Raw genomic sequence first — 144,179 nt, 5'->3', positions numbered from 1 at the left:
GGTAGCTCAGCGGTTTAGCGCCACCTTCAGCCCAGGGCCTGATCATGGAGATCCAGGATCGAGTCCCACCTCAGGCTCCCTGCATGGAGCCTGCTTCTCCCTCTGCCTGTGTCTCTGCCTCTCTCTCTCTCTCTCTCCCTCTCCATGTCTCTCATTAACAAATAAATAAAATCTTAAAATAAAATAAAATAAAATAAAAATAAAGCCTGCAACTAGTTACTGCTGCCCTTTCAAAAATTAATTCCTCAAAAAAAAAAAAATCATTCCTCTAGCTTATTTTTCCTGCTGAGAAAAATTGATCACTTTCAGATAGCTAAAAGGACGTGAATTTTATGACCCAAAAAACATAAAAATAAGGTATAATTAAATCATATATCTTTAAGTGAAGAGAAGAGGTTATCAGTCATGTCTTTATCTCTTAGAAAAAAAAAAAACAGTAAAAGAAAGGCTTGCCTATAAAAGGAAAATGAAGAAAAGACACACTTTGCACATCCTAGATGAAAACACATGACTCAAATATAGGACATATTTATATTTTAAATGCAAACTTTCCTAGACCATAGATCATTGCACATGAAAGCTATCAATTCATTCCCCAAAAATGAGCTGAGGAGTTTTACTTCTAGGAAGGACATAGTAGGTCAAGACAGGATAAAACTCCCCTGGTAACAATTAGGAAATATTGAATACATTACAAAAAAAATTATTTTAAAAACATCAGAGAGATGTGGAAGGAAAGAGGAGAGCAAAGAGTAAAATTCCAGCTGCTTTTTTTATTAATAAATTGACAAGATGGTCCTAAAATGTATATAGAAATATAAGTCTATTGATTTCAACAATTGTTTGGATGACTACTGAGTGCTCATTGCAGAATTATTTACAATAGGTAAGATATGGAAGCAACCTAAGTGTCCATCAATAGGTGAATGAATAAAGAATATATAGTACATATATACAATGGAATATCACTCAACCATAAAAAAGAATAAAATCTTGCCCCTTGTGACAACATGGATGGACCTAGAGGGTATGATGCTAAATACAATAAGTCAGAAAAAGTAAATACCATATGATTTCACTTATATGTGTAATCTAAAATCAAAACAAATTTAAAAAAAGACAAAATAGAATAGACTCATAGATAGAGGAAACAAATTATTAGTTACCAGAGGGGAGGGTTTGGAAGTAGATGAAACAGGTGAAGAGAATTAGGAGGCACAACCTTTCAGTTATAAAAAAAATGAGACATGGAAATGTAATGTACAGCATAGAGAATATAGTCAATAACACTGTGGTAACTTTCTATGATGGTGACAAATGGTAACTAGGCTTGTCATGGGAATTATTTCATAATTTATAAAAATATGGAATCACTATAATGCACACCTGGAACTAATAAGATATTATACATTAATTATACTTCAATAAAAAATATTCTGGAATTACAGTGCTGATATTTACACAACCTTGTGAATATACTGAATACTATTCAATTGTACACTTTAAAACTGGTTTTTATGGTATATGATTCTCATTTTAAAAATCAAGAGCATTCTAAATCATCTAGTTTTTCCACAATAGAACATATGTCTGAGACATATGGGACAGAGATATATCAGTGATTTGAAGCTTCAGCATGCTAACCTGTGGATCTCAGAGTACTTATTTTCTCCAGCTACCTTAAAATTATTCTTCTGTGGAGCACCTGGATGGCTCAATAGGTTAAGCATCTGCCTTTGGCTCAGGTCATGATCCCAGGGTCCTGGGATGGAGCCCTACATCTGACTTTCTGCTCAGTGGGGAATCTGCTTCTCCATCTCCCTCTGCCCCTCCCTGCCCCCACTCATGCTGTCTCTCACTTGCTCTCTTTCTCTCAAGTAAATAAAGTCTTAAAAAATATTCTTCTGTTGATCTCAGTGTGCCCCTTCTCTCCTCTTTTTTTTCCATCTACAACTTTGTCCTCTACCATATATACAAGTGTAAATTTTAGCTCTTCTATATTCTAGACATTATGATTTGCAATATGTTCGATTAAGCCCAGAAGTGAACATTATCCAAGGCAATGTTTTCCAAAATGTATAAAAATCACTGAGGAAGAGAGTCTAGCCTATCATTATCTGATGCTTCAGTACCAGGGGAAGTGTATAAAGCAGTGAACCCCATTCCAAATATTCCAGGTGGAAGGTTTGGCAATTCTCTGCACTAAGGGGAAATTTTTCTTGCACCAAACTCACCCATTAAGATACAGACTCACTCAAAGACCCTGAAGTCTATCTTTCCTTCTGGATTTGAATGAACATTCTGACAGATCAAAGGATCCAGCATCTATGGAGTTATTTACAATACAAATAGGAAAAATCAGAGGGAAAAAAAATATTTTCTGTGTCCCTCAGAGGCAAACAGGAAACCCTTCTGATGGCTATCTGGCTAACATGTTTTAGCATGGCTATGACTCACCCTCTATTCGCTGATGTATTTCTAGCAAGTACCCTAACCGTAGCCTGAGCCCAGTAGTACTGCCAGGTCTTCACAATCCCCCCTGTCCCCCATCTTCCATCTCTCAGGCAGCCTGATATCTGACAAGGACATACTAACAAAGTATAAATGTTCCAAATAGATAGCTGGCAAAAGTGATGTCACAGGGAAACAACAATGAAATGCATAGGCCAAGCCTGCTTCTGTATTACAATAAGGTAATAATCAATCTGAAACAAAGGCCTCTGAAAGCTACTGAAACTTTTTTTTTAAACAGTCTATATCAAGACCAAAAACTAATTAATTACTTTTAAAAGAATTATAAGCTATTATCATTTTTACAAAATAATAAGAATTCATTTAAATTTTTAATTTGCAAAGTTAAAAAAAGATCTCCTTTCCCCAGGATGAAAAAAAAATCTGACTTTCTAGAGCCACTAGCTGGGAGCCATTTTTTGGTCCAGCTGTCCAGTCGCACCTGAGTTTATCTTCCTGGTTGTTTTTTCTGTTCTCAGACTAACAGCAATGAATACCAAGAGCAGTCCTGAGAAGCCCACTTTTGTCCCTTCCACGCAGCCCACATGCTCCACATAGGAGAATGAAGAATTGGCCTCAGGGTAAAGAAAGCTAGTGATTACAATCAGAATGAAGCTAAGGCTAGAACACTGGCTGCACGATGACCTGGAAAACACTGAAACATTGTAATGGCCAGCTATATCTTTGACCAATTAAATCAAAAATTTCTGAGCATGAGACCCCAGAATCCATACTTTTAAAAATTCCTTGAGCTGTTCTTTGTTTTTTTTTTAAGATTTTTTATTTATTTATTAGACAGAGAGACAGACAGACAGAGGGAGAAGCAGGCTCCATGCAGGGAGCCTGATGTGGGACTCGATCCCGGGTCTCCAGGATCACAGCCCGGGCTGAAGGCAGTGCTAAACCGCTAAGCCACTGGGGCTGCCCTCCTTGAGTTGTTCTAATGAATAGCCAAGATTGAGAAATATTAGACTAGGGAAAGAGAAAGATGCTCCTAACATCTGAAACTCAAAATCACATGATATTTGCCACCATCTCTAAGCAGAGGGTTGTATTCCTCTTTCTTATATTCCATTCTTTCAGCTATTAGTCCTCCTTTGGACTTTTTCCCCCATTTAGAATTCCTTTAAGTTCAAGTTAATTTGATTTTATCTGGATATACCTATCACACAAGTGTAGCAGGCAGGTGTTTGCTTTAATCACTATCATCTCCTCTCCCATTCCTCATCTGTCACTCTATTTCTATAGGTCAGTGAGTCTCTGAGCATTGTTCCCACACCTAAGGCACCGGCATCACTGGGAATACATAAATGATTCATGGATTCCACCTGCTGAATGAGAAACTGGGGATGGAGTCCATCAATCTATGTTTTAACAAGCCTTCAGATAATTCTGATGCATGCTAAACACTGAGAATCACTGCTCTGGGCATCCATGAGATAGCAGTTGAGGCCATCTGCTATGCAGCTGAAAGCCTTTAGAAGGGGTACAAAGGACATAGAGGTAAGGTTGGGACAAAACACAGAAGCTACCTTTAGATTAAATAACTATACCACTATAAGCAGCATTAGTAGCAAGGGACTTAAGATACCATAACCCTTGAGTCTCTTTCTGCTATATTTCCTACCAAACTCTTCTGTCTCCTCTGTGTCCATGGATTTTCCTTTAGTTGAATAGCAACCTACTGAGGATGCACATACCCCTATTTTGAACATTACTTCTCTCATAAGACGGTGATTCTCCCTCTGACTCTTCTAAAATATGAATGTATACATAGTGCTTGCTATTTCATTATCCAAGAGCCAAATAAAAAGAACACAGTTCATGGGAAAAGAAAACAAAGAACTTGGCCTCAGTCCCAGACACTTAATTCATCAGCAATTATTTATTTATTTATTTATTCTAGGAGTACAGTGTTATGGTAGATCTTGTCAACCCCTGGCCTAACATGTTCATTAGGCTACTTTGATTTATTTTTATTTATTTATTTATTTATTTATTTATTTATTTATTTATTTTTATTTTTACATGTCTGTGTCCAGCAATTGCCTACAACACTTTTCCTGGATTCATCTGCCTTCTTCCATTCCATTGCTACACAGAAGCCAAAAGATTCTTTCAAAAAGATATTACTTCCTTCCTTAAAACTTTCCTTTGGCCTCAAATGCACTAGACACAAAACATAAATTTACTTTTATAGCCTATAAGAGTCTTCATTATCTGTCCCTCCACACACTTTCCTACCTCCCCCACCACTACATCCCCTTTCCACACTCACTAGGCTCTGGTCCCCATAGTCTTACAGCTCTTTGAGTCATTTTACTTGCTGTTCTCTTCCCTAGAAGTGTCCTCTCCCTATTTTAACATGGTTGATGTTAAAATATACCATATGATTTCACTCATATGTGGTACTTAAGAAACAAAACAAATCAACAAAGAAGAAAAGAGACAATTTTTAAAAACAGGCTCTTACCTATAGAGTACAAACTCATGGTTACCAGAGGGGTTATGGGTAGAGGAATAGGTGAAATAGGTAAAGGGGATTGAGAGTACACTTAACACAATGAGCACTGAGTAATATATAGAATTGTTGAATCACTATATTGTACACTTGAAACTAATATACCACTGCACGTTAACTATAATAGTGAAATGAAAAGAAAAAAAAAAGAAACAGCTGTGCCCACCTATAAACAAACAAACAAACAAATAAAATGAATTCCTTCTTATTTGACACTTTCCAGGTGGATTAAAGGATTTACTATAAAATTTAAACCTCATTCTGATTTTCTGACTCTGTTCAATGGTTTCTTGTTTGCAAACCTGCTTATAATGTTCTGACTCTCAGGAAGACGTTTCTAGGAACAAAGGACAGTGAACCTGAGAGCAGCTTCTCAGATCCTTGTTTCTTTCCAGGCACAATCTCAGATGCTAACTCACAAGTTTCCTTAGTTTGGGTGCTAATTATTCTGCTTATCTTTATCTTTTCTTTTCCTTCTAAATAATATCCATACTTTAAAACAGGGTAAAATAAAATGCTGCAAGCACCAGAATTGTAGTTCCAGATAGCCAAATGTATTTTCTGCCAAGACTTTGGGAATTCCCTTCTGCTCTTGTTCTAACAAATACTGACTTTTTGACCTCCAAGGTATGCACTGAAGTTCATGTTTTTCAATTTTCATTCCAAAGCAGTAGATGATCTAATCTATCTAGGTCCTTCCTGCCTTACATTATATCTGCTATTGGCAAGTAGAAAGGAAAAATACTGTGAAACTAAGACTTGGCAATGTGTTGAGATTACCATACTTTATGATCTAAGGCATTTGTAACCCTGATCATTTCCTCATGTCTTTAGCATGCTACTATCCACCCATGGAGGATGCAATCAATAAGCATGTGTCCAATGAAAGAAGTGACTGGCCTTATAGGCATTCCTCTAGGTCTCCCATATACACAGATATGCATAGGGTACTTGACATCTATCACAAATAAATGGCCCAATTCTTTGCTTTGCTCACCAAATTCCTGGAGGGGGCCAGAGAGTCACCACAATAAAGTCATATCTTTTTTCTCTTTGAAGTCTTTGTTTCTGAGCCTTGGTCTTCCTTTCCCAAGACTAAATGTCTTCAGTCATTGTGCTTTCATTTGTCTACAGCCCTTGCTGCAAGACTCCACTCAGACTTGCATTCTATAGCATACATTTCTCTCCAACAAACTAACCAACAAAAACTCGAAACCCACATCTGTCCCATGCTTCTTACTTTCAGGGCCCCCAAATATGTCTAGAAACAAATCCAACAAATATAATTTTATTAATATAGAAATAATACTGATAGCTTATTAGCCTAGTGGTTAAACATACTAATTTTTGGAGCCAGTCACTTGGGTTTGGTAGCCAGCTCTACCACCTACTGGTAATGAAACCATGGACAAGTTACCCAACCTTTCTATGACTCAGTTTTTAATGGGAAGGTTAACAATATTTGGAAAAAGCAATGAGAATAAAGGATACACATCTCACCCCCAGTGCCATCGTACAAGGGCTGCAAGAGAAAAAATCTCCTTCATTTGAAAGGATTATGAGAGAAGTGGTGTCTACAAAGGAGATCTGGATTTCAGGTAGGACAGGCTAATGAAGAGAGGAATGGAGAAAGAGATTGTGTGTCTAAGAGACTTTCCTGAGGCTTTACTGTAAGAACAAAGACCAGACAAAGGGTTTAGGGGATCTGATTGAGAAATGATGGGTGATAGGGTACAACTAAGGAACATATGGAGTAGCGTGAGGTGAAGAGAGGTGGAATACCATAAGGGTGAGCTCAGTTCTGACCACAGTACCTTCCTACATTTAGTCCTTAGGCAGTTTGAAGTGGTGAGATAAAGAAGAATATTGAGTGCAGAGCTTGGGTGCCTAGAGAAGGTCCCAATCCAAGGGTTCAGAGTTCTGTGAACCTCCTTTTAATCCTACCATGGAACAATATAGAGGTTCAAAAGAAACTCTATGGGCTTGCTTTCAATCGAGTAGATGCTAACCAATCATTGGTTTTATTCATTTATCAGTTATTTATGGATGCCTACAAGGTACAGGGCACTGTTCTAGACTCTGGGTAAACAAATATGGCCTCTGTTCTTCTAGAATTTACAGTGTAGTGGAAGACAGACCTTTCCTAGCCCCAAAAGGAAAACTAGGAAGTAAAATGGGGATGTATACTAAGGTTTGTTTATTTTCTGAATTAACTTCTGAGGCTAACAGGGGAGGGACTGAAATCATGAGGCTGATGCCCAAAAGCCACCCAAGAAATTACTCACTGCTTCATAAACAAAATCTCTCTATATATGTCATTTTCTTGCTGGTATTCAGTCCATCTCTCGAGTTAACTTTAATCTGTAATTTATTATGCACTGTCATTTAAATATGAGAAAATGTTGCATGTAAGTCAATTTAGAAGAGATACCAGGTATGAATAAATGGGAAAGACCCAAGATCCATTTCATTTTTCTGGGTGGAGGTGGTGTAAAGTTGCCCATAATGGAATGCAGAAGTGTTTTCTGCTGGAATGTGCCCTGAGCTCTTTGAGTCACACTGTAAAATATAAATCCAGGTATTTAGGACCGTATACTCAACTTCAGGTCTATATATTCCCTCTATACTATGTTGGGTCTCTATGACTCACCAGAACACAATTGAAAGAATGCTGAACTCAAAAAGAATGCAATCCCTGGGAAAAGCACGCTGACAGGAGAGTACTTGCCAATGAGAAAATACCAGATTTTTTATGACATTCAGGATTTTTTTTTGGCAATGCAAGAATGGAAGGAATGTTGCATACCAACCTCCATCACAAGAGTGTGATGCCGCTTCCAATGAATTCACAGTCCCAAGAGATAGGAGCCAAACCTATCATGTTAAGGCCAGGAATGCCAAGAGTGAGGTTTGGATAAGTTTTTAAAATTTCCCAGTCAACCTACCAATTGAAAAATAGGGCAACTCTCAGTCTCAAGGGTGAGAAACTGACTGCATCAATAATGTCCCTTTCCCTGCTTAGCTTGGGTACTTTACTGTCAGTATTCCCTAGGAGTCTTCTGGCCTGGAGGAAATTTTAACAATAAAAATAAAAGAAATTAACACCAGCTCACAGCAAGACTAGAGACCTCTAACAACTGTTTTTGAGAAAAAGCTAAGAAACTACCCAAAGGCAAAAGGAACAAGCATTCTGTTCACCTAGAATGCTTTAAGCTTCTCTTTAGACCAATCCATCCATCTATTTATCCATTTAGTTATTTTTTTGGCAATCACTGACTGAGCAGTTAGCAGGTATCTAACTGGGATTCACAGTCAATAAGATACAGTTCCTCTTCTTGAGGAGCTAATTCATAATGTAGTAACAAGCCACCAGACAACTACACAGGCAGTTTCCATGCTATATGGCAGCTGTTGTGATAGAATTAGCACAGGTACTATGGGTATACATGATGGGGTGGGTGAACTTACTCAGTGTGGGGCATCAGTGAAAGAGTCTTCAAGGAGGTAATATTCATGTTGAGATGTAAAAGGAGTAAAAAACAGGCAAAGGAGAGAGGAAAAGGAAGAATGTTGGTAGAAAACAAGACGTGCTATTCATTCCTGGGTAAAATCCACAACTACTGGGCTTGTGACTCAGCTCAGGTCCCAGTGGGTTTTGCAGGAGCAAAGGACCTCTTGCAGATTTAACATCCACTCAGACCCAGAGCAGTGAGGCTAGTGATCTAGGAAAGGTGGAATGAATGAACATTCTAAGTACAGTAAATGCCACATGTCAAGGCTGATGGTGTATTGTAGTACAGAACACAAGGGAAGAGCTTGGTAAGAAGAGGCAGGAAATTAAGTGGGTAAAGACTAATAGAGCCTACAAAGCTAGTCCAGATTCGTGAAATATTATTTTGACTATCTCAAAAAAAAAAAAAAGATCCCTAATATGCTCTCAGAAACAGTATCTTTTAAAAATAAATACATGACGTCCAAAAAGTGACTTCTTTAAAGTAATAGCACTCAATTAGATGCTTTTTACCTTAACTGAGTTCTTTTTCTTTTTCAGAATTGGCTTATTGATACTTGACCATCCAGGTGTGTCCCCTAACAGTTGATTAGATATTTATGAAGATGGTGTGAAGATGGCATTAACACTGAAAAACACACCCCAGATTTTGGAGCAATGAAATGATTGTGTCTTTGTGAAGGTTGTAAATGGGCCCTCACCTTCTTCAGTTCTCAGTTTAAGCAATGTCCTTATTTTTCTTAGATTCCCCCTGAGTTTCTTACACAAAGGGAGTAGGGACTATGTTGATTTTGCATCATTAAGCCACAAAACCTCTCAGGAAGTTCCCTCTTGGTTTTGCACAAAAGGTTTGACAAATAGCAAACTACACAATAGATGGGATAAGACATGCCATCCTGAGGCTTCCCAGAAGATCTTTATTACACAGTAAAGATGAGACAGGGAAAGCATTTTGATCAAGAAAATTTTAATTCACAAAAGAACTATAGTTGGCTATTAATTGGGGCATGGATCAAGGTCGGAGGCTTAAAAGTCCTGGTTGAGTGCTCCAAACACTTTTCCTGATATCAGAGAATCATGGTTTCTTTTGTTCTGTTTAGTTTTAATAAAGGAAACAGAGAGGAAACATGGCAACATTCAAAGAGTTAATCTGTTAGAGACTTAACACATCTGTTGTTTGTTGATCTACAATGCAGAACTAAAGCCAATGAATAAGAGAGTCAAGGAGACATAGATTTCAATTTAGTACATGGAAGAATTTTTATAACAATTAAAACTGCTTGAAAAAGAGTTTGTGGGATGCCTAGGTGGCTCAGCGGTTGAGCGGCTGCCTTTCACTCAGGGTGTGATCCTGGAGTGCCAGGATAGAGTCCTATGTCAGTCTCCCTGCATGGAGTCTGCTTCACCCTCTGCCTGTGTCTCTGCCTCTCTCTCTCTCTCACTCTCTCTGTGTCCCTCATGAATAAATAAAATCTTTTTAAAAAAAGAAAAGAAAAGAAAGAAAAGAAAAAGAGTTTGTTTGCTTCATTAGCTAACAGATCCTCCAGCCCCACCCCTGCAATCCTCCCCATCGCTGGAAGCGTTTAAGCAGAGCTGAGCTAGATATATAGGAAGGCTTCCCACTTTGGCTAGCGTTGTGGAGTGTTGGTTTAACAGATTCTGATATCAGGGGAGCACTCTAGCAACAGGGACCTACTGAATTAGGATGTAGAGTAGGAAAAAAAAAAAGGGATGTAGAGTAGGAGAAGGAGAGCCTAGTAACTGGACTTCTAACCAGCTGCCCAAGTAAGTGATCTGATGTACAGCTATCCAGGCACCAGCATTCAACCCGGAGTATGTGAACCTATTTTCTGTATGTGAAGTCTATTTTCTGACCACTTGGTGAATTCTCATTATCTCTTGCCCCCTCCCATGAAAACTTTCTTCTCCTGTGTACTACGGTGACTGATAGAAATCCATCATTTTACCATTCTGGTTGGGAATTACTGACTTGGATGACATTTGAGAGTCTCTTCTTATGCTAAGATTTTATGATATAAGATTAATTTATTAACCAACACATGTACCACTGAGATAGAAAAAACACAGACTTGGACTGAATGTACTTAGATTGACTGGGAAGCAATTTCCTGACTTGGAAAATGTTGGACTCTGAAATAGACATTATGATATCTCTTCCTCACGGTCTTGGCAAACAGGATGCCATTGGGAAAGAATTTAAGAAGGGCTACTGTGAAATGGGGGAAGGTCTGAAAATAAAAACACCCTGGAAGTCCTTTCTATTCCTATGATTCTATTTTTAAACCTGGCTAACATAGGAACAGCATATTTAGACTAAACCTGATTCACACTTCCTTGAGGTTACTATGGAAATAGATGCTCACCAAGTGGGGAGGAAACAACAGGTCTGGGAGAACAGCCAAGTTTGCACTCAGAGGTCTCTGTTTCCACTTCTTAATATCTCAGTTTTTGTTTCACTATTAAAAACCATTTCTTGTCATTGCTTTGACTGATAATCCCAGCATGACACAATGGGAAGGCCTTTCCTATCATGAAATGACTTTCATGGGGAGAGATAGGTAAACTATTTGCTTAAGAAGCCTTATTCCTTAGAAATCAAACTCCAATGAGAAGGGAAATTGCTTCTCTCTAAAGTGGGCAAATAAAAGGTGAGCTCCACTCTTCAAATAAGCTCACCTCCCTGGCCAAACTCCTCACTAATCCATATTTTTCACACCTTAGTTATACTTTCTGCTCTGCAGCAGAAAACCCTAATCTGAAAAAACATTGGTAGAAAAATTATCTTTTCTTTTTTTCCTGTCTCTGCATGGATATGATAGTATCTGAAAAAAAAAAAAAAAAAAAAAAAAAAAACCCAAGCTGGCTATCTTCTGCAACTTTTATCTTCAACTATGAATTCCTGATAGGAAAATAGGTCAGGTAATTAAATGCCCAAGGGGTCAAATGATCTCACAAACTATATGTTTCATTTAAAATTCAGAGGACTCCACTAGGTATTTCCAAATAGTCTGTGCATAAATGTAAGGATAATCTTATATTGATTTGCATTAAGGTAACATTGATTTGCAAGAGATTCATCAATGAGTTGGAAAAAATAATACTGAACAGAATTCCATATTTGAAAGTTATATCTTTGCTTCTGTGGGCAGCCTATAGAAGCAATGCTTTTATGTGATCAGGATAATTTCTATACAAATAACCTATCAAGACATCTCTGAAAATTTTTTGGTGTTCCTAGGAAGGAAGGAGCATTAGTAGGTGTCAGTATGAAATTCCTCCTTCCTCTGATGGCTCACAGTAGATTTCTTTTTCTCTAGTGACTCCCACTTATGAGGTGGAAATTGACCTATTTCATCATTAAGCCCTGAGAGGTGTGGCTGTGATAGCAGTGCTATAATTTCAAAGTGATAACAGGCTTTATTTGATAGAGTTATGGCAGGAGCTACCTCTCTTAAAAAACTCAATCTTTTCCAAAGGTAGTAGCAAACAGGCTTTGGGAGAAGACAGCAGAGAAGCTTCTGGGTTAGGCTGGTGAGGGGAATCAAGTGGAATAAAGTATTGCCCTGAGGACTGGAAAGAAGGGGCTTCGGAGAGAGGAACTGACTTTTACTAACCACCATGAATGATTTGGGGGAAACAGAAAGAGATGAGCAAAGAAGATTTTAGGAAGTTGGCTGTATGGTGTCCTACATAGAACACCATACAGCCAGCTGTCTGCTGCTGCCTCCTAGATCTCAGTAGAGCCGAAGTTTTCATTGTGGGGACACCAAGTTAGAATTTTTTTTTTTAATTTTTTTATTTATTTATGATAGTCACAGAGAGAGAGAGAGGCAGAGACACCGGCAGAGGGAGAAGCAGGCTCCATGCACCGGGAGCCCGATGTGGGATTCGACCCTGGGTCTCCAGGATCACGCCCTGGGCCAAAGGCAGGCGCCAAACCGCTGTGCCACCCAGGGATCCCAAGTTAGAATTCTTTTTTTTTTTTTTTTAATTTTTATTTATTTATGATAGTCACACAGAGAGAGAGAGAGAGAGAGAGAGGCAGAGACACAGGCAGAGGGAGAAGCAGGCTCCATGCACCGGGAGCCCGATGTGGGATTCGATCCCGGGACTCCAGGATCGCGCCCTGGGCCAAAGGCAGGCGCCAAACCACTGCGCCACCCAGGGATCCCCCAAGTTAGAATTCTTTATAAGTGACCCCTATAGTGATGTGAATTAAGGCCAGGACCAGCTGGTTTGCTCTTACACTGATTAAATAATCATTCAAAACAAGTTTATATTTGAGGTAAGCTCAAGGAAAGTAAACACACATTTGAAATGCTTTTGCTCAGATGTTGAGTCTATTATAGAGGAGTCAGAATTCTAGTGAGAATATTTTAAACTGGCAAACATGTCACATTATTCACTGTGTAAGCTTATAAATGTCACATCTTTCACACTGTACCTTTTAATTTTTAACTTTGTTGCTACTTTAAGAATATCTATACATATGCATAGCTTTTGTGTTTGTTTGCTTGTTTCTCATTTAGACAAAGGAAGAGGGAGAGATATTAGAATCCTTGGCCAACATTCTGGACTCAGTTTTTGAAAAACTCAAAATAGGATAGTGGTAACCATCTACCTAATTTACTTCCTCATGATTTAATCTAAAATATAATTTAAATGAAAGGGAACAAAATGGTTTACACAAGAAATCTATGAATATAGTCTATTATAGTCAAGAAGGGCAATAATTAAATCAACTTCATGGTAATAGCATTCAAAATAAAACTTTATATATTTGTTCCTTGTTATGAAAAAGAGTTTTATGGCTCAAATCAAGACCCCCATCTTGGTGAGGCACCAAAGTGTCCTCTTATAATCAGACACTGAATTGAAATAACTGTTATCAACATCATTACTCAAGATTATTCTAGATTTACTAACTCATGTGATTAGGCAAGAGAAAGTAAATCAAAACCATAAAGGATGAGGCAAATTACATTTTTTCAAATAATAGATAGATATATATACCTAGATATGAAAGCCTTAAGGTCAATTAAAAAACTATTACTAACAACAAGATGAATCAGCATAATGACTGGCTAAAAATTAATTCACAACAATCAGTATTCTCTAAAACAAAAATAAGTGACAAAATACAGTGGGGAAAAGATAATACCTATGACTTAAAAAAATACATAGAAACAAATGATAAAAAACAAGCAGAACTATCTAACACACAGAATGCCAGTTACATAGAAGGCCCTCTATAAATACGTCCAACAAAGGCATAAAAGAACGAATTTAAGCCAGAATGATGAAAACTACTTGGTGCAGGTAGAAATAGAGAGATCAATGGTCTCATAAAGAGAATCTAGAGACAAACCCAAATCTACATGGGAAATTACCATAAAATAAAGATGGCACTTGACCCAATAAAGACAGATGAATTATGGGACAAATGATACTCAGATAATTGGCTAGACACTTAGAGAAACAACAACAACAAAAAAGCAAACAAAGTTAGATTACTATCTTACCCCTTATATCAAAATAGATTCTCAATACAGAAGAAAATAAAAAGTTAATTTTATCATACAGGCAGGCCTTCCTTTCCAAACAAAATCCAATCCAGAAACCTAAAATAAAAATCTAGAAAGTTTACATTATAATTAAGATGTTTAAAAATTCAACACCACCAAGAAACAAACAAATCACCATAAACTAAATAAAACCATGATTAGCTTAGAAGGTAAATTGGATTTAGATTAATCTGTAACAGAAATTGAGGGAAGGAGATAGTCTGGGAAGCAAGATAAACGCAGAAACAGTGCCAAGAAAATGTATAAGAAATCAAACCAGAGTAGAGAAACAAAGGTGTGCCTTGGGAAATGAGTGAAAATTATTAGTCATTAATTGATTTACTTTGTTTTTATTGAGGCTCTGAAGCACATCTACTCTTCACTAGCATAACAGTATCATGATCCTGGTCTTCGGATGAAGTTAACTATGATGCAGTTGAACAGGCAGACATCCAGACAAGAATCGACAATATGTGGCTTCCATTAGGTAAATGATTTGGTTAGACTTTATACCAAAGTACTAAAAACAGCAAAAGGTGTTGTACTTTATGAACACTGTCAGTGTTCTTGGCACTGTTTCTGCTGTTTTTCATTCTTCTCATACTGCCTTCTTCCCTCAGTTTTTGTTACAGATTAAGTGTTCACTTATTCTTCCATCAAAAGGTATGGCCAACTTCTTCCAGAGATTTTTTTTCCATAGTGAAAATCAAAGGGGAAAAAAATTGGAGGCATATTTTCAGCAAGCTTTGAGACCCACATGTGAGAGCAGGATGTATGATGAATACATAGGAAGGAAGCAATAAATTCCAAAGTGATTATTAGGCCTTGTAGGCAGAAAAGGAAATGATAGTTTCTGAATGCAGATAACAAAAAAATGAACACTGACCCTGGCAGATATGAACACATCCCAAGGCAGAATACAGAGTCAACACTTGTTCTTTCCACATGGGTGGGCACTGGTCATGTGGGGCTCTGAAAAGATCAGCAGGGACTTCAGAGCTAAGACAGAGCTGAACTGAGCACACTTAGTGGGCATAATGTTCACATATCTCATCTGAGCTATATAGCTATAGCTAGCTTGCTACCAGAGCCTTGAGGATTCTAGAGTATGCAATTATGTAAAAGTGTTTTCCATTGTCATAGTGTCTAGGTCATGTAAATGGAGTGCCATACCACAGAATGTCCTGGTGATATACTCACTGCTGAATTTGCCACACTCCATCACTATCTACCTATCTATATACCTTGACCTGTTTTAACATGTCAAAAGTAATCCCCTGTAAAAATATCACTCATGAAAACAGCACTTTACATAGTTTTAGCATTTCCTTTACTTCCAGTTTGTCTTAATCAATGTAAATTTGTAAAACAATTTTATTTTATAGTAATTAAGATATGTGAGCTAAAATAAATATTATCAAGGTTTTAGATTCCTTTTTTTGCAACTTCCCATCTACTCCCAACACTTTCTAATTAGCTACCTTTCTAGAAAGGCTACAACCTACCTACTCCTGACACTTGATCTTTCCTGCAAGATTCCTGTAAAGTTTCTATTTTCTAGGCTTTGGGACTGTTTTGTATTATTGGTCAAATGCCATAATTATGTTATAATTATGTCTGTGTGCTTTTCTTCTTGCCAAATATAAAATGCTAATGCACTAATCCAATAAATTAGACACAAGCCCATTTAATACCCCTGAATTTTTCAACCTTTCTTTCTCAAGATCCTGTCAAACAGTGTTTCCTTATAGGCCAGTCAAATCACTTGATAGCTTCATAAGTATCTAATGAGGCAGACAGGGTGAGGTAAGAGGCATAGTAGGGCTATTTAATTTAGTTCATTGTTTTTAATGCTAGGTCTTTTCTGATTTTTTTTTTCCTTGATATTTGATTGCAAACAAATCCCCTTCCAGGCACCTCGAGCTTATTTTTAACAAATTGTTGCAATCCGTAATGTTCAGGGATGGCAAGTAGATTTGCATGTCTTTTGTAAATAGATGGCAGTTGGATCCAAAATTATATAAAACACAACTGAACACAGAATGCTCATCTATTTTGATAGAGATGAGGTTTCAGGTTGAGCCTCTATAGCAGAATCTGCTTGTACTCTTCCCACATCCCTTCCAATCTTTTCTCATGTTTCTATGTACCCTCACCAGTTTCTGTGTGCTTTTTTCTTCTAGTGTCCTCATATGAGCTTCCCTCAGATACCCTCCTAGCTACTAGAGCTGTTTTTTCTACAAGGTTAGAAAGCCAAAGAAGTTTTAGAAAGCTTACTCCTCCCATCATTAACCAATGACTGGCCAGTGCAGGAACATGAAGTCCAACTCTTGCATAATTCATATCTAGAGTTTGTTTTGAGATCATATTGAAGCTATTCTCTAGGGCACTTTATTTTATCTTTTAAGATTTTATTTATTTATTTGAGAGAGAGAGCATGAGAGAAAGAGAGCATGAGCAGGGGGAAAGAGTAGAGGGAAAGAGAGGAGCAGCCTTCCCTCTGAACAGGAAGCCCTGATTTGGGACTTGATCCCAGGACCCTGGGATCATGACCTGAGCCAAAGACAGACACTTAACTGACTGAGCCACCCAGGCACCCTCTAGGGCACTTTAATCTGAAATTTTATCCTTTCTTGACTCCCTTCCCTCTCTCTATCCTATTTCCCCAGTCTCTTACTGAGATCTGAGAATTCCAAACAAGATAGCTTTTAATATGACTATAGGTAAATGTAACTAGAAATGGAGAAGTTAAGTGCAGACAATCATGGAAGAGATGCCAACATTAAAAAGGATATTGATGGTAGTTTGCTGTAAGTGAAGCTATATGGGGTTTAAAAGGTTAAAGTGGTTTTTAAGCTATACTGAATTTGACAGTGACTAGGTCACTAGATACACATGAAATGTAATCTTCATAGATTAGAACAAATCCACGCTGAAATATGGAGAGATCTGTAAAAATTACCCATTAGAAATTCATAGTTTCCAATTAGGACAGATTAATTTCTGGGGGAAAGTATTTCACTCCCATACTTGCTCTTAATTCTGGTCACAAATATGCACTGGATTTCTACAATACATACAAAACACTTTGCTGGGCACTGGGGACTGTTTGTAGTTAGCAAAATAGATAGAGCTTAGAGTTTAGCAAAAAAGATACATCAAAAATCAACCCCATGTACTAAAAATAGGTAAGTACTGTTTGTAGTAAGTGCCTTGAATGACGTTGGCAAAGATCTATGAGAGCACATAACAAGAATCCAGACTTTGGTTGAGGGGTCATGGGTTGGCATCTTCAAGGTAGGAATGTATATGCTGAATCTGCAGTATCAGAAAGATTAATTGGGCAATGGTGGTGAAAAAGCATTCTACAACAGACCAGCACATGCAGGGCCTTTGAGGCATTAGGAAAACATTCTCTGATTTAAGAACGATAACTAGTTTTTACCAATTAATAAGAAAATCTCTTAAAAGGACTCAACTTTTGGTGTTCTTTTTGTTTTTTAAGATTTATTTATTTATTTTAGAGAAAAAGTGCACGTGGGCGGGGGGGGGAGCACATGGAAAGGGAGAGAGAATCTTCAAGCAGACTCCCCACTGAGGGTGGAGCCCAACACAAGGTTGATCCCATGACCCTGAGATCATGACCTGAGTCAAAACCAAGAGTCCAATATTTAACCAACTGGGCCACCCAGGGGCCCCTTATCTTTAAGAATTTCAGATTCTTTGACTCAAAACATCCCTAAAATACACAGCAATCAACAATCTATCATTTGGAGTAATTCAGACTTTAGGCTTGTGCAGTTCAGGCATTTAGATAAAGAACCATGATCACTTATCTTTTAATTTCAACTCAAATTATTTTTGCATTATTTAGAAATACTGTGATTAGAAATCCCATTGAAAGGAGTAGAAGTCTACTTCCTCTTGATCTCGGAATGCTCTGAAATACTAGGTTAGTCTCTCAGCTCTGAAACCCTGCAAACTAGAAGAGCACCACTTTTAGTGTGAATCGCAGTAAGAATATGGGGGGAAAACCTATTTCCAGTTCATGAAGATTGAATAACACTTTACTGTCTCACTTGTTACGTGCTCTGTATTTGAGAGAGAAAAGGAAAATTATGGTTTAAGATAAGGATATATAGCCAGGAGTTCATTTGGAAAGACTAAAAGTGGAGTGGCATTTAAGAAGAAGAAAACACAAGATGCCAAAGCTGAATGGAGACATACTACTGGGGGTAAAAACTTCTAAAGAGCAATAATGGAATTCCCTTGGGTTAAAAGAGTTATGACTTGACTAGCTTAAAAATTAATGGTGAATTTCCCTCCAGATTTTTCTCCATGAAAAGATTCATTTGTTGTGACTAAATCTCTTACTCCCCTTTTCAGTTTTAATAAATAAATTTTCCCTAACTGAAAATTAAGGTATACAAACTTAAAAGCATTGAGAAAGGAAGGCAATGATCCTCAAGGATTCCTACGAAACCCACAAAAGTGAACTTAAAGTATTTCATGAAGGGAAACAATATATTCATTTCACAATGGCCATGAGAGAATGCATTCCTTTCTAATTAGATAGTTACATACTTTGACCCATCCTTAACATTTGCTTCTTAGGAATATATGAGGAAATCTTCAGAAGTTTAATTAAAAATCATAAAGATTCACTCAAATAAACATATTAGCCCATAAAAATATTACTTCATTACATATTCTCTGGCTCAAGCTCCTCACTACCAGCCTAATGTCACAGTTGGGTCAAAAAGTAGTTGCCACTTTCTCCCAGGGGGAACGTATGTTTATAATACATTAATATAAGAAACATATATGATATTACATATGCTTGTACAACACATTATATTTACAAAACTATAAATCCAGTTTTCTTTTTTTTTTTTAAGATTTGTTTATTTATTTATGATAGGCATAGAGAGAGGGGCAGAGACACAGGCAGAGGGAGAAGCAGGCTCCATGCAGGGAGCCCAACGTGGGACTCGATTCAGGGACTCCAGGATCATGCCCTGGGCCGAAGGGAGGCGCTAAACCACTCAGCCACCCTAAACCGCTGAGCTGCCTAGGGATCCCCTCCAGTTTTCAATTCTATTCCAAATATTAGTACACCAACCAGCATTTTTTTTTTTTTTTTTTTTATTTAGGATAGGCACACAGTGAGAGAGAGAGGCAGAGACACAGGCAGAGGGAGAAGCAGGCTCCATGCACCGGGAGCCCGACGTGGGATTTGATCCCGGGTCTCCAGGATCGCGCCCTGGGCCAAAGGCAGGCGCTAAACCGCTGCGCCACCCAGGGATCCCACCAACCAGCATTTTTAAAAAGATGTTATTTATTTATTCATGAGAAACACACAGAGAAAGTCAGAGACACAGGCAGAAGGAGAAGCAGGCTCACGCGGGGAGCCCAATGTGGGACTCCATCCCGGAACTTAGGGAGCATGCCTTAAGGGGAAGGCAGATGCAACTGCTAAGCCACCCAGGCATCCCCCAACCAGCATTTTTTAACTTGGGCTAACTGCATTTAGGTTCTGAGTCAGTAAAAGTTGTGTTAACTTCAAACCTCAGATCTGTTATATGATCCTCAGAAGACTTGAGTATGAAGTATCTTTAAACATTTTTGTCTTCAATGAATTACATGAAATTTTTAGATATCTAGTTATTTTCTTTTTTTAAAATATTTATTTATTTATTTATGATAGACTCATAGAGAGAGACAGAGGCAGAGACACAGGAAGAGGGAGAAGCAGGCTCCATGCCGGGAGCCCGACACGGGACTCGATCCTGGAACTCCAGGATCACGCCCTGGGCCAAAGGCAGGCGCCAAACCGCTGAGCCACCCAGGGATCCCCTCTAGTTATTTTCTATGGTAGCTTATATCTCATTTGTAATGAAATATATATCCATAAAAAAACTCTGTGTCATTATCTTATAAAAACCAAGTTTACACAGTTAGAAAATGATCTGGCATTTGCACTGGTTACGTCTACTGAATAATTAGGAGAATCATGCAAAACATTAAGTTGTGAAAAAGTTTTGAGTTGCATACTGCTATTGCTATATTTGGTTTTACAAAAATTCTACAGCTGCTCTTCATCGACACATCCAAACACTCAATGACTCACAATGTCACTGTAGACATAATAACAGTTTTAGTCACAGAATCTTAAAACTGGCTAATGTACATTCTGAAACCCTTTTAGAACCATAGAAGTTTGTTTAATTTTACCATAGAGATATATTTTCAAGTCTTTGGTAAGGTCAATGCTGCACTATATTTTCATCATGGCACTTAATTTTAATAGAAGAGAAATCAAATGACCTGATTTTGAGCTCAGCATACTGGTAGCAGATTATGATTTGTCCAGAAACTATTTTTTTTCCTAGGCTGAAGAATGTCAGACATCTATTTTAGAGAAGATGTTAGTTATCTACATTATAATCCCACAAAACCAGTTCAAAATTTCAAAGCATTGGGAATCCCTGGGTGGCTCAGCGGTTTAGCGCCTGCCTTTGGCCCAGGGCATGATCCTGGAGTCCTGGGATCAAGTCCCACATCAGGCTCCCTGCATGGAGCCTGCTTCTCCCTCTGCCTGTGTCTCTGCCTCTCTCTGTGTGTCTTTCATGAATAAATAAATAAAGTCTTAAAAAAAAATTTCAAAGCATTGTGGAAATACATATTTGTGTTTTAAAAGTAATTTTAAATCACTTTCAGTAAGTTGAGATATTCATACCTTATAACACACACACACACACACACACACACACACATACAAATAAAACCAAGTCGGCGTAGTCCGTTCCAGGCCAAGAAGTTAGTACTCATTGAAAATAAAAACCTCTTTTCACTATGTCCTTTGCCCCAATTTTTTTTTTAAGATTTTATTTATTTATTTATTCATGAAAGAAAGAGGCAGAGACACAAGCAGAGGGAGAAGCAGGCTTCATGCAGGGAGCCCGATGCAGGACTCGATTCCGGGACTCCAGGATCATACCCCAGGCCGAGGGCAGGTGCTAAGCCGCTGAGCCACCCAAAGATCCTGGTTTTTTGCCTCAATTTTATTGCAATCTAAGGCAATGCAATAGTGTAGAATCCTGACTCTTACATGATTCAACAGAAAATTCAAGTCAAAAGTATTGAATTTTGTTCTGATTCCATAATTTATTCATGCACTATTAAACATCAGAGTTTTATTTTGGGGCTTTGAGGGGGTTACATTGGAAACAAACTTTTAGAAAAATTCAGCACCACTCTAACTTTAGTGTTTTGCTTTATCTATGCAGACTATATACCAAAGTAAAAAGTTCAGATTCACAACTGTCAACTCTCAGTCATTGACACTAATAGTGAATGAATATGTATGTAATTAGCATCTGCTTAAAATCCCAAGTCGTTTGATTTATTTATTACACCCTCCACTCAACAATGTGTTTCAATCAGAACTTCAAATAAGTAGCAGAATTGACTGAGTTTCATCTTTTTTATTCATTTTACATTTTACTTTCTATGGTTTTCATGATCAAGGATACAACTCTAAAAGTCTCCAAACAGGAAGGGAAGAGCAAAGATTCTAAAAGCTTTTCAACAGAAATAATTCAAAAGAATTAGCTCTTGATTATCTAGTTTATGGTGTGCATTGTTCCCTTGTATTTCTTTCCTTTTTTCAGTGACTGGGAAAATTCTGATAGAAGACTGATAAATAGTCACAACAAGAATTAAAGATGATTTCAGACTTTTATTCAGTCACATTAAAGGATCCTTGTTTTATAACTTATAGACATTAAAGTGTCAATGGATCCTCCACTAATTCCAGAAGTCTAAAAACAATATTCTGAAAGGTAATAATTCTAATAAAAGCAAGTGTCACCTGGACATTAGTATCTCATTTATAAGTAGAAGGGGATAACTCTTCTTGTTTATTTAAAAATTCCTCCCAGTACATAGTAATTGAGCATCATTTGAGTCATATTGTGGAAAAGTAGAAGTTGAGAATAGGAGTAGAGAGATGCAAGGTGAAGAGAATGAGGACTCAGAGCTAGGGATGCCTTGATGAGAATGGTCAGAAGGGGAAGTAGAGAGCCACATCAAGTAGAAAAATGTGTTAGTGAAAAATTGAGAGGATCTGACCAATTGACTCATGGGGTGAAGGAAGAGGAGTCATATGATTCTAGAGTTTCCAACTCAGATAATGGAGGAAATAAGAGGATTAGTAATAGGGAAAGAATGTAAAAAGAACAGTACATTTTAGGTTTCACTGGGGTGGTGAGATGTACAGAAAATGAGATAATAAATTCTAAATTAAACCTGAGGTACATCTGCAGGAAAACAATGGAAGAGATTTCTAGGAAGCAGTTAGAAATGTGAATCTCAGGGCACCTGGGTGGCTCAGTTGCTGAGCATCTGCCTTTGGCTCAGGTCATGATCTCCGGGTCCTGGGATCAAGTCCCACATCCGGCTCCCACCAGGGAGCCTGCTTCTCCCTCTACCTATGTCTCTGCTTCTCTCTGTGTGTCTCTCAGGAATAAGTAAATAAAATCTTAAAGAAAAAAGAAATATGAATTCTCAAGTTCAAGAGAAATACAGGATAAGAGTAAGACATGTTTTAGGACATACTGGTTAGAGCTGAAGAGAGAATTGTTAGAAACACTCCAAGCGAGAGTGAAGGGCAAGAAAAGAACAGAACTTGCAATTCTGATAGACAACAATTAAGAAGCAGAAGAAGAGATCAAAAGAGTAGCAGGAATAGAATAAGAAAAAACAGAATATATCTTGAAATTGAAGGAAGACAGACTTTCAAAAGAGAAGAAGTGGTCAATAATGTTAAATATCATAGCCAGATTCAAAGAATGAGGATAGCAGAAAAGCCACTGGATTTGAGAAATAGGATTTTTTTTTCACAAGTGACCTTTAAGAAGGTCAGATCAGAAAGAGTAGAAGTCAAATTTTAGTGAGTAATAATATATGAAATGTAAAAAAAGTAGAGATGGCAAGTAAGTCCTATGTAATAAATTGGGAAGGAAAAAAATAAATGGTGGTGAAAGGAAGGAGAAAGTTGGGTGGTATAGAGCTCCTTAGAAAGGGGAGATAATAAACATGTCTTAGGGTTGAGTGTTTGAAATTTATGCAGAGGGAGAGAGAGACAGAAATGAAGATGCAAAGAGCTGAATGATGAGACAAAACCCCTGGGGATGCAAGAGAAAATGGAACCAAAGATATAGGTGAAAGAATTAGCCTAGCAATTCAGAAATATTTCTTCCATTTCAATAAGAGGGAAAAGTGGGTGAAAATATAGGTATAATGTAAGAATATTTTTTACTTGATGGTGTTTCTTTTCTCAATGAAGCAGAGACCTGGGTCTTTAGCTGAAGCTCTGAGCAGAGTGAAGAAGTTTGCTGTATTTTCTGTGGGGAGCAGGAACAGAAGCTGCTGGGGAAGAAAAAAGGAACCATAGAGCAAGGTAGACTGAGATTAAAGATGATACATCCGTAATGAAATGAATCATGCACTTTTTCTCCGGTAGGGTACAGCAGACTTAAATCAGAACCAGAATAATCACATTAAGTCACAAGCTGGATGTTTTTACTTGACAGAATAATGCGGAGATGAGAAAAGCTATGGGATATGGAAATGATGTACTTGGGAGGAAAGTGAAGACAGTAAGAGACATGGGGAAATTAATGTAATAAATGAGATCAAGGGAGCTAGAATTCAAACTTATTTCAATGATGAACTTTATTGAGCATGAGGGAAAGAAATTTAGAAGGATAAGAGGTTGTGGTCAAAAGGGAAATTTCAGAGTTCAAAACTTCAAAGGTCACACTCTTCCAGGTGCTGACCCAGCCCAAGACATATCCATATAAGTGTATTGCTTAGTAGAGAGGAATGGATAATTGGAGACTAAAGATAAAGTAACTATGAGGGTGTTAAATAAACCAAGATAAAGAATAGAATGGGATGTTGAAGACCAACTGTGGACCAGTTATTAAATTCTGTATCAATTCTGGGGAGTAATCTTCAGTTGAACGAATGACTACAAAGAGAATGACAAAAGGGGGAAAATTGAAATTTCCCATCAGGGTATGAAACTAATACTGCATGTGTCTAGTGAGAAAGAGTAGAGTAGAGTTAGATGGCATGACTCTCAGTGGAATAGAGACTCTTGATCTAAAGGCATAATCAGGGAGAATTTGTGGTAAGCAAAGAAAGCAGATCAAGCTTCCCAGGCTCAACAAAAGGGGCTTTGAGAGGATCAGTGTTTCTACCTAAGGAGGTTTCAAAGGAAGTGGTGTCACTGAGAAAAGACGAAATAAAGAATCCAGATAAAGGGTGGAAACGTAGGAAATTTAAATATAGGAATTATTAAGGGGATAAAAACACAGACTTACTGAGAGCTTGGAGCCTGCAAGTCATATTAAAACATAATACAAAAACAACCTTTCCACATAATTTAAGCAGAGGATTAGAAGATAAAAAATATATTGTCTGCTTTTTAAAACTACAGCATCTTCAAAGTCTAGAGCATTATAAGTACTCCAAAAGTATTGCATAAATGAATGAATAAGTAATTGAAATATTCTGTCCATCTATAATGAACAGGAGGTTTCAGGCCATTTGACTACTACTGATTTGTACTGAGCCAACTGCACCCTCTGGTTCTATTGTCCTTGGCTCAAAGTTCATTCACAAAAGCCTAAGTTTAAGGATGCAACCTATGACTATAGATGTAAATAAAGTTAATCAGACATAAGGGGCTTGCGTACTTGCTTAGGACTTTTGTTAAGCCAATCTAGCTTTATAAAAATAGACGTAAATGTTTATTTCTAAAATTCCATGGTTCTGGGGCACCTGTGCTCAGTCAGCTAAGCAATCTGACCTTGGCTCAGGTCATGATCCTGGGGTCCTAGATAAGAGTCCTGCATTGGGACTCCCTCTGCTCAGTGGAGAGCCTGTTTCTCTCCCTTTCTCAGCCCCTCCCCCCAGCTCATGGTCTCTCTCAAATAAATAAAATCTTTAAAAAGTAAAATAAGATAAAATTCCATGGTTTTTGAAAGATGTTCTAGAAAAGGTAAATTCATTGGAAGTAATTTAAGAATGAATCATCATAAAAGCCAAGATAAGACTAAGGAGATGTAATTCCCTGCTCCAGGCTCTAATATCTAGTTTCAACAGAGTACTGTTGCTTTTATCTATTTTATATTTGATATTTCTACATTAATATTTCCTCTTTTCTTTCTCTCTTTCATTCAAAGGTTGTGTTGTAGAGGAATGTTATTTCTCTGGAAAGTACATAGATTTTCAAATCTAACTAATGGTCCAGGGCTCACCAAGGGATGAGTGCCTGTAAACTTCCTGATTTGAAGGAGTACTCTGGTGGTATGGGTAAGGCAGAGGTAGACCTGTCCTTACAGAGTTTGCAGCCCAGATTCAAATCAGATCAATGCCTGATATTAGATTTCAGTGGATCCAGGTTGCAAGTTCTATAGGGTTTGAAAGAAGCAAATTTCTCTGTAGAGTGATGACATTATCCCAGGCCTCAAATACTGTTTCAAATACTGAAATTTTTCAAATACAAAATGTGGTAGATAATAAGAATCATTCACATGGGGGACAAGATAACATAGATGAGATCCAACACAAACAACAGATACAGAAATAGACATACAAGAGCTCCAAATACCAGAGTTGTCAGACACAACTTTAAAATAATTCTAAAAATAATAATAATAATAATAATAATAATAATAATAAAATAAAATAAAATAAAATAAAATAAAATAAAATAAAATAATTCTAGTTGCTACTTTCAGGGATGTAAAAGATAATATGGAAATTTCAGAGAGGACTGGGAATTACTTTTTTTTAAAGTAGCAAGTTTGAAAAGAGCTATATAAAATCCTAGAACACTGAGGACAACCAGAAAACTGGACTCATCCTCCTCCTTCAAAAAGTAAATCTCCCTGATGGTATCAGAGAGCTAACAAGGCAGTGAAGAATTATGGGGGGGGGGGGGAGGATGTTTAAATGGACACTTGATTTACACCAAGTGGGGGAAAATATATCATTTTCAATAAATAATATTGAGGCAATTAAATATCTATACAAAAAAAATGTGAAACTTGACCCTACCTAACATTGTATAGAAGAAAAGCAATTCTGTATATATAATTATGACTTTGGAGTAAAAAAGAATTATTAATGAGGTTATTAAAAGCACTAATCATAAAGAAAAAGAACACTAGCAGCAAACAACATGGAGAGATGGAAAAGTTGAAGATAAAGGGAAAAAGAAAAAAAAATAAATAAAGAGAAAAAGATGGCATAAGTTCCCTGAAGAGTCAGGAATGTAGTAAGATGGGGAACAGGTGGAATTGCTGGCTACACAAAGAGGAGCAGAATCTTCCTGGAAACAAAAGGGAGAAGACAGATACATGTAGATGCAAGTAAGCTTACAGATGGGGTTGCATGAAGATGGGGAGTTCCTACCTACACATGTTTACTTTTTTGGCATAGTAGAAGGTGAGAGAGGTAATGCATTGAGACTGTTGGATGATGTAAGAGGTAGGACAGGTAAGAGATTTGAGGACAGTGAATAAGCTCTTAAATAGTCACCATTAGAAGCGGGAGCCGGAAATGATGAAATATTTAGCTGTTTAGCAGCGATGAGGGCCAGTTAATATCAAAGGCAATTTTTATCATGACACTAATTTAGTTCAGTAACCTGGACATAAAAAAAGAGAGAAACCAGTTGGATTGACATACATTATAAATAGTTTGGGTCTTATCAAGCTAGTGCCATGGAAGGTCAACAGGCAAAGGTGTTGATCAAATTCATTATTAAGGAATATTAATAAAAAGTGATGAAATACATAGTTTAAGCTGTATAGAAAAAGAAAAGGACAGGAAGTGGCTGACTACATGAGGATTAGGAGGGATCAAGAGATTGGTGGTCCTGGTAAGGTATGAGAATAAGGTACAGTAAAAGTAATCAAGGTTTAGAATTAGGGGACCAGAGTCCTTGACCTGAGGTTAGAATATTTGAATTTAAGATTTTTAAGGGAGAGTATGGGTAAGTGGTGTCAAAGTACAGTGCGTACTTTGCAAAGTACAGTATGTGGCCTATGTAGAATATAGATAATGGCCACTGGAGTGGAGGGGATCAAGAATTTGAGAGGCCAGAGTGTTATATGGTCTTCCCATGTAAATACTGAATTCACCAAGAATGACAGCAAGGTGGACATATGGAAGAACACTATGAGCCAGGCACAGCAGGAAGATGATAGATAAAAACAGAAAACAATGCTACACTGAACTGAATTATACACAAATATTTCTTATAAAACAAATTTATATCTCTATCCATGCCTCTACCTACCTACCTACCTATATACCTATACACCTACCTATCTCATGTCTATCTAATAACACTATAGGTCAGTAACTATTTATATATGTAAAATAGTTGGCCGTGCTATGGATGCTTTGTAATGAAATAACTGGCTTGTGAGTGTCGTTGCTGAGGAGTTGATGCTATTGTAATTTTTCATACATCTTGAAAAATGACATGATTGATTCTAATGTTTTGATATACTAAGATGTTTGTATATAGTTTTAGCTGAGTCACATGTTGGCTTTTCCCTCCCCTGCCACTTACAAGAAAAATTCTTCTGATTACATTACTGATCAGTATCCTAATTCTAATCATAAACACACTACTACAATTCTTTCTAATCTTTTTATCATATCTGTTGATAAAATGGAAAAAGATCCCATGTCCAATTACATACAGTTGAATCCTGGGGATAAGGAACAATAATGTTTAACCTGAGAAGGTATTAGAAAGAAGCTGGATTAGGTAGAAGAGGTTGTATGTGGACTTCCTCAGACATTTCTCTCCTAAATTCCATTATTATCAAGTCATGCTTTTGGAACAAGTTCTGATTAGTCTCTCTCTAGGTTTCTTCAAAAGAGCAAATGCCCATTATAAAAGGATAACCTGATAAATTCCTGTCATGTTGGTGTCAACTAACTTATCAGATCACTCTCCCTCTTGACCCCTACAAGATAGGAAGACCAAACAATGTTCAAGGGAGATAAGCACTGGCTAAAGTGGAGAGTAGAATATGGAAAGGTAAGAGAATGAAGTTATAATCCCTTTGCCTTTTCAACTTTATTCAAATGTTTTGTTTTTTGTTTTTTTTTAAGTCATGTATTCTCATATGCTTGCCCTCTTAAAAATAAAGCATATATTTATATATGCCTGGGTAGAAGACTAAGAGATTGTATTGCATAAAAATCTTAAGATCATACAACATCTGATTTAAAAAATCTATCTCATTAAACCAAAGACTTCAGAAATCCTTTATTTATGTACTACTTTTGTTTCCTAATTTTAATGGGCTCTAGGAATAATCATAGATGTGATAAAATTCACATTTAGGACAAGCCCCAGAGGCAAGGGCTTTTCATAATATTTGCCATCCCAATGTCATATTTATGATGTTTCAATGACCAGAGAAACTCACCCTTGCCAAGCCCACACCCAAAGTTTGGAGAAACAGACCCTACTTCTTTCTGGAAAGACCTACAAAGTCACATTGCAAAAAGGAGAGCACACAAGGATGAGAAGAATGTCTTGCCATTTTTGCAAATTAATACATTCAAGAAAGGTGTGAAAAGAAACATAGTGAACTGATAATATTGTCCACTTCCAGGAAGGATCAGCAAGGGAGACATATTTTATTCACTTGTACTTGCTTGACTACTACACTAAGCATTCATTACCCTTGTAAGTATTTTAAGTAGAAAAAAAATTAGTAAATTTAAAAGTTTATGATCATTACATTTCTACTACCAAAAGTTTTATTTTATGGAAACTTTAATCATTAGCATTCAAACAAATAGAAAACGCTCAAGTATCAACATCATAACATTATTGAAGGAGACCAAACCAAGAAATAACGTTATTGAATGATCCACAAAACTGTTTTGCAGTTTCACAGCTCACAGAATGTTTTTCAATGGATATATCTAGACTTATAATGCTGAGTTTCACTTTCAAATGTCAAAGGCACCCTTCAGGAAATACACATGCTCAGCCTGTTACCTTTGCTTATAAAAAAAATCTACTGCCTTTTCAGTTAACACTGACAGATGAAAGGACATTCTCTGATCTTTTGGCCAAGAACCAGTCATAAAAAACCTCCCATGGGCTCTAATTTAGTAATATGAAATGTACAGTACTAGTCACAAGTTTTTTATGACTCAGAATTTGCAAAGAATTTGACCAGGTGTCCTTTCCTAGTTTTGGTGTTATCGAGCCTGGGGAAACTAATATCATAATGATCTATAAAAATGCCTCAGATCTCTGTCTCTGTCTCTCTTTTTAAAGTATCTGGGCAGCCCGGGTGGCTCAGCGGTTTAGCGCCGCCTTCAGCCCAGGGCCTGATCCTAGAGATCTGGGATGGAATCTCACGTAGGGCTCCCTGTGTGGAGCCTGCTTCTCCTTCTGCCTGTGTCTCTGCCTTTCTGTGTCTCTCATGAATAAATAAATAAGATCTTAAAAAAAAAAAAAAAGTTATCTTTGCACTTCTGTCTCCACCATAAGACTCTGGGATACAAATCATATGATAGTGTTTATGACACACCCACTTCTGTTCTGCAGCTTGTACAGACCTTATTTTGTTCACTAGAATGTTTTATTATAACTTACCTTACTACTCTCCTCCAGGGAGCAATCCTCAGACTATAGTATCAAAAGCTTTTGTACTAAAGGATGTAAGAGGGTTGCCCTTGGCGTTGGTTGCCATGTTGAAGAGATTCCCTTTGAGGAATATCTTTCCACCACATCAACATCCATATCTCAGACCCTCTCTGCCCAACAGCCAAGTAGTCACATACTATTGACACTGTATATGCTACCCTAAAACACAGGGACATCCAAAGGCACAGTATGCCAGATAAGAAAGTAAGGACTCCCTTCCACTAGCCAGTCATCCCCCTCAAGTCTTTATTTCTAGATTTCACTGTCATTTGGGAAATCATACATATGGAAGTCACTTGATCTTGTACCAACTTCTGGTAAAATGAGTGACTGCCCTGTATAGATTTTATGATCCAGGTCACTCTATAAATTACTCCATCTACATGAATCATTCTAAAACAATTTGGTTAAAATCACAAATTAGCTGAAAATAAAAATCTTACCCATAACTACTTTTAAACTATATATATAATTAATATTATATTATTAATTTCTGTATTGTGTTAAAATATATTACTATTTATTATTAATAGATGTATAGTTTTATATATATAATTTCTGTGTGTCATGAGACCATTTTATAATAATTTTATGCTACAATTCATTTTAAATCTTTTCTTCAGAAAGTATTTGGTTCAAGCATCATTTTTGTTGCACTTGTTTACAAATATTTATTTCTATTTTAGAATTTTTGTTTACTTCTCAAATCTTATAAAATTATTTTAAAGTCATTGGTTAATACTTTTAGGAGTTATAAAAATAATATTTCTCTAAGTAAATTCCCCAAAATGAATTGGTAGGTCTTTAAGTGCCTACCCACTTGCTCATATGCCATTAATTTTTAAGCAATCTAGAATATTTTAAGCTTTTAAAAACACACTCTAAAAGCTATTTTGTCCACTTTATATGATATTGAAGTATGTTTTCCTAATTTTTTTAACATAAGGAATTGTGACAAATCACTTTTTATAAAGAAAAGTAAAGCTTTCAAAAAGAAAAAATGAATGTTTTTTTTCCTTCTTTTTGTCAAATATTTTTGAAAAGAGCATAGTTTAGAATATTGTTTTAAAATTAGACTAAGAAAGAAACTGGAAATACTTCCTAGATTTTTATTTTTTATTTTTATCTTTATTTAAGATTTATTTATTCATGAGAGACACAGACTGAGAGAGGCAGGGACACACACAGAGGGAGAAGCAGCCTCTTCGCTGGGAGCCTGATGCGGGACTCCAGTCCCATGCAAGACTCGAGCCTGGATCCCGGGATCACAACCTGAGCCCAAGGCAGTCACCCAACCACTGAGCTATCCAGGTGTCCCACTTTCTAGATTTTTCAAATTAATTTAGTTTGCATAGACTTTATCGTACCATTCACCCTAAATCCTCGATACATGCTTAATGCTATCCTTTTTTGTGAAAAAATGATTTTTATAATAGAACAGTGAGCATCACTGAGTGAAAAGCTGCAGAGATTGGAAATACCCATTTTTGACCAATATCCTAATTTTTTTTAAGATTCTGTTTATTTATTCATGAGAGACACACACAAAGAGAGAGGCAGACATAGGTGGAGGGAGAAGCAGCTTGCCCCCTATGGGGAACCTTATGCAGGACTCAGCCCCAGGAGCCCACAATCATGCCCTGAGCCAAAGGCAGATGCTCAACCACTAAGCCACCCAGGTGCCCTGACCAATATCCTAATTTTAACACTTGTTTCCAATGAGTTGATTTTTAGAAAACCATCTACCTTTAACTTCCCCATATTTATACTTTCATTTTAAATTTCAATCACTGAAGTTACATTCCAAACCTCAAAGTGTTAGAAAACTATTTCTCACATTATTCTTATTGTCTAGGTGTTTACTACATAAAAAGAGCTTCATTGTCATCCGGTCACAAAGACAATACTAGTGCAAATCTCATCAGAAAATCTAGTATTAACTATCCCTGAAACTTGAATGTTTGTTTCCCTAGGATTTTAGGTCTTTTTGGACATCAGTTGGCTGCATTTTCTTACTGCTCTAGATTTTTAAAAGGTATTTTCATGGAAATCTGCTAAAGATATCCTTTCCTCCTGTCTTCCCAGTATACAGCAACCCCTTCTGCCTTGTAGCACAAAGAAGTCCTATTTAGGAGATAAATGCATGAAACTAGAAACACTAGACAAAGATGAGCCCTTCCCCCATTCAAGGCAGCATTCTCTTGGGAGCAAGGGTAAAGCTAAGATAAAAGAGTTCTCTGCTTTTATTGGCAAAACTCATGCACTCAGAGAAAGGTCTCTTCCTGGCCCAGGCCCATCGCCATAGTTCCAGAAAACTCACTGTCCTCTAGATAAGTAGGCAACTACTCTGGGCTGCCTTCATCACCAGCACCACCAACAGTAATTCTGAAAATGACAGTTATTGGTGTCTGTGTTTTGGGAATACCCTTGTTCCCAGAATCACGGTGCTTATTAGTGCTGGTGGCTTCCTCCTTCTCATTCTACTATCAAACAGCCAGAGAGGTTATCAGCTTTGGAAAGGAAAGGTCAGCCCAGAAGCCAGGCCATTCAGGATTTTCCCAGTAGATACTATAATGACACTTCTGGGATTATGTTGCTTATGCCTGGAATATCAAGAAACATGAGAGGGCAGGATGACAAAGGTAGGAGAGCTAGCATGGCAATCAGTAGACTGTTATTTCGAACCCTATAAGACATCCTTTTGATTCCCCTGGACTAGTCCCTCAATCTATGCTTTTATTCCCCTTCCTCCCTGATCTAGGACCTAGTTCCATCATTTATGATCCCACACCATCTTAGCATGGAATCCCCCCAAAGCATAAAAATATTCATGTGTCAGTAGTTTATCTGAAAAGTTGAAAGGGGAGTGAAGAAGTGAGACAGGGAAAGGAAAGTAGCCAATGAAGATATCTGCTTTTATGGAGGGGACTGGAGATCAATTCTGTGAGGAAATCCCAGGAAACATCATGAAACATGTGCCTCAGAGGAATCTTGCCAGTGTGTCGAGGAAGAAGCTGAGGAATTTATTCACTCAATTCCCTCAGTCATTGCTTGAGGGTTTCCCTGGGGTGTTATGGACATTCTGGCACTTGTGACCTGTTACGAACTTGGACAGAACATCCTTTACAAGGCAACTCTTAGGCCAAGAGATACAGATCCTGGGAAAAAGCACACTATGTGTGGGTGTGGTGTGGGTCAATGTCTTCTTTTCCCCATCTTTCTATTTGATTAAGAAAGAAAGAAAAAGAAGAAGAAGAGGAAGGAGAATGAAAGAAAGTTTACCAAAGGGAAAAAATAAACTAAGAGGGAAGGAGAAGAAAATTTGATTTCACTATTTACTTAGCATCTACTATGTGAAAGTTACCTCATCCACTTCTCACAGCATTCCTATGACATATGCATTTTATTATCTCCATTTTACAGATGAATATACTGAATTTAAAGAGGTTAAATGAAATCCTCCCAAATCATACAACTGACAGGTTAAGGAGTTGGGATTCAAATTCAGGTTTTCCTTTCCTGCTCAAAATTCTTTTTTTAAAAAAAAAAAAAAAAAAGATTTATTTATTTATTCATGAGAGACACAGAGAGAAAGAGAGGCAGCGACACAGGCAGCGGGAGAAGCAAGCTCCATGCAGGGAGCCCGACATGGGACTTGATCCCGGGTCTCCAGGATCAGGCCCCGGGCTGAAGGCAGTGCTAAACCGCTGAGCCACCCGGCTGCCCTCAAAATTTTTAGTAGTTTACTCTTACTTAGATATAGTCTCTTTGATGGAATATGAAGATCCTGGCCCAGGAGTCAAAGGAACAGAGCTCCAGTCCTGGATCTGCCAGTCTTAGTCCCACTGGGGCTCTAGTCACTCCAAAGATTCATTTTCTTTGTCAGTAAATCAAGAACTAGATTAAATAATGGTTAAGACATCTGCCGGCTCTAACAGCTTAGGATTTTTTTCCGTTTATCTTCTTTTAGTCTTCTATGCACAATTATATTCCAACTAAACTGGAAAAAATCTTCATTCTCCTTAAACCTCATACTGTTCCAACAACATTGCTCTCCCCCAGATGCTCTCCCTACCTAAATCCTATATCTTCCAAATGGTTTCTCTTCCAGAAAGACATATTTTATCTTCCTAGCTAGAAATAAGATCTCATTTCTCTGAAGTCTTATTGTATTTTCTTTATATTTTTCTAATATGGCCAAATTCTGTATCTTGTCTGTGAAGTTACCTTATACATAATTATTAATCACCATGTACAGAATAGACTCTGTAGCCAGATTAACAAGGCTATCTTCCCTGCTCCTCCACTTCTTAGGCATGCAAACTTGGGAAAATTATTTCTGTGCTTCAGTTTCCACTTCGGCAATTTGGTAATAATCACTTTAAATTGTGTTGCAGTGGTTTATAAGTTTAAATGAGTTAATATAGATAAAGTGTTTAGAGCAGTTCCTAGCCCATAATAACCACTCTACATGCATTTGCTATTATTATTAAAAATTATTAGCTTTTTAAATTTGTTTTGTTTGTAGTACTTTGCATATGCATATTCTCTTGCCAATCTTGTTGGCTTTTTGAGGATAGGAATTTGTCTTATATGTAGTAAGGACTCCATAAATATTTGATGATTGTGTGTTTATGTGTGTGTGCTATGTATCATTATTATGTTTGTACCTGTCATTATCTTTCTTTGCTGCTTCCCTTATTTATTTTGTTTTGTTTGCTTGTTTGTTTTCCTCTGAAGAAGTCCTACAGCAGAAAATGTCTTATCATTTGCTGTTTTTATTATGACAATGTGTTTCTATTAAGATCCTTAGAAATTTTTCCTTTGTGGGTTTATCATTTCCTACCAAAACATAGAGCATGTATTAAAGCTTAGGTATGTAATTTGTTGAATGAATAAACACGGGGAATATGGACAAAAAAATATACTTAATAAATATAAACATCAGTACTTCTCTCTCCACCCAACTACCATGTATGAGATCCTAAAATTAAAACCACTTTCAGTTTTATTTTCTAGCCAAGGATAGACTTTCTTAAGTGTTAATTCAAAATAGAACTAAATCTCCATTATTCTTTTCTGCAAAACTTTCAAATACCTACCTGACATAATGTGTTCCTCTGTGGGTAGAAACTCAGAAGATCTGGGCCACTAGATAGAACCCAGAGTGTTATCTTCAAAACAGTCTAGAATATCAATTGATGATTATTCAAGTCAACATGAATTAGTTTCTTTACAGATAAGATAAACATAACTTTTCTAGGTATTGGTGATATCTTCCCATCATTGGGAGGTACTTTTCAAATTTCCCTTTATTGTTTTTAGCCAGTTGAATTGATTAAATCTTCAATGCTGGCTGAACAGAATATCTTGGTCAAAATGAAGGGAATGAGATGAGTTTGTATGAAAGTCAACAAGTTTAACTAATGTCTCATTTTCTTATAAACCCATGGCTCTATAAACATTGACAGGGCAATGTACTGGTTACCATGGACAATCATAGTTGTATTATTAATAAACTATAACTTCCTTGAAGATAAAGTTTCTTATTCATCTCTAAAAACCCTAATCCCTAGCATAGATGTAGTAGATACTATAGGCTGTCTACCCAAATCCCTTCTCTCCTTTTCCCTTGCCCAGAGACACCCAATTGTGTTTAAGTATTCTAATGCCATCTGCTTGCAGAGACACTGAGCCTCTTTAGCCCTGAGGTAGAGGGGTGGATTTTTATTAATCTCCATAAGCCAATAGTGGTATTTTTCAATCCCTTTGTCAATAGTAAATTAAGGAGTATGTGACACAATTTGGGCTTATGAGAAATGAGGAGAAACCTCTTAGGGACTTTTTGGAGCACTGAGTTTGTTCTTAAAAAGGAACCAAAGAGAGATACCCTCCGACCCAGGAGCTGCATTACTAGGTATTTATCCAAAGGATACAAGCATAGTGATTTGAAGGGGCACCTGCACCCTTATGTTTACAGCAGCAATGCCCACAGTAGCCAAAATAGGAAAGATCCCAAATGTCCATCAACAGATGAATGGATAAAGAAGATGTGGTATATATATATATATATATATATATATATATATATATTCTACCACATGGAATATTACTATAGGAATATTACTCAGCCATCAAAAGGAATGAAATCTTGTCAGCTCCATAGGGATGAAACTAGAGGTTATTATGCTAAGCAAAATAAGTCACTCAGAGAAAGACAAATAACATATGATTTCACTCATATATGGAATTTAAGAAACAAAACAGATGAACATAGCGGGAAGGAAGGAAAGATAAAATAAGATGGAAATTGAGAAGGAGGCAAACCATAAGAGAGGCTAAACTCTAGGAAACAAACTGAGGATTGCTGGAAGGGAGGTGGGTGAGGGGAAAGGATAATTGAGTGATGGGCATTAAGGGGGGTACTTGGTGTAATGAGCACTAGGTATTATATGCAACTGATGAATCACTAAATTCTACCTCTGAAACTAATTCTTTTATAAATTAAAAATAATAAATAAATAAATAAATAAATAAATAAATAAATAAATAAATAAAAATACCAAAGACAAAGACAGAGACATTCTCTTTTCAGCCTATCAACACTGCAACCTGCATTTGGTGCCTAGAACTATAGCTGCCATCTTGCATCTTAAAAAGGTTCAACCTAAGACCATAAGGAAAACTCTGAGGATGGCAGAACCGTAAGTGAATAAATCTAGCTCCCCGAAGACACCTTTGAGCCATTAACTTAACCAACCCTGAAATTCCCCTCCCTGTAGACTTCTTGTAAGAAAGAAACTTTTTTAAAAAAGATTTTATTTATTTATTCATGAGAATACACAGAAAGGAGAGAGAGAAGCAGAGACACAGGCAGAGGGAGAAGCAGGCTCCATGCAGGGAGCCTGATGTGGGACTCGATTCCAGGTCTCCAGGATTACACCTTGGGCTGTAGGCAGCACTAAACCGCTGAGCCACCGGGGCTGCCCTAAGAAAAAAACTTTTGAGCTGATTTTTCTGTTACTTGTAACTAAAACATCCTAATTAATAGAATTGTGGTATTTGTATGATTACCTAAATAACTTTTATTATTAATATTAGTATTAATAATACCTAATAATAAAATAATAATAATTTACAACCTATATTTTACTCTGTAGAAAACAATGTACTAGGCACTTGTAATAAATTATTTTATTTTATACCAATAATTGATTGAGATAGTTTGTATTACTCTCATTTTACATATAAGCAAACTGAGAGCTAAAAAGAATTAGTAACTTGTTAATAAGTGACAGAGTCCAGGTTTTGAATCTAAGTCCATCTGATCGGATTCCATCATTTTTCAACAACTTTACATTAACCACCACCCCCCCATTAGTTTGTCTTTGTAATTACATTCTGAATAGTTTAATATTATCATCCTCACTTGGATGAATAAGACACCCAATATATTATGTGATTTGCCAAGGGCTACAGAGGAAAGCATTAATTCAAATATCGGAGAAACTCACAATTCTAAGAAATTTAATATTTCTTTATTGCTACTCCATCACTTTTAGACTGGTACATATTTGATCAGTGTGGTTTTTTCCTAGATAACGTAGGTTATCTTGCACAAGTAAACAAAATTGCCATTCAAAAGAGGCACAGAGAAATCACTTACCCATGAGTATTATTTTAATTATAAAGGGTTAAGAATACATTTATTCAATTAAAAAAATAAAAGACAAGGACCAACTTCCAGGATGATGGAGTAAGGGACATAACAGATTCTCCCCAACAAAAAAGCATGTAACTAGGGAAAATTATTAAAAATGTAAATAAATGGGACACCTGGGTGGCTCAGTTGGTTAAATGTCTGCCTTCAGCTCAGCTTATGATCCCAGATCCTGAGATGGAACCCCCACATCAGGCTCATTGCTCAGCAGGGAGCCTGCTTCTCCCTATCCCTCTGCCTGCCACTCCCCTGCTTCTGAGTGTATTCTCTCTCTTTCTGTCAAATAAATACATAAAATATTTTTTAAAATAATAAAAAACTATAAATATAAATTAATAATAGTAATAATTTAAAGTCTCTGGAAGTTATCCTAAGTGCATCCAGCAAATGGAGAAACATTCGTTTAAAAAAAAAAAAAAAAACAAGAACAAGAACAAGGGCAGCCCCAGTGGCTCAGCGGTTTAGCGCTGCCTTCAGCCCAGGGGGTGATCCTGGAGACCAGGGATTGAGCCCACGTCGGGCTCCCTGCATGGAGCCTGCTTCTCCCTCTGCCTGTGTCACTACCTCTCTTTCTCTCTGTGTCTCTCATGCATAAATAAATAAAATCTTAAAAAAGAAAAAAACAAGAACAAGACAAAACAATCCATGACATCTTAGTAAGAAGAGCAAGAGACTGTAGCATTTGAACCAGGATCCACTCTATTACTGTCCCCACCCCTCAGCTCTGTGTTACAGAAGTTCTATCCCGAATACATGCAAGAGAGAAGATGGAAGCATGGAAGCTCCCTCTTTCCACAACTCTCAGTCTAGGGCTATGGTTTTATCTTGAGAGGGGTAGGCTGCTATATTTCTCATCCCCTTAACCTCATGTGGCAAAAGCTCTGTTCCAGGCATGTGAATCCGAGAGGGCCAGGGTTCTCTTCCCCTTCACAACCCCCACTCATTGAGTAGAATCTCTACTCCAAGCATAGCAGGGCAAAAAATTGGAGGCTCCCATTGTCCCTCAATCTCTTTGTCTTTAGAACAGTTGTTCTACACCAAGAAGGCAAGCTGATAAGACTAGAAGCTACAGTCTCCCTCCAGTATCTTCTTGTAGAAGAGGGGTATCACTTCAAAAGGAAGAGTTCTCCCTCCCTCTGGTTCATCAGTGCAGAGGCTCCCCACTGGGAGAGGTATACCATTGGCACAAAACTCCACAGCTCTGCCTGAAGAGACTGACAATATTTGTAATAGTGTATGGAGAATGTCATGCCTCAGGGCATTGTCAAAAACAATGGAGAGCAACTGAATGGACATTATAACTGCATAACAGTAGAAACAAGCAGAAGTCTGACAGAAAGAACCAGGGAAATAAACAATCAAGAAGAGTCCTCCTAGGATTATAATCAACTCTGAGTTTCAGAAAGATTGCACACATATAGTAGGCTACACCCACTTAGGACTGATCAGAGCCAGGACATGAGGCAGACTTCAAAACATTCCCATCAAGCTGCACACAAATCAACCAACACAAGGCAGACATATCATTGGTATTAAGGGCATAAATATAACCTCTGACCAAACCCTGACAATAAGATACTCTGATTCACAGACAACAACTAGGAAACCAGGCTTTCTTAAAAATAGTCATACACATCTCTGAAAGTCTGAAAGACTGTGTGCATATTCAAGGCCATGTCCTTCCAGGAGTATTTAGAGAGGAAAAATCTAAATTACTAGATTTCAGCTAGCTTGAATGGAGGGGCAAAAATGTAAACTAAAAAATCTAATTGGCCAAGAAGGTTTAAGCACAACTTTTAACCTATAAATGGCTTATGCTGAAGTAAGGGCTATCATTAGGTAGCCAGGCTAAATGATTAAAAAAAAAAAAAAAAAAAGTAGGGGCAGGACATCAGAAGTTCCCCAGTGTGGAGATAAATAGATTTTGAAGAGTTATGGCAGCTAAGTCACTAAACAAATAAATGCCCAAGCAAACAATGACAAAAATCAAGCCCCTGGGCATGGGAGTGAGGCATCAGTGTCCAGAGTTGTTACTTAAAATGACCAGCTTACAACCAAAGATTATGAGAAAAAAAAGAAAAAGAAAATTATGATCCACGCATAGGAAATAAAGCAAGCAAAAGAAACTTTTAAATGAGCCCAAGTGGTAGACTTAGAAGATGATAACTTCAAAGTTGCCATCATAAATATTTTTAAAAACTAAAGGAAGTCATTTCTAAAGAACTAAATTAAGATAGGATAATAACATCTCATCAGAGGAAAAAAGATAGAAATTATAGGGGTGGCTCTCTGCTCCTCCCCGTTTGACAGACAGTGCATCTTCTGGTGCAGTGCCAGCCACGTCCGGAGACGCGATGGTGAAGGTCGGAGTGAACGGATTTGGCCGTATTGGGCACCTGGTCACTAGGGCTGCTTTTAACTCTGGCAAAGTGGATATTGTCGCCATCAATGACCCCTTCATTGATCTCAACTACATGGTGTACATGTTCCAGTATGATTCAACCCACGGCAAATTCCACAGCACAGTCAAGGCTGAGAACGGGCAACTTGTCATCAATGGGAAGTCCATCTCCATCTTCCAGGAGCGAGATCCCGCCAACATCAATGGGGTGATGCTGGTACTGAGTATGTTGTGGAGTCCACTGGGGTCTTCACTACCATGGAGAAGGCTGGGGCTCACTTGAAGGGCGGGGCCAAGAGGGTCATCATCTCTGCTCCTTCTGCTGATGCCCCCATGTTTGTGATGGGTGTGAACCATGAGAAGTATGGCAACGCCCTCAAGATTGTCAGCAATGCCTCCTGCACCACCAACTGCTTGGCTCCTTTAGCCAAAGTCATCCATGACCACTTCGGCATTGTGGAGGGCCTCATGACCACCGTCCATGCCATCACTGCCACCCAGAAGACTGTGGACAGCCCCTCTGGGAAGCTGTGGCGTGACTGCCAGGGGCTGCCCAGAACCTCATCCCTGCTTCCACTGGCACTGCCAAGGCTGTGGGCAAGGTCATCCCTGAGCTGAACAGGAAGCTCACTGGCATGGCCACTTCCATGAAGCTCACTTCCATGTCCCCACCCCCAATGTGTCAGTTGTGGATCTGACTTGCTGCTTGGAGAAAGCTGCCAAATATGACGACATCAAGAAGGTAGTGAAGCAGGCATCGGAGAGCCCCCTCAAGGGCATCCTGGGCTACACTGAGGACCAGGTTGTCTCCTGTGACTTCAACAGTAACACCCACCTTCGACACCGGGGCTGGCATTGCCCTCAATGACCACTTCATCAAGCTCATTTCCTGGTATGACAATGAGTTCGGCTACAGCAACCGGGTGGTAGACCTCATGGTCCACATGGCCTCCAAGGAGTAAGAGCCTCCTGGACCACCAGCCCCAGCAAGAACAAGAGGAAGAGAGAGGCCCTCAGCTGCTGGGGAGTCCCTGCCCCAATTTAATCCCCCAACACACTGAGAATCTCCTGACCTCCAATTTACATCCTAGACCCCAAGGAAGGGGAAGGGCTTGGGGAGCCCTACCTTGTCATGTACCATCAATAAAGTATCTGTACCAAAAATAAAAGAAAGAAAGAAAGAAAGAAAGAAAGAAAGAAAGAAAGAAAGAAAGAGAGAAAGAAAGAAAAAGAAAAAGAAAAAGAAATTATAGGGGCACCTGGGTGGCTCAATTGGTTAGGTGTCTGCCTTTGGCTCAGGTCATGATCCCAAGGTCCTGACTCCCTCAGTTTCTCCCTCTGTCCTTCTCCCTCCCCCTCCCCCTCCACTCATGCTCTGTCTCTCACTCTTTCTCTGTCTCAAATAAATAAATAAAAACCTTTTAAAAAATAAATTATAAAAGAGATCAAGTGGAAATTCTGGAGTTTAAAAGTATGATAACCAAAATGAAAATTTTACTAGAAGGGATCAACAGTAAATTTGAGACACCAAAAGAAACAACCAGTAAACTTAAAAATAGGACAAACAGAGATGATACAAACTTAATAACAGAGAGATCAAAGAATGAAGAAAATAAGGTCTCAGACAAATTTGGGACACTATTGAGAACACTGACAGATACATAATGAGAATATCAGAAAAGGATAAATAGAAAGGGACAGAAAAGATACTCAAAGAAATAATGACTTAAAAATTTTTTTTGATTTCTCAAATTTGATACAACAAAATGAAACATTCCACACATCCAAGAAGCCCTATCAACTCTGAGTAGTATAAATACAGAGATCCATACCTAGAAACATCCAAACCTAGTAAAATGTTGAAATATAGGGATAAAAAGAAAATCTTAGATGAAAACAACTCATAATGTAGAAGAGAACAACAATTATAGCTGATATCTAGCCAGAAACAATGGAGGACAGAAAGGCAGTGGGATGACATATACAAAGTGCTGAAAGTAAAAAAAAAAAAAAAAAAAATCCTAACCAAGAATCTTACATTGAGTAAAACTATTTTACAAAAGCAAAGGCAAAATAAAGACACTCTCAGATTAAAAGGAGAAAAAAATCTGAGAAAACTTCAGCAATTTGCTAGCAAATCTGGCTTACAAGAAATGCTATATAGAAATTTACAGGTGGGATAATTGGGTGATGGACATTAAGGAGAGAACATAATGTGATGAGCACTGGGTGTTATACACAATTGATGAATTATTGAATGCTGTATCTGAAACGAATGATGTACTACATGTTGGCTAATTGAATTTAAATTTTTAAAAAAAGTTCACAGGCTGAAATCAATTGCTACTAAGTAATAATTCAAATCCACATGAAAGAACAAAAAGTTCTGGAAGAGATAATTATGTAGGCAACTATAAAAGAAAATATAATGGCATATTTCATCTTATGTCTAATCTTAACTGATTTAAAATTTAATTTTATGATACAATGTGTACATAATTGTGTTTTGCAGCCTGTAATATATAGAAATATAATATAGTTAACAGTAACTAAATAAGGGGTGTTAAGAATAAAACTGTATTGAGTAAGAAAATGACACCAGGTGGTAACTTGAATCCACAAAAATAAATGAAGAAAGTCAGAGATGGTAAATAAGATTAATATAACAAAGCCTATAAATATATACTTGTTCTCTTTTCTTTAATCACCTTTTCTTTTTTCAAAGATTTTATTTATTTATTTCACAGAGAAAGAAAGAGCACAAGTGGGTCTGGGGAGTGGGGGAGGAGCAGAGGGAGAGGAAGAAGCCGAATCCTTGCTGTGTAGGGAGCCAGAAGCAGGGCTCAATACTGGGGCCCCAGGATCATGACCTGAGCAGAAGGCAGATGCTTAACTCACTGAGCCAACCAGGTGTCCCTTCAATCAGCTTTTTAAAAATAGAAATAAGATTACATAACGTAATAATTAGGAATGTATTGTTGATTTGTAACATAAGTAGGCATAATATGTGTAACAATAACAACACAAAAGTGTAGAAGAAAATGGAGCTTTATAAAAGCAAAATTTCTATGTTCATTGAAATTAAAATTGGTATAAATCTAAGTAGATTTTGGTAAGTAAAGAGAATGTAAATTCTAAAGGAGCCCCAAGGAAAATAATTTTTTTAATTTGATTTAAAGAATAAAGATCTTAAAATGTTTCAGTGGAAAATAGTCCCTTAATATAAAATAATAGAAGAGAAACAAAAGGCTGAAAATAAAACAGAAAAAAAGGGAAATAGCAGACATATTACCAATTATATAAATAACAACAATAAATGTAAATGGGTCAAACCATCCAATTAAAAGGCATGTTTTTTTTGTTTTGTTTTGTTTTTTTTTAAAGGCATGGTTTATTAGACTGGATTAGAAAAAACAAATTTTTGTAAGTCAGGATTATGTCACATGCTCATTCCTAATTTATTATTTACAAAGGGATTGAAAATACCACTATTGGCTTACCCCAGGTCTAGAGAGAGGCTCAATGTTTCTACAAGCAGATAGCATTAGAATACTTAGCACAATTGAGTGTCTCTGGGCAAGGTAGAAGGGGAGAAGGGATTTGGGTAGACAGCCTATGGATCTACTACATCTATGCTAGGGATTATGGTTTTTAGAAATGAATAAGAAACTTTATCTTCAAGGAAGTTATAGTTTATTAATAGTTTATTAATAGTTTTTATAGCTTATTAGGTAACTATCCATGGTAACCAGTACATTGCCCTGTCAATGTTGTTAGAGCCATGGGTTTATAAGGAAATGAGACATTGGTTAAACTTGCTGACTCTCATACAAACTCATCTCATTCCCTTCATTCTGACCAAGATATTCTGTTCAGCCAGGATTACAGATTTAATCAATCCAACTGGCTATAGGACACACAATTGAGATTCAAAGAGACAAACAGATTGAAAGTAAAGGATAGAAAAATATATTTCAAAAGAGAGTTGGAGTGGTTTTACTAATATCAGACAAAATATATTTTAAAACAAAAAAACATATTACAAGAGATAACAGAGAAACTGCATAATGATGATAAGTTGATTCCATGAGGATTATATAGTAATTGTTAACATATATTCTCCTAACAACTGAACCCCAAAATATATAAAGTCAAATCTGGAAGACTATCTAGGAAAAAGAGATAATTTATTAATAATAGTTGAATATTTCAATACTCAGTTTAAATAATGGATAATAAAACTAGGCAAAAGATCAACAAGGAAATGAAAGACTTGAATAAGACTATAGAACATATAGATGAAAGAAGACATATGTATAGCACTCGACCCAAGGACAGCATAATATACATTTATCTCCAGTGCACATGGAACATTCTCTAGTATAGTTCAAAAAACAAGTCTCAGGGTGCCTGGCTGGCTCAGTCCATTTAAGCATCTGCCCTCTGCTCTGGTCCTGGTCTCAGGGTCCTGGGATGGAGCTGGGCATCAGGCTGTCCACTCAGCAGGGAGTCTGCTTCTTCTCTCTCTTACTCTCCCTCTGTGAGCCCTGTGAGCTCTCTCTGTCTCTCTCTCAACTAAATAAAGAAAGAAAAGAAAGGAAAGGAAAGGAAAGGAAAAGAAAGGAAAGGAAAGGAAAGGAAAGGAAAGGAAAGGAAAGGAAAGGAAAGGAAAGGAAAAAGAAAAGAAAGAAAAAAGAAAAGAAAAATGTTGGCAATAAATTTTTTAAAAAGGCAAGTCTCAATACATTTAAAACAACTGAATTTGTACAAAGAATGTTCTCAGGCCAAAATTAAATTAAACTAGAAGTCAATAACAAAGGAAATTAGGGAAATTCACAAATAATTTTTAATTAAACCTCCCAAATAAGTGAGTCCAAGAAAGAAATAACAGGGAAAATTAGAAAATGCCATGATGAATTGAAATGAAAACATTGTATACCAAAAATGGAATGCTATTAAAGAAGTGCTTGGTGGGAAATTCATGGCCAGATGGTGAAGGGAAAGGACAAGTAGAAATGCAGTGATATATTCAGTAAGGAACTTGGGCTGTAATTTGGGGACCAGATTCTTATTTGGGGTCTGTCATAAAGTTTCTGTGTGACTTCAGTAAGTCATTGACACTCCCAAGACCTCCATTTCCTTATCCATAAAGTAAGAATATTGGGATAAATATCTTCAAGGTCTTTTCCAGCCTTTCATTCTATGGTTGTTAATTAGCAAGCATTCTAATTAGCTTTTCCATTTCCCTCTGTGCCTTCAAAAAACAGGTGAAACTCACTCAAGATCTCTGTTTTCTTATCATGTACCATGCTAGACCATCTTAGATTTGCTGTTCTAAACTTCCTTATTTTAACACAGACTCACCAATTACTATTTTTTGTATTGTATTGTTCCTCTTCTAATCATCCCTTACTGGCATTCTCTTGTATGTTTGAATATTCTCTTCATTTTCGCTGAGCCACCTAGGGGTCCCTTTAAAAAAAAAGATTTATTTATTCATGAGAAACAGAGATAGAGAGAGAGGCAGAGACATAGGCAGGCAGAGAAGCAGGTTCCTTGCAGGGAGCCCAATGCGGGACTCGATCCCAGATCCCAGGATCACACCCTGAGTGGCAGGCAGATGCTCAACCACTGGGCCACCCAGGGTCTCTTTGCTCCCTACATGAAGTACTGGTGTATTTTTAAAACTTCCTTCTCTGGCTGTAGATATTTAAAGTTTCATCAGTGACCACTTGAACGTTTATGTTTTTGATGGACTCCTTCAAAAGGTGTTGGCATTTCGGTCAGTTTAACAATGATTTGTGGTTCTATACTGGATGAAAGATCCACTTGCAACAGTAAAAAATGGTTATGTACCAGATAACAATTTTTGTTCAGGATCTTAGTGTAGACTGGCAACTCCATATCTTATGGCTTTCCTTTTCCTTAGGAAAGCATCTATTTCTAGTTCAACAGGAAGTTATTCAATGCTACTGATCTTTCTATTTTCTGAAATACAGTGTGAAAATGGGAAGGAAATTAGGATGGTAATTATTTTTTGTCAATACAAATATAAGACAGAAAAGAAAGAGAGGCTGCTTTGTTAATTTCAGAGAACTGAAAAGACAGGACCAAGGAGTTCTGGACTGGCACAGCCAGTAAGGTAGAAGATGAGAATCTAATCAGGCCACCAGATGAGGCACCATGCTGAGAACAGATAATCTGAAAGAAATGTACCTTATCAGAGGATCCCTGGGTGGCTCAGTGGTTTAGCCTCTGCCTTTGGCTCAGGGTGTGATCCTGGAGTCTTGGGATAGAGCCCCACATCGGGCTCCCTGCATGGAGCCTGCTTCACCCTCTGCCTGTGTCTCTGCCTCTGTGTGTGTGTGTGTTTCTCTCATGAGTAAATAAATAAAAACTTTGGGAAAAAAAAGAAATGCATTTGATCAGTTATCTAAAGAATCTCCAGTATCTGGACTTTACTTAGCCAGATACTCATTAAGTTCACTTAAAGCTCAGAAAGTTTGAATATCTTTTTTATCAATGATGTGATATGTATACATTTATTACCCAAGTGAATTAATGCAGTACAAAATATAATCAAAATATCACCTGGGCATAGGTATGCTACTTGAAGCATAGTATGGCTGCTTATAAATATTTAACTCCGAAACAGTTTCTAACAATTTCAACATCTATATTCAAATATTTTCCTTGGTCTTCATCAATAAACAAGCATTTCTTAGGTATTCTTAGGTGAGAGCATCAAGCTCAGTATCACTGACCCAGTGGTCTTAGACTTAGTCATATATAAATATATTTTTAAACTTTTCTAAGAAGATCAAGACTGGTTGACATCATTGAGGGGGGATTTGACCACTCAAAAATGAATAGGAAAGGGACCAAGTAGCTCGAAGGGACTTTAAAAACTAAATCCTGAAATGGGTAGATTGTGTATTCTGAGTGCTTCTCTGGAATTCTTTGTTCCTATCCAATGTCCCCAGCTACTCTTCTTAGTAGAGTCTATTGAACTATTTGAGTCATTCTGTCCTTTCTTCCCTCTCCTCCCTGAAAGCCTCCTCCTCATTAAAAAAAAAAAAAAAAAAATGTGTATATGTAGTTCACTGACATCATGTAACTTGGTGTTCTCCCTCCAGTAATTTTTGTATATTAAGCTTCACTTCTAATTATAACTAAACCTGTCTACCACTCCAACCTCGCCCTCCAAAGAATTTCAAGCAGCAGTCAAGAGGCAGTCTGAGAAGCAGGTGGGAGAAGGGGGAATTTCATTACAGTCTTTCCCACATTTTAAGTGTCCTATGTGATTCTGGAGCTGGAGGAAATGGCCAGGAATGTTAGACTCCAAAAGGCTACACCTCCAGACATAAAATTGGCTTGGATCTTGCACAACCATTTCATAAAGACAAATTTCATGAAGTGAAATTGAGTGTTAGAAAGGCAGAAAATGTTCTGTTAGTTCAGTTCACATTAGCTTAAGACTCAGGGTAGAACTCCCTTCCCTTTCAAAAACTGCCTTGAGGCTTTTAAGAACCACAGACAGTCTGTGCCTCCACAGCCAGCTCATTCAGGGCACTCCCAGGAAAGGCGTGAACCCATTCAGGAAAATGTGTTCCCCTGAGAAGCTGCTTTGCACCTCTTCACTCAATACCTGCAGACGTTCCACAGAGTTGAAAGCAAGCTAATGAGTTTGTGAGTTCAAGCCCATGCCCCTGCCATCCTGGTTTTATTTACTTCCTCGGTGTCGCACTGGAGTCTTTTTTCCCCGTGTACTTTTTACTTTGATTTTCTTAGATTTACAGTAGAAGTGCTCACTAAAGCCAATCCACTCTCTGTCAGCTTAAAATTGGTCAGTGGTGAGACAATATAACAGAACTGAAACCCGAAACTGTGGACAGACTCACTTTTCTGGAGATGAGTCTGCCTATTTAGGGTGACAGTATGTTGTCAGTATTCTATAACTGACGGAATCAGTTTCCTTCCCGGTATTTTCTATCTCAGTCCCTGGGGGTGGGGTGAGTTGGGGGTGTGCAGAGCAACTTGAAAACATTTACATGCATATTCATTCTGGTGGGAAAGGGTCAGTGGTTAAGGCAAGGAGCTAATGGAGAGAAATGTGACTTGACTCTCACCAAGGGCACTCTGAACGCCAGGAATTCATAAGTGCTGGCTCTGGTGGTGAGAAATTCCTGCTGAGAAACGATGAGGAGGAAGGTTCAAAGCAAATTCTTCTGCTTATCCATTGGGAGATATCTTCCCCAGAAAGGGGCCTATTCTTTCTTTTTAACTTCCTTTCCTTTTCTTTTCCTTTCCTTTCCTTCTTTCCTTTCCTTTTCTCTCTCTCTCTCTCTCTCTCTCTTTTTTTTACCATAAAAGACTTCAGTTTATTTAATTTAACAAAAAAGATATCTTACTCAACTATCTTTTATATTTTATATTTTCAATTTTAACAACATGGCACAGGGAATTCTGTTTTTAAAGATTTTATTTATATATTTATTTGACAGAGAGAGAGAGAGAGAGAAAGCATAAGCAGGGGATGCTGCAGGAAGACAGAGAGAAGCAGGCTCCCCACTGAACTGGGAACACAACATGGAGTTTGAACCCAGGACCCCAGGATCATGACCTGAGCCAAAGGCAGGTTTAACCAACTGAGCCACCCAGGAACCCCAGCATAGGGAATTCTTTATGCTAATTTTAAAGCTCCTTGGTTGAGCTCTAACACCAATACCGGTTTTATTTTTAATTTTTAACTTTTTGAGTAAAGTTTACACACAATGTCACATTAGTTTCAGGTGCACAATATAGTGATTGGGCAAGTTTACACATTATGCTAAGCTTACCACAAGTGTAGCTACCATCTGTCACCAAAAATGGACACATAGATGAATAGAAGAACAGAATAGAATAGAATAGGATAGAAGAATAGAAGAATAGAATAGAATAGAATAGAATAGAATAGAATAGAATAGAATAGAATAGAATAGAAGAATAGAATAGAATAGCCACACTTACATGGTCAATTAATCCATGACAGAGAAAGCAAGAATATCCAATGGGGAAAAATTCTCTTCAATAACTGGTGTTGGGAAAACTAGACAGCAACATACAAAAGAATGAAACTGGATTGCTCTCTTATACCATACACAAAAATAGACTCAAAATGGAATGAAGGTGGCTCATTCTCACCAACCATTTCTTCCGCTCCATGACTGTCTCAACAATTGACTTCACATAGCCAGATACTTTCTGAAGGTGTGCTCTCTATCTCTCAGATCTCCACATAGCTTGCCTCCTCCAAATCACAGCTGTCTTGGCCCAGTGCCATCCTGCAATCAAGCTCAACCATCTAGCCTAAGTTGCATCTCCCACTCTTACCTGTGTACCTCTATTCTGTTATCCTGTTTTATGGTCTTTTTAGCACTTGTGTCTCTATGAAATGATCCTTGTTTCTATGGGATGTTTTGTTTCTCACTTTCTTCACCAAAGTGTAAGGTCCAGAGAGGCAGGAACATCATTTTTCAGATTCACTGTTACATCCCCAGTGCCTGGGAAAGTACCCATTATACTATGGGCTCAAAATATTTGGGGAATGAATGAATTTATGAATAAGTGGAGATCAGTGTAAGTAAGAAGATATCAACTATATTCAGAAATGGAGAGTCTATGAGTCCTTGGTTAGCTCCTTTATATATCTATCCTACCCCTACACTTCCATAAAGAGAGTTGATAGAGGTGCATATATGGAATCATATTTCTCAGGTCAGGCTGTGAAGTCAGGGTGATTGAGTAATTAACTTTAAATTATTACCAAATGTATGTGGATAAATTTTTCTGACATCCATCTTACCCAGGTAGGTAAGCACACAGATCCTGAAGTGCACTGCTGAGGTCACAGTCTGGTTACATAACTGGCTTCATAGTGGGAACTTGGGCAAATTAGCCTCTCTGTGCTTCACTTTCTTAGCTTGTAAAATAAAAATAGACAGATTACTTCCCAAATTGGGTTGTTCTGAAAATTAATGGAGTTAATTTAAGTAATATGCTTAAAACAATGTCTAGCATGTCATAGCACCATAAGCCTTTTCGATTATTACTATTATCATTCTCATTTCTTATACTGTGCGTCTAAGTCATAGGAATTTGAACCATTTTTTGTTACAGATTCTGAGAGTCTGGTGAAGCCTATAGAGCATTTCTCACAATAATGCTGTTAAAGACAAAATAAACTACATAATATTATAAAGGAAGCAAATATATTGAAATATATTTATCAAAATGTTTAAAAACTGTGGTATAGAGAGAGGCCTGGTTACTTCAGTCAGTTAAACATCTAACTCTTGGTTTTAGCTCAGATCATGATCTCAGGGTCGTGAGATGGAGCCTGACTTGGACTCTGTGCTCAGCAGGGAGTCCCTTTCCCCGTAAGCTTGTGCACTCTTTCTCTAAAAATAAATTAACAAATCTTTAAAGAAACCTATGATATAAAAATATATCTTCTTTTTAAACACATTAAAATATAAGATATATTGGCAGGACTCATAATCACCAAAATTTTAAAGTAGTAAAAAGTATAAATAATATTTTAAGATATTAGCAGCAACAATGAAAATATTTCTGATTTCTATTAGCAGCAAAATCACAGTTGCTGCTAATACTGTGATAGCCATCACTAATAATTGAAGGGAAAGCTAAATTCTAGTTAGAGGTTAAAGAAAATGAAGATGCTAATTTTTTTCCCATTGTAGTTCACAGACACTGATCATATCCACAGTTGATGTAATCCAAAGTAAGAATTTCTGCTATAAGTACTGTTTCCAGCTCCTCTAACAGCTATCCCAGGGTACTTCAGCAAAATATACATAGCTTTTATATATGTATTCTTAGAAATGGATGTGATTTGACTCCTAGACATATAACCAATAGAAATGTCCATGCACATATGCACACAAGAATGCTTTTCACAGTGTCTGAAATGGCAAAAGACTGTAAATAACTCACATATCCATTGACAAAAATATTTTTTTCTTAAGGTTTAAGATTTATTTATTTATTCATGAGAGACACAGAGAGAGAGGCAGAGGCACAGGCAGAGGGAGGAGAAACAGGTTCCATGCAGGGCGCCCAATTTGGGACTCGATCCCGGATGTCCAGGATCATGCCCTGAGCCAAAGGCAGACACTTAACCACTGAGCCACCCAGGTGTCCCCGTTGACAAAAATCTATTAAAATAATTTTATTAGTTTGCACTCTATGAAATACAAGTTTTGTTTTTGTTGGTTAAAGAAGAACATAAAGGCTGAAAATGGTCTCCATGGACTGACACAAAAGTCACTCTTAATACCATTATCCTATTTTTGTAGAAACACACTTAATTGCATAGGTATACTAGTTAACAGTGGTTATGGGTGTGGTTGATTATAGGAAACTTTCACTTTCTACACATTGTGGCAATTCTTTTTCCAATAAACCTGTGTCTTCAATTATCAAAAATATGATGATCATTTTTGAAAAATCAAACCCAGCCCTCTCAGGTTTCCTGGCATCCAGAAGCTTATGTTTTAGTGAACATGTGACAAAACATACTTATTACTATTTGCATGTCTGTGGGAAGTCTCAGACAAACAACCTCTGGGGTTTTTCCCAGAATTCCTACATAAAAATGATGCTGTGCTTCTCACGCCTCAATCTATTGGTTTTGTGCTACTCAGACATGAACTAGCATTTAATCTCAGAAGCTTTGAAATTGTTTTGGTCCATTTGGTTTAGTCTGCTAATACTCCTGTTTCTGGACCCCTCTCTCTATCCACTCTAGGATTATTGTTCCTTGATGTGAACCAACTGCTTAAACAATGTCCGGTTGCCCATTTCTTACTCTTTATTCTATCTGTAACAAAGCATTTCTTTATATTCACTCCTCTCCATGAATTTAGTCCATGCCTGCCATCAGGCCTCATCCTACTATTAGGGAAGAGAGCAAATTTCAGGTTAGGGAAGCTGGTGTGGGCACAACAACTATACAGCTATCTCTTCATATACATATTTAAGCATTACCCTTAAAATGCCAAAATCAATGACAACAATTTGTTCTAGGAATCCACGCTTCTAAAAAAAATTGCCACCTCCTCTTCCTTTCATTTGCACATCATATCATCTCTCAACCACAGAAAGCTAGCTCCTGCCTCCACCATGCTTCTCTCTAAAGTCTCCAACAAGCTCCAGAGTGCTGCTGTTCTTTACTCCTTTGTCCTCATGAAATCTGATGTTGTTGCTTATTGACACATTTGTGGAAGTCTATCCTTCACTTCTGGAATATCATGCTATTGATTTCTTCTTTCTTCTCCTTTATAGATTCACCTTTTCCACTCTTAAAAGTCAACATTCTTCATTCTGCCTATGTAATCAATAGGATTGTATCATTTTATTAGTTAAATTTTATAGATTCCCCACTGCTTTTAGTATAAAACAATTGGTTGATCAACCAAAGCCTTTCATGATTTAGTTTCTGCCTACTTCCCTAGCCTCATTTCCTGCCATACCCACCACAGATGGCTCAGTTCAGCCATATGACACAATTTGCTGCTTGTTCCCTCTGAATCTATGTCTCATGTCCATGCATTTATACATTGGTCTCTTACTTGAAGCACTCAATTTCCACACACACTTCACTACCATCGTCACACATATCTATACACACATCTGATGTAAGTCTAGCTAATGTGAACCTATCCTTGAAAACTCAGTGTCACCTACCATATAGTTTTCCTTTATTCTCACCTCTTACTACCAATTTAATTTATTTTTTTAAAGATTTTATTTATTCATGAGAAACACAGAGAGAGAGAGAGACAGAGAGAGACAGAGAGATGCAGAGACACAGGCAAAGGGAGAAGCAGGCTCCATGCAGGGAGCTCAATGTGGGATTTGTTTCCAGGACTCCCAGGATCACGCCCTGGGCCAAAGGCAGGTGCTAAACTGCTGAGCCACCCAGTGATCCCCCAATTTAATTTAAATCTATACTGTGCTATCACTATCATGGTTCAATTACATGGCACTACCTCCTCCACTAAGGCCAGAAATTTCAAGCACAGAAATAATGTCTTTTCGAATTCCATATCATCAGTATCGATTGGGTACTTTGCAAATATATGTGGAATAAATAAATGGATGATTTACTTTATAATACAAACCCCCATTTACTCCACTACTCAGTCCCCACACTGCTAATCAGCTTATGGCACTCTCTTCCTGACAACTCTCCTCCATGCCTCCATGAGAATAAAGTCGAAACCCCTTAATCTAGAACCTAAGACTTCATACTTAATCTAAAAATTTATTTCCAGAATTATTTCCTACAATATTCCCCATCATGGATCATTTGCTACAGCCCTTCTCTATTGTGCATTCTTCCCTGACTTCTTCTATTCTCATTTCAGGCCTTGGCTTATCAAAGGAAAACAACAAATCGGTCTCATTTGGGGAATTTTGCTTGCCTCAGGAAAAATTGATTTCTCCTTTCTACTCATTTCTAATACAAAATGCCTTTATTTAGTGTTAATTACATTTTGCTATTTTTATATACAATTGTATATAATTGAGATACAATGTCTCTAGAGACAGAGAATTTGTCTCACTCCTCTCTGCTCACTCTTCTATTCCTCACCCCCGACTTGCATATAACTGGTAATCAACAAACATTTGTCAAATCACATATATTTAACTGAGAAATTTTACCTTATTTAAAAAGAAGTTTAAATTGTGAATTCTCTAAAGCAAAATTATGCCTAAGTTCCAAATGCTATACTACATCTGGTTTACTCTAATCACTGCAACTTCACAGGAAACAAACAACCAGAAAACCTGGTCGCAGGTAACAAAAGCCAAGACTGACAGGGATGACTACATGAAACTAAAAAGCTTCTGCAGAGCAAAGAAAAGAATTGACAGAAGGAAAAGGCAACTTACAGCAGGAGAAGATATTTGCAAAGCATATATCTGACCAAGGGTTAATATCCAAAATATATATATTTTTTAAAAAACTGCTGCAACTTAATAGCAATAATAATTACAATCTGCTTAAACATGGTCAAAGGATTTAAATAAACATTTCTCCAAAGACAACATGCAAATGGCCAACAGACATATGAAAAGGTGTTCAACATCACTAAGTATCAGAAAAATGCAAATCAAAAATATAAGGACTGCTAATCTCACATATGTTAAAATGGGTGTTACTGAAAAACAAAAGATAGCAAGTGTTTTGAAGACGTGGAAAAAAGGAACCTTTGTACACTCTTGGTGGGAGTGTAAAATGATGTAGACACTATGGAAACCAGTATGAAAGTTCCTCAATAAATTAAAAACAAAACTAATCAAGCCATCCCACTGATGGGTATATATGCAAAGGAAGTGAAATCAGAATCTTGAAGAGATACCTGCATTCCCATGCTCACTGAATCATTATTTACAATAGCTAAGACATGAAACAACCTAAATGTCCTTAAGTGAATGAAAGGATAAAGATGGTGTGGCATGCATATATACATATATGAATATTATTCAAACTTAGAAGAAATACTGGGGTGCCTGGGTGGCTCAGTCGGTTAAGCATCTGCCTTTGGCTCAGGCCATGACCCCAGAATCCTGGGATGGAGCCCCACATCAAGCTCCTTGCTCAGTGGAGAGTCCGTTTGTCTCTCCACTCTGCCCCTCCTCACCCTGTTCAGACTCTCTCTCTCTCTCTCTCTCTCAATCTCTCTCAAATAAATAAATAATCTTAAAAAAGAGAAAAATGAAAGAAATCTTGCCATTTGGGACAACATGGATGAACCTGGAGGACATCATGATAAGTAAAATAAGCTAAACACAGAAGGACATATATTACATGATCTCACATTTATGAAGAATCCAAAATAGTCAAACTCACAGAAACAGTAGAATGGTAGTTGGGGAGAGAGGGCAATGGGGACATACTGGTTAAAAGGTATAAATTTTCAGTTATGCAAAATGAATAATTCCTAGAGATCTACTTACAGCATAGTGCCCATAATTAACAATACTATATTGTATAGTTAATACTTTGTTAAGAGGGTCTTGTGTTAGATGTTTTTATCACAAATAATAATAAATAAATAAAAGTGGGAGGAAGCTTCTAGAAGTGAGGGATATGTTTATGGCATTAAGGTGATGGTTTCATGGGTGTATACTTATCTCCAAATTCACCAAAAGTATACATTAAATATGCACAGCTTTTGTATGTCAATCATACTTCAATAAAGTGTTTTTTTAAAAAACCTGGAAAATACAAATGTCATTTATACAGTTACAGAAAAAAAAAAGTTCTCTAAATATCTTAATAACATTATTATCAGCCAAAAACAAGGTACAGAGATCCCTGGGTGGCTCAGCGGTTCAGCACCTGCCTTTGGCCCAGGACATGATCCTGGGGTCCCGGGATCAAGTCCTGCGTGGGGCTCCCCGCATGGAGCCTGCTTCTCCCTCTGCCTGTGTCTCTGCCTCTCTCTCTCTCTCTCTATGTCTATCATGAATAAATAAATAAAATCTTAAAAAAAGGTACAATTTAATAAATAAGAATGAATATAATATGTGAAAGTAATAATAATAATAATAACAATAACAACAATAATAATATTCTATGAAGAAGGCCATGCTTTCTGTAAAGGCAGTATTTGTTCCAGGGGATTGCATATACATTTCCTTTAGTGATTTTAAAAGAAATGGAATATACAAAGAGTTACACTTCAAGATCTATTTATAGGTATTGCTAACAAAGATTCAAAGATGTCAATAAGGTCAAAGTAGGCAGTGATATTGGAAAAGACAAATATCTTTTGGGGATATTTGTAGCCAATAAAATATGAATTTCTTTATGAATACAGAACTCAAAGGAAAAAACAAAGCTAGCATCTCTGGTTTTCTTTTTTTTTTAAGATTTTATTTATTTATTTATTTATTTATTTATTTATTTACTTACTTACTTACTTACTTACTTATTTATTTGAGAGAGAGAGAGAGCATAGGGAGGGAGAGAGGGGAGCAAGGAGTAGAAGGGGAGAGGGAGGGAAAGAATCTCCAGCAGACTGTGCTGAGCACAGAGCCTGACTTGGTCTTGATCTCATAACCCTGAGATCAGGTCCTTAGCTGAAACCAAGAGTCAGACATTTAACCAACTGAGCCACTCAGGCACTCTGACATCTCTGGCTTTCTTAAAACAGCCTTGAGCTTGCACCCCTAAAAATGCATTCTTTCCTCTTAGCCTGTCCTCCACTTCTTCCATTCCTCTCAGAAGCACAGGGAAATTCCAATGTTCTCCTGTTCATTGACCAAAGAAGAGCACATCAACTGTGGTAGAAGTTGCTAGTTCTCTGGTGACTATGTCAGAAACCCATGTATTTCTCCAGGTATTACTCAGCATGCAAAACCTTCAGTAAATAAACAGTTTGGGCCTCCTTTATGGTTCAGACAATAACAATACAAATGAATCTAGGTGAAGGTGGAGGTTGGAGGTAGGGATGAGGTCAGGGTGATAAAGGGGAGCGAGAGAAAGAGTGATATGAAGGGAAATCCCCTTCTTGACTCTGCGCACAGCTTTTTTTTTTCTCTCTCTGAAGTATCATTTTTGCATCAAACCCAGCTTAATGAGCTTAACCCTCTGTTAGACCCTGTCATGGAGTTACAAAAAAAATTTTCCCATACCTGTGAATCAATCTATTTTTATACATGGAAAACAACTGGAAAATAACATAGGGCATTTTATTATCAAAGGTCAGTTATAACCAAATGATTCAGAATTCTTGCTTTGAGTAGTCAGGATTAAGAGTTGCAGGAGCCAGAATTTACTAAGAAGGTTTTTCTGGTGAGCATGAAACCTAAATTTATTTTGGAAATGTAAACTATTTTGAAAGGCAGAGTACAAGCATCAACATAGCATAAGGAGCTTGGCTAAATAAACTGGGCTTGCCTTCTTACAAAATCTTAGAAACCTGAAATATCTTAAGGATTTCTCAAAGGTCAATTTATCTTAGGCTTTACTTTAATTCTGTTTTCCTTCCCAATTATTTAAAAATCCTAATAATAAATTTACTTTGATTTTATGCTTAGTTGCCTCTCTTTGTACAGTCCCAGGAATCATGAGAAAAGAAAGATAAAATATCAAAAATAAAATAGTCCTCTTCCTCTTTCACTTTCCCTGTCTTTCCTGAGCAACGTAGTATAAAGACATTAGATAGGACTGAGCCAGATAGGCATTAAAACATGAAGTGTAGGAGGAGGATCTTGGTATAAGGTTTTGGAACCCATAAGTGCTAAGGGTGGTATCCACACAGGATTCATAACCCAAGAAGATGAGTAGATAGTCCATGAAAAAGGGTGACTTGGTGTGGGTGGAAGAGCCTGAGCAGGGTTAATAAGACTTCCATAATAGAAGTAGGCCTGAAGTGATGCAATAAAGGTGAAAAGGGTACCTACATGAGTGTATCAATTGGCCATCCTTGGGAGCTCGGAGAAAGATATGATGTGTCTGAGTCCAAGAAAGATACAGAAGGCATCAACACAGAAGGTAGTGTAATGTAGGGTGTTGAAGCCCAAGTGGTAGATGAAGAGGGTATCTATCTGCATGGGAACATGGCCAGGCATGGGTGTCAGAGTCTAAACAGGCTGATGAGGGTATCCACAAAGGTGGGAAGCCCTACACAAATTGTCTGTGTCCAAGTGGGATGAAGAGGGGCAGGCCACTGTCAAATATTGTAACCTGAGCAAGAGCATTAGAAACTATAAGGCACCAGAGGGCTTCAGCCTAAGGATGTAGTCAATACAGGACATTTGAGCTCAAGTGGTGCTAGGCTGCAGACCATTAGAAATTAAGACAGTCGGGGATCCCTGGGTGGCTCAGCGGTTTAGCGCCTGCCTTTGGCCCGGGCGTGATCCTGGAGTCCCGGGATCGAGTCCCACGTCGGGCTCCTGGCATGGAGCCTGCTTCTCCCTCCTCCTGTGTCTCTGCCTCTCTCTCTCTCTTTCTATGTCTATCATAAATAAATAAATAAATCTTAAAAAAAAAGAAATTAAGACAGTAACAATAGGAGATTAGTTACAAACAGGGAGGTTGACCAAATAAGAATCATATTCAGGATAACAGAAGTCTGCTTTCTTATTGTTGGAAAAGAGAGTTACAAACATAGAAAGGAAGAAAATTGGAATAAATCATATCGTATTGGATTAGAATTAAAAATATTGGCATGAAAATATGGATTTTAATATATATATAAAGAGATATAGATAAAAATGTGTGTGCATACAAACACACACACAAATACATATATTCTTCACTACTTCTGTTCATTGAGAGGGCCTGAGAGTAGTGACATCCCAAGAATAATGAGCACATCTAGCTTCCAGATCATGGTTTCTAACTACTGTCATTAAACGAGACCAGAACTCCTTAGAGAAACATCTGATTCTATATCTGTGATAAGAAAAGCACAAAATGAGCCTGGAGCATCCTGCTAGGCCAATGACGTAAGAAAGTGCTCAAAGAATGATGAGGATGTATCAACACAGAATTCAGATTGAAGAATCTCCTAATGGCCAAACTACAAACAATTTGAACAACTAAAATAAATAATGGTAGTAATGCATTTTAATCTGTGGAATAAAATAGGAATCCATAAGACTAGGTTAATACAAATAAGTGAAAAACTGAAGAAAAAGCTTGATTTGAAATGAGATATTTACTTAGTTTCAAACCAATCTCCCTCCCACCCCACTCCAATATATAAAGGGGAAAACAGTAACTTTCCAGTGGATCATATCACCTTAGTGTGGTGATATCACCTTAATAAAATGATCAAATTAGGGCATCTGGGTGGCTCAGTGGTTGGGTGTCTGTCTGCCTTTGGCTCGGGTCATGATCCTGGGGTCCTGGGATAGAGTTCCACATCATGCTCCTCACAGGGAACCTGCTTCTCCCTCTGCCTATGTCTCTGACTCCATGTCTCTCATAAATAAAATCTTAAAAAAATATCAAATTAGCACCATCAATATGGCAAAACTCTCAAAACTGTATGCTACCTGATAGGATATGGTGAGAAGAACACAGCATTAATTCTGTGCTGTTGTTGCCTACCAAAGAATAACCTGAGTCTAATCATGATGAAACATCAGAGAAAAGCAAACTGAAGGACACTCTACAAAATAACAAATCTGTCATCTTCAAAAGTGCCCAAGTCACAAAAATCAAAGAAAGATGACTAAAGATGGAAACACACTAAAGAGACACAAGCAAATGGAATGTGTGATTCTGAACTGGATCCTTTTCTTATGAAGGACGTTAGGGACAATAGCTAAAACTTCAATAGGGGGATAGGACAGGCTGGTAGAAATATGTCACTATAATTTACTGATTTTCATGGTTGTTACATGTGGTTATCTAGAAGAATGCTCTTGTTTGTTAGGAATAAAAGTTTTTTGGTATAAAAGACTATCTTGTCAACAACTTACTCTCAAATGAGTAAGTTACTCTCACATTTGAGTATTGTAGCTTCTTTGTAAGTTTGAGATAGTTTCAGAATTTTAAAATGGTAAATTTGCCATACCATGTGTTCTGGGCTGGCAGGGATCTGACTGACAGAGGCCTTGTGTGGAGTCTTTCCTAAGTGACCCAGGACGAAAGGACACAAGACTGCAGGGCAGCATACCCTACCCCACTCGGTGATCAAGGGAGTGACACATCTGTGTGTTCTCATAGCAGAGATGTCCTGATGTATGTGCAGGGCAGTCCTTTCTCATTCTGAATCATTAGGTAAAATGAGCTTCCTCTGATATTTTCAGTAAAAATGATTTTTTTAAAAAAGCCCTCTCGTTTTGGGCCCATTATCATGTAGTGAGCCTATAGTAATGGGACAAGAGGAGAATAAACCTGAATTTGGAAAGTTAAAACCTGGTTTGACCTTGGCTTCTCTGGAGAACCCTTCTTTCCTACTGCACTGGTTGCTATAAACATCAAATGAGATATGTGTGGAAAGTCTTTATGGAGTGCTATGTAAATGGTAGTATTACAGTGGCTGCTCCCTACCATCAAAGCTTACATGAGACAAAGTTAAGAAGTAAAGGAGGTTGTTTTTGGTTTCCTTCCTCTATTTTCCTTTTCCTCACTTCTTGTAGCCTTCTGAAACTACCTCCAATCCAGTGTTCTCAGCAGCCTACTCTATTACTCTATCCTAACCCACTTGGAAGTATCTCTTCCATCTCTCTCTCTCTTTTTTTTTTCTCTCCCATCTCCTTATCAAAATCCTAGTTGTTTCTCCAGCAAAGGAAAACATATGAGTCAATCACATATCTCAACCACTTTACCATGTGCTAAACCTGTAGGAGCAATCCAGAAGGTATATGACAGAAAGTCCTTGCCTTCAAAAAGATTGCACTCCAGTTGAATTACTAACATGTCTAGATACTGTTTTCATTTTAAAGGAGAATATTTTAAAAGATAATATTTTGATGCCACAACACAAATGTCCAAGTGAGCTAATTAAACTATGTAACAGATGAGTCTCCTGAAGCATGGTATGGGGATGGGGAGGGAAGCAGTGAGATGGATGGCAAAGGAAAAGGTGACCATTCTCAAACCAAGCCTCCCCGGGGCAGCTACCTTGCTTCCTCATCTGTAAGTATAAATATGTATGATACTTACTCCATGAAGTTGTTGGAGGATTAAGAGCTGATACTTAGAATAGTGCCAGGTACTTAATAAGTACTAGGTAAGCACTAAATGTTAGCATCAAATTACGAAGCTGTGGAAATAAGGCAGTTCTAGGCAACAAATGACACTCATCTAAGTAGAAAAGAAGGATGAGAAAAAGCAGGAGGCCCGGGAGAAAGACAAGGAGCAAAAACACTGAGCATTGTACCACCTACAGCACCTCAATTTAAGTAATAAATAAAGTAATTAAGTAAATAAAAAAGTAATACAAACTTAAGTAATAATATTAAATCCTTAAATATGCTTAAATTTCTTAAAACTTAAATATTAATAATGAAACCTTTAACTTCCTGCCTGTGAAATCATTTTGCCCATGGCAAAACCTATTCACGTGTAAGGTATACGTATGCAAATATATTTATGGAAAGAACAGGAAAATGAGGTTTCAGCTCACATAGGGAAAATAACATTGGTTTTGTTGGTTTTAACCATGTGAACATTAGGTTTCATGGACCGTATCCAATTACACCATATCCATGATGTCAACTTGGTTGGATCAAAATTTTCAGGGTTGCTACCATGGCATGTTGGCTTCACTACTTCTTTATATTACTATACCTATTTAGAGCCATATGTGCCTCCTCCTGGGTGAAAGGGAGAGGAAAAATTGAGGCTGATCATGAATTCCCTTATTTGGTTTTCCTTTCTGGAAGAAATAGCTTTTAAGTCTAAAAAGAAAGCACAAGGAATAGCATGCCTGAGAGCAGCACACCATGTCTCCTTGTGTCAATCTATCTCTAAATATTTAGCAGGAAATTGCATGACCCAAGGCATGATCCACTAGAAACTGGAACTAGAAAGTATTATGCTAAGTAAAATAGACAGAGAAAGACAAATACCATAACTACAAAACTTTCTTTGCAGCCCCTGACTCCAACAAAAGCCAACCCTCTCCCAAGCCCAGCCATGTTAAGGTCTCCTTTGCTAAGAGTAAAGGACATGATAGCTCCAAAATGCATTCTCTCATAGTTTGTAGGTTGAAGTTAATAATCTGAGCACACAAAATACCATTTATTTATATTTATCTATTTATATAGAAATTAAAGTATGCTGGTCTAAAGAAAGCAATAGTGGTAATTTTTAATAATACTTAAATCTATTGAGCAGTTATTTTATACTAGATACTGTGTATTATCCAATCCTCACAAAACTATATATATATATTTGAGCTATATGAGCTATATAATATGATTCCTATTTTACAGATTAGAAAAATGAGACTTGGAAGAGTTAAGTACTCTAAGTTACATATCTACAGAAAAGCAGAACCAAGATTTTAATTCAGATAGTTAAAAGTTAAAGCACTCAAACTACCAAACTGGAGAATGCATTTGCAAATGATATATCCAATAAAGGGTTAATATCCAAAATATATAAAGAATTTATGCAACTCACCACCAGAAAAACAAGTAATCTGATTGAAAAATGGACAGAGGACCTGAATAGACATTTTTCCAAAGAAAAGAGAGACAAGATGGCCAACAGAAACATGAAAAGATGTTCAACATGACTAACTATCAGGGAAATGGAAATCAAAGCCACAATTAGATACAAAAATCAAAATGTCATATGATCCAGTAACTCAAATATGATATATTTACCCGAAGAAATTGAAAACACTAATTCAAAAAGGTATATGCACCCCTATGTTTACTGCAGCATTATTTACAATAGGCAAATTATAGAAGCAACCCAAGTGTCTGTCAAAAGATGAATGGAGAAAGGTGTGATACAGAGATAGAGATATAGATATAAACACAGAATGGAATATTACTCAGCCATAAAAAAGAATAAGATCCTGCCATCTGCAGCGACCTGTGTGGAACTAGAAAGTATTATGCTAAGTAAAATACTCAGAGAAAGACAAATACCATATAATTTCACTTATCTGTGAAATCTAAAACACAAAGGAACAAACAAAAAAAACCCAGAAATGTACCTACAAATACTGAGAAGAATTAGGTGGTTGCCAGAGGGAAGGGAGGTGGAGGGATTGGTAAAATGGTGAAGGAGATTGGGAAGTACAAGTTTTCAGTTCTGGAATGAATAAGTCATAGGGATGAAAGGTACAACATAGGAATATAATTAATGGTACTGTAACAGTGTTGTATGGTGACAGATGGTAACTAAGTTTGTGGTGAGCATATCATAATGTATAGAGTTGTTGAACCACTATGTTGTACACCTGAAACCAGTATAACATTGTGTATCAATTATACTCCAATAAAACAATTTAAAGCTTTCATTCTTAACCATTTTACTAGGCTAATTTTAATAATATGTTTTAGTAGAATATGCAATAATAATTGAAAGCAATAACTTTAAAAATGCCTTTTTTTAACTTTTGGTTTCAAAATAATTTTAGATTTAAAAATTTTGACTCCAGTATAGTTAACATACAGTGTTATAGTAGTTTCAGATGTACAATATAGTGATGCAACACTTCATCACCCAGTGCTCATCACAAGTGCAATCCTTAATCTCCATCAGCTATTTCACCCATCCACCCACCACCTCCCCTCTGATAACCATTAGTTTGTTTTCTATAGGTAAGAGTCTGTTTCTTGGTTGCTTTCTTTGCTCATTTGCTTTGTTTTTTAATTCCACATATGAATGAAATGATATAGTATTTGTCTTTCTCTGACTGACTTTTTAAATATAGCATTATATTCTCTAGCTCCATCCAAGACATTGCAAATGGCAAGATTTCATTCTTTTTTAATGGTTGAATAATAATCCATTATATATATATGTATTCCAATATATATATTTCATTCATATTCTATAATAACATTCCATTATATATATATATATATAATCTTTATCTTTTCATCTGTCAATGGACACTTGACTGCTTCCATAATTTGGGTATTGTAAATAATGCTCCAACAAACACAGAAGTGCCTGTATCTTTTTGAATTAGTGCTTTTGTATTCTTTGGGTAAATACCCTATAGTAATATTACTGGATCATATGGTAATTCTATTTTTAATTTTTTAGCCACCTCCATACTGTTTTCCAGAGTGGCTGCACCAGTTTGCATTCTCACCAACAAAGCATGAGAGTTCCTATCTCTCTGCATCCTCATCAACACCTATTATTTCCTGTTGTTGTTGATTTTAGCCATTCTGACAGGTGTGAGGTGATAATGTCATTGTGGTCTTGACTTGCATTTCTCTGATGACAAGTCATGTTGAGCATCTTTTCATGTGTCTGCTGGCCATCTGGATGTGTCTTCTTTGCAGAAATGTCTTCTCATATCTTCTGCCCATTTTAATCAGATTATTTGGTTTTTGGATGTTGGATTGTTTAACTGCTTTATGTATTTTGGATACTAGCCCTTTACCAGACACATCATTTGCAAATATCTCTCCTATTAAGTAGGTTCTTTTATAATTTTAGATTTATTATTTTGCAGTTGCAAAGATAGTACAGAGAGTTCCCACATGTCCTTCATCCAGCTTCCCTTAATGTTAATATTACATAACCATAGTACATTTTTGAAAGTAGAGATTAACATTGGTTCAACATTAGTCCCTAAATTACAGACTTTATTCAGATTTCTCCAATTTTTTCTACTAATATCTTTTTCCCATTCCTAGATCCAACTCGTTTAGTTGTCAGTCTCCTCCAATCTGCAATAGTTTCTTAGACTTTCCTTATTTTTCCTGACTTTGACACTTTTGAATAGTATTACTTAAGTATTTTGTAGATCATCCTTCCATCTGGGTTTTCAGAGGCTTTCTCATGATTATCCTGAAGTTACTAATCTGGGGTGAGGAATAACATACAGGTGAAGTCCCCTTTGCATCATATCATTATCAGTACATGACATCAACACGACTAGTGATGTTAATTTTAACCACTTGGTAAAGTGATGTCTGCAACATTTCTTCACTCTAAAGTGATTATTTTTACCTGTCTTACTCTGTTCGTTAGAACCAAGTCACCAAGTCTTACGCAAGGGGCCCAAATTAATATACACCTCCTAGAGAAGGGAGTATCAAAGAATTTGTGGATATATGTTTAAAACACCATGACAATTCATATTTAGGGAGTTCTGTTAGAACTGTGTGAATATTCTCTTTTTCCTTAAAATTTTTGTTACTGATTTTAGTATTCATCAATGGGCATTGCCTGTGGCAATTACTACTCTCATGTTGTAATAGTGATTTTGATTTTGATTTCCCTCATTGCTTCCATATTTATTATCTGGAACTCTTCTGCAAGTACGGTTTGTCGTTCTTCTTAATTAATTAATTATTTATTCAACCATTTATATCAAGGAATATAAATTCAGTATGTATAAAATCAGTATATAAATACCACATCATAGTCTCTTATTTATTTAAGCTTTTATCTAGAAATAATTTCAGATTTACAGAAAAGTTACAAAGACCTACCATATATCCCTCACTCTGTTTCTGTTTGCCCTAATGCTATCAGCTTGTAATACAATGGAATATTTGCTAAAACTAAGAAACTAACATTGATAGTTTCTTGATTGATAATAGCTTATTAACTTAATTAAGTTTCAAACTCAATTTTGATTTTACCAGTTTTCCTGTTAATGTCTTTTGCTGTTCTAGGAGCTGATCTAGGATGTTCCATTGCATTTTTTTAAAAGATTTTATTTATTTATTCATGAGAGACACAGAGAGAGAGAGAGGCAGAGACACAGGCAGAGGGAGAAGTAGGCTCTCTGTGGGAAGCCCGATGTGGGACTCGATCCCAGGACCCTAGGATCATGACCTGAGCCAAAGGCAGATGCTCAACCACTAAGCCACCCAGGTGCCCCTGCTCTATGGCATTTTATTTTCATTTCTCCTTAGTCTTCTCTGGCCTGTGACAGTTTCTTTCTACCCCATCCTCTTCAGGAAGATTACATCATGCATCTGTAATATAGTTTGATTTATTTGATGACGTCTTCATTCCATCCTGGGATCTTTTCAATCTATTGGTTGATTTTTTTAAAAATTGCATATAGTAAAGTTCACTCTTGGTGACATACACTTCTATAGGTTTTCGCAAAAACACAGAGTAATATATCCATCACCTCAGTACCATTCAGACCAGTTTCATCACCCCAAAAATTCCTTTGTGCAGCCCATTTGTGTAGTCCAGCCTTTCTACTTCCTCAAACACTTGGTAGGAAATGATGTTTTCTATCTCTATAATTTTACCTTTTCTAGAATATCATACAAATGGAATCATACAATAGGTAGCCTAGCCTTTGGGGTTTAGCTTCTTCCATTTAGAAAAAAATGCATTTAAGATTCATCCATATTATTGTGTGAATCATCAGAAAGCAAAAATTTTAAGTTTGATAAAGTTTAATTTATTAACTTTTTCTGTTATGGATCATACTATCGTTGTCATATATAAGACTTACTGCCAAGATCTTATAGATTTTTCTTCTATTTTCCTTTAGAGTTTTATAGTTTTATCTCTTCCATTTAGATTTATGATTTATTTTGAGTTAATTTCTATGTATTGTATGAAGTAAAGGGTCAAGTTTCACTTTTTGCATTAAGAATACCCAATCGTTCTAGGCTACTTGTTAAAAAAGATTATCCTTCTCTTATTGAATTGCCTTGCAATCTTTTGTTGAAAGTCAATGGACTATACATAAGTGGGTATATTTCTGAGCTCTCTTGTCTGTTCCTTTGATTTATAAGTGTCTCTTTAGTTTAATATTCAACTGTCCTTATAACTATAACTTTATGATTATAGACTTATAGCTCTATTATTTTTAAAATCAGAAAATGCAATTACTCCAACTTTGTTCTTCTTTTTAAAAATTGTCTTGGTTAAAAAAAAATGTCTTGGTTATTATAGGTGTCCTGAGACACTATGAAAGCACATATATGAGTTGCATCTTTCCACAATGTCAGCTTAATCAATCATAAAGCAAGGTTAACATAATTAAACAGCAGGCTCAGAATTCCAAACTCAATGACATTTCACCATGTGATTAACTTGGCTTAAGGTCTTACAAGGCAAACAAAGCAGAACAGAAGACATGTCACACAATAAACAAGATAACAGAGGGTATAGGAAGTTAATGAACAAAACATTAAGTCAGTCTGGGTGCACAGCTGAGATAAGGCCTCAGTCAAGTCCGGGTCAGCTCTAGGCATTTACTGTTTATTATGTTCAAGCAGTCAAGGATCTCAGTTCTATTTGGAGATCAATTGCACTGAGCCTTTGGAAACAGCCGCATTTTTAAGTGATCAGAGAAGTCATGTCTGAAAAGTCTGACAGTTGCTGCAAATATCTTTCCTTTTTAAAGGAATTTCGTCAGTCTTAGGACACTGCAGATCTCTGCTTCCTCTGGTTATCAGTTCTGGGATGTCAGCTGACCCCGGGTTGGCCATGTCTCCTCACTGCCTCCCTTAACTCTTGTGTCATTGCTTCACACAGGCCCCTGCTTGATATGAGTGATTCCGTCTTGCTCTTTCCAATAAGTTTTCGCATTTACATGAAATGTTAGAATCAACTTGTCTTTCTACAAAAGAGCTTGATAAGATTCTGATTGAGGTTATACTGAATCTATATATCAATTTTTAGATAACTGATATTTTAAAAAGATTATGTCTTCTGATCCATGAACATGAAATATCCATTTACTTATTTAGGTCTCTTTATTTTTTTGTTTTTTGTTTTTATTTAAATTCTATTAATTAACATATAGCATATTATTAGTTTCAGAGGTAGATTTCAGTGATTCATCAGTCTTATACAACATCCAGCGCTTATTACATCAAGTGCCCTTCTTAATGTGCATCAACCAGTTACCCCATCCGCCATCCCCCTCCCCTCCCGCAACCCTGTTTGTTTCCTATGATTATGAGTCTCCTATGGTTTGTTTCCCTCTCTGATTTTGTCTAGTTTTGTTTTTGCCTCCCTCCCCCTATGCTCCTGTTTTGTTTCTTAAATTCCACATATGAGTGAGGTCATATGATAGACTTATTTTGCTTAGCATAATTACCCTCTAGTTCTATCCACATCATTGCAAATGGCAAGATTTCATTTTTTTGATGGCTGAGTAGTATTGTATTATCTATTATATATATTAATATAATATATATTACTACATATATATATTACATCTTCTTTATCCATTCACCTGTTGATGGACATCTGGGCTCTTTCCATAGTTTGGCTTTTGTGGACATTGCTGCTTTAAACACTGGGGTACTGGTGTCCCTTCAGATCACTACATTTGTATCTTTGGGGTAAATCTCTAGTAGTGCAGTTGCTGGGTCATACAAGTAGCTCTATTTTCAACTTTTTGAGGAAGCTCCATACTATTTTCCAGAGTGGCTAAACCAGCTTGCATTCCCACCAACAGTGTGGGAAGGTTTCCCTTTCTCCACATTCTTGCCAACGCCTGTCATTTCCTGATTTGTTAATTTTAGCCATTCTGACTGGTGTGAGGTGGTATCTCATTGTAGTTTTGACTTGCATTTCCCTGATGCTGAGTGATGTTGATTGTTTTTCCCTGTGTTTGTTGGCCATTTGTATGTCTTCCTTGGAGAAATATCTGTTCATGTCTTCTGCCCATTTCTTGATTGGATTGTTTGCTCTTTGGGTGTTGAGTTTGATAAGTTCTTTATAGATTTTGGATACTAGCACTTTATCTAATATGGCATTTGCAAACATCTTCTCCAATTCGGTGGGTTGTCTTTTGGCTTTGTTGACTGTTTCCTTTGCTGTGCAAAGGCTTTTTATCCTGATGAAGTCCCAATAGTTCATTTTTGCCTTTGTTTCCTTTGCCTTTTTCTAGGAAAAAGTTGCTTGGCTGAGGTCACAGAGGTTATTGTTCTGTGTTCTTCTCTATGAGTTTGATGAATTGATTTAGATCTCTTTAATTTCTCTGAGAATAGTGTTTCTTGAAGATGAAATTACAATAACCGAGAGTGAAGATGCACACAGCAAAGCCACAGAATTTAGAACTATCTAAGGCATTTTAACATGATGATGGCTATAACTGTATATATTTCAAAATCCTCTCAAGGAAATGGAATTTAGTAATTCATATCATAATGATAACCCAAAGTCATTTAGAGAGTATTCAATGCTATCTAGTGTATCACTTAATAAGGCAAAACAGTATATGCTTTTTAGAAATCTTTTAATAGTGTTAAAATTAAAATAAAGTATGGTACTTAAAAGAATAAGTTTCATTTAAATGGATAATTCACTAAAAAGAAATACATCATTTCCAATTATGGTGAAATATTGAGAAACCTCTACAAATGACACCCTTTGTCTCGTTTTAGAAGTGAGATAGGCAGACCAGGTTTCTCCTTCTGCCTGGGGAACTCCCTGAGAGAGAGACAGTAGGAGTTTTTCTTTCACTATATTTAGGGCTTTGCAGGATGTTGTTTGATCTTGTTTGTGATTGCAGAAAGTAGTGGCTGACAGTGTGCAGGTGCCTCTAAGAACTTCCCACAAGAAACACAATCTGTTTTCTCTCAGCAAAGAAAAAAAAAGGAAGCCCTGGTTTTCTCATAGATGTACTTTGGTTTCATACAGCAGACATGAAAGTTGTCAGGTTTGTTTTTCTTTCTCACAATACTAAGTAAATCTCCATTGACTTTACAGCTTTGGTAGTTAGAGAAGTTAAAGAACAGTTAAGGAACTTTGGTCATTGTGGACAATTGTTTCATGGGTCTTACTTTTTTATGATTCTCTGCTGAATGCTCCAATAAATGGACATTAGAGCCTAACTATATATTTGAACTATTGTACTCAGTCAGGGAAGAAATAGATATGGCCTCAAGAATTTTCTCATAGTAAATGCTATACAGGTTCAGCCCCAGCAGAGTATATGGGAAGAACCAGTGAAAAAATGTTCTTTAAAAAAAAAAAATGTTCTTTTTTGTTAAAAACTCCTGTTGGCTTAAAAATTATTTTTTTTTCTGAAAGTCAATTGTTATATAATTTTATCACTGAGAAGGTTGAATATGGGAAGAGAAGAAAAACAAAAGCTAAGCCTGTGGAGGATGCAAACCACATTAGCATTTATAAATCTTTTTGTTATCGAAGGTCATATGGAATCCAGGAAATCACTGGTCTTTTAACTATTCCTCTAATCCTTTGTAGCAGAGAAGTAATATCACAATATAAAGTTTGTTTGTTTGATTTGTTTGCCATGGTTATTGTGGCCTATGAATATTTCTTATTTCACTTTGCCCAGAAAAAGGGGGGAGATCCCCATGAAAGTTGTAATCAATGTTCGCTTAATATTAACAAAATGTAACATTTCTCAATAACTACCTTTAACTTACCTCAATCTTTATATCATTAGTATATTATATGTAATGTTGGGTGGGGGAACAATTTAATTATATTTGGCATTACGTGAGGTGGAGGTCTCCAAAATCAAAAATACCTAAGATCAACTATTGACCTTAAATGACTTCAACATCCATACTGGGTGGGGGCAAATACAGTAATGCATACAAGATAGATGTTCTTCAAACCGTGGCTCTAGGGATGCCTGGGTGGCTCAGTGGTTGAGCATCTGCCTCAAAATCTTAAAAAAAAAAAACAAAAAAAAAAACAGTGGCTCTAATACCATAGCAATCATAAAAGCCCTATGGCATTTGCAGTGGTTGATTTGTTACCCCATCACCTCATTACTTTATTCCATGTTATTGCAGGTATAACTAGTCTCTTCTGCCTCTCTTTTCTTTGCAGCAACAGATTTAATTTTCTAAAACACATCTTTCATCATATCACTAACCTGCTCAAAAACATGTGGTCAGTCTTTGTTACTAAGAGGAGAAAATAACAAGTCTTTAACATAGCCATAGGGAAAAAAGTAGTCAAGCTTCCACCCTCTGGTTCTTATCTGCTGACCAGTCACTGAAGCTCCTTGGCTATAAGTATGTTCTTGGTGGGGAGGGGGGACTCCTGGGTAGCTCAGTAGATTAAGCATCTGCCTTGGGCCCAGGTCATGATCCTGGGATCCTGGGATCAAGCTCCACATCGAGCCCCACATTGGGCTTCATGTTCAGCAGGGAGTCTGCTTCTCCCTCTCCTGCTCCCCTTGCTTGCACTTTCTCTCAGTCAAATAAATAAAATTAAAAAAAAAAAAAAAAAACAGGAAGAAAGAGGATGTTCTTGAGGTGGAGCTCAGAGTGAAGCAATGATATACCAAAGTACCATCTTTGAACCAACAAATGACTTGTGCTGATTTTCATCTTTAAAGCTTTGTTTGCTTAGTGCAAGGCTTATTTATTTATTTAAATTTTTAAAAAGATTTTATTTATTTACTCATGAGAGACACAGAGAGAGATAAAGATTTTATTTATTTATTCATGAGAGACACAGGCAGAGGGAGAAGCAAACCCCCTGTGAGGAGCCCAATGCAGGACTCAATCCCAGGACCCTGGGATCACCACCTGAGCCAAAGGCAGACATTCAACCACTGAGCCACCCAGGCACCCTTATTTATTTTTAAAACTTAACTTCTTTTTCTATACTTATTAATTCATTTAACAAACCTATCTTGATCTCCTATAAAGAAGTCATTGGGTTTGCAAAGATAAATAACTCTCTCCACTCAAAGAACATATAGGTTAATGAAGGAGAAAAAAAAATTTAATTATCAGAGATGTGATCAAGGGATACTGATAGCCCAGTTTGGTGGGGAGGAGCAACGGGGCGGGGGGCGGCAGGGTAGGAGTTAACTCACTCTGTTTTCAGAGTCCAGGAGAAGGAGTTATTTTAGCTAGATCTCAAAGAATAAACTGGAGAATGATAGGCTGGGCAGAAAACAGGCATTTCAGGTAGAGAAAACTGCCTATGTTATGATACCAAATGGCTTACTGCATTCAGGAACTTCTAAGTTGCTCACTTTGGCTAAATGGTGAGAGATGAAGTGTGCAGGGTCAAAACACAATGAGTCTTGTGAACCACAGTAAGAATTTTAGACTATATTATGCAGAAAATGGAGTAGTTTAAATAAGAAATCATATGATCTGATTTTCCTTACAGAATATGGTCCTAGCAACTCTATGTCCCATTTGATCTTTTAAAGGCCTCAGCTGGCCCATATTACATGTCTAGAAGTCACATAAACATGTCCATTACACACTCCAAAGCTTCTCGATCAGATTTCTAGGACTCTTTGCCTCATTTGGTTCCACGTCCCAAAGACTTCTGAGTCTTACCATTCACTGATGATATTATTTTAGACCTTTTATCCTTCTCAGTATAATATTGGCATTTGCCAGTTAGCATGATGCAATGTAATTCTGGAGTTAAAAGCTCTGCCTTACATGACAAAATCCAGTTCAATCTTGGCCTCTTGAACATAGCTTCTTTCTGGTACTTGCCTAACTAGAATAGGGGCCAAATTAAAGTAGTAGAAAGGCTAAGATTAGAAGCAAGTTAGAAAGGAGACAAGGAGGATAGTTGTGGAATGACTGCAATGATTATGTGTGAGATAACTAAGAAAAGGAATATATGAAAGAGAGTGAAAAAAGTCAAATAAGCAAGATTGAATAGGCAAAGCCACAGAGGAAAGACTTCTGGGTTCCTTACTGGGGTAACTAAGTAGTCCCATTCATTCAGGTCAAGAAAACAGAGGAAGCAAATCCAAGAGAGAAGACTATGAGCCCAGTTGTGAATCCATTGAGTTTGTAAAACCTAACAGACATTTGATTAGAATATTCATGGGCAGCAAAATGTGTAGGTTTGGAACTCAGGAGAATTTGCACTGGAGATCTGGAAGTAGTGAAAGAGATAGGCAGGAATGAGATCATCTATAGGAAGTATTCAGAGTGCGGAGAGGATAAAAGATGAGGTTGTGGAACAAAACCATATAAAAAACAAGTAAAAAAGATAATATCCAGTGAAAGAGACCCAGCACAAATGGCCAGAGAGATAGAAAAAAGATGAATTTCTGACTAATAGATATGATACTTTAAAATGTTTTGTTGATGAGGCGCACCTGGGTGCCTGAGTCAGTGAAATGTCTACCTTTTGCTCCTGTCACGATCCCAGGATCTTGGGATCGAGCCCTGCTGCAGGCTCTCTACTCTTCTCTCTCTCTGCCCCTCACTCCTGCTCATGCTTTCTCTCTTTCTCAAATAAATAAATAAAATCTTAAACAAAAAACCCTAAATGCTTAAAAAAAAAAAAAGTGTTCTGTTGACATTGGAAAGAGCAGTTTCAGTGAAGTTATAGGGATAAATTATTTTATTGAAAAAATGAAACCTGAGGAAGTATTTACAGAAAACATAGATAACTTCTTCAAAAGCTTGATTTATTAATGAAACGAATGAGATTATGCTATAAGTGCTTTTAGAAGATTTGGGTGGAGTAGGGTGTTATGTTATTTTTATAACTAGGAAAAGTTTGAATATATTTATATTCTTCAAGGGAAGGATTAACTGGAAAATAATACTGAGGGGGCACTGCTGGACCAAGACAAGACAGGAGACAGAAGATTGTATATGGATAAGAACACCGCATCTGTGAAACAAATAGAAATGGGCAAAGAGGATTACAAATAGTAAGTTTGTGGATGTGGAAGTGAGAAACAAAAAGTTAGTATCTGCTCACTCTCATACAACCTTTGATACAGGAAACCTGTAAGATTTACACTGAGGATTGACATTGCCACTGATGGAACTGCAGGAAGAACCCGCTAACCGTTACAAGGCAGTTAGTGGTGGGGGTGACTGGGTGACGGGCACTGAGGGGGGCACTTGATGGGATGAGCACTGGGTGTTATGCTATATGTTTGCAAATTGAACTCCAATTAAAAAAAATTGCATATGTGAAAAAAAAAGAATCTATGATTCAAAATTTCAACGATTTTCTTACCATAAAAAAAAAAACAAGGCAGTTAGTGGCATTAACTTGTCACCTTGTAATTTCCTTCAGCAACTAAAAAGTAAGAGTACAGAAAATGGACAATATTGAAAAAAGTTCAGATTTGATCATGTAGGACTGACTGATCCCAGCTGAAAACCAGTAGAACAGGTATAGGGGAAGTTATTTGAAAGAGAAAAAGTTAAGCAGTGCACCATAATGTTTGGACTAGAAAGTAAAATAATAAGGCTGGGGAGGAAAATGGAATAGGTAAAAAAAGAGCCGTGGAAAATCTGAGGTCTTTTTGGATGAAATAGTAAATATTGGTGAGAGAAGGAATTTAGAGGATAGTCGAGATGTTAATTGAGATGGTCAGGATGTTAATCAAGGTTAAAGCTGCAGACTTCAAGATTTCAGAGGTAGAACATTTCCAGAGGATGACAAAGTGTAACCTTACTATGTGTCATTTGCTAAAGCATGATTTGGGTCACGGTTGTTGAGTAGAGAATGTCAAGGAACTCTGAGGCTCAGACATTGGGTGCTGTGTCCTCTAAACACTAAAGTCACCCAAAATAAGTCTGACTTGGGAGTTGAGATGCAACCCCTGGATATGCATAAATGACTGTGAACATGGTAAACAGCACTCTCTTGGAGAGGTAGAGAATGGTGTCACAAAATGGCATGAATTATGAATGAGAAAAGTACGTCAACAGAGGTTGAAAGGAAATCCTCTGGAACAGTGATTCTCAAACTTGACTGTACTTAAGAATCATATGGAGGGTTTGTTAAAAAATGCATTGCTGGGCCCTATCCCTAGAGTTTATTTCAGGTCTGGGTTGGGACCAAAAAACATGCATTCCTAACAAGCTCCTAGGTTTGGGGACCACTCTTTCAGAACCACCACTCTGGAAGCATCTTATAAAGGGAATTTGATAGAGCTGAACTTTTCAGATATAGGAGAACAAGCAGTTTCCCTAAGATAGGATGAGGGAAGAGAGGAGCAGAGGTATCACAGGAGATATGCTTCTGGCTTTGTTTTTTTTTTTTTAAGATTTTATTTATTTATTCATGAGAGACACAGTGGGAGAGAGAGAGAGAGAGGCAGATACACAGGCAGAGGGAGAAGCAGACTCCATGCAGGGAGCCCGATATGGGACTTGATCCCAGGTCTCCAGGATCACGCCCTGGGCTAAAGGCAGCGCTAAACCACTGAACCACCTGGGCTGCCTTATTTTCAATTAAGGGAGTAAGTGGAGAAATCATATAATCCTAGTAATCGAGGAGGCGGTGCAGCAGTAGAAATGCTACTTCAAGCTTCTGACTAAAGAGCCTATGCTCTAATCCTCAGGTGGTAAGAATATTTAAGACCCTAAATTGTTTTATTTATTTCTCTTCTGAGGTAGGCTACAATAGGACCTATGGTTCTAACAACTTTGGATCAGTTGTAACACACTGAACAATTTTTGATTAGTCTACTCTTATTCATCTATTATTCAATTAGGTATTGCAAATAAAACATGGATTCTGCAGGCAGGTTGAGCTAATTCCATTCTCAAATGAGTAAGTTCTAGACTGAGTTTAGTATCAAAGCACAGAAACAAAAATTTGAGATATCTTTTCTGAAAAGATCTCTGTTGCTCCAAAAGAATGTTTAATTTTAAAGTGTCACATGACTAGGTCATGAGAAGCAAAATGCATGTCCCAAATAACCAAGGTGCCTATCAGACAGGATTATTTTCATTTTATTCATCTGGATGCTGATAGCCCTTTGCCTAAAACTACCACTGCAAGGTGGTTTTTCATAGTAAGTTGGTAAGCAGCATGTTTCTTCAAGAGACACCATTTTGAATGTAGTTTTCAAAGCCAGCCTATCAACCTAGCTAGAAAACGCTTCACCAGGCAGAAGTCTGGTTTTACCACATATTTAGCTGTATATGTGTATGTGGAGATGGAGTAGTAGACAAATGGCACACTCAAGCCTCACACAAGTTGTACTAGTAAATTATTCCTATCTACGGAAATAAATGCTGATGAGTTCCTAATTGGGAAAAAAAAAAAAAAAAAGGAGGATGGAAGGAACTCTTTTCATAGCTTGGAATTTCCTAAGGATGTGGTGAAATAGTTTGAAGAAAATTCAGCAAGGGGTGGGTTGAGGGTCTAGGGAAAAGGTGTAGACCATATGAAGAATAAAGAATATCCTTTAAAGAAGTAACTGAAGATGTCTAGGTATGAAGTGCTGTGTTAGTTAGCTAAGGCAGAAATGCAAAGGCTGCCAGGTAAACCCAGAACTGGGTCAACCACATATAAACTTTGTTGTCTTGAAATAGCAAATAGAGCTTAAAGCCCTTGTCTTCCCATGGTGAAACTAGGGGTGCTCTGAGATGTAGGGAGTGCTCCAAAGTTCTCTTAGTGGTTGGTCAGCTTGCAATCCCTTTACTTGAACGATGAGAAAGCGGAAGACAGAAACTCCGGGGGGATTTTTCTCCTGATTCAACAGTGTTCAAGGGTGTTGGCCTTTGGTGACACAGTCTTCTCATGTGTAATACCAAGATTTGTGTCGATGTCTAGAGATGCCAGGCTTGTTTGGAGAGTACCTGGAATTTAGATATCAATTAATCTATAAAAAAAATGTAAGTCCTTTAAAAATGTAAAAAACTGTTGAATATCAATAGTTTTTAATGATGCCTGTAAAGTATATTAATTTTAAAAACAGTTTAAGGTTTGTCACTTATAACATTACAAATCATATTTTAATTATAAAAGCTAATTTTTACAGATTTTTGAAATTTTGGAGAGCCCTACCAGAGACAGATATGTTTAAGTCTTTTATATGAGGTTATTTTTGTTCAGGCTACCTGAAAGTTTCTTGTTGAATAAAAAATTATTTTCTTATGCATCTATAAGAATTGATGTTGTGGTGATGAGGCTAACTGAATGACGTATTTAGTAATCGGTTTTAGAACTTGAGAAAATTATATTGATAACTGGCTTGCTAAATTGAGATTATTCTACTCTCTTTTTGGTCTTTTATTTTGTTGCATCCCTTATTGGAAAACATTCTATGATTTTAAAAAAGCTATTTCCTTATTTTATATGTTATTCATATAAGTTACAGTTTCCTTTTAGTTTTATTATTTCATTTGAAAAGACAATAACTTTTCTGTTTCTACCATTACTATTTAAGGGATGGCTGAGTTTTATTCATCTAGCTGGAAAAACAGTATTAGGTTTTCAGGCCTGGGAATAATCTTCACTGGGTTGGAAGCTCTACCCTCTGGCCTGAGGCTCTCCCACTCTGCCACTTTCTTTCCTCCAGAAGTAGCATATGTTTGCATCTGAGTTGTTTTATCAGTTTCCTGTCTGTAGAATTTTGGGAATCCAACAGTCTTTCATTTCATTCTCTTTCTATCCACTTCAGCCCAAGTTGGCTATGTTTCTGGTGGTTTAAAATTTTCTGGAAACTTGTGGATCTCTTGCGTACATCATGGGGATTTACTCCATCACACAAGAGAGATCTCCATAGGTCATCCCTAGATAGTTCTATTTTTATTCTTGGCTTTAGCTGAGGTAGCTGAATGGCTCCATGAGTCACATATCTAATCTCTTACAAGAACCTCCTTGTATGACTGAATACTGTGATAATTGGTTCCTTTCAAGGCATTAGCAAAAAGTTGTCTAGCTCATTCAGAAAGACACACCCTTGCCTTTCTCACCAGAGTAGGTTTTCCTAACAGTGAATCTAATTGATCGTATTTTGCAGTCCGGATAGACTGAGAATTTCCCAAATCATCAAGTCTTGCTTCCTTTCCAGCTAACCATCTTCCCTAAGTTTTTCTTTGTCATCACACATTTTAGTTATGAGAAACCAGAAGAAAACGGACTATGTCTTCAACACTGCTTGAAAATCTCAGGTAAAACTCCAAGTTCATCCCTTACAAAGTCTGCTTTCCCCAAAACGGCAAGACACAATTCAGCTAAGCTTTCTGTGATTTAACAAGGACTCTCCTTCCCTCCAGTTTTCAATAACATGGTCCTCATTTTCATGTAGCTCTCACCAGCAGCACTTACCATAGCCATAGTTCTACTAAAAGTCTATTCATTAGGATTTATGTATTCTCTAAGACAATGTGTTTTCTCTATCATGCTCCTTACTTCTTTCTGAGTCCTCACTAGCAGAATCATTCACATCCATTTTTCTGCTAATAGTCTATTCAAAGCTTTCTTTGAATATAAGCTTTCTCTATTTATGCTTCTCAAAATTCTTCCATTCTCTGCCATTGCCCAACACTAAATACACTTCCACATTTTTAGGTACTTGCAACAGCAAGACCCCAGTCTCAGTTTCCTAACACTGCTATAACAACTTACCACAAACTTAGTGACTTAAGACAACACAAATTATTAGCATACTATTCTGTAGCTTGAAAGTTTCGTGGGCTAAAATCAAAGTATAAGACTGCTTTCTTTTGGATGCTCGAGGAATTTATTTCCTTGCATTTTCCAGTTTCTACAGGTTGTCTGCATTCCTTGGCTCATGACTCCATCTTAAAGCAAACAACTAGAATTTTCAAATCTCTCTTACTCTCAACTTCTGACTCTCTTATAAGGTTCCTTGTGATTATACCAGAACTGTTAGGATAATATCCTCATCTCAGTACTCCTGATTCTTAACATCTGCAGTCTGTTTTGCCACCTAAATTAACATATTCTGGGAGGCCACTATTTTGCCTACAACAAGATGGGAGCTTAGATTATTTATTCAAGTCTTTCCTCTTTTCTAATATATTTATTTAGTACTATAAATGTTTCTCTCAGCACTGCTTTAGTTGTGCTCCACAAATTTTGATATGTTATATTTTTGTTTTCGTCACTTTAATGTATTTTTTTAATTTTCTTTATTTGAGATTTCCTTTTTGACCCAGGGATTATTTGGAAATATGATGTTTACTCAGCAAGTGTTTGAAGACTCTCTCATTTCCTTTCTGTTATCAATTTCTAGTTTTCTCATTGTGATCAGAAAACATACTTTGTATGAGTTCAGTACTTTCAAATGTGTTAAGATTGGTTTTCTGACCCAAGATATGGTCTATCTTGGTATGTTTCTTGGGCACTTGTAATAAATTCTGCCATGTTGAGTAAATTGTTCTATAAATATCCATTATAACCTGTTGGTTAATGGAGTTGAGTTCTATACCTTTGCAGATATTCTGCTTAATTGTTACATAAATTTTTGAGAGAAGGTTTTTGAAGTTTCCAACTTACAATTGTGGATTTGTCTATTTTCCCTTTCAGTTGTGTCAGCTTTTGCTATAAACATTGTGCTACACCTATTTTGTTGTCCTATGTTTGGTGTTTATATATTTAGTGTTATTTAGTGGTAGATTGACCCTTTCATTACATCCCCTCTTTCTCTGGTAATTTTCTTTGCTTGCAAGTCTAATTTATCTGATTTAATATAGCCACTCTTGCTTTCTTTTGATTAATATATGCAAGTTATTATTTTTATCCTTTTACTCTCAACTTGTCTATACCAATATATTTAAATTTCTTATATTTGAGTTTCTTATACACAGAAAATAGTTGGGTGGGGATCCCTGGGTGGCTCAGTGGTTTAGCACCTGCCTTCCGCCCAGGGTGGAATCCTGGAGTCCCGGGATCTAGTCCCGCATCGGGCGCCCTGCATGGAGCCGGCTTCTCCCTCTACCTATGTCTCTGCCTCTTTCTCTCTCTGTGTCTCTCATGAATAAATAAATAAATAAAATCTTTAAAAAAAAAAGAAAGAATGAAAGAAAGAGAAAGAAAGAAAGAAAGAAAGAAAGAAAGAAAGAAAGAAAGAAAGAAAGAAAGAAAATAGGTTATGATTTTTAATACATTCTGGAAATCTCTGATGTTTAATTGGTATATTTAGACCATTTTTTATTTAAAATAATTATTTATGTTATAACTTAAAAGTGACATTTTAATTTTTGTTTTCTGTTTTTTCTGCTTTTGACTTCTCTGCTTTTTGTTCCCAGTCTTCCTATGGATTGCTGCAGAATTTTTTATATTTCAATTGTATAGCTATTTAGTAACTGCTGTGTGTATTACATGATATATACATAATTTATCAAAGTTTACCAGTGTAGTCATTTTACTAGTTCAAATGAAATGTAGAATCCTTATATTAGTCAATTATCCAGAGAAATAGAATCAATGGGACATATAGATACATAAGAGAAGATTTATTATAGGAATTATTTTATGAAGTTACGGAGTCCAAGAAGTTCTGTCACCTGCAAACTGAAGGACCAGGAAAGCTGGTGGCATAATTTAATCTGAGTCTGAAGGCTGAGACAGGAGCCACTGATAGAAGTCCGAGAATCCAAAGGCCCAAGAACCAGGAATTCAGATGTCCAGGGATAGGAAAGTTTAAAGAGAGAGAAATTGCCCTTCCTTTATCTTTTTCTTCCATTTGAGTCCTCAACAGATTGGATGATGATTACCCACATTGGTGAGGGTGGATCTCTTTACTTAGCCTACAGAATCAAATGTTAATCTCTTCGAAAAATATCTTCATAGCACATTAAGAAATAATGTTTTACCTGCTATCTGGACATACCCCAGCCCATCAAATTGACACATGGAATTAACCATTACAATCCTTATCTCCCATTGTGTTCTTTACCCTTCCTTCATAGTATGATTATCTTAAATATTTCCTCAGTATACTTTCCAAACCAATTAGAAATGGTTATATTTTTAGCTTCAGTTATCAAAAAAATTTACAAAACTCAGAAGGAGAATTAATGTCTAATATATTTACTCATATTTTTGTTCACTGTGTTATTTCTTCCTTCTTGATATTCCAAGATTCCTCTTTGTACTCCATTTAAAGAACTCCACTTAGTCTTTCTCTATTTTTCTTTCTGAGGTTTATAAAATAATCTTTTTTTTCCAGCCTTACTGAGGTATAAATGACAAATATAGTATTTTAAAATATATATAAGTATATAATTAATAATATACTACAGTATTTAAAACGTACAACATGATGACTTGATATACATATACTTAGTGAAATGATTTCCTAGCCTTTCTTATATAGTAGATCTACTGAAAATAAATTCCCCTAATTTTCCTTCACGTGAGAATGTTTGATGATCTCTTCACTCCTAAAGGATATTTTCAGTGGCTGTAGGATTCTGGGTTGATTGTTCCTTTCTGTCACCACCTGAAAAAACATTGTACCACTTCCTCTAGACCTACAGGATTTCTGATGAGAAATCATCCATTGTCATTCAAATAGTTTTTCCCCTAAAGGTAAGGTGTTTCTCTCCTCTTGCTTTTAAGATTTTTTTTCTATCTCCAGTTTTCAGAAATTTGACTATGATGAGTCTTGATGTGGATTTTTGGGGAGTTGATCTATTGGGGATTTCCTTTACTTTCTTGAATCTGTAATCTCTGAGTACTCTTCTTTTCTGGGACTCTGATGACTTGAGTGTTAGGTATTTTGTTACAGTCTTGCAGTTACCTAAGGCTTTGTTCATTTTTTATCTTTTTTCTTTTTTTCAGATTTGGGTAATTTCTATTATTCAATATTCAAATTCACTGATTCTTTCCTCTGTTCCTTACTTTATGCTATTGAACCTATCCACTGAGGCTTGTTTTTTTTTGTTTTTTTTTTTTTTGGTACTACATTTTTAAGTTCTAAAATTTCCATTTGGCTCTTCTTTTTGTTTGTTGAGACTTTTTACATTTTTGCTGAAACTTCCTATATTTTTCATGTGTTTCAAGCATGTTTACAATTGCTTGCTGAAGCATTTTTATGATGGATGTTTTAATATCCTTGTTAGATAATTCTAATAGCTCTTTAATCTCTGTATTTGCATCTATTGATCTTTTTAAATTTAGTTTGAGATCTTCCTGATTCTTTGTACGATAAGTGATTTTTTATAAACATGGACATCTCTGAGTATTGTAAGACTGTGAATCTAATTTAAATCTGGTGTAGTGACCTCCATTGACACTAGTTTGACAGAGGAAGAAGAATATGCCATCTCTTGGCTTCCAGGGATGGATATAATTCCTGGTTGCTCATGTGGCCTCTGTTGACACCCAAGCAGCCCAATGAGTCTGCCACATGGGCCCTCCATCCTCCAAAGATGAGGTAATATATACAGTAAGACCCTTTGCTTTTCCTCCTAAGGGAAAGCAGCCTTGCCTTAAATAATCCTTTTCTTTTGCTGATAACTTTCTTGCCCCACCTTCCTATAAAAAACTTCCACTTTGTACACCTCCTTAGAGCCCCCTCTACTTGTTAGATGGTATGCTGCTGATTCATGGATCATTTGATAAAGTCAATTAAATCTTTAAAATTTACTCCACTGAATTTTTATTATTTAATAGGGTTTTTTGTTTGTGCTCCTTAGCATTTCCAGGTTGTTGCCTTTTTCAGTTCCAAGTCTGAGATATATAAGGCAAAGATACTCCAGCAGAATAGGGAAATGAAGACATTAATGGTAATCAGGGATTCATTGTAGAAGAGAGGTGAAGGAAATCCCCACTGTAATGGGGAAGGGAGATCCCACGGTCGCAGGTGTGCAGCAGGCCTAAAGAACAGCTGTCCAGATTTGAGCAGGCATTTAGAGGACTCCAAGAAAGAGATTTCCAAGAAGCTAAAACTAACAGAACATTTAATGGTTTAAAATTACTGGGGAGGGGCAGCCCCAGTGGCACAGCGGTTTAGCACCACCTGCAGTCCAGGGCGTGGTCCTGGAGACCCGGGATCGAGTCCCACATCAGGCTCCTTGCATGGAGCCTGCTTCTCCCTCTGCCTGTGTCTCTGCCTCTCTCTCTCTCTCTCTGTGTGTTTCTCATGAATAAATAAATAAAAAGTCTTTTAAAAAATAAATAAAATTACTGGGAAGATTTACATTTATGGTGGAGAATCTTAGAAAACTATACAAATACTCCAAAGAAAGACAATTATTAACTCTATGGAAAAGAAAAACCAAACAGTGTACCCAAAAAAAAAGACAATTATAGTTTCCCACATGCTATGGTATAATAAGAAATACATTTGAACTTTGTCCTTGGTTCCTGGCACAGAGCACCACTGGGGTTTCCTTACTGATAGGATTGTCTTCTGTCATGCATAACAACTCCTTTTAACCATACCTGAGTTTATGCTAATAAGGTGACTATTAGTGGGCCCCCAGATAGCTTCAGGAAGGGAGCTGGTCACTAGAGGACCAAACTTTGTGATTAGAAGGTTGGAATTTGTAGCTCCACCCCCCAACCTCCAAGGAGAGGAATCGACTAGAGGTTGAGTTCAATCATCAATGGCTGATGATTTAATCATTCCTGCCTAAGTAATGAAATTTCCATAAAAATCTCTAAAAAAAAAAAAAAAAAAACACCTCTAAATAACAGGTTTCAGAGAGTTTCTGGGTTGATGAACACATCGGGATGCCAGAAGTAAATGGAAGAGAGGATATGCAAGTTCTGTGCCTTCCCTCTCCCTACTTGTTTTGCCCTATATGTCTCTTCCATTTGGCTGTATTCTCTTATATCCTATATAATAAACCAGCAAGGCTAAGTAAAGCAGTCTCCTGAGTTCAGTGAGTTTTTCTAGCCAATTATCAAAACTGAAAAAGGGGTTGTGGGGACCCTGGATTAATAGCTGAGCTGAACAGAAGTAGAGATAACCTGAAGACCTGATACTTGTGACTAATGTCTGAAATTAAGACAGTGCTGTGGTAATGAGCTTTTAAACCTGTGGCATTCACCCTAACTCCAGGAGTTGGTGTCAGATTTGGCTGATATCAGGGAGGAGAAAACATCACAGACATAGCTTATCTTTGAAGAGTATCTACATAATTGTAATAACGTAAATTAAATATTCATCTTACCTAAATTACAACATAATTATAATATAAATTGAAGGGGAAAGTGCATGTGTGTGTGTGTGTGTGTGTGTGTGTGTGTGTATTAGGGTGGAGGGGCAGTAAAAGAGCACTAAAGCCTCATCTTCCATAGTGGAAAGTCAATAGATAATGCCTGAAACTGATACAAATGCATAGCCATATATAAATGTATTTAGACATATGAAGGTAAATGTAAAAGGAACAGCCTGTGGAATAGAGAGATAGTGTTAGAAGAGGAGTAGCAGAGACTATTCTATGAGAAGGCTTCTAAGTACATGAGTAGCTTTGAGTAACATAAAAACAAATTTATTTTTGAAAACTTAACTACAGATCACTCAAGAGATAGCCAGGAAGTAGAAGAGATCGAAGTCCTGGCTGACCACAGGCTGAGGACTAGTTAAAAGCCTACAATCAGAAGTTCAAGATGAGAGAGAATCAGTACTAAATAAATGCAGTTTTAGTGGAAACAGAGGAAAGAGATAAGATACAACATAGTCACAAATCAGGGAAGAAATCAAAGTAAGAGAGGAACATGTAATAGCTGCAACATTGTTGTCTTTTCTAACTGTATGTATGGCAGTGCCATTTTTAAAAGAAATGTAGAAGAAAGAACAATTAAACAGGAAGACACAGAGATCAGTTTTGGACACAATGGACATGAGAAGCTGAGTTCTAAAGCCCAGAAGAGAGATTATAGCCATGGATCTACATTTGCCAAGAGGCAGAGTAGCAGTAGTAAGTGCCTGAAGCCAGAGTTGACAAAAAAGATTGGTCAGGGTTAAAGGGTCCACAGCTCAACCCTGGAGAATGTCAGCATTCAAGAGGAAAGGATAAGAGGAGTTGTCAAAGAAGAGTGAACACAGATGAAGATAGATGCAGATACCAAAATACACTGGTGTCTCCCAGGCCAGGAGAAGGAAGGTGTCTCCCAGGCCATTCCTTTCATGTCAACATGAAAGGAATCAACAACGTCAGTGCAAGCTGTGAGGAAGTGAGTAGAACAAACATTAAAAGGTCCACTATATTTGGCAGGAGTGGTTTAAAAATAACGGGAAGTTAGGAGTAGAACATTCTGTTAGGGAGAATGACTGTGAAGGAAAGGTAGGAGACAGGGCAGAGCTCACGTGGGAAAGAAGTCAAAGGAGGGCTGTTTGTACATTCACATAATATGTATTTTTTTTCTGATTACAGAAGTAAAATATGCTTTATAAAGAAATTTTGGAAATAAGTGAAGAAATCATATTTTGGTATATTATCAATATATTTTTCATTGCCACTCCTTTTTAACCACGTCTTTTTCCCCATTTAAACTAAAAGGCAGGGCAGCCTGGGTGGCTCAGTGGTTTAGTGCTGCCTTCAGCCCAGAGCGTGATCCTGGGGACCCAGAATCGAGTCCCACGTCGGGTTCCCTGCATGGAGCCTGCTTCTCCCTCTGCCTGTGTCTCTGCCTCTCTCTCTCTCTGTCTCTCATGAATAAATAAATAAAATCTTTAAAAAAATAAACTAAAAGGCAGCATATGCATTTTTTTTCAAGAAAAGGAAAATAATTTAGAAATGGGAAAAAAATTATTTGGGGTTTTAAAACCAAAGTTTTGTTTTCATTCACGAGAGCCTAAAATTTTGACCTTTAGGAACATTTTACCCTACAGAACTCAATGCATCTACCTAGTGCCATAACTAAAAAATTTGGAAAAATATATGACATATAAGAATCAATTTTCCCATCCCCACAACAGATAAGCCTCTAGACTTGGAAAAAGGAAAGGAAAAACTAAGGAACTTATCATATGGATAGATCGCTGAGACAGGCTCTCCCTGGGAGCTCCAGCCAGCTCGAAATTGAAGGGAGCAAAAGACATAACAGAATATCCAGGTGAGTTTGAAAGATCCCGGAGAAGAGAAAACCTGTGTCTGATTTTCTATGTGTAACCTGAGACCATATAGCAAGTTTTATGGAATTCCTCTGTGTCTAGCATGATATGAGAACCATAGAAGAGACATGGCTGCATTGGGCATTTGAGATTTACACAACTTTCTTGTACCCTGGGTGACACAAGAGTACCCAGTAGGGACATAGAATTAACTGAGAGAAAAGCAGACTCAGAGAGGCCTTGTAGCAAGAAAAAACAGCAGAGTAACTAGATGTATGGACTGAAATCCGAAGTCCACACAGAAAATGCTATCTGACCTTCCGTTACAGATAGTATTAGAGAGCTAGTGGTCCCCCAGACTCCACCACCTTGGCTTGCTGCAAAACTTCTGGAACTTAGTCACAGCTTTAGGGAACACTAACAGTAATTTTCTACCTCCCAGTAGGAATGAAGGCTGGAAACTCAACTCAGAAATTCAATACGGTGTTTTTAGTGTCTACTCTGAGTCAGTGTTATGGGAGATTTGGAGGAAAATGTCAGGGCTCCCACAACTTTTTTTCCACCTCCAAAATGACCTACAGAGTCCTCCCCTGCCTCAGGAAAAGGTGTTATTTTCTCCAAGGCTAACCTCCCACCTGGGACTATACTCCATCCTTTCTCCTCTGCTGAGGTCATATGCATTCACCAAGCCCCAAGGCTTCCTGTGTCTTTGATCAATTCATCTCCACTAGATTTTTCCTTTCAGCCTACCAGCTTCTCAATTTCTGCCTCTCCCTAAAAAGAAGCTCTACTTCAAAATTACCTGCCTTTCATTATGCAGCAGTGCCATTCTTTCACGAAACTTCTTGAACCAATAGTTTCCAGTAGTTGTTGCTGTTTCCTGAACCGGATTGATCTTATTTATTTCTACTCTATTATTCTGCTGATATTGCCATTGATAATGAATATTCTACTGATTGCCAAATCCAGGGTTCTATATTCAGTCCTCATACTACTGACTATTATCTTCTTGAAAGTCCTTTGGCTTCTATGACTTCCATTTCTCCCTATTTCTTTTTCTAATTTTTTTTTTCTTTTTTTGGTCTCTCTCTCTCTCCCTCTTTCTCTTTTGTTCCCCCTTGAACCTGCCTCTGGCTACCAAAACAGTGGCTCACACTATATCTCTGTAGACCTCATTTCTATTTTCCTGTCTTGTCTTCTATGACAATTAGCTTTATTCTCAGACCCCAGAGCAATTCCTCACCCACAAATTCATAGTGGTGAAAATCTCCCATTTTTTTACTGCACAGCCAGAGGACAAGGGAGAACCTGTTTAGGTGGCTACTTTAAAAATGACCAAATATCATAGAAATATGATCAATTGTGGCGATCCATCAAGTTGGTGCAATTGCTAGGACTCTTTTTAAGTTTCATTCTTGGTTATGTTACAAAGAAAATCACAGAGCCAAAATGGAGCTGCTTAGACCAAGACACCATTAAGTTGGGCTTAATACCTAACCCAACCACAGTTTCAGCTTACTTTAAAATGTGACTTTAACAGTTGGCAAACACCAATGAGGTTACCCATCCCTTGAGTTCTCTCAGCCCTGTAAGATCAGGTAACTTGCAGGATAAGACCCTCTGCTCTATTCCCCTGAAACACAGTGACCTTGCCTAAAACAATCCTTTCTTTTTCTAATTCACTTCTTGCTTCATCCTCCTTCCTAAAGAAGAACCTTCCATTTTGTACACCTCCCCAGAGTTCTCTTCCACCTGCTGGATGGGATGCTGTCCCATGAATCAATCACTGAACAAAGTCAATTAAATCTTGGAATTTATGCGATTGACTTTTTGTTCTTTAACAGGTACACTGACTGGAAAAGCTCAACAGAGTACATAGCGAGAGACCTGAAGTCAGGAATGGGGCACGTGACATTTTTTGAGAATTATAAGTATTCAGGTGGTTTCCTTCAGAAGTCTCTTTGGAAAAGAAAACATTCTCATTTGAAGAAATATTTTATTTATTTATTTATTTATTTATTTATTTATTTATTTATTTATTTATTTAAAGATTTGATTTATTTATGAGAGACACACAGAGAGAGGCAGAGGGAGAAAGAAATATTTTACTAAGCCATTACTTATGTAAACCTAGACCCCATAAAAGACCCCCAAAAGAGAAAGACTTAAAGGGAGACTAAATTTCTCAGTTTCATAGAGACACAGAATTTTGGCATTCTCTTCCAATGAGTCTCTGGGAAATGCGGACCAAAAGGAGGCCTGAGGGAAAAGTGGGTGGGCAGACCGGAGAGAAGCTGTTCTCAGGTCCCCTGAGGCCTAAGCCTGAAAATGGTGAAGTGAGAAATTTGCTGTGCTGTGGGTCATGAAGGAACGTTAAGTAAAGAAAATACGTAATACTGAATTTTATATTGCTTCTCCCTTATGTTGTAATCTCACATACAATATAGGTCAATGTGATGTTCCCAAACATACAATATAGGTCAATGAAACCTTCGGGCAGTGAAGGGATGCGTCCATGTCCCTCTGATGTGGAGAACTAAGGCAAAAGAAATGTAAATAAAATTAAATTTCCTTATAACTTGCAGCCCATTGACAAGTACTTGAGGCTGGCAAAGTATAACATTGCTCCAGAATCTCCCAATCTTCATGTCAATGCCCTGTTAGAGGCAAAAAAACAAAAACAAAAACAAACAAACAAACAAACAAACAAACAAAAATACCCAATCTTAGATTGACAATAGCCAGACCGTGGGGATCCTGGAAGTCTTCTTTAACATATGAAAATCCTATTGGAAGTTTACCTCCCCCAAACTCTTGAAGTATGTATAATCCACTGCTCCTCACTGACCAGAGCAGCTCTTTCTGCCCACAGGTCCTGTCCCTGTGCTAATAATAAAGATACCTTTTTGCACGGAAAATGTCTCAAGAATTCTTTGCTGTTTGCTCACGAAAACTGCTTCACATTATATCATCCTGGTGCCTGAACGTGAGGCCTGAGTCTTTTCATCTGGACTGAGCCTTGGTGCAAACTTGGTGAGTACTTCCTCTTCTCTTCCTTTACTCTTATTTCAGGGGCTCTTCAAGGAGTACGATCTTATGGGAACACTTTCCTGTCGATTGCTCAGGCTGTCACCCTCTGGCCCATGACTACCCAACGGGGAGGAGAAAACCTACCTCTTGGCTGGAAAGTTAGTACTCTGGCTGAAATAAGAGACAGAGACAGCCTGCGCTCTGATTCCTGTCCTTATACAAAGCTGTCTTGGGCACTGGACAGCCACCCAAGTCGCTAGCTCAGCTGCTGATTTTAGGACTCCTGTGTGTGGTTTCCTCCTGACTGTTCTAATGCTATCCCCTTCACATCTCTGGGCTAGCAGCCTCGGCAGGAGGGAGGGGACCTCAACTGGGAGCTGGCCTGCAGACAGCAAAATGGACTCTTTCAGGTCAACCAGGGGCCTGTGTCAGCAAGACCCTGTGTCAAGCAATGATGCAAGCAGTTAATGTACTGCAGTTAGGAGATACATCTCCAGGACCAACGTCAGCTGACACCCCACAAGAACCAGAGTAGTTCTGCAGAGACCCAAACCTGATAAAATGCCTTTAAAAAAGGAAAGATTTTGGCAGCAAACTGTCAGAGTCTTCAGACCTGACCCCCCTATATCTGACTACTTAAAAAAGGCAACTGCTGCTGAAGGCTTTGCCCAATTGATCTTCGATCAGAACCAAGGTTCTTCACTGCTTGAACAGAAGCAGTAAGTGCCAATAGCTGACACGACCAGCCCGAGGCCTTTTCTCAACTGTGCTCCCATGAACTGACTTCAGATTTGGTTCATTAACTTCCTGCCTCCTTCTGTTGTCTTGTTTGTTGTGTGGCTTGTGTTCTGTCCTGCTTTGTGTGTTAAGAAGCCAAGTGTAATCACATGGTGAATGATCATTGAGTTCGGACTCCTGAACCTACCTTATAATTGTGATTTAACTTTGCTTTATGATTGAATAGTTTGATTTTGTGGAAAAACACAGCTTGTGCATGTGCCTTCATAGCGTGCTCCTGACAGGGCCAAAAACCAGTACGTGATTGAATTAAAACCCAACCAGGGACCATTTCAGCTGTAAGAACTATATGTGTGAGAATGTTACTTAGATCATGATGGATTTCTATCTTTGCTGTTTTTCATCAATAGCCCCAACTGACTACTTAAATTACAAAATTGTGTAATTACCCTTTGCAAAACATTTCTAGTATTTTCCACACGTTAAAAATGGTGGGTTCTTCAGGCAAGGGAAGATAAGACATGGCCTTCATGGCATGACAAGGCATGGTATCTTGGTCCATATGCTGGCACTCTGGTTACTGGAGGAAACACAGGCCATCCCTGAGGGAGGGTCACTGACTCTCTCTCTCACTGTTCTTCCTATTAGACCTGGGTTACTCCAACTCTGTGTGGAGGCTTCTCCTTCATTCATTTCCCATGTCGATGGCTATAATAAATTGGAGTCAACTGTATCTGGTTAGTCTTCCTTGGGATGGGGACTTTAAGGAATATTCCCAAGAAGCTGCTGAAATTCCTTTTGTTTTGGGGAAGTTCCTTTGTTTTCTCCCATCCAACATGGACTACCCATTTCTGTTTGTTGATGGAAAAAACAAGTCTTTTCATCTTTTGAGCAGAGGAGCTCTAGGACCCTTGGGCAGGGGGGGGCACTTCACCTCTTCTGCCTTCCTCTCCCCCTCCTCCCCATTTCAGCAGCACCTTGGCCTCTGGCACCATTGGCTCCTCTCCCTCCCTTCCCAGTCCCAAAGCAAAGAGTACCTCTTGGACTTATATTGCCCACTTTAGATTTTTCCCACCTGTGTCCCAAGTAAAAATTGACAATGGGGAACAAGTTGATTGGCCAAGGTGGACATATTCAGTATTTAATTTAAGCTTGTTGGTTTAATTAAAACATGTCTTTTAGAGTTATCAGTGATGTAGGAAAAGACACTAGGGTTCAAAGCTGATGGCCAAGAAAGAATCCTTGAGATGTCTTTGGTGCAAAAGGTGATTTTATTAAAGCATGAAGACAGGACCTGTGGGCACAAAGCTGCACTGGGGTCATGAGGAGTGGCCCATTATATACTTTTAAGTTTGGAGGGGGTTAGGGATAGCATAGATCTCTAAGGAATTTGGGGAGCAAGGTTCCCAGGACCTTAAGGGAGCTAGTTATTGTTGGGGAAAAGTCATTTACTACCGTCTAACACACCCTGAGTCACAAGACCCTTCAGATGTACATCAGTGGGTCATATGCTTGGGGGCTAATTGCCAACACAGATTTTGGGGATTTAGAGATAAAGGAAATTTCTAAAGGAATTTTTATAGGTTAAAGTAGACTTAGAGGCCCCTGGAGGTTGGGCCAAGGTTGTCTTTTGCCCTTAGCAAAGTATTAACATTGAGGATGGTCACTCTGCCTATTTCAAGGACTTGTCAAGGGGCTATAGGTAGTAAGGGAACTTAATAATTTTTCTTCTGCCTTTGTTTCCCTCATCAATTAGTATTAAATACGAAACTTATTCACCCAGATTTCCTAATGGTCAAAGAAACTCATGTTACCTCTGTTGTAATTTGTCAGCAAAAAGATAATTTAAAATGATGGTTAATTTTGTCTTTCTCTAAGTTTTCATGGGTAATTGTTAAGACAGTTTTCAAAAAAAAAAAAAGACAGTTTTCAAGGTCTTTGGTAATCTAGACCTTTAAAGTGTTAAAAGCTTAAAATTTTGCTTGGATGATAAATTGGATTGTATTCATCGGACGCCTAACCTAAGTCTTTTCCAAGTATGATAAGCTTGTAAAGCAATGATTACTGAATGTAGGTTTGGACTTTTGACTTAGAAGCAAAGAGTACTTGGATCTGAGGGTAAACATGCTTTGTGTGCTTTATTAAAAAAAGGTGCCATGGGAAAACATGTTTTCAAAATTATGAAATACCATAAATTAGCCATGAAAAGAATTCTGGTATGACATTTCACAATCCATTATGTCTTAGTTTTTACTAGAGACTAAGGTTTCTTTTTGAGACTAAGTTTTCTAAGAGCTAAAATTCTTCTGCTAAATGTAAAGGACTGATGGCAATAAGGGAAACAACTCTGAATAAAGAGTTGTTGCAGAAGGTTTATGAAGGGAAATCTTTAGAAAGGAATTTTATATGTGGTCAGTGATGTAGTTTTGAATTTTGGATGAGTTTCAGAGCTAAAGGCCAAGAAGGAATTCTTGAGATGTCCTTGGTGCAAAAAGGTGGTTTTATTAAAGCATGGGTACATGAAAGAGCTGCACTGGGGTTGTGAGGAGCAATTGATTGTATTCCATGGGGTTGGAAGAGGTAAGGAAAAGGGAGGTATCCAAAGGACTTTCATATCCTAAAGAAGACCCTCAGATACTGGAGGCCTTACTATTATCAAGCTAAGTATGTTTTTAGGATAGTTGGAAGTTTCCTGGGAGTAATGTCACACATATTCCACTCAAGAGCATGTGGGAAGGAGTTTGTGGGGCCTCAGCTTTTGCTTTGACCTCAACTGGCCTTCTGCCCTCTCCTCAAGGACTAAGGTTGAAATGAATGGATTTTAAAAGTACACTGATAAAAGATTGAAATTCTCCTTTTCTATCTGTTCAAAAAACAAAAGTTTTCTTGGATTGTTGATCTGCTCTTGATAAGGAAATGTAAACAAAGGCTTTTTTTCTCTTCTTTGTGCCCAGAAAACTAAATCTTTTGCTTTGTTTATATCAGATCTTTGATTACTTAGTTAAAGCTTCTCATTATTAAAGGAGCTAAGTTTTGGGGTGCCTGGGTTGCTCAGTGGTTGAGGCTTTGCCTTTGGCTCAGGTCCTGATCCTGGGGTCCTGGGATGGAGTCAAGCATCAGGCTCCCCACAGGGGGAGCTTGCTTCTCCCTCTGCCTATGTCTCTGCCTCTCTCTCTGTGTCTCTCATGAATAAATAAATAAAATCTTAAAATACATAAATAAAGGAGCTAAGTTTGCTAACAACTATATAACCCTACTTTTTTGTCTTTGGAATCTCTTCTTGCCACCTTGGCTAAATAAATATTTAAGTTTTAAGTTTTGTACTGATCTGTAATTCTATATAGGCATGTACTTTATAACTTTTTGAGGTTTTTTTTTTTTTTTTTTTTTTACAAACCTTTTGAATTTAAATTGTAAATAAAGTTTCTTTGACTCATTAGGTGTTTTTATTTGGTATGTTAAGTGGCCCTGAAAGCATTGCTAAACAAATAATAAGCCTTAAGTTATGTTTGGGTAAATGCTATAACTAGTCTAGAGATTACATGCAATTCTTAAGGTGTTTTGTTTTGTTTTTGCAATTCCTAAGGTTTTAATAAGTTTTGGTATGAGGCCATTACTTGATATTCTGATTATTGAAGTGCTGTGTGTTATAGAAATAACCAGACTGCCAGTTATATTGTAACCTCTTATCAGATACTTAACCATGTTCATTTTTGAGTCTTTTGCCATTTACAGTTATTGTTCTTATCCTCTTATCCTTGTGTTTGATACTCAAGGAGATTCATAGAAAGGACTTTTTTTTTTTTTTTTGAGATTTTCTTTATTGGAGCATAGTTGGTTGAGTAAAATCCAAGTTACTGTGGGGCTTGAACTTAGAATCCTGAGATCAAAATTTGAGCTGAGATCAGAGTCAGATGCTCAACAGACTGTTGGAACTTTTGGATCAGTGTGTAAGTGTGTACCACATCATAATGTGATATGCATGACTTAACTGTAACTTATGGTCCAAAAACTTTGTAAAGCGCTGCCTTAGGTGATCTCATCCAGTGTCACGGTTTTTAATACCACCTCTATGCTAATGATGCACAAATACAAATTTATATTTTCAATGGAAATTAATTGCTAAACTCCAGACTTACCTATGTAGTCACTTACTTGGTATTTCAATTTGGATGTCGATCAAGTGTGCAAACCCGTGTGATCAAACATAGAACCCCCACATGTGTGCCCAGCCTCCTTCTCTTGTAGTCTTCCCCATCCCAGAATAGAGCAATTGTATCTTTCAAGTTCCTCAGGCCCAAAATCTTACAATCATCCTTATTAACTTCTCCCTCATATCATGCATTCAATGTATAATCAAATTCTGTCTTCTCAAACTTTTACATGGATCAGGAATCTTGCTACTTCTCACCTCCACTCTGGCCCAGCTGCACACTGATAGCTTGCCCATGTTATTATAATAGCCTCCTTTTTTCCTTGACTTTCTCTAGTCTATTTTCAAAAGATCAAGCAAAGTGACCCTGGACAAATATAAAACAGTGTACCCCTTCTCTAATTTAGAACCCCTTAGGGCTTCTCAATCTCATGCAAATAAAACCCAAAGTCCTTACAAGGACACATCCCACCATTCCTCTCAGACCTTATGAGTATTACTCTCCTTGACATCAACCCTCAGTCACCATCCCATTCAAGTTTGACCTTACCAAGTACACACTTACCTCAGGGCTTTGACACATGCTTTTTAATTTACCTCAAAGTCCTTACACTAAATACCTACTGACTGATCCTATCATTGTATTCAAATGTCATCTCATAGTCAGGCCCTCCCTCTACTCACTATCTCTGTTTTCTTACTTTATTTTTTCCCATAACACATAAAACTGTGCATGTTCTGATAATATCCTGATGAACTTGTCCTCAGTTGCCTTCAGGATCCATGTGTCTTAGGGCAGTTTACAAGGCTATGGAAATCGAGTTGCCCTGTGAGTCACAGACAACTTTTGAATCAGAGTATGTTTTAACTATGCATATTGCTCTCCTTTCTTGTACTCTAATGCCCTGGGATTCCACTGTCTTCTGAACTCCTATAGTTTCTGCATCACCTGGTAACTCAATAGAGATGCAGATGGGACCCACGGAATCAGACAGCCAATCACATATTGCTAGAATGTAGGTTCCAGAGTCAGACTACAGAGGGCTCCATGCCAACTCTACTCTTCATGACTTTGTACATGCTTCTTAACCTCTCTACACCTATCTTTCCTCCTTTGTCAAAGGCAGAGGGCATCGTAGTTGCTAGGCCCTCTATGTCCCCACTGAAATCAGTGTTATGTCAAAACTTGCGCTGAATGGCTTAGAAACTTTTTCCTTAAGAAGCTTGTTACCTAAATAGTAGAAGTTATTTGTTACTTAAGTAATAACTGGATGCTGGGTGGTGGTGGTGGTGGTGGTGGTGGAACATAGGATAGTAATGACAAAAGGAAGCAAGCCAGGAGCTGAGTGTCTGGGGGGAGGAGGAGGGGTGAAGGCAGCAAATAAATGGAATGGGAAAAGTGTGCTGATAAGAAACATGGAAAAAAAGGAGTGTGAATAATCAAAATAGATAATAAAAAATGAGATGATGCCTTAAAAAGCAAGGACCAAAGAAAGAACAAAAGAATGAGAGGGGAAAAAAAGAGAGAAGAAGGAAGGAAGGAAGGAAGGAAGGAAGGAAGGAAGGAAGGAAGGAAGGAAGGAAAGAAGGAAAGAAGAAAGAAACAAAGAAACAAAAGAAAAGAAAAAAGAAAAGAGCTCTAGGAGCCTATCAACAAGGGCAGGAAATGCTGAACATTTTTGGAAACAATTTGAACATTATCAAAAGCAAACCCACAGGCCCTTTTTGCGCCTTCAGCATCTCAACTGCTAAATGAGTTACAGTAAAATCCAGAAGTAGGGCAGAAGAGGAGCTATGCGTAGGAGTTCAAACCACATCAGCTACAGGCAGGGGGGGATTGCCCCAGGGGACAGCCAGTGACCTGTCCAAGGTTTGAGAATGTCACCAGAAGTAGGCAGGGACACACAGTCCCCACAGAGCAGACAGAGGGGGCATCTGTGGGGTCTGCCTGGGAGAACCTCTGAGGGGAGGCTCCCTAGAATGATGTAGGAGCGTGTAAGGGGAAAACAAAGCAGAGAGCAGCTTTATGATTTTATGACTTCAAAAAGGACTTAAGTAGAACTTTGAAGGATGGGAAAGATGTAGATGACTGGAGAGGAAAGGAGAGGATATTTTAGAAGGGGAAACGTTCTGAGCAAAGATTACAAGGCAGGAATGAGTCTGTAAGTGTGTGAGCATACATACATTCATGTCAGGCATAGGGGGACCAGGCAGGGGCACTCATGTTTGTAATGGGAAGTAAAAGGAGACAGGATTTTATATAAAATTACATATCTTGGGCAGTCCCGGTGGCTCAGGGGTTTAGTGCCGCCTTCGGCCCAGGGTGTGATCCTGAAGACCCAGGATCGAGTCCCACGTTGGGCTCCCTGCATGGAGCCTGCTTCTCCCTCTGCCTCTGTCTCTGCCTCTCTCTCTCTGTGTCTCTCATGAATAAATAAAATAAAATATTAAAAAAAAATAAAATTACATATCTTATATGTATCCTTATGGATAAATCTCTATGATATGTATATCATAATCTCTAGCTGAGTTTAGACTGAACATCTGCATGGAGTGTATCTTTTGGGTCACAGTATCATCCAAGACTAGGTACAACCTAGACTAGAGAACCTCCTCACAGACCTCAAATAGAATCAATGAATTCATGTGACTTAATCAAGGAAGTAGGACAATGAGAACTGTAGCATATTTTCCGTTGCTAAGTGATAAATAAGTTAAGGGATAATGCTGTTTATTATTAGGATATTTCTGAGAAGTACAGAGCCAGCCTTGCTCCCTGCTTCCCTTCCTTCCTGCCTGTCTGCTGCCTTCCTGAAGTCTTTTTTCCTCCTCCTTCCCATTACTATTTACTAAATACCAACTGTGCTCAGAGCACCTAGCAAATGAACATAAGGATGATCCTTGCTTCCTGGAGCTCCCATTTTACAGTGAGGGAAGGGGAGAGTGGGGGGGAGGAGGAGGCTGCTGTGGTCTGGTTCAATAAACTACACTTGACTCTCTTCCTAATGAAGAGGAAATCAAATGGTTCATACTCAGTTTTAATTTCTATTTCCTGAGTATATTCCTAACTTGCTATTAAAAAATAGCTAAGCTTAACAAGAATTAAAATGACAGAAGTAGTTAATATATTAGAAAACACAGGGCCAAAACATGTGGGAAACATGCAAACTTTATAATAAATAAACACAACTTAAAACAAGTATGAGATACTATTGCATGTTTACTGAATTAAAATTTTAAATGTATTATAGGACATAATGTAATGAATTGGTTCAATCAGACAGTATATAACAAGAGCTAGAGGGTTTGTTATAGCTTATGATTTAATCATCTCATTTTAACAAATATATTTCAAGAAAAAATACAAAAAAGGGAAATGAACCAGAAATATCATTGTTTATGGTAACTTCAAAATTTGACAAAGTTGAAAAGACCAGCAATTCCATGGCTTTCTCAGCATTTCCAAGACTTCTTGCCAGTATACTGTCTTCACTTGCGCTCTCCCTAATTCACCTTGCAGACAGAGGTCAAATTTCCCATTAAAATGTTGAAGAAAATTCAATCTACTCAGTTTTAATATTCTTTCTTTTAAATCAATAAATCAGAGGAAACTATCTTAGTGATGAAATATTCTTCCATTAAAAATGAATCCATCACAGGGCACCTGGGTGGTTCAGTCAGTTAAATTTCTGCCTGTGGCTCAGGTCATGATCTCAGGGTCCTGGAATCAGGACCTCCAAATCTGGTTCCCTGCTCAGCAGGGAGTCTCTTTCTCTCTCTTCCTCTGCCCCTCCTCCTGCTGGTGCTCTCTCTCTCTCTCTCTTGATGAATAAAATCTTTTGAAAAAAATGAATCCAGGGCACCTGGGTGGCTCAGTGAGCATCTGCCTTTGGCTCAGGTTGTGACCCTGTAGGGAGCCTGCTTCTCCCTCTGCCTATGTCTTCTGCCTCTCTGTGTGTCTCTCACAAATAAATAAATAAATTTTTTAAAAATGAATCCATTAAAGTTGGTTTATTTAAATGACAAACTTCCTCTAGCATTCACTGGTCTGATATTAATTATTTGGCTGAGTAGCTTAAAACAGAAAAGTGTTTACAGAACTACCTCTTGAAATGTCATCAGATACAAAAATCAAATTCCTTTTAATTGAAAAAGTAAAGAGATAGTAATGTCTTAGTATCATATATGGTACAAGGCTCCCTATCCCATGATCATGGAAGTAGTTCCTGGTGAGAGTCACCAATCTTCACTTGGGGAAGTGAGATGTGCTGGGATCTGTGTTTTCCTGAGATTGCTCTTCAGGGAAAACTTATGAGAAGTATTAATAGGTGTCCCTTGGGGAAAAGGTTTTGGAGGTTAAATTAGTCGGAAGAAAACTGAAAAATACAAAGTGAAAAACTTTATTTCCCAAAGTGAAAAACTTTATTTTAGGTCCTGTGTATTTCTGGGAGGGAAATCTCCACTGAAAGTATTCACAAACTTATTTGATAAAGGAATCTTGTTTGCTCAAGGAATCTGAAAAGTTAATGCTGTACAGAAGGCACTCAGAATACTGGGATCCATTATTTTTAAAGATTTTATTTGAGAGAGAAAGAAAGAGAGAGAGCACAAGCAGAGGGAGGGGCAGAGGGAGGGGGAGAAGTGACTCCCCACTGAGCAGGGACTCTAATGTAGGTAGGGCTCTATCTCAGGAATCAAGACCTGAATCCAAGGTAGATGCTTAACCAACTGAGCTACCCAGGTATCCCTTGAGATTCATTTTTAATTAACTTTGTAGGAAAAACAATAAAACTTTAATCAGAAGATAATTATTTAGTTTTGTCCTCTGATCCTTACTATTTTATATAATTGTAGTCATTGTGTGTGTATTATTTTATACTAGGTTTCTTACTTGACATTATTTTTCATTATTTCCAAGTATTGTCACAGTTAATATTATCACCATTTCATATAGATAATTCTATATTTATGATCTTGAAATACCATAGAGAACATGGTCATCCCCAATTTAACATATGTGCAATATTATTGTTTAGCCTCTGGGGTTCCCAACACTTTTCCTGCCCCAAAACTCCTCAGAGATAAAATGTGTTCCCATCAGTAATAATAATCAGTTACACAAACACACTCTTATGCACACATAAACTATAAGACTGTGTGTAAGATAAGATCATGTCATACAAAACACCACAGTACCAGGATATTGCACAGAAATGGAAAATTATTTCAGCTTGGAAAAATGACAGTCTTTGCTTCATCTTTTTTCCTTCACCCCACAAATCCAATTCATCAGCCAATCCTATAGGTACCACTTCCAAAATTTAACAATAGAGAACACCTACTGAGGGCTTAGTATGTGCTAGGAACTTAAAGAGCTTTTTGGCGTGTCCGGGTGGTGCAGTGGGTTGGGCATCTGACTTGATTTCAGCTCAGGTCCTAGTCTCCACGTCATAAGATGGCCTCCATCCCTGTAGGGCTCCACGCTTGGCACAGAGTCTGCTTTTGATTCTCTCTTCTTCTCCCTCTGCTCCTCCTGCTCGTGTTTTTTTCTCTCAAATAACTTAAAAAATTAATACTATAATATTAAATTTATAAATATTAAACTTATTTAGTACTTATAATATCTCTATAGGCAAATATCATTAGTCTAATTTTACAAAGAGAGAAACTGAGGACAATGAAGTTGAGTTGCCAAAGGTCTCATGATTTGTAAGTGTTGAAATTGGGATGATGAGCCCAGGGAGCTTGATTCTAGAGCCTGCAAATCTATGTCCATGCCTTTCTGTCCCATCACTCAGAGCCCTCTACCTCTCTTCAAATTCACTCCTATGCTCTAGATGAAGCCACCCTCATCTTCTGCTTGGACTTCTAATGGCCTCTTAAATGCTCTTCTTGCTTCCACTTTTGACCCCTGGGGAATCCATTCTTCCTATGTCATCCTGGGTGATCTCTCTAAGATATTAATAAGCTTATGCCTGCCCCCCACTCCTTGCTGAAACTCTTCCATGGTCTCCCATTGCACCTAGAGTAAAACCCAAAGTTCCTACCAATATTGAGTACACAAAGCCTTGAGTGATCTAGCTTCCACCCAGCTCTCCCACCTCATCTCACACCAGGTTCCAGGCTACATTTCCATTCCAGATCTTTCTTTCCTCAGGGACTTTGCACCTGCTCCTCTGTGCCTGGAATGATATTCCCCAGACTCTTCACATGACAGGTTCCTTTCATCCCTCCAGGCCTCAGCCTCATTGCCAAATCTCAGGTAGGCATGAGTGAACTATTCTAAAACCATCCTCTGCTTTCTCCTCTCAGAGCACCACACTTATTCCCTCCACAACACTTTACTCTGAAATATTTTTATCTGCTCACTTATTAATAAATTGCCCTCACTAAACTCTGAGCACCTTGAGGACAAAATGCTGGTCTCCTTTATTCATTCCTGCAACAAACACATATCCTGGTACAAAGTCAATGCTCAATAAATATATCTTGAATGAATGAATAAGGAGTAGAGATTTATAAATAATATGTCAAATTGAAATTTCATGTGCCCAGGTGGCTTGTGGTTGCCTCAGGTTGTAGCATAACATAACACAAAGAAAGTGAAGGGCACCTGAGTTGAGCATCTGCCTTTGGCTCAGGTTGTGATCCCAGGATCCTGGGATCGAGTCCCCCATGAGGCTCCCCAGAGGGAGTCTGTTCTCCCTCTGCCTATGTCTCTTACTCTCTCTGTCTGTCTCTCATGAATAAATAAATAAAACAAAACAAAAAACAAAGAAAGTGAAAAGATAGGAAGCAAGCAGTGTCATCGATGCCTTCCAGAACGTGTTGCACAGCATCATGGGACATAAAAGTAACATGAATGTTAGAGATCTGAAGTTTCAAGGCTTGAGTATCCCTGGGTGGCTCAGCGGTTTGGCGCCAGCCTTTGGCCCAGGGCACGATCCTGGAGTCCCGGGATCGAGTCCCACGTCCGGCTCCTGGCATGGAGCCTGCTTCTCCCTTTGCCTATGTCTCTGCCTCTCTTTCTCTCTCTCTCTCTCTCTCTCTCTCTCTCTATCATAAATAAATAAATAAATCTTTAAAAAAATAATGAAGTTTTAAGACTTGCTCAGTCACTGAGTTATTTAGAAGCTATAGAAAATAATAGGAAGAAGAAGAAGGTGAGAGAGAGGGATGAGGGACTAACCTTTACTAATCTGGCCCTGCTTTACATACTTTTTATGTGTAAACTCAATGACTTCTTGTAACAACTACTCAGGAATCTATTGGATAATAATTAACTATCTCCAAACTTGTGGCTTAGAAGAAAATATATTTAGTTATATTTCACAATGATGTAGGTCAAGAGATCGGACAGAGCTCAGCTGGACCTCGCATATACCGAAGATTGGTAGTCACTCAACTGGTGAACCTGTTGTCAGAGGAGCTAAGAGACTCACATGCTGGGTGCCTCGGCAGTGATGGCTGGAAGGCTGGGCTCTGCCTTTATGTAGTGTCTCCACAAGGTGGTTGAACTAACTTCCCTTCTTTTTTTTTCCTCTTTCTTTTTCTTTCTTTCATTGTATTTATTTGAGAGAGAGAGAGAGAGAGAGAGAAAGAGAGAGAGAGAGAGAGAGAAAGACCGAGCATAGGTGGGGGAGGAGCAGAGGCAAAGGGAGAAGCAGACTCCTGGCTGAGCAGGGAGCCTGACACCGGGCTCAATCCTATGGTCCTGAGATCATGACCTGAGCCAAAGCAGCCACGTAACTGACTGAACCACCCAGACACTCTGGGTATTTGAACTTTCTACGTGAAAGTTCAGGGCTCCAAGAAACCAAGGAAGAGGGTGCTAGTCTTAAAAGCTAGGTTAGAGCAGACTTCCAGTTTACTCCACTGATCAAAGCAGTCATAGCCCAGCCAAGATTCAAGAGGAGGAGAAATAAATGCCCGTTCTTTTTTTTTTTTTATTTAAGATTTTATTTATTTGTTCATGAGAGACACAGAGAGGCAGACACATAGGCAGAAGGAGAAGCAGGCCTCCTGCTGGGAGCCTGATGCAGGACTCGATTCCAGGACTCTGGGATCACAACCTGAGTTGAAGGCAGATGCTCAGCCTCTGAGCTACCCAGGGGCCCTAAATGCCAGTTCTTGATGGGAAAGGTAACAAAGAACTTGTGGCTATCTTTAATTTGACAGAATAATTCTTTGAGATTAGGGTACTATCCTCTCCAGTCTTCAGCTAAGACTAGAAGCAGATGGTTGGTAAACCCAGATAGGTCTCTGCCTTAATTTCAAAACTGATTAAGTAGGAATAATTAATACCTTTCCTAACTATGCTTTACAGAGTAAAACTGTGAATAAACATCTAGTAACAATCATGTGCAGCATGCTGTGTTCACCATTGTGGGGTGTGGGGGAAGGAATAAAAAACCCAGTTTCTTGCTCTATGTGGGAAAATTACTTGAAAATTAAAAAAAATAATAAAGTACATGAACGAATGAAGAAAGAAAGTGTGGTGTATACATACAGTTGAATATTACCCTTTGAAAAAGAAGGAAATGTTGCCATATGCAACAACATGGATGAACCAGGAGGACATTGTGCTACATGAAATATGTCAATCATAAAAGAAATACTGCCTGAATCCACATACATGCAGCATCTAAAAACAGCCAGTCTCACAGAAACAGAGTAGAATGGTGGTTGTCAGGTGCTGACGGGGGAGAGAAATGGGGAATTGCTGTTCAACAGATATAAAGTTTCAGTTCTACAGGATGAAAGTCCTAGAGCTCTGCTGTGCAAAACTATGACTATAGTTAACAATAATGAACTGTTAGCTCAAGAATTTAAGAGGGTAGACCTTATGTTAAGTGTTCTTACCACAATAAAAAAAAGACATTTTCTTAAAAAATAAAAGGGCACCAATTCCATCCTTACCTAAACCTAATTATTTCTCAAGGGCTCACTTTCAAATGCCATCGCATTGGGGTTTATAACTTCACCATACTAAATTTGAGGGACACAAACATTTAACCCATAATAATGTTTTTGCTCAATGGCTCCAGAATTCAACATTCACAAGAGCATCTGGAATATTCATTATCTCAGAGAGTGTGTATCATACAAAATTCTATTTCATGCTATTCGTCCTTTAAAGAGTGTAACAAAAGGATCAAAATAATTATCATAGAAAAATAGAAAATAACATCAAACTTTCATTTTCCAAGCTTGTCACCACAACAAACACCTATTCTTGCCTTGGGCTTTGTAGAGTTCCCTTCATTTCCTCCGTTACTGGCTATGAGTGGGTTTGGGTATGACCCACCTTCTCTCTCACTCACAGTCATAAAGGTAAAGGGTACAGAGAGAGAGTAAGACTCACGAAGCCATGACTCATTTTTGAGTTTTTGATCAAATGCCAACAGATAGCAAGAGATAAATGAGTCTTCAATAATTGGGCAAATGGAAACCAGTAACATTATGGGTGATTATTTAAGTTTCATTATTAATGTTCTTCTTCCTAAAATTGTAAATAAATGTAGTTCATTAGGCAAAGGATACAATCCTAACACCTCCTAGGAGTAGAGAGAAATTGCACTTTTCAGCTACATGTGTGATGTACTCACATATATAAAAGGTGAGGTAATAACTCTTAGACCATAAAACTTTAGAGTTTCATATCACCCTGGTAAGTGTACCTTATTTATGAAACAAACTATATAATGAGTTTCTCTTTCAAAATGTATTCATTTTCTTTCCTTAAAAGCAGCACAAAGGGGAAAATGCTTTCTAAAATGACCCAAATCAACATCCGCTACTACGTAACTAGGATAGAGAGTTGGAAAGAACCTGAGAGAATCTAGCCTCCTCATTTTGCAGAAGAAGCAAACTGTAGTTTAAAGATAAATGTCTTGCTCAGGACAATAGAGCCAATGAACAGTCATGCTCAACTGTATCAAGGTCTCCAGAGCCTCTTTACATATAGATCCCTTTTCAGCAAGGTGGTTGTCTCAGCATTCTTAACCTTTATCCTTCTGGATCGTGGCATTTTGAGAAAAGAATGAAGATTAAACAGTAGTTCTCCTTCATAAGCATCATATCCAGAATGTAGCATGCACTTATAACTGTCTGGAAATCAAAAAGCACATCACATTGAAGAGAAACAATTCTGACCTAATAAAAATAGCCCCTCCCCCAAGTCATAAAGATGATAACTAGCAGGATTTCTCTGTTTCTTGATATGAGACTTACTGCCTCAACAATATTTTAAGCTCTGTGTCAGTTGGGACTAATCATTTATTTTGCTTCCCCCACACCAGAGTGCCAGGAATGTTGTTACAAAAGCTGTATTTTTTATCCTGAAATCAGAACACATACTATTTAAAAGGATTTTTTAAAAAATATTTATTTATTTATTCATGAGAGACATAGAGAGAGGCAGAGACACAGGCCGAGGGAGAAGCAGGCTCCATGCTGGGAGCCTGATGTGGGACTCAGTCCTGGAACCCCAGGATCATACCGTGAGCCTAAAGCAGATCTGCCCAATCACTCAGCCACCCAGGCATCTGAAAAGGGATTTTTGTACCACTTCTTGGAGTGGTGAATTATCCAACAGATAGTGTTTTGTTGTTGTTTTTACTAAGATAGAATGTGCAAACCATACAATTCACTCATTAAAGTGTACAATTCAGTAACTCACCATTTGTCCACCCATCACTCCAATAAATTTTATAACATTTTCATCACCCCAAAAAGTAACTCCACATCCCTCCACCTCTATTTCCACACCAGTCCCCGGCCTTTGGCAACCACTAATCTACTTTCTGTTTCTATCGGTTTCCCCATTCTGAACTTTTCACGATATGCAGTCCTTTGTGTCTGGTTTCTTTCATTTAGCATAATGTCTCCAAAGTTTGCTCATGAGCATACATCAGAACTTAATTCCTTTTTATGGTCAAATAACATTCCATTGTATGGATACACCACATGTAGTTATCCATTCATCAGCTGGTGGACGTTTGAGTTATTTCTACGTGGTAACTATTATTAACAATGCTAACATGAACAATAATGAACACATTTTTGCAAAAATGTAAGTTCTCATTTCTCTTGCATAAATAGGAGTGGAACAGCTGGGTCATTAGTAAATTAAATTTTAATGTGGAAATATTTGAGTTAGCAGAACATTTGTTATGATTTATTTGGGAAATGGGACATACTAATTGAAATAAGATCTGTCTGAAATAAACTGTTGCCAAACCTAAGGGAGAAATTTGTCAGTATTTGTTGGACTGGATCTAAGTACTGGGTCAATCTTTGCCACTTGCCTATTGTAGACTGCCCCACATTTCCCTAGTACACCTCTTTGACTCAGTAAACTCATGGAATGATTCTGAAAATGTATACTTAATATTCATAAAAGGCAAAATGTGTATATGTAAAATTGCACCTCCTATTTCCTTAGCTTCTTAAAGAGACTTGAGTCCCCTAGATAATTTCAATAAAACTTCACATTATAAAGTTGGTATAAAATTACTAATTGTTAAAACTAGCAGTGTTTGGATCAAATTTAACAAAACCGTAGAAATGTAATTTATGTGTTACAGGCACACTTTATACTCTATTGCTATCCTCTTCAGTTTCAATGGGACCTCTAATTTGGGTTCATTTTATAAAATCTAGAATGCGATATTACTATTTTTAATTTCTAAAAATTCATGTAGGGCAGCCCAGGTGGCTCAAAAGGACTGCATATCGTGAAAAGTTCAAAGTGGTTTGACGCCTGCCTTCAGCCTGGGCCTGATCCTGGAGACCCGGGATCGAGTACCGCGTCGGGCTTCCTGCATGGAGCCTGCTTCTCCCTCTGCCTGTGTCTCTGCCTCTCTCTCTCTCTCTCTCTGTGTGTGTCTCTCATGAATAAATAAATAAAATCTTTAAAAAAATTCATATATCCCTGTTTTCAAAAATCATCTAATCATATGTGTGAACTTAAATAATATTTAGTGCTTGATCAGTAGGACAACCTTCACCTGATGTGCAGCATTGTTTATTTGACAAAATGTAATCCACTTCATATGCTTTATGTCTGCCTTTTGACATAGTTTCCAGGAACTCACTGTGGTGAAAACTGGGACTTTTTGCACAATGTGTTGGACTGTACCCTTCCTGACCTCACCATCGACAGCATTGCAGATGACTCTCTAGTTGTGTTATCAAGGTAGCACTGGCAAGAATGTGGTGTGGGAAACTTGAGGATGGTAGGCTAGACTCTCAGCAATATACTTCACCCGAAAGTACCTGCTAGTGATAAGATTTGCTCTTTTTTTTAATTTTTATTTATTTATGATAGTCACAGAGAGAGGGAGAGAGAGAGAGAGAGAGAGGCAGAGACACAGGCAGAGGGAGAAGCAGGCTCCATGCACCCGGAGCCCGATGTGGGATTCGATCCCGGGTCTCCAGGATCGCGCTCTGGGCCAAAGGCAGGCGCCAAACCGCTGTGCCACCCAGGGATCCCTAAGATTTGCTCTTTATGTGTTTCTCTTCAGAGAAAAATTAAAGGCCTTTGCTATTATTTACCAGGCTGATTTAATCCCCCTGGCTGTCGATCTTCAAAATTTGATAATACAACTGAAAAGTCAGGCACTTTCCTTTGCAGTAAATGCTCTGAATGGTAGAATAAGACTCAGCTGGTTCCTAAATTCTTAGTTCAACTATGTTATGGCTTTCACAATAATTATAATTTAGTATCCTCTCAGTTGTCATCATGTAAAATATGATCCACTCGCCTATTCTCTCATGGCCAGGATTATTATATTCAATTCAGACATCATGTGATACAGAGCAAAATGACTTTGGAAGCCCTGAGTTCAAGCCCTGGTTTTCTTATTTATAAGATGATTACTTTGGATAAACCACAATCCACCAGAAATATATATATATATATATATATATATATATATATCCAAATCCTATCTTATTCTCCTCTTCTTAATTAATGTAAAGACTACATCCTCAGCCTTCCAAGCAAGGGGCTTGGAGCCATTAGAATTGGGACTGTGGACAGGCAGATCTGACCTTTAAAAACATCCCCTTTGGACTTCTCTCTCTCCTTCTGATATGGTAAACTCATGTGTTGAGATGTGTTGTTTTCTTCGATTCCATATTTGTCTATGTTGCATCTACTAATCAAACTAATCCAGAACAAACTAATTGCCACAGTTGTTTACAACCCCTCTGCAATTCAGCTTTCCTGACTGCACAAAAATTATATTAGAAACCCCCCAACCAATCCCAACTTCATGTCCCCAACTACCCTCTTTATCTAACTCTCACATACTAATCTAGTATGCTCCCTGCCCTAAATTATCCAGGGCCAGTTACCACACGAAAACTAGAGATACCATCCTTATAGACCAGAACACACCAGTATTATTCAAACTAGCCTTTCCCTTACCCTGCCTTACTTCCCCACAGAAAACACAATAATGGCTCTGGGCCTATGCTTTCCCCTTGCTCCTGCTTCTGCCTCCTGACCAACAATGGGTGGCACTTCTCCACATGGCCTTACTTGGTACACTATGCCTCTTATTTCCAGGCTAACTATGAATAGCAATAAACTTTACTTTCAATAACATTGACGTCTCCATATCATCACTCAGTCGCCTTTATAGATTAGGACCTAGGCACAAATCAAGATGATGGCCTCATAAGATGAAGAATCTTTCCTGACCAGCATTGGTTTTTCCATAACTGGGTAACAAATGTTTATTTTGTTAAACCACTGAAATTTGGAGAGTAATTTTACTATAGTGATTTTACTATAGTTGAACCTGACCTAACCTGGGAAGCGAGAATTCAATTATTTCAATGATTAGGGAAAAATACATGTATTCAAAGTATATAATAATTCATGGTACAAAGACATGTTTTGAATTCAAAAAATGGTAGTTATCAGGATGATAATTCAACAACAATGTCTAAAAATAATGTATACACAGAGCAGATATGATCTGTTTATTACTCCATCAAATGAGAAAAACGGATTTTCACCACATATGGTGCAGATCATTTGAAACCTCACTTAAAACAGAAATTGTTGCATATATAAAAAAATACACTTTGGCAGTTTGTTCAAAGGGACAGGGAGTCATCTGCACAGAAACTGGAAACAAGAAAAAAATATGTGCTCATTGGGAGTGGCACTCTGTGCTAAAATAGATGCCACAGAGAGAGAACAACAGTGGACTCTAATGAGAGCCCATATCAAAACATGTGGGCAGATGATATAAATTATAGACATTGCTTTACTGCACATTTTCTTCTTCCTTGGACAATCTACATAGGAGGATTTATTTATTAAAAGGTAATGACTTAGTTTATATAACTCTTTACAGCTTACAAAGCATGCTAACAAACATTCTAATAAAAGCCATATGAAATGATCAGGGAAATCATAATGCTGTCTGTACACAGAAGAAAAGAAAGTTCCCTGTGTACAACAGCAAATCACTGCCTCTATTCACTTTTTTTTTTTTTTTTTTTTTTTTTATTTATGATAGTCACAGAGAGAGAGAGAGAGAGGCAGAGACACAGGCAAAGGGAGAAGCAGGCTCCATGCACCGGGAGCCTGATGTGGGATTCGATCCCGGGTCTCCAGGATCGTGCCCTGGGCCAAAGGCAGGCACCAAACCGCTGCGCCACCCAGGGATCCCTCTATTCACTTTATATACTACTTCCAGAGCTTAGAGATTATATTTTTCTGACAGTAAAGCCAGAAAAAAAAAAAGGCCAAAAGCATTGACATCACCTGGAGCTTGTTAGAAATGCAGCAGCGGGACCCCCTGAAATCTTTGTATTTCAACAAGATGCCCAGGTGCTTCCTATGCGCATAGCTTAAGAACATCGTTCTAGGAGAATATTTATAATTGTGTGCCTGAGATTTGGGAACCTCCAAACTGGACCAGAAAAAATAGAATATAAACACAGGAAAAGTCTAGACTAAAAGTCTAGACTATGCCTGCAACTAATTAATCAGAAAACCTAACCATTTTAGTGTATTCACAGTGTTTCCATTACCCATTAATGGAAAAGGAGACAGACTGCTTGGAGTCTAAAAAAGAGAAGCCTAACAAGTAATGATCTCCCTTTGTCCTCTATACTGTTTGAAAAGATGGCATTTAGATCTATCAATCTATATATTTGCTCTGAGAGATATAGATAGGGTGCATTAGATCATGATGTTGAGTGTCTCGTAATATTCTCATAATCTAATTTTATGTTTTCCATTTAACCTACTGATTATAATTTGACTTCCCATCTCATGTAATTTTTCTTTTTTTTTTTTTAATATTTACTTATTCATGAGAGACACATAGAGAGAGGCAGAGACATAGGCAGAGGGAGAAGCAGGCTCCCTATGGGGAGCCTGATGTGGGACTTGATCCCAGGACCCCAGGTTCACGACCTAAGCCAAAGGCAGATGCTCAACCACTGAGCCACCCAGGTGCCCCCTTCATGTAATTTTTCTACATGGAGATAACTTGACCAAACAATCAGACCAAAACATTCTAGATCACTGGCAATTATGCCTTCCATTATAACTTAATATGCTGGCTGCCTAATTTCAAAATCAGTCGATTATGAATGTGGTTAGGACAAACAAGTCTACCTAAGTCCACAATGACTACACAAATAAAATTTGTTTTTCTGAATATCGATGACCACTTCCTAAAAACACAACTGTGTGGGGTATGGCCACATGATATGTTGGGATAATGATAACAAATGTCTATTAAATATTTAGTATATTTCAAAAGTGCTTTGCCTCTATTAAGTCATATAACTCTCATAAGCCATGTATTATCATCCCCATTTCACAGATAAGAAAACATTGGCACAAAGTCATTTAGAAACTTGAGTAAGTGATAAAGTGACAGAAAAGAATTTTAACCCAGGCATTCTGGCACCAGAACCTGCCTTCTTGACCACTGTGCTATACTGCCAGTATCCTGTTGCAACAGTTGCCACACACTGGCCTTTTCTTGTTTACTTTCCCTACCCATCCTATTTTAATCAACTTCAAAAACATTAATAGAAGTACCAAGAACTAGAGCTCTTGATATAGCCAGGAGATTAAATGACCAAGCCTCAGTAGGTGACTCCCCTGTGTGGGTGAGGACACTCCCCTGGGCCTTGTAGGTTAAATACAGATAGGCTAGATCCTAAGAAGACATTCTCTACCTTACAGCTCCTTGGATTTGTTTCTCCCAGTCTTGAGATTGGAATGGGACAGAAGCCAAGACTGGATAGAACTAGGGCAGTGGTAGGGGACAGAGCTCACTCTGATGGGGGTTTCAGCAAGAGTTTTACAGAGACAGAGAATGTGCTTTGCCTTACCTGGATGTCTATGGTTACATTTCTCTTGGGACAATCCCAGGAAGTGGCTGTGGCCACACAAAACTCAAGGATTTGCAACCCTGAATCTTTGGTGAAATACCAGCATTATACACCTGCCAAGCACAGCAGAAATAGCATGTCATTTCACAGATAAGAAAAATGATAAACTGGAGTGGAAATCTTTATCTTCATTGCGATAAGAAGGGCAGAATGGGCCTGTAAAAAGTTCTCTATGGTGTCTCCTACAGCCTTTGTAGTCATCTGCTATAAATGGCCAGGACTGTTCAGTAAATTCTTGTGACATTAAGTGAGTACTTTACAATCTTTTCTCTGCCCTGCATGCCTCTGAGAAACAGTACATTTCTGTTAAGTTAGAGTCACACTTCAAATGAGATTTGTAAAAAAGTACATGTTCCCATTATTTTCAGTACTAAAATATGAAGTTTGTGTTGCTTAGTATTTTTAAGAGGCACTTAGTAATATGCTGAGTAAATGTCATTGCCTAGAAGAGAAAACCAATTCAGTAAAAATGGGCAGTAGTGAGCCTTCAGAATAAACTTAAACTGAACCTGGACATTTAACAAGTTCATATGTTTAGTGACTAATAATTGAGCTTCTATTTCCCTCCTGGTTCTTGGCAATAACAAAGACAAAGAATGTTCAAACAGGCAATAAGTAATAACTGCATTCTATGTTTGTTAGGAAAGCAAAATATTTTATTTTGTATTTATAAGTTATAAATATCCCAAAGTTTCCAAATATTTGCCATCTATCTATCTATCTATCTATCTATCTATCTATCTATCTATCATGTTTATTATTATTACATAGGAAGCATTGGAATAATTTCCCAAGGGTCAGGATGGACCACCACAGCAAATGAAAATGTTACCAGTTAGTGTTAACTAATTTCTTTATAAATATTAATCATGTGGTTGATGGCTTTTTTTGCTGTTCATGAGAAATTGTACAAGCTTACTAAGTATGTATTTTCTTGCTATTTTTTTTTAGAAACTAGATTCAGAATTTGCACAACATGTAAAATAAAACAAGTCACCTATTCTTAATCTGAAGTATAAAAAGGTTTGTCAAATTTGAGTGCATTTCTGACTGTTTAAAATGTCTTATGCATTTCTGAACCACTATTTGCTTTTTCAAAGATTTAGGAGTCTAGAGACTTAAAAATGATTGGTTTGTGGGGTGCCTGGGTGGCTCACTTGGTTCAGTGTCCGACTCTTGATTTAGCCTAGGTCATGAGATCAAGCCCCATGTCAGGCTCTGCACTGGGCATGGAGCCTCCATAAGATTCTCTCTCTCCCTCACCTGCTACCCTCCCCCACCCACTTGCTCTCACACACACTCTCTCTGAAAAACAAAAAAAGATGGACTTGTGTACAATCAACTAGAGTGCAAGACTGATGAAATGTAAAGATATGTTCATGATACATCAAGGAGACACCAGGTAGTTTACTACATCAAAATGAGGCTCAGTAAACCTGAGGCTGGTAGAGAATTTTGAAGATAAGGAAGTGCAACTGTAAATGAAGAGAGCTAAATGCCATAAATGAATCAATAGAAATAAATAAAAACAATGTGTAAGAGCATAACATATGAAATAAGTTAGAATTAGGAGAACTGCAATTCAACATACTCGGGATAAGTGTTAAAAATATCTCAATGTATATAATTTAATAACTATTAAGATCAGCTAGATGGATGCCTGCATGTGTCAGTGGTTGAGCACCTGTCTTCAGGTCATAGCATAATCCTGGGGTCCTGGGATTGAGTCCTGCATCAGGGTCCCCAAAGCGAGCCTGCTTCTCCCTCTGCCTCTCTCTCTGTATCTCTCATGAATAAATAAAATAAATCTTAAAAAAAGATCAGCTAGAAAGAGTTTTAATGGTATACCTTATATAACTAATAAGAAAAGCTGAAATGAACACTTTTACATTTTATTTTTATGCCAAGCAATTATTTTTTAGGTTTCAAGGAGTCACTGAACCAAATCACTGAGTCAGATATGAATGCCAAATCATCATCCAGAAGGTTTGTGTAAGTTTATTTTTCTACCAAGTGCCTATTTCCCATACCATTGCCAACTCTGAGGATTGTTTTTTTATTAAAAATACTCCAATTTGCTAAGCAACAAAGTCCTATCATATTATTTCAATATATCTTTTCTTTCCAGTGCAGTTGAACACTCTTGCATGTTTCTTAAATTTTTCTATTTGTTTAAGAAATTTCCTTATTCCACCTGTCCATTTTCCTACTGGAATATTCATTTTTCTCTGATTGACAATAAAAGCTTTCATATACTCTTGCTACTTATATGCCATATGTTTTAAAAAATATTTTTCATGATTGGAAATTTGCCTTCTGGTTTGTTCAGACAACTCTGGTCTATTTGAAAGGCATGCAACTCAGTTATAGTCAGAGAAACAGGTCTGTATCTGGCTGACCTTACACATCCACTGGCTTTCATTGCCTCTTCACACCTAGAAGTCTCCCAAGGCTTACACTTGGGTCCTCTACCTTTCTCTCCCCACGCCTCTTCCTTAAGAAGTTCATGTAACCCAGTGATTTTCACAACTCTAAGCTCATAATTCCCTAATCTATACTCCTGCCCCTAACTCAGTTTGCGCCATAAGTCAATAGTAGTATGGTTTCATATGCCTGATGAAGCCTTCCATTAAGATTTGTTTTAAAGATTTTATTCATCTATTCATGAAAGAATGCAAAAAAGAGAGGCAGAGACATAAGCAGAGGGAGAAGCAGGTTCCTTGTCAGGGGGAACCTGTTCCCTGTTGGAACCCCAGGGTCACGTACTGACCAGAAGGATGCTCAACCACTGAGCCATCCAGGTGCCCTTCATTAAGATTTCATTTGTTCATTCACTCACTCAAATTCATATAGTAGTTCTTAAGCACATCTAGTAAATAGAAGTATTGTGAAGTTTCGGTATCTCACATTCAAAGATTTCACAGCAAAGTCCCCTATTGCCCCACAAAACATCCTTCCTTTCCATTTCTCTTTTTTGTTGTTAACTTTCTGCATTTCTGAAACACCATATACTAATCTAAGAATGTCATTATCTTTGCTCTCTGTGTCACCACATACAATCAATCTATTATTTTTTCCTCTAAAATGGCTCAAAATTTAACTCTCTTTTGTCCACACTGCTGCCATTTTGGTCCAAATGCTCATCATCTGGCACCTATCGAGCTGCCATAATAATTTCCTAGTGGCCTCACTCATTCCCATCTGTTCCCACTTCAATTTGTTTTATATCTTGTGCCAGATTATTCTTCCTGCGGTATGGCTCTGAATATGTGATTTCTCTGTTCACAGAATCTCAAGTATTTCCTTCTGCCTATAAAAATAAGCCTGAAATCCACCAGCTCCTCATTAGAAGTTTGCAATAAGTTGATTCTACATATCCTAATTCATTTCCCACTACTCCACATTGGAAACACGATGTTTGCTTAGTGTTGTTTCTTGCATTGTCCTCCATGTAAGACTTCTCACCTTTGCTCATTAATTCTGATTATATCCCTCACTTCTCTCAATCAGTCCAAACCCTATACGCCCATCTCTTCACAACACAACTCAAATCTTCTCTCTTCCAGGAACTTAAAGGCTCCTACTAAAACCATAGTTTAGTTTTCTTAGAATTGAAGTAGACTTCACAGAGTACCCTCAAGGACTCTGAGCCTCAAAAATCTCAATTTCTGTTCAACAACAATTTATTGAACACTCATTTTGCACAAAGCTCTAAGCCAGGAGCTGAGGGTGAGAAAAAATGAATAGATGTGATTCCTCCTCTCAAAAAGCTAGTGCCCACTGGAAGGGACAGGTACATAAATCATTTCAATCAAATATGTGAAGTTCTAAGTTGGAGGTAAACAGTGCTGTGAGAGTGAGAAAAATAAGCTTTTAATCCAACTATCCAACTAGGGATTTAGGGAAAGCTTCCCAGAAGAGATATCCTGTGACAAGAACAGGATAATAAGCAAGAGCTATTAAGACAAAGAAAGATAGGAAGGGAGTTTGAGAGAAAGAGAACAAAATAAATATAGCCAGAGACATAATCAACAGGAGGGGAATGAGGAGCTAGAAGCAGTAACATTAGGTTATAATGTTGTGACCAGGAACTGGTGAGAGATAAAGACAGGGAGCAACCAGAGACAGTGAGCCACCTGGGTAAGGGCTTGTACACTACATTAAGAACTTCACACTCTGATCTAAGTGATGAGGAGCACTAAAAAATATTTAAATAAGAAAGTTAAATGATTCAGTTTTATCAAATTTTCTTTACTTTGTAGAGACCAGATTTAAAGAAAGCAAGACAGAAGACAGGAGACTACATACCGAAAGGCTCCAAGAAAGACAGGATAAATGACTCTAAGAAGATGCTGGTATTAGGGATGGGGCTGAAGGCACAGATTGGAAAATATATTTAAGGGCTAAAACTATTAGATCCTGTTGATTTCCTAAATGCAGAAGATTCAGGGAACTGAGAAGATTCACCTGATTCCTAAGTCTTTCTTTAGGCAACTAGATAGTGGTGACAGTAATTAAGCTAGAAATCAAGGAGCCATAGTACATTGGGGGGCATTGGTGGTGAGGACTGGAGATGGTGAGCAGAGTGACAATGAGGACAGTTTTGGATATTATGAGTCTGTGATTCCTGTAGAATATATGAAAACCGAAGATCCCATATGAGGTCAAAGATAAAAATAAAAATTTAGCATTCATCATCATTCCACTACAAGATAAAATGATGATAGATAGGCATGAGATCCCTCAAGCAAAGCATGTAAAGAGAGAAGTGAAGACTTTAGAACATAGAGGGTCACCAGCGGTTAATGGATACACAGCAAAGGAACAGTCCATAAAGACCTGAGAGGAATAGTTAAGGAGAAGGACTGCCAGGACTATTTGGAGTCAAGGAAGTAAAGGACAAAGAGTTTTAAGATGGCATGTAAGATAAAGACTGAGAAAGCATCTTGGGTTTGGCAATATGAAGTTCACCAGTGACCTAGAAATGAGTGTGGACTCCAAACCGTGATGAGTTAAAGAGTGGATGAAATGGAGTCGTGAGATGTAACTTAGCTGAGAGAGAAAGGAAAAGGATTAGGGCACATGTAGATAGGATGGAGGACCAAGAGACAGCTAACTAGGGCTCAAGGAAAAGTGATTACAGAGGCACACAGTAAACTAGTGTTGCTATTTCTTTTATTTTTCTTAAAGATTTTATTTATTTATTTGAGAAAGAAAAAGAGCACAAGCAGGGGAGAGGGAGAAATAGACTCCCACTGAACAGGGAGCTGGTCAGGGTTCAATCCCAAGTCCCTGGAACTATGACCTGAGCCAAAGGCAGATGCTTAACCCACTGAGCCACCCAGGTGCTCCTAGTGCTGTTATTTAATTCATGGCTTTAAAGAGAACAAAAGAAGGCCATCTACAAATACAGAGTTCAATACTCAAATACCTTTTTCAGTCACAAGACTAGAAGAGAAATAAAGTCACATGCACTGGCACTGCCTTTGTCACAGTTCAAAACACATCTTTGTCTAAATTATGGAAAATTATGACGTTTTTGCTCTTGCCAGGAACCAGAAGCATAATTAACTGGCCAGGCGTCTTCCTAGAATAACTCAACTCTGGAGTGTAATCATTTTCCTTTCAGGCTGAGTATCTTTTCTATGAGGAGTCATTGCACCCCCATATGGCCAGCCTTGAGAATAGCAGCTTTTCCTCAACTTCCCACAGGTAGATTCTGGGTTGAAATACAAAAAAAGAATTCGGCAGCCAAAAGAGACCTCAAAGACCCTCTCCTTATTGTACAGATGAGGACTTACTTAACTTTTCAAAGCGTCTTTTTATTTTAACTTATATATTGATGTCTTGTACATGTATAAATGCTTATATATATAAAAGGCAGACAACATAAAAATATATACACAATCTTTAAGTCTTCATTCAAACCTCAATGCAGCATCCCTATAAGAGTCTGTTTCAGACCAAGAAGTTGATGAAATGCAGGAACCCACACAGATCCTTGTTCCCAAACTAATCTTTAGCAACACTATATTGCCACAAAGTTAGCAATTTAGTTTAAATTGAGCCATTTCAAATTATATTTTAAAAATGTATACTGAGCTCAAATGAAATGGTAAAATAGGAAACATGTCTACTGAGGACCAAATCGAAGGTGGTTATTAGAATGTGAATCTTTATCATTTTTTCTGATAAGAAAAGTAATGGATGTCATAAAAATAATTTGAGAGACTTCTGGGGGTTACAAAAGCATTTAAAAAATCACTCAAAATCCCATAACCCCAACATAATCTTTCTTGAGATTCCGGCATATTCAATCTCCTCAAAATATTTTAAATTGAAAATATCAAATTAGACATTTTATTCATCCCATGAAATTAGCTGAGAGTTTAAAAAAGATTTCTCGTACTTATAGAAGTTCTTTTAAGCCCATCTAACCAAAAGAGTCACCAATTCAGGAACAAACAGTAAAAACAGCAAAGTTGACAAGGTTTGTGCACCTTTTTTCAAGGTGGCATCTTTAGCCAGGTCATTCACTTGTTCATCAACACTCTCCTTGATTATTTTTAACAATCCTTAGTGTGTTGGCTTCTCCCTGCACCTTTTTACCTGCCATTCCAAAGATGTTTCTGTTGAATTCTAGAGTACTTGGAAAGGGAACACCCTAAATCAGCAAAACTGGATCTCTATGATTTCAAATGTTTCAAATCAAAGAAATGGACTCCTTCTGAATACAACATTAATAAGCATAGTATTAGGAACAGTGATGGTAACAATTCATGAAGCTCTTATAATGCTTTATAAACTTCCCACTTCATTGTCTTAGCAACTTGATCTTACAAATGAAATGTTAAGAAATGTCTCTATTGGGGCAGCCCAGGTGGCTCAGTGGTTTAGCGCCGCCTTCATCCCGGGGCATGATCCCAGAGTCCCGGGATCGAGTCCCACGTCAGGCTCTTTGCATGGAGCCTACTTCTCCCTCTACCTGTGTCTCTGCCTCTCTCTCTCTCTCTCTCTCTCTCTCTCATAAATAAAAATAATAATAATAAAAAAAGAAATGTCTCTATTTCACATAGCTAATGTTTAAGAGGAAAATATCCTCCCCAAATCCTGTTTCAGTAAGCAGAACCCCACAGTCCAAGACATTCTCCAGGTACGCAACATGTAGCCAACCTCAGGTTTTCTGAGTCATTTTAACCTACACCAATGTAATTATATTCATCAGAAATGCAGCAAATTATATTTTGAAAAATATCTGCTTCTTTCTTTTGACTCTTTGGAGTAGGTCAACCCAAGGAGTCCATTTGTCTAGAGAAATACAAGGATATTTTACAAAAGAAATGCAAAGAGAAAAAAATAAACAAATAAATAGCTTCTAATATACAAAATAGAAATGTTATTATGGTCCTGAGAGAGAATTTTTCCAAATTCTTTTATTCACTAAAATTAAGACCCAACGCTTACAGAGATCACCTGCAGTATGGAAAGGATACTGCTCAAAGACAAAAGAAATACATGATTCAGAAAGTACAAGAAAAGGATCCTTCATTTTCTAGTAAGTCAGGGAGGCAGGAGAGTAGGACTGTTAATCATGGGGTCCAAATATCCCTTATTCAAGGTATGGGGCGGGTATATTAGCATAACATAGAGGGCAGGAGCAGCAGCTTATTTTCCTACTCCCCACTGAGGACTATGGAGTTAATTATCTCCTTTACTAATTTGCCATATGACCACATCAACAAGGAAGCCCAGAGTGGAAGGAATCTCTTAAGTTCAGCTTTCCAAAGCAGTCCTTGGTTCCCATGGGGCATGAGGGTTGAGATCAAGCCAGCTAGACACTAAATCCACAGTGACAGCAGCCAGTGACCTTATTGCTGAGGCTGAGGTGGACCTGTGGGCCAGTAGATAGCAGGAGAATGTGGTGAACACCCAGGCCTGCAGCCAATGGAAGCCCAGTATAAAGCAGATCAACCGAAGGAGCACTGCAAGCTTCTGAGAAAGCAGAAGAAGAGGGCGCACAATACCAGGTACCAAATTCACAGGAAAATGCCAGCTAAACAGGAACATTGCCTAGGCTTCAGAAAACACAAGCCCCAAAGACACAAAGTCTTCTCCTTAGATCTCCTTCTCTAGATGTGTCCCCCAGTTATCATCAAATTAACAGATTGAACTAATTTAAATAAGAATGAACACTATTTAAAAAAAAAAGAATGAACACTATTAATACTTTCCCCCTAATACGGCAGATGAGTCCCCCTGGAGAGGCTTAAGCGAGCTCTAGCCAAAGAAGGAAATTCTATTTTCGGGGTTCTAGGTTTAGGTAACACATCTTTCTTTTCATTCCTTCCTAAAACCAGAACTATAGTAAGGAATCTTTCAAAGGACACAAACCCAGAAGAATGGGAGAACAGAAGAGACAACAGCAACACATTTGGAAGCTAGAAAGAGAAGGACAAGTCGTAACTAACTCACCAGGTCTAAGAAAGCTGAATTCTGTATCCACAGTAAACAAGCTGGGAAGAACCAGCCCAATTAACATCACAGGAACTTCAAGGGTCCAGGAACTAGAAGCCCCAAGATCTCTTGAACCTGGGGTAAGAGAGCTGTCTGAAATAAGGAAAGCTGAGTGAATACTATTTCAGAAATTGTTAGGATTCCTACATTCCCTCATCCTTTCCACATTTCCCTTGCCCCACTGGGAAAAGTCTGAAGATTTGTTCTCTGAAAAGGGTAACAGAGGGATTCCGAGTTGAGGACAGCAGGAGAATTTGAGGGCATAGGTACCAGATCCAGTGAGAAGCTGTGGAGTGAATGCCAAATGCAACCAACTCTTGCCATCTCCCCTCACTCTGCTTTGAGAAGGACCATTATACTCTAGGCCGAAAGTTGGAATCTGGCCAACTGGTCTAACTAAAGCAATGTTAGGCAAGAGATATAAAAGATGAGGATTATCTTCACTAAGACCTCAATTCAATCAACTTTTTAACTTGAGCACAGAATATGCTTGTGAGCCAGGTCCAGATTCTTATCTGTCTTTGGCTTATCTTGACCTTGTGCTAATTGAAGTTCATATGCTCTCCTGTGTACCCTGCAACTTGGGCTAGCTAAGATACTTCTTCCACACTGAAGAATTACTTATCTTTCCCTACTCTTGAAGGCTGCATGTAGGTGGTGACATAAGAAGCAGAAAATATGAAAGAGCCCCCTTATATTTGACCCCATTTCTAGCACATGCTCAAAGCCTGGTCCACTCTATAGTCCCGCCAGATACCCCAACTGAGGTGACTGACTCCAATGTTTCCCTGCTCACAATCTTACGCATTGACTTCACCTAAAGGATTCTATAACCTCGCAGAAAACTAATGCCAAACTATGTCCAGAAATTCTATTCAGCTTGTCATCTCCTGGTAACAATAACATAATATGGCAATATTGCACTTTCTAAACACAAATAAATTTATGCTTACCATTCAGCTTTCCAAAAACTATACAATATACTGTTTAGGGATTCACATACCCATGGTAAATTATAAATCTTAGCTGTCACAGGAAGATAGAGATGTGAATGAGAGCGGCATGGTGGCTGTTGCTTGGATCCTACCTGATCTAACCCATGCTGATTCTGAGTCATACTGAAGACAGCTAAGGAAACATGGGAGCACAAACAACACTCTCCAGAGTGCTTCTAAAAGAGAGACACAAAATAGGCCTTCTCCATATCAGTCAGTACAGACCACCTAACTCTGTCACCTAAGGGATCCAGGATACTGGCTGTGGTTACTTGAGAATAGGATTTTTTTGAGTAAGAATATAGGCAATATCCCTTGAAAACCCCCAAGTGCACTTAGGTGACAAAAGTGGTAGAGGGGGACTCTTGGGTGGCTCAGTGGTTGAGCATCTGCCTTTAGCTCAGGGCATGGTCCTGGGGTCCCAGGATTAAGTCCCACATTGGGTTCCCTGCATGGTACCTGCTTCTCCCTCTGCCTGTGTCTCTGCCTCTATGTATGTATCATGAATAAATACATAAAATCTTGTAAAAAAAAAAAGTGGTAGAGAAAAATGGTTGAGAAATTGGGCTTTCAGATTAATTCAAATCCAGACTCTAAACTACTGGCTACCACCTTAGTCAATTTATATAAATTATCTGAATTCATTCCTTTTACCTATAAAATAAGACTGGCTAGAGTCACACATTTTTTTTTGTTGTTGTTCAGTCAATACCATTCACACATTTGTTGAACAAACACTGTGCATCTATTATGTACAAGGTGCTGTATTGGCATTTAGAATGCATCAGTTAAAAAGAGATTTATAAAAATTTCCTGTGTTTATGGAACTTATGTTCTAAAGGAGGGTATAAACAAAATATAAATAATAAACAAATGTGGTAAACATTATATTAAAAGATCAGTCTTGTTGGGGGGAGCAGGGGAGTTGCAGTTAGCAATGTTATTTTTTAAAGATTTGATTTATTTATTTGAGAGAGAAAAGAAGTGGGGAAGGGACAGAGTGAGAGGGAGAAGCAGACTCCTTGCTGAGTAGGCCTTGCTGTGCCCAGTGCAAGTTCGATGCCAGGATTCCAGGATCATGACCTGAGCCAAAGGTAGAGGCTTAACCAACTGAGCCACATGGGCGCCCCTGCAGTTAGTAATTTTAAGCAACATACCTTAAACAGGTTTCAATGAAAGAAAAACAATCGATTTATAAGAGTGAGGTAGGGATTACATGACATAATGTAAATATGTGCTCTCACTATATACCACTTATGACATAAGTGTTCAGTTAACTGTGATCAATGTTGAGGAGGAGGAAAAGGACAAAGGGAATCGGCAAGAGATCAAGGTCCCAAATGAGCAGATGAGTGGAGTAACAGGCTGTACCATTTGGGCAATTCTTAGGAATGTGACCCTTTTCAATAACAGTAACTATTACTTATAGAACATTGCCTATATGCTAAACATAGTGCTAAATGTTAAGATATTTAGCATCTATAATCCTTACTAATAGTCCTAAAAGGCCAAACTCAGGCTGACAGAGATAAGTAATTTGCATAGGGACACACAGCTGTCAGGAGATGTGAGGTAGCCAGAACTTTGGCCAGGTGTTTCTGTCACTGGCACTCTTAGCCATCATGCGATTCTGCCTCTCAGATTTGTTCTCAGATACCAGAGAGACCAGTGGAAACATGGGTCATAAAGCAGGAAACAGTCATGTGTGGAGTGGCAGAGCTGGGACTACGTAGCTCCCTTCATCTGAAGTTGATTATGCTGTCTCACCAAGCAGGCCTAACCTGAATACTATAGAAGTTATACATAAATTCTGTTAGACAACAACTCTCCATCAATAGAATATAAGATACTGTACGATCACCCTGTTAAGTTTTAAAATAATAGATTAGAACTTACTTGAGCCAGACAGCCTTTGCCAAAGTTTGCTTCTCAATACCCCAGGCCCAAAAGATGCCACACAATAAAAGAATTAGCGTTACTACAGGCATAAGAGGCCCCACATCTGCAGAGTTTGTCCAATGTGCAGTATCCAGGAGGACTCAATAGTGCATATGTGTTGACTGATTTGTACAGAAAGTTGTGCAAACTGGTTTAATCCAGGGCTCCGTATACATGATTGACCACAGAAGCCACTTACCCTGTGGGAAAAGAGGGTCTGTAGTGCTGAGGCATGTCACTGCACACAGGGAGGAAATGGATGTTGTGTTCAAGATTCCTGTCAATCTAATGAGAAAACATGGCTTAAACTGAAGCTCAAGTCTGTGTTTGGAGAGAAAGCCCTCTCATGCATTAAAATGTTGGGGCAGCTGTACAGAAAGGCCTTGGAACATAAGAAAATAAAACTGAGAAATTTTACCCTATGCCTTGGTTTCACAGAATAATGGGCAGAAACTGAAACTAACAAACATTTCTGTTAACAAGTTCACCTTCTGGAACTCAACAATCCAGCAGTGTTCTCAAATTATCTAAAATGAACAAGAGGTTTCCCACCACAAAGCTAGAGGGCAAAACAACTGCCAGACCCCTCAATGGGCACAGCAACCAAAAGGGCTCACGTCAACACAGAAACACTAAGAAGAAAGGGGAACAAGGGGGGAAAAGATGAGAAACCTCCTCCCCCGCTTTCCCTGAGGCTGTCAAGTCTGACACTTGCCACATGAGTGACAGCATGGACTTCGGCAGCTCCAATATACCATAAAAAAAAAAAAAGAATGGGGGAAGTGACACTGGGTGACATTCTCCCTGAGAAAGATGAGTAATAGTGTCAAAAAGTGCATGGTCTACTACCCCTATAGACTTTAGCATAACACCTCCCCCATCGAAACGGTGAGCCAGCAACAAATAGCAAATGTCACAGAAAACAAATCTCTTGCATTTAAGTCCCTCTTAGTTGAAGCTGCAGAGAGAGGAGGCCAGCTGAGACCACAGAGTTGATAAAAATTCACACCATGAAGCTCTCTTAGAACTTTTATACACTGGCAATATAACCAAACATCTCCACATACTAGGGTTATACTAATTTTTTTTTAAATATTACTTGTTCTCACTTAAGTATCAAGGGCAACCACAATCATTATATTAGGAAAAAGCATAAACCCACCATATGATAACAATTTGTTTAAAAATATACTCACACAGACATAAGATGTTCATGTGTGCCCATATTCATGTGTGTGTTTGAGTGGGTAGCTATAAGAATATGTACTATATGGATAAATTCATAGGAAAAACAAAAAAGAAAATAGGCCAATATATCACTAATTTATTTTTGGACAGTAAAATTATCAGTAGTTTTAATTATTTTCCTTAACATTATTCTACATTTTTCAACTTGGACTCATTTTTTTCTCAAGTCCACCTACTTTCCAGCTCCTAAGCACAATATCCTCTCCCCAAAATCTCTTTTCTACTCTTCACTCTGCATGACTACTACTGCCAGAAAAAAAATCAGTAAATGTGAAAGGCATAAAATGAAATCCAGGAGGAAAGATGCTTAAAGTGACAATGAACTTAATATTTATAGACTTTCCCTTTTTATTTCTACATACTCCTATGTGTTTTCTAAATTTCTTCTATAAACAGGGAAAAAAGCCATTTAAAGTATTAGGAGAAGGAAACACTTCCAGAATGCCAACATAAGAGCACCCAAAAACTAGTGCCTTCATAAAAGCAATGAGAATATTGAGGGGGAAGGGCTGTCAAAATGAACTTTTTTAGTACTCTGGAAATCAAAGTTTTGCAACAATCGGTGGGCATGTATTCAAGAAAAACAGCTGAATCTCAGGAAAAACAGTGAACTCTGTGGCATTTTAATTTATCCCATCCCCATTGACCTCTCCTAAACTCCAAGCTGACCTTGAAATCCAAAAACCTTAGAATCATGATACCTGTGAAAACTAGCATCCTAGCAACCACTAGTGGAAGTATATGGTTTTGAAGGTCCCCAGAAAGCCCCATCATTGGAGAATCATCATTATTTGATCTATATGGCAGTTTCTTGAAAAAATCCCATTCACAAGGTTTGTTAGTATTTGACCTGATTTGGAGCTCACTCCATAACAAAAGCCCTACCCTTGGAGCACTTGCTGAAAACAATCTGATAATTGTTTAACATTGTATTCGCCTAGGTCAATGATACCACAGGACCAAACAGGAAAATAGACGATCTAGGAAATAAGCTCTCTAGAGGGGGTTTTGCAACGCTCCAGTGTGTTTGTGGGGATCTAGACTGATCCTCACATTTGAGCATCGGTGCACAACTTAAAAAGATATGAAAAGGCTCTAATCCCTCAACAAAGTTAGAAGCTTTGTGCAAGCAGGAATAGATAAGGTAGAGTTGTAAACTTCTAGAGTGTTGAAGGTACACACCCACAGAATCTCACTCATATTAAAGAGTAGATTTATTGTTTCAAGAAATTTAAGGAAATTTCCACCCAAATATTGGTTGATCATTAAGCTAAGTAAACAGTAACTTTACACAAGAAGGAATACAGACTTTATAGAACTAATTTCAATAAGTTAAATAAGCAAACAGCAGCAATGAAAACAAACAAGAATAATGACAATAACAACAAAAGTATGGGAGAGGGAAGTCTGATTTCTAAAATTGCCACATTATATTGCTGTAAATGTCCAACATTCCACCCCCCCAAAATGAAAATATATGCAAAATCCCAGAAAAGATGTCCTAAATATACCAATAACAGTAGTCATTAGAAAATCTCCTTAAGAAAGCCCAAATGTCAGACTTAGTAAGCAACGATTTTAAATAAGCTATTACAAATACATTAAAAACAATGTAAATCCTACAAAAAGCCTTAAAGAAGAGTATGAATGATTGCCAAACAAACAAAAAATACTGTTAAAGATAGAGAAATTATGGGATAGGGAAGAGATTCACATAGAAATCTAAAGGATTAAAAACTACAATTACAAAATATTTAGTAGAGGGGCTTAACAAATTTAAACTGACAGCACAGAGAATCCACAAACTTGAGATAGGAAAATCGAGTTCAAGATCAGATATTCAGGGATGCCTGAGTAGCTTAGCCGTTGGGCATCTATCTGCCTTTGGCTCAGGGCATGATCCAGGGTCTGGGGACCGAGTCCCACATCGAGTTCCCTGAGGGGAGCCTGCTTGTCCCTCTGTCTGTGTCTCCACCTATCTTTGTGTGTCTCTCATGAATAAATAAATACAACCTTTTTTTAAAAAAAATCAGATATTTAACCTGAAGAATGGACAGAAAAAAGTATTAAAAAATGGACATAGTTTGAGAGTTGTGTGGGACACCATATAGTATGGGAGTCCCACAAAGAGAGAAAATGTTATATAAAGTATACTTGAAGAAATAATGACTGAAAATTTCCTGAATTCAATGAAAAACATTAATCAACACATCAAAAAAAAAAAAAGACTAATAAAATCCAGCCTAGAAAAACTGAAAAAGAAGCATACCTATACATATCATAGTCCTACTATAAAAGGACAAAGAGGGGAATCTCAAAAGTCCTAAGGAAAAAAGAAATGACTCCTTACATACAAGGGTGATGCAATGAGATTAATAGCTAACTTTTAATCAGAAATACGGAAGTCAAAAAGTGGTAGGACAACATATTCAAAGTGCCAGGGGAAAAGACTATCAACCAAGAATTCCATATCCAAAAAAAGCATTTGACAAAATGAAGCATCCTTTCTTGATAAAAACTCTCTACAGTGTAGGGATAGAAGGAATATATCTCAATATCATAAAAGCTAAATATGAAAAACCCACAGCAAATATCATCATCAATGGGGAAAAACTGACAGCTTTTCCCCTAAGGTCTGAAACAGGACAGGGATGTCTACTTTCACCAGTGTTGTTCAACGTAGTACTGGAAGTTCTAGCCTCAGCAATCATATATCAAACAAATAAAAGGCATCTAAATTAGCAAAGAAGTCAAACTCTCACTCTTCACAGACAATATAATACTGTAGGAAGAAAACCCAAAAAACTCCCAAAATTGCTAGAACTGATCCAGGAATTCAGCAAAGTCACAGGATATAAAATCAATGCATGGAAGTCAGTTACATTTCTATACACAAACAGTGAGGCAGAAGAAAGAGAAATTAAGGAATTGGTACCATTTATAATTGCACCAAAAATCATAAGATACCTAAGAATAAACCTAGCCAAAGAGATAAAGGATCTGTACTCTAAAAACTATAGAACATTCATGAAAGAAATGAGGAAGATGGAAATAGAAAAAAATTCCATGCTCATGAATTGGAAGAACAAATATTGTTAAAATGTCTGTACTACTCAAAGCAGTCTACACATTCAGTGCAATCCTTATCAATATATCCTCAGCATTTTTCATAAAGCTGGAACAAATGATCCTAAAATTTGTATGGAACCAGAAAAGACCCTAAATAGCCAAAGTAATACTGTGGAAAAGAAAAGCAAGGTGGAATCACAATCACAATTCCAGACTTCAAGCTGTATTATGAAGCCATAATCATCAAGGAAGTATGGTACTGGCACAAAAACAGACACATAAATCAATGGAACAGAATAGAGAACCCAGAAATGGAACCTCAACTCCATGGTCAACTAATCTTTGACAAAGCAGGAAAGACTATCCAAGGGAACAAAAAAACAACAAATGGTGTTGGGAAAATTGGACAGCCATATGCAGAAGAATGAAACTGGACCATAAACAAAAATAAGCCATACACAAAAATAAACTCTAAATGGATGAAAGACCTAAATGTGAGACAGGAATCCATCAAAATTCTAGAGAACACAGGGAGCAACCTCTTGACCTAGGTTGCAACAACTTCTTAGATATGTCTCTAAAAGCAAGAGAAGAGCAGCTCTGGAGGCTCAACGGTTTAGCACCACCTTCAGCCCAGGTGGGATCTTGGAGACCTGGGATTGAGTCTCATTTTGGGCTCCCTGCGTGGAGCCTGCTTCTCTCTCTGCCTGTGTCTCTGCCTCTCTCTCTCTCTCTCTCTCTCTTAATGTCTCTCATGAATAAATAAATAGTCTTTTAAAAAATAAAATAAAAGCAAGAGAAACAAAAACAAAAATGAACTATTGGGACTCAATCAAGGTAAAAAGCTTTTGCACAGCAAAAGAAACAGCAAAACTAAAAGGCAACTTATGGAATGGGAGAGGATATTTGCAAATTTCTTATCAGAAAAAGGGCTAATATCCAAACATATCAAACTCAACATCCAAAACTAAAAAATCCAGTCAAGAAATGGGCAGAAGACATGAACAGACATTTCTCCAAAGAAAACATACAAATGGCCAACAGACACATAAGAAAGTGCTCAACATCACTAAGCATCAGAGAAATACAAATGCAATACCACCTCACACTGTCAGAATGGCTAAGGTGAACAACTCAGGAAACAACAGATGTTGGTGATGATGTGGAGAAAAGGGAACTTTCTTGCACTGCTGTTGGGAATGCAAGCTGGTGCAATCACTCTGGAAAACAGTATCAAGATTCCTCAAAAAGTTAAAAATAGAGCTAACCTGCAACTCAGCAACTGCACTACTAGGGATTTACCCCAAAGATTCAAATGTAGTGATCCAAGGGGCACCTGCATCCCAATGTTTATAGCAGCAATGTCCATAATAGCCAAAATATGGAAAGAGCCCAGGTGTTCATCAACAGGTGAATGGATAAATATAGTAGATAATGGATAAAATAATATGTATATATATATATAATGGAATATTGTATATATAATCAAAAGAATAATCAAAAAGAATGAAATCTTTCCATTGCAATGACGTGGATGGAACTAGAAGGTATTATGCTAAATGTAATAAGTCAGTCAGAGAAAGTCAAATACCATATGATTTCACTCATGTGGAATTTAAGAAACAAAACAGATAAACGTAGGGGAAGTGAAGGAAAAATAAAAATGAAAATTGAGAGGGAGGCAAACCATAAGAGATGCTGAACTCTAGGAAACAAACTGAGGATTACTAGAAGGGAGGTGGGTGGATGGAAAGGATAATTGGGTGACAGACATTAAGGAGGGTACTTGATGTAATGAGCACTGGGTATTATATGCAACTAATGAATCACTAAATTCTGCTTCTGAAACTAAAAAAAACAAAAAAACCAATTCCATATCCAGTAAATTTTCCCTCAAAAGAAAGAACATAAGATAATTTCAGATCAGCAAAAACTGAGAGAATTAATTGCTGTCAGACCTATACTACAAGATATAATAAGAGTCTTTCTGGCTAAATTAAAGAACACTAGATAGTAACTTGGATCCACACAAAGAATTAAAGAGCATAAATAACTCTAAATGCATAGGTAAATTAAACGACAGTATAAATGTCTTTTTGTTTGTAATTTTCTTTTTCTCCTACCTGCTTTAAAAGATAACTGCATAAAGTAATAATTATAAAACTATGTTGATGGATTATGATATATAATGATGTAATTTGTATGACAATAGTAGCACAAAGGATGGTGGAAAGAATAAAGCATTAGTGAAGCAAGTTTTCTTTTTTTAAAGATTTTATTTATTTATTAGAGACAGAGACCGGGAGAGAGAGAGAGAGAGAGAGAGAGAGAGAGAGAGAGAAGCAGGCTCCATGCAGGGAGCCTGACATGGGACTCGATCCCAAGTCTCCAGGATCACACCCTGGGCTGAAGGCGGCGCCAAACCGCTGAGCCACCAGGGCTGCCCAGTGGAGCAAGTTTTAACAAAACTGTTTTAAGTTAAGATAATAATTGTAAGCTCCAGGGAAACTTCTATGAAAACAACTTGAAAATATGTAATTGAAGAAAGAACAAGGGAATTAAAATGATACACTAGAAAATAATACAAAAAAGAGCAAAAGGGAAGATGTAAATCCTACCTTATTAGTTATATTAAATGTAAATGGATTAAACACCTCAATTGAAAGTAGATATTGGGAGACTTGGTTAAAAACAAAGAAACAAAAAACATTACCCAATTATATGTGGTGGAAAGGAGTCACGTTTAAAATACATTAATGGATTGACAATAGAGAAAGATACACTATACCAACATTAACCAAAAGAGCTGAGGTGCTATACTCCTATCAGACAAAATATACTCCATGAAAGAATGTTAGAGATAAAAAAGGACTTTTTATACTGATAAGTCAATCTATCAGGAAGGTATAGCAATTGGGCAGCCTGGGTGGCTCAGCGGTTTAGCGCCGCCTTCAGCCCAGGGCATGATCCTGGGGACCCGGGAGTCTATGTCAGGCTTCCTGCATGGAGCCTGCTCCTCCCTCTGCCTGTGTCTCTGCCTCTCTCTCTCTTCTCTCTCTCTCTCTCTCTTGTAAATAAATAAATAAATCCTTTTTTTTTTTTTAAGAAAAGGAGGTATAACGATTACAAACACTGATGCATCAATGACAAAATACAATTTGTAAAATACAATGCATAAAAATATAGAACTGAAGGGAGAAATAGAAAATTCTACAATAGTAGATGAATGCTTAAATCCTCCCTTTCTGTAATGAATATAGCAACAAGACAGAAGAACAACAAGAAATTAGGAGATGAATAAAACTACAAACCAAGTAGGCTTACCAGACATCTATATCCACCCCTGCCCCCCACACTCCACTATCAACAGGAGAACACATATTTTTTCAAGTTCACATGTACAGTCCACAGGGTACACCATAAAATAGGTCATAAAACAAGTCTCATTAAATTTAACAGGTTGAGATCATACAATGTATGTTTTCAGATTATAGTAGAATTAGAAATTGATAGGAAAAGGAAATTTGAGAAAATGACAATATGTAGAAATTAATGCTTTCCTAAATAACTAATAGGTCAAAAAAGAAATCACAAAGGTAATTAGTGAATACTTTGAGCTGTAATAAAAATAAAACACAGCATACCAGCACTTAGAGAATGCAGCTGAAACAGTGCCTGGAAAAAAAATTTATAGCTGAATGCCTATATTAAAGAAGAAAAAAAGCATCAAAAACCTAACCTTCCACCTTAAGAAAATAGGAAAGGAAGAGCAAATTAAATGCAAAAGGAACAGAAAGAAGAAAGCAGTAAAGATTAGAAGGGAAATGCAATAAAAAAAATAGAACAATTTAGGAAAGCTCACTGAAACCAAAAACCATCTCTTCAAAAAGATCAGCAAAACTGGCAAACATTTAGTTAGACTAACCAAGAGAAATAAGATAAGACTCAAATTACAGAGACAACTGGGTGGCTCAGTTGGTTAAGTGTCTGCCTTCTGCTAGATCATGATCCTGGAGTCCCAGGATTGAGCCGAGCCCTGTGTTGGGCTCCCTGTTCAGCAGGGAGTCTGCTTCTCCCTCTGACCGCAACCCCCTCCTTGTGTACTCTCTCTCTCTCCCAAAGAAATAAATAAGATCTTTTTAAAAGCACTCAAATTACTAAAACCAGAAATTAAAGAGAAAACATCACTACAACTTTATAGAAATAAAAGGATAATGAGGAAATGCTGGGAACAACTGTATGCCCACACAATAGATAACAAAGCAGACAATTCTTAGAATGATACAAAGTATAGAAACTGACTCAAGAAGAAATTGAAAATCTGAATGATTATAACAAATAAAGTTATTAAATTAGTCATTTAAAAACTTCCCTCCAAAAAATCCCAAGTCCAGATAGCTTCACTCACGAAATCTATAAAAGGATTAAGGAATAATATCAATTATTCACCAACTCTTCCAAAACACTTTCCAACTCATTCTACATGGCCAATGTTACCTTGAAACAAAATTGAGACAAAGACATTATAAGAAAAGAACAGACTAATATCCATCAGTAATATAAAACCAAAAATACTCAACATTTTAATACTAGCAAATTAAATCTAGCAACAAATAAAAAGTGGAATTATATACCATCTTCCTTGGTCTGTCTGGTAAAGGCTATGAAAAACCCACAGATAATATTGTAATTAATGCTTTACCCTCTAGATCAGGAACAAAACACATATCTCTTCTCACCGCTTCTGTCCTACAGTACACTGGAGTTCTATCAAGGCAATTGGGAAAGAAAAAGAAATAACAGGAAATTAGATTAGAAAGAAAGAAGTAAAGATATCTCTATTTTCATATGACAATCTTATCAATGAATCACCAAGAAAACTATTGGAACTGATAAACAATTTCACAGAATCTACAGGATACAGATAAATATACAAATATCAATTGCATTTCTATACACTAACAATGAACAATCTGGAAAAGAAATTAAGAAATAACTTCATTTATAGTAGCAGCAAAAAAACAATAAAACATTGGGAATATATGTTTTAAAAAGTGTAGGACTGGGCAGCCCCGGTGGCGCAGCGGTTTAGCGCCGCCTGGAGCCCAGGGCATGATCCTGGAGACCCTGGATCAAGTCCCACCTCAGGCTCTCTGTATGATGCCTGCTTCTCCCTCTGCCTGTGTCTCTGCCTCTCTCTGTCTCTATGAATAAATAAATAAAATCTTTAAAAAAATAAAAAATAAAAAAATAAAAAGTGTAGGACTTATACCCCGAAACTATAAAACATTGTTGAGAGACATTAAAAATGAGATAAATAAATGGAAAGATAGCCATGTTCATGGATCAGAAGACTTAGTATTTTTAAGATGGCAATAGTTCCAAATTGATCTGCATATTCAGCACAATGCCTATCAAAAACACAGCTTTTTTTTTTGCAGAAATTTACAACTTGACTCAAGAAATCATAAGAAATAAAACTGAACCAAAACACCCTAAATAATCATCAAAAAGAAAACAATAAAAAAAAAACAAAGTTGGAGGATTAACAATTCACATTTTCAAAATTTACTACAAAGCTACAGTAACGAAGGTTATGCACTGGCATTCAGATAGACATATGAATCAATAGGATAGACGTGAGAGTACAGGAATAAATTTTTAGACTTAGGATCAACTGATTTTTGACAAGGGTTGGGAAAGAATAGTTTTCTCAACAAATGATTTTGGGATAACTGGATATCCACATACAAAAGAATTACGCTGGATCTTTTGTACTCAAAAAATTAATTCAAAGTGGACCATAGACCTAAAAGGAATAGTTTATTTTTTTATTTTTTATTTTTTTAAAAGATTTTATTTATTTATTCATGAGAGACACAGAGAGAGAGAGAGAGACAGAGACACAGGCAGAGAGAGAAGCAGGCTCCATGCAGGGAGCTCGACGTGGGACTTGACCCCGGGTCTCCAGGATCACGCCCTGGACTGAAGGCGGCGCTAAAACACTGAGCCACCGGGGCTGCCCTAAAAGGAATAGTTTAAACCATAAAACTCAAGAAGAAAATAAAATGAATGGGCAATGGATTCTCAGATACTATTCTAAAAGCATGAACAGGAAAAAAGATTAAGTGGGCTTCCTCAAAATGTAAAACATTTATTCTTCAAAGACCTCATCAAGAAAGTGAAGATACTAAAATGTGTTAAAATATTTTCTAGGAATTATTTGATAAGGAATTTATGTCTAGAATTTATATATTCTGGAGCCCTACAACTCAATAATAAAAACAACTCAATCAAAACCATATGAGTAGACTTTTCTCCAATGAAATATACAAGTGGCCAATAAGCATATTACATGATCCTCAACATTAGTCATTATGGAAATGCAAATTAAAATAATAATGAGATACCATCTCGTTTCCACAGGATGGCTAAAAGTAAACAGATAGAAAATAACAAATCTTGACAAGGATGTGGAGAAACTGGACTTTAATTCATCACTGGTGAGACTGTAAAACAGTTCAGTCATTCTGGAAAATTGTTTGGCAGTTCCTCAAAATATTAAATATAAAGTGCCACATGACACAGCAATTCCACTCCTAAGCTACACACCCAAGAGAAATGAAATCATGTCTATACAAAAACTTGTATGAGAATGTTCTTTGTACCATTATTCATCATAGCCATAAAATGGAAACAACCTAAATGTTTCTTACTTGACGGATAAACAAAATGTGGTGTATCTATACAATGGAATATAACTTAGCATTATGAAGAAATGAAGTGTTAATGCATGCTACAACATGGATGAAACTTGAGAACATAAAGCTAAGTGAAAAAGGCCAGTCACAAAAAATCATATATTGTGTGATTCCATTTATATGAAATGTCTAGAATAAACAAACCCATAGGGACAGAAAGCAGGTGTTCAGTTTTGGGAGGGAGGGGGCAAGAGGAGGATGGAGAGTAACCACTAATGGATAGTTTCTTTCATGGATGATGAAAAGTTTCTGGAATTAGATAGTGGTAGTTGTTGCACAACTCTGTAAATTTACCAAAAAGCACTGAGTTGCAGAGTTTAAAAGGGAGAATTTTATGCTATGTAAACATCTCATTAAAACTGTTATTGAAAAACATAAGGAAATGTGTAACAGGCAAAAATGGCCATGCTTCATTCTCCCCCACCCAATCTTTCTGTAGTCCCCTGAGCTTCCTCTTCTCCATCCTTTTGTCTCTGGCAATGCTTTCCTTCCTCTCTCTGACCTTTCCTCTCCCTTTCATTTATTCATTGGCCTGGAATTTGTGGTCTGGTTCAAGACTGAAATCTGTAAGGTCCTCTGCCACAACCCTTTGCTTTGCCTATGAAGACTCTGAATCACTGGGAGAAGTGACCAACCCACAGAGTTAAGGAGTGATAATGCAAGGGGATCTACAATGAGCAGTGTTTTCTCCATGGCCCCTCGGGGCTTTCTATTCGCCCGTGAAGGGAAAGGACCTGGTACAGGATCTCAAACTCCGGGGATTCTTCTCCTTCCCAGGGACTTCCTAACCCACAGTTTAACTTCAGAATCTTTAAATTAGACTTCCTTCTTCCTGGGTGTCCTCTTCTTCTCTCTCCATCACCCCCCTTACATTCTCCTCTCCTCTCCTCTACTCCTTACCTTAACCACCTTTCTCCTTCTAATTCAAGCAGCTCTCCTCAAAAATCCATTCTTTCCCCTCAGTAATTCCCACATCCCCTCCAGTGTCTCTGCTGCTGCAGCCGCAGGACCCAATCTCTCAAATCTGATCATAGAACAAGAAAAGATAAGTGTTTTGAGCCATGCGATAGTGTCTGAAAGAATTAAAGTCCATCACTAAATTTCCCTGCAGTGTATATAATAGATAAAATTAACAAGTAGGTCTTTAATATGTACTGTTGGCTTCTGAAGACAGAAGCATCTTTATTCCCTGCACATGGGTCATCTTCTTAATACCCCCCAAGCTAGTATGAAATGAAAATCAAGCTTTCACCTCTTTGATGAGTGTTAAATCCTCCCAAGAGCTTTTTTTAAAAGTTGGTTAAGCATAAGAAATTAACTGATACATAGACCATGAAAGTGAACACTGTGCATCATTTCAGAACACACACACACACACACACACAAACAAACAAACAAATATTCTCCAATGGCTAGTACTGTTTGGGGGCGGGTTGTTTGCAATAAATGACCTATCCTCCTACAATTATGAGGATTTCCTAAGAACTAATCAAATTGATTGGGTTAGCCAGTTCTAACCCAATACCTCTCCACCTCGCCTCAGAAGTAGGAGTGGGCTATCTTTGACACATCATGTTTCCAGTCTCCAGGCCCCCAACGGACCCTGGGAACAAACCTACATGGCTCACTCATGTGCAGGGATAGAAAGAACAGACAATATTGATTTCATCAACAACAGAAGGGGCTCCTCTTCTACTGTCCCAAGGCTGGCTGCAGGGCCAGCTTTATAGGTACATGGATTGTGCAGTCACAGAAAGCCATTTGCTTTGTTTAATGCTCTCATGTCACTGTCGAAATTCTGAACTAGAGGCCTTGGACTTTCACTTTGCACTGAGCCCCACAAATTATAAAACCAGTCCTGGCTGACCAACATGTGATAAGAGAGGACATGTGCGAAGTCAGCTTTGGTCCTCTTCCTCCTCATCTCCTGTTTTGCAACAGATTTCCCTATTTTACTATTCCTGATATGGGAGATAGAAAGGGAAAATGTGAGGGAGAGTTGAGAAGGATATATTTGTATATAAGTGATCAGTTCAGAGTCATTATTTTATACTTCCCTAGGGAAGATGAAGGTTTTTCAGGTTTTCTTTACTTTTTTTTTTTAAAGATTTATTTATTTATTCATGAGAGACACAGAGAGAGAGAAAGAGAGAGAGAGGCAGAGACATAGGCAGGGGGAGAAGCAGGCTCCTCACAGGGAGCCCAATGTGGGACTCGATCTCGGATCCTGGGATCATGCCCTGAGCCAAAGGTAGACACTCAACCACTGAGCCACCCAGGCATCCTTCAGGTTTTCCTTTTAAGGAGCAAAGGGTCAATATGTAAGATGCAATATAATATATATATATATATATATATATATATATATATATATAGTGTGTGTGTGTGTGTATGATGTAAATCATTCATTTCTCAGAACAAACTATGAGTTACACATAGAGAAAATGATGCTTAGAAAAATTAAATAACTTGCCCCAGATCACACAGCAAGCAAGGGACACAACTATATTGACTCCTCATCCAACCTATCTGCAAAACCCATGTGCTCCAACTCTCAGCTGTGCAGCCCGTGCTGGAGTGGGTTTGCACATAACTTCCGTGAGAAATAACTACTGAATGCTAACTACATGCCAAGTATTTCTTTATTTATAAATTTACTTAATCCTTATAGCATTCTGTGACATGGATATTCTTATTATCTCCATTATATAGAAAAGGAAACAGAGTTTAAGCAAATTGTCCAAGGTTACACTATTAGAAAGTGTTGGAAATGTATTTTTAAATCACACTATCTGGCTCTAGTGTCTGACCTTTTAACCATGACCTCATTCTGCCTCAGTGTAGGAGAAATTACTCAATAGAACATAATCCAAGATCTCTTCTGAGCATAGATCAGTGTGGAAAAATTACCAGGTTATTTCTTTAAAATTAGTCCTTCTCCGAAGCTGACTAAGGAATATAATGCCCTGATACATTTCCCAGGACTCGCCATCCACGGAAACTCCATAGCATACTCCATGTGCAGTCGCTGTGTCCTTATCTCCCACTTTCTCCTCCAGAACTCCTGTGTCATTCCATGAAGATATGCCTTCTTTCTTTCTCCTTCAGTCTTCAAAGGTCTCTTAGCAGCAATTCTTCTTTTAATGTAAGAGACATAGGAAACAGGCATCTAGCCCACATATATTGATGACCTTCATCTCATCTACCCCCACTAAGCCACACTGTCCTCTGGCCAGGAGCTTGCTAGCTAGAATAGAATCAGTTCACTCTGCCAAAGAAGGACAGTGGCCAATGGAAGAATTTCCAGATGAATAAGATGACCTTCAGGTGCTCCTGTGTTTTTTCAGCCCACCATATCTGCCTTGTCTTTTTCAGTGAGCATTTTTTTCCATAAGAAAACAGTCCTGCTTTCTCTCCCCAGAGTGGCCACAGTGTACGAAACCACACACTGACCTATATGTAGTGACAACCTTGACATATGTGGTTTAGAAATGCACCCATTGAGCAGAGGTTGGGTCACTAATCTTAGCAGTATCACTGGATTATTTCACTGGTTTTTCATGCAAGTTCTAGAGATAGAAGGGGTTTTTCCCTGATGGGGTGTGGAGGAAAAAGAAGAATGAAGAAGGGGAATTACTTGTGACATTCACCTTCCCGCTGTACTAGATGACTTGGTAAGATAATTTCAAAGGACACTGATCAATAGTATTAACATTCTTATTCCCAGAATGGACTGAATTATTATAATGTAGTATTCAAAGACAAGTTGGATTTTTCTCCAAAATATCTACAGTATGCCTATAGAAGTTTCTCAATAAGTATCTGAATTAATACTGACTTATATTTGTTTGTGTTAATTTCCTGGGTGCAACTTTGCTCCTTACTTCCCCAGCTAGACTAGAAGATCCTTGAGGGAAAAAACTCTTTACCAATTCTGCTGCATGGTCCATTTCACATTTCATGTTCTGAACATACTATAGGAACCCACCATCAAAGATATCTTAGAGTAGTTGAGTATCTAAAAAATAGTAGCTTCTTTGGAGCACTCAGAGTAACTCAGAAAATTTTCAGATTTCCAGGGGTGTGAGCTATTAGTTTGTTAAGCCATCTTGAGATGGGAACAATGCTTGTGTTTGTACTATAAGGAAAGGAAATCTACATTAGGTTCTTCAAATCAGACATTTAACTATGCAAATTTATAAGTAATGGGCACCTGGGTGGCTCAGTCAGTTGTGTCTGCCTTCGGCTCAAGTCATGATCTCAGTGTCCTGGTGTTGAGCCCCACATCAGGCCCCCTGCTCAGCAGGGAATCTGCTTCTCCTTCTCCCTCTGCCTCTCCTTGTCTCACTTCCACCCCCTCATGCTCATACTCTCTCTCTCTCTCTCTCAAATAAATAAGATCCTAAAAAAAAAAAAAATCGTAAGTGAATAAAATAAGGCATGTGTGTATCCTTTGAAAGAGAAATTTCACCCAGAGAACTTTACATCTGTCAAAGTTCTACTCTTTTGAGGTCTACCTCCTTTGAGGCCCAAATGAATTATGAATTTAAGAGTAGCAAACATTAGTTATCATATCCTACCACTTTTTAAAAAATAATAAACTCTTATATGTGGACATAATTTTATATTTTTCAAAGTCTTTTCATATTCACTGTAAAATTTGAGTTCATATTGACCCAATAAGCTAGGGAAAACATAAACCCAGAGAAATTAATTGACTTGCCAAATATCAGAAGATTCAGGGAAACTAGGATAAAAAGCCTAGAGGGTTTCTAGTGTAGTATTATTCCTCCATGGTTGTCCACTTGATAGGCAACCATTCTTTAATTTGTTGACAAGTATATCTTGAATATGAATTTCTTTTTTTTAAGATTTTATTCATTTATTCATGAGACATAGAGAGGCAGAGACATAGGCAGAGGGAGAAAGCAGGCTCCCCACAAGGAGCCCAATGTGGGACTCAATCCCAGATTCCAGGATCACACCCTGAGCCGGAGGCAGATGCTCAACCACTGAGCCACCTAGGCATCCCTTAAATATGAATTTCAATAAAGTTTACAAAGCACATATATTACAAACATGTCATCACACATTCCAAAGTCTCACTGTGTTAGCTCATTCTGGTTGTATTAATCTACCCAAATTCCAATGCATCTTATTTCTTTTCTTTAGTTTTATTCCTGACTGTGGTTTACAACTTTTAATTTATCATCTATATCTTTTTAAATAATCCCTATGTTCTGGCTTTATGCTTCAGTAAGTTCTTTGCTGAAGTTATTGTCCACTCAAGCTGTTTGTTGTCCACTTGTTTAGACCAATCCGAGTATGGATGCATGTGTATGGGTGTGTGCATGTGCATGTAATTTGACAACAGGTTTATTTGCTTGGTTTTGGCTTTTTACAGTTTTTACAGTTTCTCTTCTTATAAAATATGAATGTTTTTTATTTTCAAGAAGGATGAACACATTTTTGTGTGCATTTTAATCTCCTAAGGATTTATTTATTTTATTTTTTATTTTTATTTTTTTAGGATTTATTTTTTAATGGGTTCTATGGTTACACAAAAACAGAAGTACTTGTGTGCAGGCAGTTTATTTGGGGAGTGATCTCAGAGAAAGTGAGGAAAATAAGACACAGAAAGGAGAAGAGCCAATAAAGGATATGTTAAAATGTGGGTTATCAGTGTGGGCAACTAGAGCAGATCTCTCCTGAGGACTTTCTGAGAAAAAAATTGAATGCATCTCTGGATCATACTCTTTCCCTTGCTTGCACTGAAAGGGGATCTTTGAGATGTGAAAAAAGGCCATCAGGAATCCAGATGGTCTCATATTTGTCACAGAAGAGGTTCTGTCATGAGCTAATGAAACTGACACACTGAGTTAACAAATGTTTGATCATTCTACTCTAAGGACACTCTGGCTAACCTGATTTATGAGCTTGTTTTGCTAAAGTTAACCAACCACTGGTAAGACTAGCTGAGACAGGAACAAACCCAGAATAATTCTTTAAATTGCACAGAAGGGACCAAGTGTGAACAAAGGTAACCTCTGTGATGACACACCCCAGATCTTCCCTCTCCATTCATCATATTTACAATACCATTTAATGAACATGTGGTGCCATGAAAAGACATGATTCCTGAATGTGGGTGCTCCAAAGAGAGGACATCTCTCTTTTTCTATATATTGAATTAGCATATTGCATTCAACCTAACTACCCTGTGACATCCTGATCTCATTCTTAAATATACCCAACCCCAGCCCTTCAAGGAAGCAGATTTGATCATTTTTCTCCCCTCTCTTTCCTTGACGCTCTGCAACTTTTCCCTGCCACAAAACTGGTGTCAGTGCTTGACTTGCTGCACATCAGGCAATGGATTCTTGCCTGAGAACACTAATAGGTGTAAAGAAAACTTTGCCAGAACTAGAACAAATGTACTTCTTCTCTTAAAGCCAAATGTTGGGCAGCCCAGGTGGCTCAGCAGTTTAGCAGTTTAGCACCGCCTTCAGCCGGGGTGTGACCCTGGAGACCTGGGATCGAGTTCCACGTCAGGCTCCCTGCATGGAGCCTGCTTCTTGCTCTGCTTGTGTCTCTGCCTCTGTCTGTGTCTCTCATGAATAAATAAATAAAATCTTAAAAAAAAGCCTAAATATCTTACATGATGATGGAAAATAGTCAATGCTGTTTATGAACAATGAGCAGAACTTTGCCCATTCTCAGACTCAGTCTTCAAATGGTGAAAGAAGCTAAGATCAAAGATCAAAGAATCTTTGATCAAGATCAAAGAATTATTAGTAACTACTAAAGCCAACCCCAGTGCAATACTATTTGAAGATAAACTCAGAATAGAACAAACCCAAAAAATGAGCTAAGCAAAATCATCCTCAAGATATTTGACTTTAAGGAAATTAGCATGACCTGTTCCAATTTGGGCAAATCTTTCTTGCTACCTATTAGCTGCTACTAGAGCTTATGCCAGACTAATACGAGCACAAATCTGTGTTTCTGACTTTGATCTTCTTCCTGACATCAATGATCCTAAGGGATGACATGGAGCAATAAATTTAGTTGTTCCTAGTACCATACACAGATAATTTATAATCTTGGGAAATATTACCTTGCTATGTTTTTCAGTAGTTAAATCCTATCTCACCTATAGATCCTTATGTAAAGCCTTTTCTGCCATTAGGAATCCTATTGCTTCTTTTTTTTTTATAAATTTATTTTTTATTGGTGTTCAATTTGCCAACATATAGAATAACACCCAGTAAGTGCCCCCCCTCAGTGCCCGTCACCCACTCACCCCCACCCCCGCCTACCTCCCCTTCCACCATCCCTCGTTCATTTCCCAGAGTTAGGAGTCTCTCGTGTTCTGTCTCCCTCCCTGATATTTCCCACTCATTTTTTCTCCTTTCCCTTGTATTCCCTTTCACTATTTTTTATGTTCCCCAAATGAATAAAACCATATAATGTTTGTCCTTCTCCGATTGACTTATTTCACCCAACATAATACCCTCCAGTTCCATCCGCACGAAGCAAATGGTGGGTATTTGTCGTTTCTAATGGCTGAGTAATCCTATTGCTTCTGACAATAACATAATCATCTGAAAATCTTTAAGTTTTCTTTCTAAAACCTACTCAGATTTGCATTTGAAGATACGTTTATTTATCCCCTGTGGAGATCTAACTTTACTACAATAACTCAATGCAACATTGATTTAACATAAATGAATGAACATAAATGTTGAATCATTGAATTAACATAAATGTTAGCACTTGGAAAGGTATCTGATAAAAAGTATCAAAATAAAAGAAAAATACTGCCAGTAGGACAGATAGCTTTTTTCTCCTAAAATAGTAACAGAGAATGTCACCAGATGTTAATAAGTGATTACACCCAGAGGGATCATTTACACATAAAAGAACTTTGCCTTGTAATGTGACTCAAGACATTTCAGAAAAATATTAAGTGTGAGCTCTGCCCTAAAGGAGCCTGCATAACTGGCCACACATCTACTTCACTTTCTAATCTCAATTAAGAACTCAGTAGCAATCTACAGGGTAAGGGGTTTTTCACAAACACCTTATACAACCTTCATAAGAACTTTGTGGAGTATTACTGTTACTGATTTTACAGATAGTAAAACAAAGCTCAGAAAAGTTAAATGATTCACTTAAGTTCACAAAGACCTTAAGAGGCAAATCTGGGACTTCCTCAGGGTCTGAGATCCAAATTGAATTCCTCTCCCACAGTACTAGGACTGGTTTCCATACATGAAGACATGATTTCTTTGTATCCAGAAAGATGCAAACAGACTGTTGTGCTAGTTGTCACTGAACAATTTCAAATATCGGCACAAGAAAGGGAAGAAAATAGTGGAAGAGGGAGCAAAATAGCAGAAAGGATTTTTTTTAAATTTTGATAACACTAATGGTTTCTAAGCAGTTGAATTAAAGATAATAAGCAATTTTTAAAAAAACTTTCTTCATGATAGTTCTAGATACCTGTCATTTTTATCTCTGACTCAAATTCCAGATCTTTTAATTTCTTTTTTTAAAGATTTTATTTATTTATTCATGAAAGAGAGAGAGAGAGAGAGGCAGAGACACAGGCAGAGGGAGAAGCAGGCCCCATGCCAGGAGCCCAATGTGGGACTCCATCCTGGGTCTCCAGGATCATGCCCTGGGCTGAAGGCGGTGCTAAACCTCTGAACCACCCAGGGATCCCGGATCTTTTAATTTTTAACCCGGTATACCAATCATGAAGTTACTGGTATCAAATCTTAAATTGAAAAGTAGTCATACTACATGAAATTTAGATCATCGTGTACTTGTAGTCCTGTAGTGAATTTACCTGGAATTAAGGAATTTTTCCCACTCTCTGATGGGTATACATGCAAGTTAAATTAAGCTTTCTGAAGCCATCTCTGATAAGCTGTCAAGTGGTCAAACTTGACTGAGAATCATTTCTGAGATAATTGTCCCTAAGTCCTTCCATTTCGTTAAGTATTTCCATATGAAAAAAGTGGTTTTTTTCCTAACTATTTTTAATGATAGAAAGTATTACTGAATATTAATGATTTCTTAGATATGGTGCCAAATAGAAAATAATAAAATTAGAGAGGAGATACCTGATGCCAAAGATCCAACTCAAGCTACATTCCAAAACTGTATTCTCTTTACTGTATTATCACATTTTCAAAGACTGTTATGCAAACACAACATTATTTCTCAGACTTCTCTGCAGATTATGATCACTTCTCAGTCATTTAACTTCCACAGTAACGTCCCATTAAAAAACCCCAAAGAGGGGCACCTGGGTAACTCAGTCGATTAAGTGTCCAACTCTCGATATCAGCTCAGGTCTCAATTCCAGGGTCATAAGTTCAAGCCACACATTTGGCTCCACACTGCACATGGAGCCTAAATTAAAAAAAAAAAAAATCCCCTAAGAGTCACAGAATACAAGAATTTTAGAGTCAGAAGTGACCTCTGAGACTGTATCTGCTTCCATGGTGCATATAAAGATAGCAGTGAAAGCTATTTGTTGCTATGTGTACAAATTTGGGATCTGAATTTTCTTCAAGTAAGGCATGATTCAGAGGTGGCAAATTAGGGTGAAGCTAGACTCCCCCTGACTACCCTCAAATCCAAATTCAGCCTATTAGAAGGAAGAGAATGGGGTAAAGGGAAGAGAAAGGAGCAAATCCATAATCTTCTGACTACAAGGTACTGAATGGAGGCAGGGGTGGATGTGTTTGTGCCACATAGAGAAATACATAGCATAAGATGACTATTAAGAGACATCAGGCCTTAAGTAATGTTTTAAGTTTGCTTATGGCTCTGCTCCTGTTTCCTATGGGACATTATTCTTATATCAAGTTAGGCAATGAAGAAATGCAGCCTGCTAACGCATATTCAATCTATGGTAAAATACAAACAAACAAACAAACATAAGAAAGTAGTATGCATAGTCCAAGTCAGCCCTCATATTTCAAAACAAAAATGAAGAACACAACTTTCAATACTTCACCCAAATCCTCCCATTTTAGTTTCTCAAACAAAAATATAGAGTCATGTACATCCCCCTCTTGTCAAGAGTTATATTGAAATACCTCACTTTGAATAGGCCTGCTTCCACCAAAAAATGCTCACCGACTACATCTGCTGGGTACTTACTGCCCACAACAGATAAATGACAATGTTCACAAAGCTCACCATTTTGAAGAAGCTGAGTACCATAGAATCTGTTATTCCTGGAGCCAGATATCCCTATATTGTCAGCAGCTGGATTCTTTCCTCTGCTTCTCTTAAAGAGAAGAAAAATCTCTCTATTCCTTCTCAGCACCACCTTAACCTTCTCCTTCACTGGTTCTCTCCACCACTACCATCTTGTTTCCCCATCTTCACTCTTTGTCTTCCTTTCAGCCTCTTCCACTCCCCAAAGCAGCTATTACACTCTTCCCACTGCCTATGTGATGAGGCACAAAACTCAACTGACACACAATATATCAATGGACTTCATAATGATTGCCTGGTAACAAAGCAAAAACAAAATATAAATAATATAGTCATATTCCATTTTAGAGAAGTTAAGTCATTCACTGAATTCCAGCAGGATGTGAACTATCTCCAAATGTCTGCAGCTACTTTAATCCTAAATATTAGAAAGAAACAAAAAATGTAGGGCTGGCTGGACTTGCATGAAAGCAGTGGATCCCTTCAGTGTAATTTGGAACCCAAGAGGGATAGGAGATTAGGGAAAGGTAGCAGGAATGTGAGTGAGAGAAGAATAAGTGTTATAAAATCACAGAGCTACCAGAAACTTCAGAGATCATCTTGACCAAACTGCTTAATTTTTACAGATAGAGTGCCATAGGCTTTAAAAGATTATTCAAGATCACCTTGCTAGTTAGAAGGTGCCAAGAGTTAATTCTCCAATGCAGGAATTTTTTTGGTTTCTTTTTTATTGTATTGCTTTTGCAAAAAAAGGAGGCTTACTATTAAAGCACACCAACCATCTACTATATACCATATAACTAGATTCCTTTTTCTTTCACCCTAATAACTAGACTTCATTTTTCACTCACTCCATATCTGACCCATTCTCTCTTATATCTAGAATACATGTGACTTGCTAATTCTCTCATTTTACCTCCTTGGTTTAGTGATCTTGGAAGTGACTTTGGCCCCTCACCCACGTCTGATTTTGTTTCTAGTACTCACTCACTCTCTGCTTAATCCTTCAGCTCAACACATGATGCCCCAAATAGCTCTCATTCTCCTTCTTCAACTCCTTTTTTCCATTCACTCCTTATGGCATTCAGAAACGAGTTAGATGTAGCCCTGCTTCTCTCTCCCATTCTGAGCTTGCAGAAAACCTCATAGGTTGGACACTACACTTAAATGGATTTGGGGCTAACAATCAGCATGGATCACTTGAAATTTTACCCGGTACAACTCTTGGAGTACAGACCCCTTGTGTATAACAAGGACCTCCACCTAGCAGACTTACTTTAAATTCACATACCAACAAGTCTGACACAAGAACCAATGCAGTGGAGGCCCACAGAAAATCAAGCTGCAACATCCTGAAGAACTAATATTTCCTCAAAAATTGCAACCTAGGCAGCCTGGGTGGCTCAGCGGTTTAGCGCTGCCCCAGCCCAGGGCGTGATCCTGGAGACTCAGAATCAAGTCCCACGTCGGGCTTCCTGCATGGAGCCTGCTTCTCCCTCTGCCTGTGTCTCTGTCTCTCTCTGTCTCTCTGTGTCTCTCATGAATGAATAAATAAAATCTTAAAAAAAAAAATTGCAACCTGTTCCAGTCTATGACTCACTCTAGAGGAAACCAGGGGCCACCATGCCACAATTCTCTCTCAGAGGGCATCTGGATCTGGAT

At 37.7% G+C, this 144,179-nt stretch overlaps 1 long non-coding RNA gene across 2 annotated transcripts; it reads right to left on the bottom strand.

Annotated features, from left to right (window-relative positions):
* Positions 1-44,375: 44,375 nt before the first annotated feature.
* On the bottom strand, positions 44,376-130,287 carry LOC140634732 (uncharacterized). Of its 2 annotated transcripts, XR_012032118.1 has the most exons (4): positions 130,220-130,287; positions 109,694-109,806; positions 45,380-45,487; positions 44,376-44,590 (listed from the first exon to the last, which is right to left on the bottom strand). It is a non-coding gene; the product is annotated as an uncharacterized lncRNA (long non-coding RNA). The 2 variants fall into 2 exon arrangements; XR_012032119.1 differs by lacking the exons at positions 109,694-109,806; positions 130,220-130,287 and adding an exon at positions 49,863-49,981.
* Between the last annotated feature and the right edge of the window lie 13,892 nt (positions 130,288-144,179).

Source organism: Canis lupus, chromosome 6 (assembly GCF_048164855.1).
Source record: "Canis lupus baileyi chromosome 6, mCanLup2.hap1, whole genome shotgun sequence".
In the NCBI taxonomy this organism is placed as follows: domain Eukaryota; kingdom Metazoa; phylum Chordata; class Mammalia; order Carnivora; family Canidae; genus Canis; species Canis lupus.
This window is presented reverse-complemented; position numbering and strand designations above follow the sequence as displayed.